Source organism: Vanessa tameamea, chromosome 11 (genome assembly GCF_037043105.1).
Source record: "Vanessa tameamea isolate UH-Manoa-2023 chromosome 11, ilVanTame1 primary haplotype, whole genome shotgun sequence".
In the NCBI taxonomy this organism is placed as follows: domain Eukaryota; kingdom Metazoa; phylum Arthropoda; class Insecta; order Lepidoptera; family Nymphalidae; genus Vanessa; species Vanessa tameamea.
The window spans coordinates 4,207,027-4,351,205 of NC_087319.1; the positions used below are offsets into that span (position 1 = coordinate 4,207,027).

General features: G+C 31.0%; 7 protein-coding genes across 10 annotated transcripts in view; 3 read left to right on the forward strand and 4 right to left on the reverse strand.

Annotated features, from left to right (window-relative positions):
* The window catches only part of LOC113400774 (structural maintenance of chromosomes protein 3), a 15,171-nt gene extending 9,781 nt beyond the window's left edge, over positions 1-5,390 (forward strand). The window contains exons 18-23 of the mRNA XM_026640424.2: positions 212-419; positions 594-770; positions 1,346-1,482; positions 3,544-3,724; positions 4,026-4,421; positions 4,779-5,390. Coding sequence (XP_026496209.1) covers positions 212-419; positions 594-770; positions 1,346-1,482; positions 3,544-3,724; positions 4,026-4,421 — 1,099 coding nt within the window. The 3' untranslated portion in view covers positions 4,779-5,390. The remainder of the gene's footprint in view (positions 1-211; positions 420-593; positions 771-1,345; positions 1,483-3,543; positions 3,725-4,025; positions 4,422-4,778) is intronic.
* A 3,424-nt stretch (positions 5,391-8,814) lies between these two features.
* On the reverse strand, positions 8,815-72,522 carry LOC113400779 (5'-3' exonuclease PLD3-like). 3 transcript variants are annotated; one of them, XM_064216253.1, is made up of 11 exons: positions 72,188-72,522; positions 29,442-29,554; positions 28,988-29,152; positions 28,137-28,314; positions 27,931-28,065; positions 26,876-26,998; positions 26,231-26,299; positions 18,539-18,670; positions 9,987-10,126; positions 9,558-9,723; positions 8,815-9,225 (listed from the first exon to the last, which is right to left on the reverse strand). In XM_064216253.1, exons 1-11 carry the CDS (start codon positions 72,449-72,451, stop codon positions 8,980-8,982), a joined length of 1,731 nt encoding a protein of 576 aa, XP_064072323.1. In that variant the 5' UTR covers positions 72,452-72,522; the 3' UTR covers positions 8,815-8,979. The 3 variants fall into 3 exon arrangements, with proteins under 3 accessions (XP_064072323.1, XP_026496216.2, XP_026496217.2); XM_026640431.2 differs by lacking the exon at positions 72,188-72,522 and adding an exon at positions 29,676-29,799 and having other exon boundaries at positions 8,818-9,225; XM_026640432.2 differs by lacking the exon at positions 72,188-72,522 and adding an exon at positions 30,551-30,776 and having other exon boundaries at positions 8,819-9,225.
* Positions 72,523-76,468: 3,946 nt separating this feature from the next.
* Positions 76,469-78,393, reverse strand: LOC113400783 (THO complex subunit 7 homolog). Its single transcript, XM_026640436.2, has 3 exons — positions 78,222-78,393; positions 78,022-78,145; positions 76,469-76,989 (listed from the first exon to the last, which is right to left on the reverse strand). The coding sequence occupies exons 1-3, from the start codon at positions 78,229-78,231 to the stop codon at positions 76,518-76,520; spliced, it is 606 nt and encodes a 201-aa protein (XP_026496221.1). The 5' UTR covers positions 78,232-78,393; the 3' UTR covers positions 76,469-76,517.
* A 732-nt stretch (positions 78,394-79,125) lies between these two features.
* On the forward strand, positions 79,126-83,717 carry LOC113400781 (solute carrier family 35 member F1-like). The gene is made up of 5 exons (XM_026640434.2): positions 79,126-79,306; positions 79,647-79,894; positions 80,114-80,481; positions 81,124-81,266; positions 81,571-83,717. The coding sequence occupies exons 2-5, from the start codon at positions 79,843-79,845 to the stop codon at positions 81,758-81,760; spliced, it is 753 nt and encodes a 250-aa protein (XP_026496219.1). The 5' UTR covers positions 79,126-79,306; positions 79,647-79,842; the 3' UTR covers positions 81,761-83,717.
* Positions 83,718-84,681: 964 nt separating this feature from the next.
* Positions 84,682-92,680, reverse strand: LOC113400776 (RNA polymerase-associated protein CTR9 homolog). The gene is made up of 19 exons (XM_026640426.2): positions 92,526-92,680; positions 92,346-92,444; positions 91,968-92,207; positions 91,504-91,772; positions 90,359-90,554; positions 89,962-90,189; positions 89,653-89,859; positions 89,242-89,396; positions 88,871-89,041; positions 88,351-88,565; positions 88,004-88,161; positions 87,768-87,896; positions 87,366-87,628; positions 87,064-87,295; positions 86,428-86,633; positions 86,187-86,313; positions 85,681-85,916; positions 85,295-85,531; positions 84,682-84,960 (listed from the first exon to the last, which is right to left on the reverse strand). The coding sequence occupies exons 1-19, from the start codon at positions 92,559-92,561 to the stop codon at positions 84,771-84,773; spliced, it is 3,594 nt and encodes a 1,197-aa protein (XP_026496211.2). The 5' UTR covers positions 92,562-92,680; the 3' UTR covers positions 84,682-84,770.
* A 449-nt stretch (positions 92,681-93,129) lies between these two features.
* LOC113400777 (crossover junction endonuclease MUS81) lies at positions 93,130-95,256 on the forward strand. The gene is made up of 3 exons (XM_026640428.2): positions 93,130-94,225; positions 94,344-94,767; positions 94,863-95,256. Exons 1-3 carry the CDS (start codon positions 93,261-93,263, stop codon positions 95,199-95,201), a joined length of 1,728 nt encoding a protein of 575 aa, XP_026496213.2. The 5' UTR covers positions 93,130-93,260; the 3' UTR covers positions 95,202-95,256.
* A 642-nt stretch (positions 95,257-95,898) lies between these two features.
* On the reverse strand, positions 95,899-106,902 carry LOC113400782 (sialomucin core protein 24). Of its 2 annotated transcripts, none has more exons than XM_026640435.2 (3): positions 106,632-106,902; positions 97,153-97,591; positions 95,899-96,983 (listed from the first exon to the last, which is right to left on the reverse strand). In XM_026640435.2, exons 1-3 carry the CDS (start codon positions 106,699-106,701, stop codon positions 96,866-96,868), a joined length of 627 nt encoding a protein of 208 aa, XP_026496220.2. In that variant the 5' UTR covers positions 106,702-106,902; the 3' UTR covers positions 95,899-96,865. The 2 variants fall into 2 exon arrangements, with proteins under 2 accessions (XP_026496220.2, XP_064072240.1); XM_064216170.1 differs by having other exon boundaries at positions 97,153-97,588; positions 106,632-106,866.
* Between the last annotated feature and the right edge of the window lie 37,277 nt (positions 106,903-144,179).

Sequence of the window (144,179 nt, forward strand, 5' to 3'; positions counted from 1 at the left end):
TTTATGGATTTTTGAATAAATTAGTTATTATTTTCAACTTTCGTTAATAAATAACTACCTTTAAACTCATATATACTGATTACAATAATTGAGACTTTATTTTTCGCATTGTCAAATAGCCTATTATATAACACGCTTAGATTTACAGCTAAAATGTACTAAGTATATAGCTCGTCGTCCTTCGAAGTAATACATGTAATCACTTGCGCAGACGCAAGGACGAGCTCGTGCAGGCGCTGCAGGAGATATCGGTGGAGGACCGCAAGCGACGCCTCTCCAACAGCAAGGCCGACCTCGCCGCCGCCGAGAAGCGCATCCGGCAGATCAACCGCGAGCTCGAGGACACCGAGCGCGCCGTGCAGGCCGCCGTGCGCAACGAGAAGGCGCTCAAGGTGGAGCTCGACAAGTGGCGCACCAAGGTAGGCACGCCGACACTGACGCCGAGCGCGCCGTGCGCTTCTTAATCGTGCCTTTACTAGCCGCCTTCTTTATTTGGATGTTCGTGTTTTAATATAAAACTTCAAAAATTATAAATTCATTAAATATGATAATAAAATGTAATATGTAAATAAGAGAAATTCTTTACTGTCCAGGAAAAAGAAGCGCAAGATAAAATGGAGGAAGATGCGAAGGGACTGGAAAAAATGGCTTCGAAAGAAGTACTACTGCAAGAGAAAATTCAAGAGTCCTTAGACAAAATAGCTGCTCTCGGCACCTTACCTAATGCGCCCGAGTTACACTCGAAATACCAGAAGATGTCTTTGAAACAGGTTAGTGTGTCCCTCTTTTTTGTATTATTTACGTTCTTACTAAACTTTATTATCCGACCTGGAAGCTCGGAATGACCTACTCATAAAACGTAATCTTCAAAAATGTCTTTAATATTTTTATGTACTATATTGTGTGATTAAACTCGTACTGCCTTATAAAGTCACCAGCATTTGCATCAATAGATACATTTTATCTTAACTAATTTGTTGTAATAAAAACGACTTCTCTACTATCAATGTAGCTATTATTGAAATACAATCAATTCGATTGAGATTAGCAAAAGTACAATTGATTAAACGTTGAACTTTTAACTCCGATTATCATTATAATTAGAAGAAGAAAAAAACCGCTGGCTTTTTGTCGCCGTTTCTTATCAGATATTTGAGATCAAATAAAATGTAATTTTACTAAAACATGCTACGATTAAAAAGGATACCAATGGCAATATGTTACTTCCAATCCCAATAACACATAAACTAATAACCATATAAGCACTACAACGACAAATTAAATCATTTTTCATTTTAAAACACAAAAACTCCAATAAAACTAACAGTGTTAATTTTATGTCCAGTTATTCAAAGAACTAGAGAAAGCGAACCAGCACCTCAAGAAATACAATCACGTTAACAAAAAGGCTTTGGACCAGTTTATAAGCTTTTCGGAACAAAAGGAAAAACTATACAAGCGAAAAGAAGAACTTGATATCGGGTAAGATTAAAAATTGTTTTACTTTTTTTTAAATGTTTTTAATAGTTCTAAAATTTGAATAAACTAAGGAACTATTCATTGTTTAGCTTCTTTTCGAAAGGCAGTTACTGTGCATTAATAAATCAATCACCAAGAAATGGTCGGGAGACTATCATTTTAAAATATACGTTTACAATTTTTTTTTACATAATGAATGACATTTGGGAAAATAAATTAATAAAAGACTTTAAACAAAAGCTTTTGTATAATTACATAATTCCTATAATGTTAACGTTTAATCTTAGTTATAATATAAAATTGAAAGTAATATATTAAGAGAAAAATTTAATTGTTTAGTAAGTAATAAATACTAATAATAATTACTAATGTTCATCCGGTATTTGAAATTTGACCTTTTATTTTAACTCCTATTTCCATTTTTAAAGTAACACAACAAAAAAATATCTTAACAAACAAAGAAACAAGAGTAGGGAACTGTTATGTTTTTTGTCTGTTTATATGCGGATAACTGTTAACATATCGAACTATAAACCGTTTAATTTCAATCGTCATTAAAATCTCTTATTTCTTTAACAATATTCGTGTAGATTAGATCTTTTGCTACGGTAGCATACATGTAATCTAAATGATTAAAATTTTCCAAATAATAAGTGTTATAAACATTTGGTAAAGCGTTAAATAGTAACGAAATATCAGCTACATCCGATAGCAAATCGTTACTGCTGTAAAAGAACACAGTTGGAACCGTCACATTTCTCAAATTATAATCAGGTGGCAATTCTTGTCCATATCTCACTAAGTTCTCACTCGTGCCGTAATCGAAACGACAAAATCTTCTAGAGTAATATAATTGTCCATAATGAACTATTTGCATAGTTGACGAGTTTGTCGGTACGTGACCGAAAATGACTGGGATTAATGATGGGTTCATTAATTTGTAATCGTTACCAATAACAGTTTGTAGCAAGTTGTCGCATCCAAATGGCAGTATATTGCACAAGAAGTTTTGTATTTTACTTAAATGATCCGTACTAGATGTGTAAATGTCGGCGTTCCATAAATATCCAAGAATTCCGTAAGCCGACGCCAATAGCTTTAATATCGGACTCTTCGCGTGACTCATCCAAGTCACCGGTGCCAGGGCGAACATAATTTTGACTTTCGTATTATATTCCGGTTTTAATGAGTTCATAACGTAAAATATTGTCGTTCCTTGTGAATATCCAGCGTAGTATAATTTATCCTCTCCTGTTACATTCAGGACGTAATCTATCATAGCAGGCAGATCATAAGTTCCAATTTCGTCCCAAGAAAACTTCCAAAAGTCCGGTTGCGTCTGGCTTAAAGTTGTATGCGACGAAGAATATTTGTTACCTCGCGCATTTCCCATCCAAACATCAAATCCCTCGTCTACTAGGAAATATGCAAGTGCACTATTGGGCCCTTGCAAAACCCAACTGTCTGAAGAATCGAGAATCCCGTGCATTAGAAATATAATTTTTTTTTTTATATTTCGAGCAGGCATTCTCTGAATATTCAAAATATAGCCGTCTTCGGTTGTGAGCGTATGTTCCTCGATTCTGTATCCATATTTTGTTACTAATTGAGTTATATTCAAATAGGCATCTTCTAGTTCTGGTTCGATTCGCTCGCTATTTCCTTCATTTGTGCTTACTACATCTTCGATTCTGTTGATTAAATTGTTAACTGTGAATAAATTGAAATATTCGAAACCTTTTGAACATAACGGTAAAGTTATCAAACAAAGTAATAAGAAATTACTCTTGAACATTTCGGTTTGTGGTTTGAAATAAATATTGAGCACAAGTGAAATAGTATTTATACCACGACAATTACTATTGTCATTACGGTATCTTATGGTTTCGTATCGTTCTAAATTATTTAATGAATTTGACATATTGACTTATTACATTTTTTCCAGAATATAGCTATTAACTCTAATAAACTAATTTATCAATTAACATTTCTTAATATATAAGTTGTACGGTACGACATTTTTAAACAAAGAAAAAATCATTAACTGAATAATTTTATTTGCAGTGGAGAAAAAATTCGTGAATTGATTGAAACACTGGAGCACAGGAAACTCGAAGCCATACAGTTCACATTCAAGCAAGTTAGCAAAAATTTTACAGAAGTGTTCAAGAAGTTGGTACCTCAAGGTCGAGGGAGTCTTATAATGAGGGTCGCGCCGGATGAGGGACAAGACACCAACCCCGACGTGAGTAGACTATTATTCAAATTTTAGTTAGTGTGTTTTTTTTAGAAGTGTAACGTTTGAATAGGTTTAAAAATCTGTATGGAATATGTATTTCCGAGAAAGTAGTATAAGCCGACTAAAGATTTTTTTTGTTTTATGCGTTCGTACATCAATGCCATCAGAACTGAATACTTCAACAACCCTTTACATTCCCAAAGCATTTTCTATCAGAGTTGGCATCGGTCAGGCAGTAACTCGTTTTTAACAATGCGCCGGCTGCAAAGGAGATGAGACTGTATACGTAGGGCTCTGTAATTCGCAGCGCGCGAACGCGGACCCGTTCACCGGCGTCGGCATCAAGGTGTCGTTCACGGGCGGCGACGGCGACATGCGCGAGATGAACCAGCTGTCGGGCGGGCAGAAGTCGCTGGTGGCGCTGGCGCTCATCTTCGCCATCCAGAAGTGCGACCCGGCGCCCTTCTACCTGTTCGACGAGATCGACCAGGCGCTGGACGCGCAGCACCGCAAGGCGATCGCCAACATGATCCACGAGCTGTCCACGTCGGCGCAGTTCATCACCACGACGTTCCGGCCCGAGCTGCTCGAGCACGCGCACAAGTTCTACGGCGTCAAGTTCCGCAACAAGGTCTCGCACGTCGAGTGCGTCACCATCGACGAGGCGCGCGACTTCGTGGAGGACAGCGCCACGCACGCCTAGGTAGTCGCCGTTAGCACGTTCGTTATTAAATACTATTTCAATTAATATAGCTCTCATTCAGCTTTCATTAAGGATTATGCATAGTGTTCACAATAAACTTATATAAGAAACAACTCATAATTTATAAAATAATATATGCATGTATTTATATATATTGTCGGTATGTACATACATAAAAAGATGTGTAAGTTATGTTAACGAATAATAATTTTGACTTAAAACTTTGAGTCCATAAGAATTTTCTTAAAAATTTAGTCAGATCTTTGATTGAAATAACACTTAAATACCTGTCATAATATTTTTATTTCTATATTTCCATTCTAGCCAGAAATTAAATTATAAAATTAATTGTTTCAGATTAATCAACGGGCGATGATGAAATGTCCTGGACGACCTCACTCTATCCCGAATAAGAGAATACTGTTTGAATCGAGATCGCGAACTATTAAATAGCCTTTATTCAATTTGATTAATAAAGAGTAATCGTAAAAGAAAATATGAAGTATGGAAATAATTATTTTCGTTATTGGTAAATTTACATATTCATTGCAAATTATATTAATAGTAACGTATTCTGTGAAAGCATTTATTTCAAATGTGTAAATAAATTTAAAAAAAAGCAACGAAAATATTATTTTGACAACGTTACTTTCTGTTTAAGTTCGCGAAGCTTCGGTTGTGATCAAGCTAATATTATTTTTGCTAAAATAATTCTTCGTTTTACTTTCTTAAAAGTGCGGGAACATTTTTTGTTAAATATTATAGTTTTAAATTTGATATTTTTTTTCCGAAAATCGGTTTAGCTTATCACATTCTTCATTTCTCTCGGTTCGGTTGACGTTATCTTTATCTGTATTGTGTAAGTTTTCTATTTTTATTTAAGATTATTAAATATATTGACATATTTGTAATATTAGATTTTAAAACAGTGTTAAAATAAAACACAAGTTAATAATAAATAAATAAAAAATAATTTAATTGTATTATTATATCAGACAATTATTTCTTGAATTTTGTAAAAAGGAAGCTGCTGATTATTTAATTATATGATTTGCATCTGTCTCTGTCACTTTCATTAATAGGAAAAAGAACTTTTGTATGTAGCTTGCCTCTGCCAAATTATTCGGCGTTGTTATTCTAATTATTCTGAAAACATTAAATAAGACCTAGATTGAAATGACTACATTACAAGTTAGGTGTTCATCTTACTCGTTAGAAATGAAGTGATAAGGCTCGCAGATCCTGAAGTCTTGGATTGAAACCCCAGGTCGGGCCTATAATATTTCGGAAAGCACGTAAAGCCGTTGATAGTTCGCCTGATCACTTTCCGGTCGTACCGGGTTTTGAGAGAGGGATTAGAGTGCACCTCTGTTTGCGTACACACTTGTGAACTATAATACGTCAGTATGTATATAACCAGGCATGGTTGGTGGTAAAACTGGTCAGGGCGACATCATCATCTTTATAAATGTGAAAGTTAAGATGGATAGATGTGTTTTAATTAAATAGCACTAGTGCGCCAGAACGGATCAGAATGAAATTTGAATAGCAATTAGGTTACTCTTTATGCCTATAATCTGCAAAAGCCCCAACCCACCATCTTCACACGCAGCCGGAAACTGATATATAATAATTATTAGTATTCTAAGGAATAAAAGGCAGTATAAGATAGAAGTAATTTATTTACAACTTTAGAACAAGTATCACGCATATTGTCTCTGAATACAAAACGCTATTGCTTTCGAAACCTTATTCTAGAAACAGATATCAAAAACTCAATTTAACGCCTTTCGAACACAAAAAATACGATTCACACATTAAATTGACTATATCTAAGTGTGGATAATCTGAAGCCAAAATATATAATATGTTTGTAGCAACTGGTCAGAAACATTCGATTTCAGGTTATAATTTTATAGAAACATTTTTTCTACAAAAATAGAATCTTAACAACATATTAATATTTGACTAACATAAAGTTGCACAAGAAAATCTTTGTTTTACTCTATGAGATATTTTTTTGCAACGACAGACTACCAGTACCTCTAATATTACGTACAGGTTTATAGTTTAAAAACAAATCCTATCGACCAGAAATACGAGAAAACATAGTACGAGTGAAAATATCAGTCATCGATTAACGCCTTATATATATGGTAATGCGTAATTTGTTAGACATATGTTTTTATACTTTAGCAGTAAACATTACACTTAATGGATAACTTTTATATTGTCTGTGTCGCTTCAAAAGAGTAGTTTAAGGTATACTTAAGGTATATGCATCATGAAGTATAAATGTCGAACAGAAAAACACAACAAAAATAATTTTCAGTTTTTACAAATAAATCTTTGTACCGTTAGTAAAATAACCAGTTCTATCATGTATTATAATTTTTTTTAAACCGGGTGTTGTTATCGTCCAAAAACATTTTTTTTTAATTATTATTAGTAACCAATTGGAGATAGCCGTCGGTTTAATAATAGTACGCGATACCAAACCGTATTGCTCAGCCTCTTGACTAACTCTTGACCGAAGGTTATATTGTCATTGTATTTATAATATGTTGTAATTGAGCTATCCTTAGCCGTAGTTTGTCAGTTTTATAACAATAATTGAATTGAAATTATAGTTCATACATTATATAAACGTATACATGATATGTTCTAAGAATAACAGCTTAATCAATATCGCTATTTTAAGAAATGTTAACAATTTTACATTCATCGATAACAATTACTATTGAGAATTATTTGTCATATATAATGCTAAGTTTATATGAAAGTAAACGAATGAAATACAATATTATTCAATAACATCCAACGTAATACTTTTAATATAAAAATACAAGAAAATCTGATTGATCATCCTTAACATAACAAAGTTCATTAACATCATGAAGTTTAGGTTTTATATTACATGAGTATTGTCTACGGGAGTGGTCACTGAGACTTTTTTACTAAAGACAGCAACAATTTAATATATGCTTGTAAGCAATATAGCAATATTAATGTTCTGTCTGAATGTGTGTACGACGCGAGGGAGGTGATAATAAATATATGTACTTAGATATGTACTATAGATATACCTCTAGATTATATAAAAATCTACACCAAACCACGAACAACGATCTGATCACACGTTTTGAGAAGGCACGCACGCAATGCGTTTCGTTTCACGGTTAAGTACAAGCCAATTCACTTTAAAAAGACAACATACACGATAGGTTTTGAGTTCCACAACTAATATTCTATAATTAAGAAATATTCATGAAAATAATTCATTGTCATTATTTACAGCACAATACTTACTATTAATAATTGGCAACAAACAATAGAAAGACGCGAGATATTCAAACTTAAATTTAATGTAACGTTAGTACTTGTACTTGTAATCGTGAGAGATTTTTTACACACTATGTATTATTTAGGCAATTAAAACAGCCCACAGTAACAAACTCTTCATCGTCCATACAGCAACAAACCTTATATGTACGTTTACTTATTTTAAACAAACGCAACGCCCATAGAGAATTGTTTATTTATTAACCTCAAGTAATTCTACTCCCGAGCGGGGTGTCGGTACATACGTCACGGTAGCATGCGGTTAGCCGAAGAAACAGAGAGGGTACCGCTAGATATTTTGTAGGTATTCCGGTGTACTAGGCGTCCTGGGCACCGGCGAGTCGATAATACCCCCCACTTCACGTGGGGGAAACGCATAATGCGTTTTTCCAGCAAGAAAAACTAGTAAGTACTATTAAGTAAAACCTTTAGTTAATACTTATTGCTTCGTCAGCGTCTATGAGCGAAGGTGACCACTTAACAAGTGGCCCGTTTGCTTGTACGATTTCTTAACATTATTATTAAAATAGTATAAAATAAAAATATTTATTTATTAAGAAATATGTTACTCTTCCTGTATGTGCATCTAGCGTTATTATAATTGTGAACTGTTTGTTATAATATTGTAACTTAAGTGTTTTGCGTCATATAATTTATATGACGTCATTTACTATTACTTCTAAGTGTCGAATTATTACGGAACACAAAATCGGCAGATTGTAAGATTTATTCATAGAATAAAAATCTTTGGCACGATTGTAACGGTAACATCAAAGATCTTTTTTTATTATGTAAAAATGGAAAATACGTTTTGATAAAACTTAAGTCTATATTAACTACCTACCGACTCACGAAGTATGGAATATTTGAAGGTTTATTTACACTGTAACGAAGTCACATCTGACGATTTTAGATCTTATAATATCTTCCATTCTTCGATTATATCAAATACAGATGTAAATATTCTATGTCGATTAGGTTAATAAAAACGATCGATTAAATCTAAATCAAGACAAAAAGGCATTTGATTATTTTTTTTTTAATGCAATTTAAATTCAAATTATTTCATAACGTATAGAACTGTTCGAATTTTTCACTGATCAAAAAGCTCAGCGTTTCCTGTGGGTATCTCCCCTAAGGTTACGGATAATAATTTTGGCTGCACGTATCGAGTCGAAGTCGCAAAATAAAAGCACGGCGAGGGAGCAGCGCGGCGTTATAAGGCGCGCAGCGGCACGGCGTAGGGCGAGGCCCAGTCGCGCTCGAACACGGCGCGCAGGCGGCCGCGCAGCGCGCCGCGCTCCGACACCAGCGCCGCGCCCGCCGTGTCCACGAAGTAGTCGCCGTACCAGTTGGACGTGCCCACGTACGCCGTGCGCTCCGTCACCATGTACTTGTTGTGGTTGACGCGAGCGAACGGGATCTTGTCCTGCGCCGGCGTTGACGGCACGATGAAGCGCCGCTGCGGGAGGACAAGCTCGTTACGTGTTACGGTGCCGGGTTTGGGGGCGACCGGGGCAGCCGCCCTGGGGTCGGTTGCCGGGGATGGTTTTTAGTCGCCCCGAGGCCTCAAGACCTTGAAACCACTCGACACTAAACGGCACTCGAAGCCGTGGCATTATTTATTTCTCAACCGAGAACTTTATAAATTCATATTTTTATGGTCGATATATACCACAAAAGTCATGACAGATACAATTAATACGACTCCATGATTTTACCCATTAGCTCATCTCAGCTCATAGCGATGCGTTGCTATTGAATGTATATTCCTCGCAGTATAGTGATACGTACCACCTGTATGTCGACGCGCGGGTAGGCGTTGGCGAGCGCCGCCAGCGAGGCGAGGTAGTGCTCCTCCGAGGGCTGCGAGTGTTTCCACCAGCTGATCAACATGCGCACGCGCACGCGCGCCTCCAGCGCCGCGCGACGAATCGCGTCGTCAATCTTCGGCCAAAATCTGAAGGAGTGAAAACACTTAACATATATTATTTTAAACATACATATATTATTATTTTAGTTTAACATATATTATTTTAGGGTTTATTTGGGAATGTAATAAAATTTCCCAATAGATGATAAACGTTTTTCTCGAATGTCACTACTATTGAAAAATAGATGTGAAAATGTTTCCCCTTGGGATTCGTATTTTCCCGAAAATCACATATTTTTTTGACAATTGAATCAGAGAAATTGATTTAGATCTGATAGAAAAGTTCATACTTGAGTTTGGGCGCATACTCCAGTGCCGGTCCGTAGTCCATAACAGCGATGTAGATGAACTCCTCGGCCGAGTGGATTATGTTAACGATCGCATCGTCGTCATTAGTTCGTCCATTAGGGCTTAAGGGCGGCGGTGAACTCTGCGTCAAAAAAGTAATTCATTGGTGTTATTGCGGATTTATATTAGCATATGAATAACTAGATTTCATCGGCGGCCTCGGTTGTGTTTTAGGGGTAGGTCTTCAGGTGGAAGGTATAAAAAGATTGCCTATGTTCTTCCTTGGTGTTCAAGCTTGCTTCTGATCAAATTTCATACAGAGTTACTTTAGCATTTCAAATATGAGTATAGACAATAACATATATCACGATTAAAAATCACAAAGGAAGATCTTTAATGGTAAGCATTATACAATAAATTTAACAGTAGGTATCATCCTATCAATATTGAGTAAATTTATCTATGTACGTTTTGTCAAATCAAGTTAAATGCAGCATCAATTAAACATTCAAGATCACATGCGTTAATACAATATACCATTGAATAAAATTCTCCTTTAGCAAGAAATCTGTGTGAGGATTGAAAAGACCGCAATAGTCTGTATCAGTTTCGACTTTGCACTAAAAATTTGGACGGGTCAGACAATTGTAGGATCTGTATCCTACAAATACCACATCGAAAACAGCAAATTCATAACCGCACATATCTGTGCATGAATAGTTAATCCCATTTCAACACATTTGTGTTGTAAGAGTCAATTAAGGAAGTTTATCTAGACCATCGACGACTTAAACGTCTCAAACACTAATGGATTCGTACCATTAAATGAATTAGCTAGGTAAGCGACAGACAGACGGCCGACCATAAAGTCAGCCAAAACTTATACCAAATTTAGCTCAAATACCTATACATAGAACATGACCAACAAATATGTGACAGCAAATTTCGTCTTCACTACCTTCTCTCTACCCGGCGTCGCTGTCATAAATATCAATAAAACAATTGAAATCAAATCAATTTTTATAAGGAACATAGTAGAAACTTGAAAAAAGAAAAAGTATTAGGGATATAAATATACTATTTAAAACAATAAATACCACGTTAACACGCACACATTTCTCGACAACAATTTGACGATAACGATCCGTGGAGTGGAGTGAGAATTCGCATTGAACTCGCAACAAACTTGACACGCGCAACATAAAGATTATTCAGATTCAACTCCCACGGTACAGAGATTTATTTCCTTATATAAACATATATCTATATATATATCTATATATATATCTTTATATAATTAATATCTAGTAATGTAGTAATGTTTAATTGAATAAAGTTAAATTATTAATATCAACCAACATTAGCACGAATAAATAAGGCTCGTATTTACAATATGTCTTAGTGAGAGTAAAGACAACAAAAACGACAAATTAGAATATATTTGACAGGTTTATTTAATTGAAAATGATTTAATATAATACTAAAATAATACATGAAACTTATATCAGAAGATAGAGCGCGTTTAAAAAGTTTTAGTATATAAAATTGTTATGTAAGTAGTTACATTTCGTATTTTAACCGCTTTAAATTTAGACTATTGACATAACAAACATGAATTTCATATTCTTGTTATATTAGATTTGCACTTATTCGAAATTAAAAGGAAATGTAACTTAAAGTATGTAAAACTCGTGTCGGTTGAAAATCAACCACGGGTAACGACCAAAACGTACCGGAGAAGCGCGGTGGACTTCACTCCAAACCTTCTCCTCAAAAAGGCATCAGGTAAATTTACAGCACAGTTCGCAATCAACATTTGATACATGGGTTGTATAATTTAGTAATGGCCTGGTCGGTCAGCGTATTATATTATAGCGTATTATTAATAAAGAAAATATAAATATATCTATAGGTTTATAGCATTCAAGAATAATGTAGCTTTCTACCAGATTTTTTATAATCGGATTATTAGTTTCGAAGACTGCTCCTACATACAAACAAACTATTGATTAAATCCGAGTCAGATAAGACAAAAACATCACTTGGCTGTTTAATTGTCTTCGCCTCATTTACAAATGACACTTCGGAAATAGATATATAGATAGATTAAATATCTAACTTGCTATTGATAAGTATACTACGCAAATTTCGTGACTATATTTCTCTTCAATATTCTACCTAAAAATTTGGGGTTTATTTCAGACATAAACCTGCGCACCCCGTTTTATATCCAGATATTATATTTAGTTTAAACACATCTTTGTTTATAATGAATATTAAATTATACAATATTAAAAATATACTAAACAAAAACAGAAAAACTACGCTATCGTGTCAATCAAACTGTTAGTACGACCCGTCCCTAGGTATAATAGGTTTATGCGTCAGATGGCAGAGGTCATTCGTTAACCGATCGTTTAGCTTTTAACCGTATGCAAACAATTTCAACAAATATATAAGTATATATAAGTGGTGATGTCATTTATAGCAAAACCGTGACCCAGTCCGCTTTAGTATAAACTTTATCAGACTCTTTCACTACGTCCTTGATAAATATTAAATTGAATTTCCAATACGAATACGCGCCCGGAGGAAACTGCTAAACTTCATATTTATTAATAAACATATATTTACATAAACAGCTACATTATTGTTAATAATATTATTTCACGTTCGAAATTGTTTAAAAACAAATACTGTAAGTTGACTTTTAATGTTATTTACTTGCGACTTCTATTAAAAATCTGTTATTGTTTTGCATCGAAGCAACTAAATCTAACCATAAATAAAGTTACTAGCTAACCCAACTCATCTCACGAGGCCACTTAATCGTTGTAGCGAAAGATAAAACGTTATCTCGAAAACGTTCATTTGTAAAAAAATAAATGGCACAGAAAAGCGATTCCATTTTCATAATCCGATTCTGTTTATATGAATCAACTAGATGAGCCCGCGACTTCGGGCGCGTTGTTTGAATTTAAGTTATTTGGATATTGTAGCGTGATTTTATTTTTATTATATATATAATTCTAAAATAAAAGTAGCCTAAGTTACTCCTGATTACACCCGCTATCTGTCAGTGAAAGTCCCGTCGAAATCGGTTCAGCCGTTCCAGAGATTAGCCGATACAAACAAACAGACAGACAGACAAAAATTGTAAAATATGTTATTTTGGTATATGTACCGTGTATAAATACATATGCATTTGGTAAAAATGGGTTATTTTAATAATACAAACAGACACTCCAATTTTATTATATGTATAGATATAGCTTTATAATGGATTAAATCACTGAATCAAGTTTGCTGAATGGTTAGAATTTCTAATGTTTATAGAAATTACACGATATACGTAACAGGTTACACTTCATTGAAAATATGAAACAAGTATTGTAACGATATATGACTGTCTGTCATAATATGTTGTAGAAGATAATTGTCACGGAACGTTCTTTTTTTGTCTTTTTTTAACTCACTAGATTTTCGAGTCCGATATAATATTATAAAATTTCCATTGATAATATGTATTTTTAGTATTTTTAACTGGTTATTACTACAACCAATTAAATTTTTTCAAACACTTTTTAGTCTACATAAAAAAGATCAGACCTTTGTAAATAGTCCATTTATAATCTGGGATCTAGAGATTCCCTTTGGCAAGTCTTTAGTAAAATTTAAAAACTTACAGTTGCTTTTTAACATATTAACAACATTTTTATATACATATTAACACACACATTAAGAAAATTTAAAGTTATAACACCCAGTTTCCGATTCCGCAAAGTCAATAAATCCTTTCTGGGGCAAGTTATCCGTTAACATAATAATAATCTAACGTTAAAATCAATCATAAATCAGGCATATTACATAAAGTAAAATTATATAGATTATAAAAATCGTGGCGCTTAGTATTTGTAAACACACCCTTATATCCGGCCTAAAATTAATAATCTTGAAAATATTTCTTTCATTAATCACAAAAAACCATACATATAATAAAACAAAGAAAAAAAAATTAATGCATTAATGTCGTTACCAACGACATAGTTATTAAAGAAATAGTATGAAAGTCAATTTGTTTAATTTATATATAACATCGAAGTGACACGTCATATCCCGTGCAGCAGGATTACATCAGAAACTTGTCTGTGAACTTCTAAAGAACTAATCGGAAACTAATCAGGTCGCTACTGGAGTTTAAATGAAGTTAAACTCATTCTGAAACGCGCAAATTTATTTAAAAGTAATTTAGATTTTCTTTATAATAACATGCAATAACATTTCCTAAACACATATTACCTTAATAGCCTGTACTGGTGAAGGAAAGTTTGGTCCAATATTCGCCCAAAAATCGAATTGTGATTCAACGCAGATTTCTTCGTTGAACTTATTCTTGGTACTATTTCACGCGGTTTTGATTTGGTCAAGAGCTATTTTTAATTTTGATTTGTGTTTATACAAAATATTGATGCCTTATGTACATTAACTTATTTGGTATCTTCCAATAATCTAAGAGGTTTCCGATTTTTTTAAATAAAAATAGAGTGAAAAATATATTTCTACGTAAACTTCATTATTTATTAAGACCAAGAGAGGTATGAAGTAAATGAACCCTTTGACTGTAACCGCCCAAGGGATCTAAGATATTATATGTCTTGCAAACCCGAACACACTCACTTAGTATGGATGTTTGACTTTTAAATAACTAACGAGTAAATAGTACCTTCGAAAAATATACAATACATAACAATAACATTTTAATTTACATTTTTATCACATCACTAACAATCTGAATTAAATTTCGTTTTAGATAATAACTAATTAATATATGAGATTACGTTAATTAGGTGCAGGCGAGATTTAAACATCTATGTAAACTTTTTAGTTAGTTTTATAGCTCTGTAACACTAACGTCGTCGTACAATTTTAATAATTCAAACAATATTTGAAAATGGAATATACATCATCTGTCATCGGAGCTTTCCTATCAATAATATGTTCAATTTTATTAATAACAGTTTGGACTTTGAACCCGAAATGGCGAAGTCTGCATAACTTCATTGCCGTCAACCAAATTGCTATCGGAACTTTGCATTTGATTTCAATAAATTTATCGGAAATACTCGAAGACAAGTCGTATTATAACGAAGACAGCATAAGTGTTTTAATGAACGGTTATTTGTTTCTGGCTTCGATGTGCTGGTCTCTGTGCGCGATCCTACTCGCCTATTTGAGACTCGTGTTGGTTTACACAGGTAAAATAAGTTATGGAAAACGCAAGGCCGTCATCTTCAGCTACGGCGTTCTCGCCGTGATAAGGTTCATTAGTGATTTTTTTATACCGTTATTATATAAACTTGAAAATTTTGAGGAACTGTTCGGTCCGAGATTTCTGACCGTGTTCATATTTATGATGGTTAATTTATATTTATTCGTTCAAGTCGTCATTGCGGTGATACCTCGGGGCCAAACGATCACAAGGAAAGGGAGGAGAGTATCGTCGTTGATTGGTGTCGCAGTACTCTGTGATATGATCACGACGTTTTATTTATTGAATTTTTTATCGTTAGATATTTTAAGCTTTTCTGAGTACCTATTCAACTTTAGATTAATACTGCATACATTAATTATCCTATTTAATAGAACATCAAAGGATTATTGGAAAAGTATTTTGAAACAAAGAAGAATACGTACAGTGAACCGAATTATTTAATCATTTGTTAAAATGTGTTAATAAATCATTGATCACATACATTCTAACACCTAAGTTTTTTATATGTATCAAAAGGTAGATGAAGCACTCGGATCATTAAAGTGAAGCAAGAATCTCAATTCAAAAGCGATGGCAAATACGCGGTTTATACTGTTAACGTAATAAAATATGTATCTGTATACATGAAGAGAAAACTAACTCTTTTTAAGCATAACATGCGCTCGGAGGAGTGTAAGATTTACCAAAGTTAAAGTTTATAAGGAGAAGCAGTGCAGTAAGCTAAATTGATTTAAAATATGTTTTTTAATACATTATGTTAAAATATAAAATAAAACAATAATATACATTGCCAATGACAACAAATGTAATGTCAAATTTAAAAATCAATTTGCGTTTTGTTTCTTTTACAGCCGACATTGACGTTGACGTTGACGTCTAGCCGACACATTTTTTTTCCTATATTTCTAATAATAATTAATTATATTTTATTATTTACAAGTAAATACGAAAGATGGGCGACCACTAATACAAATAATCAGGACATACGCTCACTAAAAGGTGTGTATTCAACAACGCCACAAATTCAAAACTAAATAAATATTTACACATGCGACAGAAATACAATTTATTTATTGTAATATTTAGATGTCAGTCATTTCATCTTTAACTATTAGTAATACTACTAACACCATTACTAACATGATCCAACGAATATAAATATGCTTTGTTCTCGTAACATGTTTTGTTTTTTTTTATGTGATTTTTTTTGCGTAATAAAGTGACGTTTTAATAATATGTAAATAATAAACACAGAAACTACTTTACACTTGTACTTAAATGAATTATTTCGATACAATAATCCTATTATTATATTAATAAAGAAGGAAAATCAAAGGTGATGTTATACCGTTCATATTATGTAATGATTTTATTTAATTGTGAACAAAACATCAACTTTTAAGTAACATAAAAATGGTAGATGACACCGATAACGGTCACCATGATTCAGTACTTTAATAAAATGTTGTAAGAATTCCAAGGTTGCCTTTTCGTATATAATAACAACTATGATAAGAATGATTGATTTGAACTTAATACTGTAAATAAAACATTGATTTTAAAACGACTACGATATTTCATTGATATCTTTGCGTAAAAACGTCACAAAGCGGGGTTCTTTGCGTGCCGTGCTACTGTTAGCGGAGAGAAAAACGCAATTAGCGAACTCTACGAATTAAGATACGCTATTTATTAATTAAATATATGTCAAATAATTTTTAGGCAATTATCTATAAAATTAAAAATATTTCAATTTGTTACCAATTGTCGAGTAATAATGATAATGTCCTGAGCGATTATTATCGGTGGCTATTTTGAAGCAAGAGTGGCGAACCACGAAGGGTATATTACAGTGCATGAACGTTTGGGCAAACAGAATCGATTTCATTTAGCACTCTCTATATCGATAGTACAACAAGTTCACGACACGATCGGAAAGAGTTCAGGCATAGGCCCAAACGACCTTACTTGCTTTTCGAGACACGGGATATTAACAGCCAACTTCCAAAGTCCGTGCTACCTCGGAGAATTTATAGACAGAAAATTTCAATAATATTGAAATGGCTCATTCTTAATGTTTAACCTCGAACCTTGAGACATAGGACCTTATAAACTGGCCACTACTGCAATACTACTTATACACAAAACTAAAGATAAATCTACTAGATTTGATTTATTCCATTTATTCAGATGGATTTTCTGGAACAGACCAAACATAAGAGATATTATCAATCAAACACAATCTACGAAACTATCGGGAACCATAAAAATAAACACGGCCGAATAGACAACCTCCTTTATTTTGAAGTCGGCTAAAACTATTTCTGTATTTTTCCCTCAAATATAATTATAGAGTGAATTTTATTGATGTTTGTATCGCGTGAACATTATTAAGTACTATACGTTTAGAGATTATTTGTTCAATGGAATACTTGCACACAATGTATAATTATTATACAAAACATGAATGACTTTCATAGAACCGAATTGCCATTGGAAATACAAAAGCACAGTTGGACAAACAAGTTCGATCTTTGACGTTTTACACTGTTTTAATTTATATACTTAGTCATATATTATTCAAATGACGACGATTCAGAAGAACTTGATAAAGATTCCTTAATACTAGATGAGAATATCATATTATATGGAGATATTATAAAATATTATACACATTTAGTATCAAATTATACCAAGCTGGATACAATAATAATGGCCCAAGTCAAAGTTAAAGTTTATTTAGATCCGAGAGAACGTCAAGTTTTTAATAAAGACCAAGTTATAAAGAGAGCCATCTACTGACATTTTGCAATAATAAATTCTTTATATCCTATCATACAATACGCAATGAACTATACTCTCCGAAAAATATTAAGAAATAAAATTGACGGCTCTTAGCTCATATAACGTACGTTATATGCCTTTACATTAAAGGTACATCCGTTGGCTTTTTCCACTTTAATTTTACTTCCAAAGTTCACATAACAGCGTCGACATTAATTTCGTCAATTTAAAAAAAAACGGTATTAAAAATCAATGTCATAGATTACATAAGCTTGATCGCGTTGATTCAATGTCAAATGTTGTTTATTTGACATTTGTCGTCTAGTGGTTGGAATAAATTGACTTTTCACCAAAGAAATATTAAGTTTATTGACGATTTTTCAAGGTATAATCAAAAATCTTTTTAACTGAATCATGTTAAATGACGATTTTTACCCGTAAAGATTTTAAAAAAGTGGAATTAGATTTTGATATTATACTAAACTTAATAATACTTACAGTTATGTAAGCTCCAAATGTACTGTTTCCATCAGATATGTTGATTGGATGCTGCATGTTGATGTCCGTGCTGAGCTCGGACGGCCAGCTGTCCGGCACAACGGCGTCCGCTGCACCCAGACTCCAATATACCTTAACAAAATAATACCCGACTTATTTAAAAAGGGTACAAATTATTTATAAATAATAGTGTTTTAAAGTATACATGACACAGTCATATAAACATAATAGGGTATTACTATAATGTAATTTATTGTGTAATATTATGTTATATATTTAGAATAATCGTACCGCTTCCCACATTTATTTCACAATCAGTCCTCTGCCCAAAGCTTGCATGGAAGAGATCACTACTTTAGCAATAACAGCCGGCCGCTGTCGCAACTGATGCAACTTTTGTTAATTCAAATGTTATATTTAGTTTTAAGTATTGGTATGCAATAAAGAATAAATAAAGAAATAATATTGTGTAAAAATTAATACATACGTAGAAACTATTTCAAGTAGATTCATACTATCATCTATAAAATAAAATTCTTCAATAAGTAACAATGCATGTTTCGATTATTTACGTTCATATTCTGAGAAAGAATAACATTACATTTTTAACGACAGTGATACTAAACGACTAATATTAAAAATGCGAAAGTACTTATGTCTTAATCTACATAGCCAACCACTACACGAAATTTTATGAAGTTTGGTATAAAGCAAGGTTAAACTTCAAGGAAAGAAAAGACTACTTTTTATACCCAATACCTACTGCTCCCCCTGAAGAAGCGACTGATTAAAAGCATTTAAACTATACATAAACATGAAATATCTGATATAGCTGTGAGATAAAGCTGTTAAGTTCAACCAGAACTTCAATATGCAGAAGTTTGGAGGAGTTAGGAACTTGTGTCTTGATTGATTGAACGTCTTGCAGAACAACGTTGCAGAGGTGTAGTGTAGTGTACTGTTTGGATTGTACAAGTTTTGATACTTGATACAACTATTAACTACTTTAATTAATGGCTCCAGTTTCAATATAAATATATAAAAAGTAAATACAGATTAAATAAACCTTAATTAATTAATTACCTATGCATTTTAATTGTTGTTTTTCTTATTAGATCTTAGATTTAGAGAGCTATTTTTCTAGACCTAAGCGCACTTTCTGCCTCCGCCGTAAACATTGCCGAGACTAGCTGGGTTCTCTGTGGGCGGAGCAACCGCCGGGGCGGCACGGTAGACGCAAGTGTACGCAAGTGATCCCGTGAAGCCCCCGAATAGACGGAGTGAATACCACTGGTTTTATAGTGGTATTCCGGTGCACTCAGCACAAGCTTGTCCTACATACCCCCCAACATCGTGTAGGGGAAACGAGTAAGTGCGTTTTTTAGCGACATCAAAAAAGCCAAAAATTTTATTCCATGTATAAAATTAAAATATTAAAATTTTGAAGACATGGTTTAATAACTATGTTTACATTCTTCGAAATATTTTTTGTAACGAACTATCAAAAAATTATAAAATATTTTTTTATAATTTTTTGATAGTTCGTTAAAAGATGGATATCCGCAGTAAGTTTAATGAGGTCAATAATAATGATGCGACAGTCACGTACAAGTCCGTACCAGCTAAACTTTGACAGAGAATGTAAAATTAAATCGTTTTTTAGTCACGAAGCAACTATTACTGTAAAGTTTATTATTCCATTTTCCTGATATAATTAATTCTCATAGCCAATTTAACGCTATCTTGAGGGTATTCGCGGATAGTATTTTCAAGAAAATCTATAATTTCCCATTTGATCGTTTTTTTTAATTATGTGTACGATTTTGGTAAGTTTAAGTATTTAAAATTGCAAAGTTCAAGTAAGACCTCCAGTCTTCGAGTGTATTCGGTTTTCAAATATATTAATCTGCGTTTTGTACACGCGTGCGTGAATGTATATGAAATCAACAATCAAATTATCTTAAATCATTTCTATAATATGTTTAATGTACATGAAGCATTTAAGATCTCGAAAGCATCTCGATTCATAATCGACAAAAGCGATAATCGACTATATACGTAATTACAATAGCGTAATAAAAATGCATATTTGCATCTCTAGCCATTGCCACAGCATCGCCTCAAAATTATACAATCAGGAAGAAAACTCTAGCCATATTTGACAAGAACACTCTCCGCTTCATTTTCGAAACCTGCGTACTACACAGCCTAATGCTCAGCATCAGCCTGATCAACGTGTCATAATGTGATATGCGACATTAACTATAATAATTCTAAATTTATAGCATACACGTATCAACGTAAGTCGTTTGTCATCATTTTACGAATGAGATACTTAGTGAATTACAGAATACTTCTAATCCTGTTTTTCCTATAAAAACATTCGAGTTCATTTATAAAAGCCAAAGGCATTATTGTTCGTCGCAGTTTAACATCATATGATGGGATTATTTTCTGGATATATTACAAGTAAATGTATAAGAAGAATGATAGCACCCTGTACATATAGATGTATACCTACGAACAGTGCTTACCACACTTACATATGTATAAAACTATAAGGATTACTACTCAGCGGCTATCATTAATTAGAGCGATATACATAGTGGAGCTGACGTCATCGCATTAAATGTTAAAACAACGATTAATACTCGTCAATATAAAGTTGATAAAATTATCAAAAAAGCAAATAGACGAATAAGATAAAACGAATAAGTAAAATATTCAAACAAAATAATTCACACGGAAATTAAAAATAAAATTTGTAAAAAATTGCCAAAAAGGTCCTGTGGCTAAGTTAATGAATGTATTCGATTGTTTTCTTTGTGTTTGGTCTCAAAACGCCATATATTATTAGGGGCATCATTTAATGCGTTGACGTCACAGACATATTGTTTATTGTCACTTCCTTAAACTTAACAATAATTAATGAAGAATTTACAAAATATATACGCCAAATATTAAGTTTATACTTAATATTCGAATCATACGCGAACAATCTTAAATATAATTTTCTAGATGTTCCAGAATCTATAGGAAAAGTAATTATAAGTGACGATAGAAGATAAACTTATTCGACTACTGATAACTGTTTCAGGTCTTAATTAGTAAACATTAATTTTACTTTGCCATTATAACTTTCGGAGATTTGTAGTAATTATAATTTTTATTAAAATTTATGTCTAACATTGGATCACAAAAACTAAAGATCATTTCCAGTTACGGGTTGCAAAATCGTTTCTAGGGCCCTAGACTCCAGTTACATGGTTGGTTTTTCTTGTTTGGGTTCCGGATACATATTATCGGGTACCGTCTTCTCGAATACATTCATTTTTATTACGTACTTTAAAATATAAATAGTTTGTTAAACTGGTGTAGATATAAGAAGCGACAACGCAACATATTACGCTATATTCAAGGTGGATGCTTAGCTTTATAGCTTAGAAGGTTCGTTAGCGAGCGTCGCTCTTGTAATTAGCACGCTTTGTGTCGAGACACGAGAACTCATTAACGATGTACCATTTGTGAACGAAAATAACTTATTGCACGGAACCATTACATTTTTTTGCTAAATTAAATATTAATTAAAATAATTAATTAATGAGTGAATAAAAAATATCAATACGTTACACTACAATAACATTGAAGTGAGTTTGTTATGTAAAAGAAAATATCTTGAGAAATACTGCATTTGACGGCAGAAAACAATCCTCAAAAACATTTGAAATAATCAGCAGTAGTGCAGCGTAGTATAAAACACTAATTCTTCTTAACACAATTCGTTGAGGTTTATATCTCATTGGAAAACTCTTGTTTTTTTTTTCAAAAAATTTAATGCTAAGAAATGTATTTCAAGGTCAAAGTAGTTTTAGATATAAGATAAAGTAAGAGTTTCTTTGAAAGATATATAAAATTTTATTTATTCAAAATTCATATCACAGTTTTTCAACACAAAATAGAGTCTATTAAGCACACAATAGATGAACTAACTCTAGTCTTCAATGCGAGAATGAATGACTTCCAGAAGGAATTGAGAGAACTTCTCCAGCCACCAGTCCTATATCAAACATAAACTCTCAATTTAATTCTTTTCATTCCGTTGTTTTGACTGCGCTTCAAAATCTGCAACTACTACTGGAATTTCTAACTAAGCAGCAAGATAATCTGGAGATGCACTCTCGTAAAAAAGTTCTTCTGTTGCATGGAGTCTCCGAGTTAAATAAAGAAGATACGGCTGCTTGTGCGTCCAAATTGAACCAACAAATTACACCTGGTTCCTTCAGTCGTTGCCATAGAATAGTGAAATCTAATAAGGACAAGCCCTGAGCAATTTTAGTTAAATTCAAAGATGTTGCGCTGAGAAACCAGGTCTGGTCAACAAAGACCAGTTTTAAAGGCTCCGGTGTTACTATCTCTGAGTTCCTTACAAAAACACGTCACAAGATCTTCATAACAGCACGTCAGCGCTTAGGCGTTACGAATTGCTGTACCAGAGATGGTATTATTATGGTCATTGATGCAGATGGAACTAGACACCGCGTGAGAACTATGCTGGAGTTGGACGCCGTTCCAAAATTTAACCCGATAGCTTCTGAGGCACCATTCGTTTCTGCTGATGCAGAAGCTGTAAAGCCTAACAAAACAGCAATTTCGAGGCTTAAAAGGACTGCGAAGAAATAGGCGCCATTATGGCACATAATACAATTTTATTCCTTCTATTCGTTCTCTCCGTAATATCATATTATAGGTAAAATCAATGTTTGTGTGGATAACTGCATAACTCTCTCCTTTTCTCTAGGTTATTATTATTCTTATATTATATGTATAACTTCGTTTTACCCACATTTCCTTTTTCTTATGTTTTAATAATTGAGGTTACATTATTGGATACTACAATTTGTGTTACACTGACATCTGACTGCTGACGGCTACCTGAGTGCTGTCATATGTCAATTCTTAATTTCAAGCTGGTAAATATTTTATTGTTAAATAATTATGATAGAAAGTAAAGTCCTTAAAATTTTTATAATGGTTATCAAACTTCAATTTTATTTTTTATTCTTATATTTGTAGATATTTCTTTTTACTTTTTATTTTTTGTTTTTCTTTTATTTTTGTTACTACATTGATATTACTTATGTAACTATGAAACATAGTATTTAAAACGGGATATTTACTATGTTTATTATTTTTATTTGGTGGAGCTCGATATTTCGACATTATCTACGAATGTCTTGTTCACGAGACTCGTGAACAAGACATTTTCAACGTTTTAAATACTGTTAGTAATAAAAATAACCATGTTAATTTAAAATCTTATATGAAACATAGTGTATTTTTGAGTGTGTGTGTTTTTTTCTCTTTTTAATTGTTTTACTTTGTTATTTTTGTATTTGTTCTATTGGAGACTGTTTCTAAATGTAATCAACTACTCTTATAGAGAGAAAAAACCACGCTGAATGCAAATTTAAACTTATGACTCTGACATAAATAGAGACAAATACAGGAAAGCCCAGAATCGATGCAATACAGCGTGTAGACGCTCAACGACGCTATATTCATATGTCTATTGAAAATGGTGATACTTCGAAAACCTGGAAATTTTTAAAAACACTTGGGAATTGGTAAATTACAAAATAACACACCGGTAAAAGTCGATGTCGACCTTTTAAATAAACATTTCCTTTTGTGTCCTGGATAATGCCGATAAAAACCGCACGCTTAATATTCTTTCCTCGTTGCCAACTTCAAAATTCCCACCTTTTTCACTCTCCTCTATCACCGAATGTGATGTTAAGAAGACCATATTATCTGTGTCCTCGAATGCCATTGGTACTAACTGCATAAGCCGTAAGATGATTATTCCTATCCTAGATATTGTTGCTCCCATCTTAGTGCACATCCTAAATCATTCAATCTCTAGTAGCACATTTCCTGATGCTTGGAAGGATGCTCAAATTATACCTATTCCTAAAAAACCGAATCCTATCAACTATTCAGACTTCCGTCCGATTTCCATCCTTCCCTTCCTATCAAAAATCTTAGAAAAAATTGTTTTTCAACATTTAAACACGTTCCTCAACAATCACTCCTTTCTCAACCCTCTTCAATCCGGTTTCCGTGAAGGTCATAGTACTGTCTCGGCCCTTGTCAAGGTTACTGATGACATTCGTGCAGCGATGGATAATAAAAAACTCACAATTTTGATCTTTTTAGATTTCAGCAACGCATTTAACTGTGTTGACCATGACCTTCTTTTGGGTCTGCTAGGTACTAACGACTTATCTCCATCAGTGATTGGTTGGTTTCAGAGTTACCTCAAGGGTCGGCGACATCGTAGACGCCTTAATGAGATTCTCTCTTCGTGGTGTGATGTCCAGGCAGGTGTTCCTCAAGGTGGCATCTTATCTCCCTTACTCTTTGCAATTTTTATTAATTCCATCTCCTCTTGCATTTCTTCTCAGTATCATATGTATGTAGACGATATCCAGATCTATCGTCATGCATCGCTTAAAGATATTCCTGCTTCTATTAATGACATTAATGATGATCTTGTCTCAATCTCTGATTGGAGTAACGATTCTGATAGGACTTAACATTAACCCTAACAAATCTCAGACTATTATAATCGGTAGCCCTGGCATGATCACGAAGGTCAATCTGTTGAACTTACCATCAGTAGAATACAACGGCTACAGAATACCATACTGTTCCACCGTCAAAGACCTTGGTGTCTATTTAGATCAATTATTATCGTGATCAGTACAAATTAAAGAGGTCAGTAGGAAATTATTTGCTACACCGAGTTCATTACGACGTCTCCAATCTGTTCTCACAATTCCTACCAAAATTATGCTAGCAAACTCTCTCCTCTTATCCGTTCTAGATTATGCAGATGCTAGTTATCCTGACCTGACTGAGGACCAACTGGACAAGCTTGAGCGACTTCAAAATATTGCTATCCGGTTCATATTTTGCCTGCGAAAGTATGACCATGTCTCAGAATATCGTTCAAGGCTCAAGTGGCTTCCTATACGTCTTCGCCGGAACCTGCATATTCTTTCTCTTCTGTACAGTACTCTATTCAACTCTAACTCTCCTTCCTATTAAAAGGTACAGTTTGAATTTCTAAAAGGCTCTTCCTTATTAACACTGTCGCAGAACCTTATGCTTAAAATGCCTGTACATAAAACAAAATTTTGCAAAAACTCCTTGACTGTAAAAGCCATAAAGTTATGGAATGCACTTCCGGAAAATATAAAAAGATCAGAATCGATCAATATATTTAAAAAATCTATTAAAAATTACTATCTAAATAATAATTTAGACGACTTCACTTAATTTCCATGTACTGTTTTTCTCTAGCATATTATATATATATAGGTATTTTTTAGTATATAATAGTAATATTTATCATTTTTTATATTTGTATTAAGTATAATTATTAGTGTGTAACATTTGTATGTTAGTTTATTGGCTGCACCACCTACCCAGTTTAAGTTCAATGAATCTCTCTTCGTTTGGGTTGTCGGGAAGAGATGGCTAATTAGCCATAAGGCCGCCCATTGTACAACACATTAAATTTATACTATTTTAATTGTGTTTATGGTGTACAATAAAGAATAAATAAAATAAAATAAATAAAAATATTCAAGTTGGTTTCTTTTTTATTATGGAACAGAAAAAACTTACATCGAATATCTTCGCCAAGTCGGTCGCCAGACAGGAGCAGTTGTATGCTAAAACGCCTAGCTCCTTCACCTGTATGCAAGAATACGTTTTCTTAAAAAAAGCATAAAGCATGGACAATAGACATTAAGCATAATTATTATGATGTGCGAACTGTACCAATTTTATAATTGACGCAGATTTCAAAAAGACAAACGAAATTTTGATTCAATTTTCATTTGTTTTTATATATTTATATTTATGTAAGGATTATATGAAAACAAATTAACATTAATAAGTAGGCCGACCGCCTTGTAAGTAAATATTTAAATGAAATGTAAATTAGTTAAATTTATCTTTAAGTGAATGTTCTTTGAGAATTAAGGTTTTTTAAATGTAATTTGGCACCACTGTCAAAAGCTCAATTATATTAACTCAGAAAAAAGGTTAAAACAATGCAATCCCTCCACTATTTTTCACATGTAAATTTTGCAAAGTAAATTATAAAATTTTTGAAAGTTTAGTATGGACAGCAAAAAAAGTTTTTTTCTTTCTTTTGTCAAATTTATTTTAAACACGATAATATTTATATGATCTTTTGGAACAAAAATTAAAAATAAATAGTGTGCGAATGAGGTAGGTTGGTTACTATTACAGTCAACAAATGACCTGTGTGAGCGACCTCCAGTCCATGTTGGCGCTGCCGATGTAAAAGTGCTGACGATCCACGATCCAAAACTTCGTGTGCAGCACTCCACCGCCCAGCAGCTTAGAGAAGTTCAGGCTTCTCACCTGAACATATACAATTATATTACAGATGTTTTAAAAGCTTTGTATATCTTTTGCCCGTCATCATAAAAATGCATTTTAGAACGTTTGTGAATAATAATGAAAGGTATAGAATTCGATAGCATAATCAACACAGTGTGTGTGTTGTAAGAGCAAACAATGGAAAATATTTGTATTATATATATATACATATTGTTCGTACATCACGACATAAATAATTATGCGCGGAGATCATAGGCCACAGCTGACATTACAATTTAACAATCTCATACATCTCTATTGCTCCACCAACCATGGGAACTATGATGTTATGTCCCTTGTGCCTGTCGTAGCACTGGCTCACTTACCCTTCATGAACATCTGCTAAAGACTGAAATTACTATATACATGGATATAATTTAGTTCGTTTTGTTTCAATATACAATTTTGTTTTATAGCAGAGCTTGAAACAATTAAAAAAAGAGATTTTCTCCACAATTAAAAATTTGACTTGAATGTTATTTAACTATTTATATTAAATTGGTGACTACTAATGTATGTATTTTTTTAAATTGAATAATATTGCTCTACCTTCAACAGCAGTAAGACTACTTTCGTGAATTAAGGTATTTTGTCATAATACAAAGTATTTTAATTTAAATGTATTGACATTAAACTTATAATTTGTACTGTATATATTAATATTTTTTATTATATAAGGCTTTGGCGAATACACATAATACATTATGTATTTTCAATGCAATGGTAACACTAGCTAATCAAGATCTTGTCATAATCTTTTGTGAGTGCAATGACACACAATCAACAGATAAAAAATTACATTCTATTAAATTTCCAAAACTTTTGCTTTTTACTTTTAATTATGAACATTTTTAGGATTTTAATTATAAATTATTTTTCTATATTTCTTTACCTTGTTTTAATTACGAACTCACCTGTGCTGCCTTTTTCTTAACTAAATATTCAGTATCTATATTAGGATTTGCCTTTGAGGGCCAGTTTTGAGCAATTTTTAAATCTATATTCCTCTTTGTACCAGCTGCAAGTAATGCTTGGAAAACTTGTTCACCCTAAAAAAATATTCAATTATAATAGAAAACAAAATTACTAATATATAGAATTATAGATACAGATAATGTACCTCTATAGAAGAATTATAAGGATATTCTTCATTAAATCTAAGAGTCCAATAAAAAGAGGCAATTTCTATTGACTTTTGAGCTTCATCTATCAAATCTAACCAAGCATTTTTAGTTGGCATATGAGTTGCATTTGGAGGATAAATGTGACCTTCCGGTATACTCTCCACTAAAGATAACCTGAAAAACAATCATTTAAGTTTAATTCATTGATCACTCTTCACAAAAAAAAAATCCAAAATCGAATTTTAATAATAGATTATTTAATTGTAAACTTAATAATAATGGGTAAGTATAGAATTTAAAAATATATTCAGTCATGCTTAAAAAAAGATAAAGCATTACTACTTAATTTCAATGCTCTTTATCACAAACAATTTAAGCCTCAACTGTGTTTTAAAATTACTTATTTTATTAGAAGCATGCCTGTAAAATAAAAAGTAAAATATATAAATACAATCTAAAACCTTTTGCTAGTTGAGCAAAATTTTACAAATGCATTGTTTAAATGACCATATCGAATATTTAATATAATGATCATTAAAATTCCATTTATATTATAAGGGTCAGCATTTTTATAACATTTAATGTAAACATTGCTATTGCAACATAGCACTTACTTGAAAAAATAAATTACGACTTAATGTAAATAATAAGCATTATTATTATTATGTTTTGCTACAAAATATTTGTCATACTATAAATTTATTAAAAAAAATTAACAGCAAACATAAAATGCAAAAACATTTGTGACAACCACAATGGATTAAATTTTTTAATTTATAAACTGACCATGATAATAAAACTAAAATAATACATATATTTAATTACAGATTCTAATTAATATACTCACCTACATTCGTCTGAGCAATGCAATTCAACGTGAGCAATGGTCGGTAACACATGTGCGATGTTTGGCTGATCGAGCAGTGGGACCAGTACAACTAGCACTATTAAAACTATCACTATTGACACGGGGATGCATGAAGGTCTGCACCATATACTTCGCTTCTTTCTTCTATTAAAAAAAATATATATATTAATATGATTTAACTTCATACAAGGTAACTTATCTAATAAAGTAGTCTCTTACTAGTTTTCTATACTTACATTATTGAAAACTTGCAAGATATACTACAGCTGTGCAATTATTTTATTTATAAACTACAATATAAACGAAACATTCTCTAGCACCACGTCAATGTTACTGCAAAAATTTATTTTCAGTTCTTTCATTCAAAAATTTATTTAATTAGTTAATTTAATTATTAATAAAGTGTTCTATTTTATTTATGGAGCATACTTACTTATCATTGTAACTATTTCCATTTTCATCTCTCATCATGAATATCTGCTCCCACTGCTCCAACTCCTCATCAGATGACGACGCGTTCCCCACACTCCCTGATTCTAGCACAGTCTAAAACAATGAAAAAGTAATTATTATTATTTATATATAATGGCTTATATGTATTTTTTCTCAACAAAGAGAATTGTTTATTTTTTATTCGTGATTTTTCTTAATTTCATATAAAACTTACTCTTATTTTATCTCTTATACCCTTAAAGGGAGAAATTAATATCACCATTGTTTACGTGAATTAAGTAATTTCTATGAAATAAAAGTAATAAACTTCGTGGTTGAATATTGCACTTTAATAATAAGAGATCATAAACGACTCTACGTCTATATATTTATTTTTGTACACTTCTTCAATAGTAAACTTTGAAGTTTCCTCTGTCATTATCGAATTACGTTAGACATTTACAAATCATTGATAATTAATACATAAGCAAAAATCGTAAAGAACAATCGATATAGATTAATCAAAAAATTGACAGATTTACTATTAAAAAGGAAAATTATTATGTTACAAGAAAGCTGATAAATAATAAAATATATTTTTTTAAATATTATATAATATACTTTTTTTTATAATTGTAAAAAGACTAATATATTTAAAAGACCCTAATAATATCGATTTTAGAAATGAATGAGTATATTTTCAAAATTATAATTTTTTAAACTAATAACTTTTTAAGCTTTTAAGTTTCGAAATGATCCAGCATACTACTCGAGGTATCTATTATTAATATAAGGTGAACTAACAATTAGTGTTAGTCCAGTAAAGTTTTTTTATATTTAATATTATTTATTATTAATTAATATCAAAAGTCACATAATTCGACGACAACTATAGTATTTATAACTTTGTAATTTGATTGACAACTTGTTGGGTGTTTATAAGAACTGAAAACTTTACCGGTAAGTTATAGTCATTCGTGTATATGTGTATTAACTAATATTTTTTGCTATCTGTTATGAATTAACAAAACAATCACTATTAATAAATTATAACACTTCACCTCAATATCTGTTGTATGATTACTTTTAATTAATTTGATTTGAACTAACCATTTTAGTCTCGCTGACCACTTCGCGGTCAGGAAGTTTGAACCATTAAATATTGTAAAAATATTTTGGCTATCGTCTTTTATAACACAACAAAACGTTGATAACTGCATTTTCCGTAAATCCTGATGTTCCTTTACCAGTCGTGTAAGCGCATTAGCAGCGAAAATAGTACTGCAAAATAGATGACGTCGACTACAACCGCATTGTTCACGTGTATTTTGAATACAATGTCAGTTTCTAACCGTAAAACTATGCAGGGCCAAAGTGATTTAAATACAGTAATTATTGTTGTACAGGCAATGGTATAATTTTGTTGAAATAGTTTGAATTAAATATAGAATTTATTTCGTAATTGGTTTTATATTGCAACACCGTATATAGTTGCACATTGCACAAGTTATTATATAACGTATTATTTTAAAAATACTTTTTAATGAAGATCCTGAATAATTTCTTTCAATACTTCGAATTTCCAAAGTAAATGTAGAGTACGGCCGGCAACAATTTTATTACGTCTTAATTAATTAGATTCAAATTATGCAGTGAGTATTGTGTAGTAATCATTAAAAATATATTTTGAGTCAAAATTTATAAAAAAAAAAACAAATATAAATAGGCATATTAATTTTTACTTCTAAAAATTAACAAGATTAATAAATTAAAAAAAAGTATTATTTTAAAAGAGTCAATTAGTATGACAGCGCTCGTCGTAACACTAGTTCATAATATTTACAAAATAACCTAAACCCTAAAAAATTACAAACGTTTAATACCTCCAAAGTTATAAGTTCTACGAAACTTAGAAACCAAAGATCAATTTGAATTCACAATGTTCTCTTTGCACAATCAATGTTCGAGTCCACAATGTATTTATAACTAAAGAAAAAAAAAAAACAATTTATTAATGTTCAATAAACTTCACGAATAACAAATATTAACAAACCATAAACAACGAAGGAGAAAGAACGAATTCATAATTAAATTAAAAACAATATAAGCTTAAAATTCAATTAATTTGTTCATTTAAATTAATCAGTCCATTACGTGAAATATTTTTAATATAACATTTAAATTTGACAAGAGAGATATGAAATCTATCACAAAATTCGAAAAACTATTATTTGAAAAAAAAAATTACTAAATTTATTTTTGTTGCAGCAATATTGAATGCTGTCTTACGCCTAGTATTAATTCACGGAAAAGTATTTTAGGAAATAGATAGGGCGAATCACTATGATAATTTATAATTTTATATGAATAAAATATAATATGTAATACATGCATGACTCTTTCTTAAGCCCTCTTACCGCCACCGCACGCTACTCCCTTATATGGCACCTGGTGCTGGTGGCATTGTATGGCATATGGTGTGCTTGTCCCTCCTTTGACATGGTGATTCGGTGCTGTGTATCATTTTAGAAATAATAAAATATTTAATAATTTTCAAAAATTATACGCTCCCGTTAGGCTTATGGCAAGCGGTAGTGGAGTCCAAACGCGAAGACGGCCTATACAGTGAGGAAGACTGAACTGTCTTAGCCGTTCAAAACTCGGAAAATCCGCTTGGAGTTTCCGCGAGTCTGTTTTTATAGCAGCCTCGATATAATCTGGACCACCTTTGTCAATGAGTTCTAACATCCTATGGAGTTCAATAACAAGATCCCTTCACCTCACCTCAGTTTCCACTCGCCTGACAACTGCGCGTCCGTAGTAACCCCCATGCACTGTACAGCAACGTATGTTGCTAAGGGTGAGCAGATCATTGATATGCAAAAGAAAGAGTGTGGGGGAAAGCACAGTATTCACTCTATGGAATTTTGAAGTGCAACCATCAACTAGAACGCGAAGGCTACACTTGTGTAACAAGCTAGCAATCCGGGTGCAGAGCTAAACTGGCAGACCATATGCCGGCAGCTTAGAGAGAATTCGATGTCACACTCTGTAGAAAGCCTTGGAAATATCGAATCAGAGGTGTGAAACGTACGCTACAAGATCACCAATAAACGATTTTAGTCCGGACTGTGAGCTAGCGATCCATCCGGATTCCTGAGTGGTGGCAGAGAAGGTTGGCGGAAATAGTTTTACACAGTCTCGTAGGATGCGAGACAAGGTCATGGCCAACCTGCGCTATGCGTTGTGCATCCGCTCTTATGTATGAGAGACGCTCTTAAGAAGGCTTTGTTGTCGGTTGCTTTCAATGAGTCAATGTTCGAAGCCCTACTAACGCAGCCATTGATACACGCACAATATGCCGCTTATTTGGATGTCATAGCATCGGCACATTTAATTCCCTAGTGATGAGATCTGAATTAGTAATGTAGTATTCCATCCCCAACACAAGCAAATGGCAGCGGCGCTATATGTCGGGTCTTTTTCTTTGAAACAACGTTATTTCCGAGGAGCTGACGCAAAGTAATCTCGCATACTGTCCCAGTCTGCCAAATTATAGTGCCAAACGCAACGTTTGCATACCGCTGGTGGAAAGCAGCTTAGCCTGTGGTACTTTGGTAGATATCAGACAGTGATCCAAATAAATAAGAGGAGCCAAAACCTTAACCTGATATTCGGATGAGAAGTCAGCGGAAGGTTTAGTAGAGAAGGCGCTTGCCTGTCTATAGGATCCTGGGGCTAGGGCTGATCAACCAGTTGAGTCAAGTCATGCGATATAGCGAAGATATGAGCACTCCTCTCAGAATGGTAAATTTTGGAGGAGTTCAACCAAGAGTCATGGTGAGCTTTGAAATCTAAACGGCCCCAAAAACACTAGCACTAATATCATCTATCAGTAATCTTGTTTTATGTGTATAGTATGAATATTAAATAGGCACGATATAAGATGATAAAATAGCTCTTAGAAAAACGAATTGAAAACATTTTCTAATAGCCATAACGAGGAAATCTATACTAATATATAAAGCGGAAGAGTTTGTTTGTTTGTTTGTTTAAACGCGCTAATCTCAGGAACTACTGGTCCGATTTGAAAAATTCTTTTTTTGTTGAATAGTCCATTTATAGAGGAAGGCTTTAGGCTATATAACATTACGCTGCGACCAATAGGAGCGCAGCGACAGTGAGAAATGTTGCAAAAACGGGGAAAATTATTCACATTTATGGACTTTCGATGCGTGCGCAGCATAAACGTTTTAAGTTACTCAAAAAATGTGTATGAAAGATATATTCCTCTTTTAATAATAAAAAAAAGTCCGTGACCCTATATGTCTATTTGTTAAGAGTGTGCTAGCAGGCGGGGCGCGGCGGCGGCTGAGGGGGAGGCGGGTCAGTCCCGCCGCCGCGCTCGCCACTCTCACCCGCAGGTGTAGTTCTGCGAAGTAGCAATGCACATAACGACTTAAAAAAATTAACATTCTTAATAGTTAAATTATTTATCAAAATTAGGTTTTGTTACGAGCTTATTTGCTCATTATTTTTTATCGTTTAAAATCGATTACATTTAAATCATAATCGGCTGTAGTTTTAACTTACGATATAAGATAAAATTTCAATGAACATTCCTTCGTACTTTGCAAGTAAACAATTCAAACGTTTCACGGTATAAATAAGGTATAAAAATTACATTACACACGTAAAAAAGTTCAAAATGGCGAGCGATACTTTCACCGATGCAGATTAATCATCACTGAGAAAATAAATTATGAAAATAAGCAAATAGGTGAATATCGTTTAAAATGACTACACAAATAAATTAGTAGTTCAATATTTCAAGTAATTTCTATTACGTTCAAGCATATTCAACACGGTTGTACTATAATCACCTTATGAAATAATAACACCAAAGGAGAAACAATCTAAACTTCTTATTGTTCGGTTTGTTTATCTTATTACGTTTAAGTTAATATTGTTTGTTTTCAACCGACTTCAAAAAGGAGGAGGTTATCAATTCGTCTGTATTTTTTTTTATGTGTTTGTTACCTCATAACTTTTCACTGGATTTTGATAAATGTTTTTTTGTTTGAAAGGTAGTGCTTCCCGTGGGGCCCCATTTTAATTTTATCCTGTTACGATGATGGTATCCCTATGAAAACGATATAAGTCTTAAATGTGCATTATGTATGTGCGCGATAAATAGGTGAATAACTCAAAATTGTGCCAACCAGTTTTAATGATTCTTTTTTTATTATAAAGGATATACTTCAAGGGTACTATGGTGAAAGTTTGGTAAGGTTCTGAGCATAGGATCCATGACAAAGTAACGGTACGGAAGGGAATGGAACAATTCTAAGGAGCACGTTAGCGATACTCGGCCGAATCTTTTAAAAACAAAAATTTTGACAAAAAAAAACCGACTTCAAAAGAGAAAAAAAATAATATGCTCTAAAAAGTAAAAAATAATTGCTTATTATTCTACAACTTAAAAATCATGTAACTTATTCTACTTACCAATATGTAGGTACGTTCTGTGTTTCCACGCAAGGAGATAAGTATGTACCTACCCACTTTAAATCTAACTTAACACAAACCTATGAATAACAAACAATGATCACAATATTTTTTAGATTTATACTATGTAAAATGAAATTAAAATATTTAGACTATTTAAAAGTCAGCAAAGTTATTACGATAATATATTATAGTTAAAATTATTGTTATTTTTGGAGGCGGTGTCAGCCAAGGTAGGTTTGTAAATATATGATATACTCCAAATTTGTAAATCTGGTCTATCGATAAATACACTTCTTCTTGATGTTTTTTTAAACCCTATACGTACATAGTGGTCCTATATAATGACAGAAAATTGGAATCAAAATTGAGTGTTTAAGCAAACATGTCTACCGTCAGGTATTACAATTCATGAACTTTTCTCCTAATCCAAGACAAAGAAAAGTCATTCAGATTTACTATTACATTTCCTGTTGAACGTTTTGTTTGTTTTGGCAGAGTATGAATTTTGTTTGTGATTTATTTATTTACAATTGACTTTTTCTTTTGTCTTACATCCAGATGTCGATACACCTGCATCGAATTGTTAACAAAAAAAATATTCGCAATCGTACACTATTGTACAATATTTCTTTTATGTTTAAGAAAAGGGTTGTCATAATTGACCGTATAACAATAAGCAATAAAAACACAGATGTTGGTAATTATTAAATTTTATGGCAACCTTTAAGATTTACACTGATGACAAAGAACAATTACTTTTTATGATAGTGAATATATATTATCAAACAAATAGTTGTTTGGGAGGGGGGAGCTCTTAAAAGGACGTGTCGGGCACGCCCGTAACCAGACAAGAGAAAGAAGCGTTACGAGTCACTTGACTACGAACTGTTTCAAACATGCCTAGAAAAAGAACGAACCTTTCTCGGCAGACTGCTAATGCAAAGCGTCTGCGGCTTTTGCGTAGCAATGAAACAGCTGAAGACAATACGCAGAGGTTGGCTAATCAAAGAACTGTCAGTGAACAACATCGTGCTAGGGAATCGAGCGTTGAACGTTCACAGAGGTTAGCCTTACAAAATTTCCGAACTTCGGTGAATCGACAACGGGAATCAAGTACTGAACGTTCTCAACGTTTGATCGCACAGAATTCTAGAGTTTCTCAATTCTTTAAACCCGAGCGGCCTTCTACCACATTCCCTGAAGTTAAAAATAGGTGCTGCGATAATTTTACTCAGAAATCTTAAACCACCAAATTTATGTAACGGCACCCGCCTTCAAGTAAAATTCCTTCGCAATAACGTGATCGTTGAAACAGTTTTGACTGGTCCGGCAGTTGGTCAAACAGTGCTTATACCTCGCATCCCAATGATTCCAAATGATTTACCTTTTAATTTTAAAAGAATTCAATTTCCCATTAAGTTATCTTTTGCCGTAACCATTAATAAATCACAGGGCCAAACATTTAAACACGTAGGAATCGATTTAAGTCAAGACTGCTTTTCACACGGCCAACTATATGTCGCGTTGTCAAGATCGGGTTGCGGGCAAAATCAGTATGTTCTTCTACCACAAGAAAATAAAACTAAAAATATAATCTACGCTGAAGTACTGTAAAACATATTATTAAATCTTATTGACGATTATAATAACAAAACCAACGTGAGCAATCAAACGATAATCATGATAGTGTTTCCGACAACTACGCGAACGAAGTCGCGGGCACAGCTAGTGGTATATAAAATAGAACTAACTCGAATAAAGTCGTTATTTTTATTTGTCTTTAAAATTTTATAGGCTTTAAAGTAATTCTATAATTTTAATGAAATGTATAATGTCCTTGGTATTATTGCAAAACGCTTTCGCTTTGAGTAATGTCTTCACTCGTTAATCAACAAAGAGCTGGCTCATTACTTTTAGATTTATTACATCCAATATTATTAAGTAGAACAATACTATTCATTTGCGATTTATATTTTCGATTGACAGTCATTTTTGAAAACTTATTTATAAAAAAAATTATGTAATCCTCAGTGTACATATGCTCCTTGATATTAGAGGCGACCCTGGTCGCCCTAGAATAGATTAAATCAATTTCGTATTTAAACGAAAATATGACAATGATATGGCCCTCGGATGATGATCAGTCAGGAGGACATCAAAATTGAATTGACAATAATAATGTCGATTATTATGAAAGAAACAGTGACGGACTTTTCCCCTTCAAGGAAAGTTAAGATAAACATGTAAAACCAAGTTTTAGATTATAAAATCAATACTACTATTACTAATCCTAAAAATGATAATAATATTAAAATAAATATAAATACATTATCCCATACAAAATACAAAGATAGCAAAAATCCGCAGAGTTATTATTCCTTGATTTTTATTTTTATTATCACATTTATATAATTATTGGTGACATTAAGTACCTAACTATATACCGTTTTCTTTTAGCATTGATTACATTGATAATTTTTGCCTTATATTTACATTCTGAACTGGTAGAAATTTTAAATTCAATTTTTATCTTTTCAAAATAGACAATTTTAAATAACGGTTAAGTATCAACTAATATAAATTGTTTGAACAGCGCAATAAAAAACAATTGCTGTATGAAACTATATGGTAAAACTCGAACGGCTAAGCACAACAAGACAAAGGAAAGTTCCTCATTAAAAATCGGGCAAAAGTTGCTTTACCTTTTACATGCTTCCCCATTTATTTATTAATTAGAAGTCACTTTTTAGGTTAGTTATATTTAGATAGAATTGAAGCCTAAGGTTGACATATCCTTTTTTATAGTGAAAAAAAAACACATAGGTGAAGCTGCGGTTAAAAATAGTCTGGATATAAAGTATTCAAAAAAGTAACTCGATCTTACTAATGCCTTTTGGGCTTTGTATTTACTGACGCGACACCAAGCGAACAAAGAATTTAAATATTTTAGCGCATACGAATAGGAATGCTACGTCTGAAATATAAATGGCCATTTAAATTGTATTTAGTGTTTATTTGTCGTTCTCAAAAAAATAGCACCATAACCTATTAAAGTTTTTTACAATAGTTTACACATATAATCTTCGGCGTTAGTAAGAGTTATGTTTGGAATAGTTTTAACGGATAATGTCTAAATTAATATACGATGAGATAAATAACCGTAATTGAACAAGATTGAGTTGAGATTGATATTTGTGATTTGATTATTGCAAATAATTTTTGAATTTAAGAGACATGAGCTTACTAAAGTTAAAAGTATAGGGTTATTCAGTAAGAGCGCTCGAACTTTTAAATGAAATGAAACAATCTGTCTGAGTGATACTGCAAAATTATTATTTTTTTATAGGACTTTACTTCTCACATTATAGGCATACTCATTTATACATTATTTACAAGATAAATAAAATTCGGTACATTTCTTTTTGTTTTATTAAACTTCAATATTTTACTGATTTCAAAATAGGAGGTGATACATCACGAGAATATTTTTTTTATTTTCTATAACATATTATGTTTACCAATTGTTTTTTAACGGCTTAACCAATTTGAATGATTTGGACTTTATGATTTTGGAGAAAGATTATATATATCTGACATTTAAAACGCGAAGCATGATAACACATCCCGTTTTAATGTATTTTATTCAAACAATTAAACACATAAAATTGGGAACTTGTTAAAGTAAAATTATAAAACCAAAAAAATGTTTATTAACATTTTACATTTAAATAATTGAAAGCATACGGTTACACAAAATCCCCGTGGGTGCATTTAAAATTCTCTACACATATATATCGATTTAATCCATTAGAGAAATAAGCACGAACACTTACCATTCACTGCAATAGGAAATTAGTCTAGGCATCCAATCCATTTGCCTCGACTTTTTAATCCCACTTAAGTCTTAAATTTTATTCCGTTTAATAGCATAAAACGACGTTAAACTTTTTATTGCCATAAACCATTTATTCATTCGTATATTTGAGATAAATAGAGCTGGAAAAAATTATGTTGTGTGTGTGGGTTTTATTATGGATTACGTCCTCAAAGTTGTGGTAGTTTTTTTTATAATAAGATGTTTAAATTTAATTATTGAGTATAAGTATCTTAAGACGTATTTATTTAATATAAATTAAAAAAAAAAATTATCTCCTTTTTTCATTTTGTCACCAGATGAACAAACTCAAAGTTGAAACGTAATAGTTTTTATTTAATTAGTTTAATTACCTGCGTACAAAAATGAATGGAATAAAAAATAAAACGAAAACGTTGGTATTTTTAAGGATATAAATTTTATTAAAACCACCCAGTATCTAGAAAACGTATCTTTAACGTCATAACTTATTGAAGAGTAGGGTAAATAACACCACGAACTTCTATTTAAAAAAAACGTCCTCCACCGCTGGCCACATTAACTATATATAACCATTTGATATGTTTTATTTTTTTTTTATTTAATTATTTTTTTTTTAAAAAATATTATATACTTTGAATGACATTGTGTAAATTTGCAACGGATAATGTGAGCATGAATTTAAGAATTTAAATTGAACATAATATAACCTCTTAAAACGATATAACCAAGATAACAAGGCCGGTTACGACGGGAGAAAAAGTAATGAGGCGTTTTGAAACGGACGGGCCGCAGTTCTGAAATATCTAGGCATACATTGCGATAACGTTTAGATAATTTATTTTTAACAGAAGGTGAAATTATGAAACATCTTTCCGATTCAAATGTCACATCATGTACTATGGTCATTATTCAATTAGGTATATAAAATATCATCATACAATGTATATAAGCAAATAATATAAACAGATATAACCCAAGTCTTTACCAAAGTTCGCTTTAATATGCACAATTAACAATAAAATTTCGAATCAATTTTCGTGCTTATTTGTCGTACGAATTTCACCTACATGTGCATGGTGGAAAAGGTGTAATTATTGGTAAATTGGAATAAAGCCGACGTAGGTTATTCCAATTTATCTATTAAATAATATTGCCGTTTATAACCTACCTTTAAACTTTAAAAGGACAAAAGGGGCACACATAATTTTTACATGTCAATATTTGCAACGTAAGCGCTACGTATATTATATAGATATCTTATAATACAACGGAATTATATTCAAAGTAAGGATGAGATACATAGAATTTTGAAAATCGATCTCTATACTAAATACCCAATAGCTATAATGTATTTTATATATTCCATCCTCAACCATTATCATTGCAAGTTAACTTATAAAAAACATAGCGTGCAGAAAAGTCGTTAATACCTGATAAAGTAATCGAAGATTACGTCCATTCCTAGCAACCGCTACGTCGGATATGTTTGTGTTTTACTCGAAGCGGTTATAAAAATATTATGCGATATAATCACGCTAAGACGGTCCATTGAAGTATAATATTATGTATTATTCCATTATAAATAAGAGTCTCAGATTTCCTTAATACATTAGAACTGGGTTAATATTTATTACTTTTGTATATAATGTTGACGCATAAGTTCATAACGAAAGCAGACGAATATTTGGTGCCCGAAATGGTAAGTGGTCACTATAAAAAAGTAATACCCCTTAACTATCCCATTTTTGAGCTTAGGCCTCTCCTTTTGAGGAGAAAGCTTAGCAGATTATTTCACCACGCATGCAAATGCGTGTTTGGTGGATACCAATGTGGCAGTTTTTTTTTACCCACAGTAGCAGATTTCGTTACGACGTTTTCCGTCGTCTCGAGCTGGAGATAAATTATAAATACAAAATGATGCTCATGAAAATGCAAACCCATCTTAATCCAGAATGCAGAATGTGCAAAACAAATGGGTGTCACGCGGTGGGGGCGCCACGCCGTTGGTCCACCGGCGTTGACCTCTCCAGGGGAGATCGCTAGAACACTGTTAGCACCCAGGCGCTTTTTGGTATTAAAACGGGTGCTTGTCTAGGTTTGAACATGCTATCATAAGTTAAACATCACCGATATTAAAAAGTCGCCGCAAACCATGGATTTAGTGTTACGCTTTACTTGGTTCAACATTTCAAACCGCAGCTTAACTTTGTACATTTGTGAAATAACAATTCAATAATGAAAGAAACTGGCAAACTTCGATAAAGTATAAGAATTTTATTTTAAGAAAATCTTTCGTAGCTGAATTTTTGAAATATATCTTTCAGCGAGTTGGATATCGCTGAAGCTGCAGAAATTGAATATTTTAGATGCATTCTACTTACTTGCAATGACTAGTTTTCTGAAAATATTTGGTAATAACCGATATGTATGTAGTATTGAACAGTTATAATATTATGAGTCAATAAAGTAACAAAAATAATTTATATCTATCCTATCTATACTTATCTTTATCAAAATCGCTAGATATTAATGCACTAGGCATCAAATTACGCTAATAATTACTTTTAACCATATTTACTTGTTATGAATATATGGGCGCAAGTCGCCATTTATCGGCAATGGTTTAAAATATGAATAATATAAAATAATAATTATATATTGGCAATGATCATTTTAATGTTTATATTTTATTATGTAAATTCTAAAACACTATTATTCAATAAGTAAAACTTAATTTGGATTCGTCTTGCAGCGCCACCTGTAATGTGTCATAACGGACTATGTAATAAAAATATTATATTCTTTTTTAAGTAATTCAATTGTAATTAATTATGAGCTATATTTAATAATAAAAATCAAATAGATATTCATTTTTAATATTAAACTATATTTTAAGAATGAATTTGCAGTAATTGCATTAATTTATTATAAAAAGTTGTAGTTGTGAATATCCGTTTGATTCATTCGAAGAGGACGCGTTAGAAACGGCATTGTTATAGCAACGCCATTTTGCATTGACACATTTTTTGAAAAAAACAATTAATTGTTAACATAACGAATAAAGATTCTTGCATTTCATTGCGATGGAAGCTGTAAACCCGACTACTTCTCCGACAAATACGAAGAACGCATTGGGCTTAATTTAATTACTCTTTTCTATCCAGTGCCGTTTGTGTCATTATTATTATTACAATTTACATAATTTTGTGGTTGAAACAAATATGCCATTAAAATGTTATGCAATCGAAACTTTGAAAATGATAGCGTAAAACGAAAATTTAAAACCCAGCCTTAATGAGTGATAGAGCCGATACTTCATTTTTCGACGAGACAAGTGAAATTACGATTTAACAGAAAAATCTGTCACCGATCTTGGCAATATTCTACGCCATGTTCTTCTCGATCTTGTCAGTTTGATCTGTCAGGATTTAGGATAGTTGTTTGGGAGGAAATACTCATTGTTCCTCCCATATAAAAGTCTTTAAATGATAACTCGCAATGGATAATTCAGCAAAGTAAACATTAAAACAACACCTTTTTTTGGTTTAGGTAGTTTATTGTGTAATGCTTGCCACAACATTTTATTACAATAATAATTATTAAGTTCATAAGACCCATCCCTCTTATTCCGACACGGTTTTCAATAACATAGGCAAAAAAGGTGGAGTTTTCCGTATTTAATAAATATTTTGGATGATTACTCCAAGTATTTTAGCCAACGCTTGGTTCTGTATTTTCTACTGCGGCTCCATCGATCTACAACATTATATTCCTTTAAATATGCAATTGAATCAACGCATTTTGAACTACACAATATTTCCCCGCATGAATACTTTATTATAAAATTGCGTGTATTTTTTTAATTTACCAACTAATACTGTATTTAACTATTAAAGCATTTTAATCGTGAATACTTCACTTTCAAAGATAAAATATCTGTTATATTTTAAAATATCTAAATGTCGTAATGAATAATTTTGTAATAGTTGAATGTTTGACCTATTTAACTGGAAAAGTAGAAAAGGTGAATTCGAGTTGTTTGCTATTAAAATACTTGGCTCAAAGTAGACTCTCGGGCATCATTTTTATTTTATTTTACTTTTAGGCGGCGTTTCTAGGCGGCATCGGCATACTGTACAAAATTCAGCTGCGGAGTTAATTATTTTTGCCTCTTTGTATATTATCTCTTCTTGCTGCACCTTCCTGAGTTTTATTCCTGGTATAAATATACCGAGAATGTTTGCGAAATTACTATTACTTTAATAAATAACGGATTTACGGATTACATAAAATATTTGTATCTATTTTATCTATTATTCGTTATACGGAGCTATACATCTTTAAGTCGGACATTAACATTACAACAAGATGTAAACATCTATATGAACATTATGTCACTTATGTTCTTTTTACGACTGATTGTCTATAAGTATTTAAATTAATAATATTTTCTGTAATTCAGAAGGCCTAGTGGTGGATATATTAATTAATGTGGAAAAGTAACAACAAAAAAATATATTTTCTTACAACATTTTACTGCTTCTTTCTTTAATAACAATTTAATTTTGTAACTCGTAGCGTTAAAGATTTTATATTCTTTGGTAAAACGATAAGCTTAATTATTACGGCAAACAACACATATCCGCCGTGCAAATGTTTCGTATCTATGTTTAATTATAGATCAGCGGTTTATGATTTGGTGTTCAGCCATTTGACCTGAAACCACGCAAACTGACTACATAAACTTTATATTTCTTTACAACGAGGCAAATTCTACCACAGTAATCCCCGATAAAGGGGCCAATATCGTCTAGGCCCTATACTCTTCAGTTATTTCACCGCCATACAGAAATATTTTATAGTATAAAATATTTTATAATATAAAATATTTCTGAGTCTGTGTCTTAAAGAGTGAAAGTGTAAGGTAATAGTTATTAAGGGATAGGCGGTGGCCATTTCCCGTAGCTCACTTGCCCTTTCCGATAGTCTATATTAGTCTGTCAAATAACTGTGAAATAAAAAATAAATTTTCACAGATGTTGTATTATAACCATGTCATACTTAGATACTTTATAGATTGACTGTCTTAATAGTCTTATTTAATAATATACTCATTTCGAAACAATTGCTTTTACATCGTAGAGTGTATTTATACACAGTTGTTGATAAGCGTTTTATATTTCGTACACTTGATTTATATATTAAATATTATATAACGTGCTATTCAGAAAAAAATAAAATAATAATAATAGATGTATAGTATTATTAATATCACTTCATAGATGAGAGGTAATAAGCGGAGTATTGCGGTGAGGTGAGACGAAGAGAGGAGAGCAGCGGTTAGCAGAAGTAACAGTTGAGTAAATGAAAGAATTATATGATTAATAATTCCCGTTCTATTGTAATATAAATATTAAATTGTAGTATTTTACAATATTGTTTAAAATAGGTGTCGATTAATACAGCTTGTTTAACTCGAGTTTGCATAATATGCTTACACTAAAACAATTTTTAAACGTTTTATAAAATGTTGAGACGAAGAAATTAATATCCGTCACAAGTATAAACAAAATCCATCTGAATTTTCTTCTTATACGTCTAACTGCTCAAATAGTTCATTCAACGGTCTTTATACGGTCAAGCTGGTAAAAGCCACTTGAATTATAGAACGTGGCTTTAAAAAAATTATATTGCATAACCTTTATATAAAACTTTGAAAATAGCGCTCCTTTGATATCGTTTGCTGTTTAAAGTTTACTACCATTGAAATGGTTTTATACCAGTCATTTCTTTTATAAGAAATATCATATATATATATATTTTGAATTTGAATAAATAATTGTTTGTTTAAAAAAATAAAATTAATTCAGAAATATCTTTGGGAGTTCATATGTTTGTGAATAAGAGACTTCGTAAACGTTTCTTTAACAATTTTACAGTATTCGTTTCTTTAGAACAAAAAGGACTTCATAAAAAGTAGAAAAGTTATCTCTAAGCGTCTCCAAATGGGAAATTGATAGTAAAAATGTTTACAATTCCAACTAATATGGTTTTAATTATACGTACTAGTGGAGTCACTAACCGGCATGACTTTCAATCTAAATGGATACCAGACCTTATCAGTTTTTTTTATTCATGTTCAGTGAGTCATTGTAAGTACATTGTAAGTCATACAAACTCAAATTAAGCGGCTCTATCAAAAAAGGCACGGAGGTTCCCCTACCACACTTGTTGTGCCATACTAATCGTGGAGACACTTGCGGAGAACAAATCAAACAGGCAGTCAGATAGTCAACAAATTGTTGATAAGCTTGATTTTGTAAAGAAATACATTAAAATATATGATTTCCAGTATTACTTGGTTATGTCATTGGATCCTTTACGATAGAAGATTTCTTCAATAAAAGCAATCCATCGATCAAATTTTGGATAAATAATATTAGTTTTTTAGTTAGAAGGTCGTACAGAAAGTTTTTTACTAAGACATGATAATAAATTAGAAACGGCTATAAATATCTATTTTCATGCACTTCAAATATTTGATATGAATATATTAATTTATTTGGAAATTATCTATCTAATAAATAATATTAAAATATATGTAAATTTCAATTTTTGAGTTCAGAACCGGGTCTAGTCTATCTATAGTATACAATAAAACCAAAAGGTTTGTTTTTTTTTGTTTGAATTCGCTAAATTTAGAATTAACATATCTGATTTGAAAAAAGCTGTTAGCGTTGAATAGAGTATTTATTGAGACAGGTTAAATACTGTATAACATGACACTGCGACCAACAGGGACGGGTCAAGTATAACACGTAGCAGCTAGTATACTCTAGGAATTAAAATATTTAAACGACATACAAAATACTTAAGAGCGTAGTTTGTAAGCGTGGGAATTAATTTTAGAACACACACATAGGTACTTTTCAATAATACAGTTGCATTGTGCAGTGTATCGTACGCATCCCCGGAGATAATTAGTTGCTTGTTTTCGGTGCAACGAATAAATTAAATTTTCATTGCGCGTTCATAACGTAGAATTTATAAAAATACATTTAATTACGAGTAATGTATTAGCTATAAGGTTGTCACTCGCAAACGCAATTATAAATTATTTGTTAGCATAGGGTGCGGTCAGAGTGCATTAAGATGCCAAATATTCATTATGATTTTTATTGTTTCAACTGCTTTCGTCTAACTAAATAATAATAATTATTTTCTTGATATTTTAAGGTTAGTAGATATACCGAATTAAATTAAAGTAAAGACACATTAAATAATCACTTCTTAAATTTTATAAATATAAATAACGGAGTTAAATATAATTTTTTTTAATACTCTATTTTTAAGTAAAATATTCGAAATAAATATTTTAAATCAACTTCTCGTCCATTTCGGTACAAATACTATTTTTCATAGTGAGCAATTCGGTTTTACAAGAGGTCGCTCGACAACTGATGCGAGAATAGCACTTCTTAAACATATTTACGATGCTTGACAAAAATCACAGAATGCTATTGGAGTATTCTGTGATTTGTCTAAAGCATTTGATTGTGTAGAACACGAGACGCTTCTTTATAAGCTCAAATACTACGGTATTAAAGGTAAAGCTCTTGATCTCATTGCTTCATATTTAAGTCAAAGAGTCCAGCAAGTTTTCAATAATGGCATTAAGTTTTCTGGATCTACGTTATAAATGAGTGTTCCACAAGGATCAATTTTGGGTCCCTTTCTATTTCTAGTATATATAAATGATCTTCCTTTCTATGTTAAAGGTATTTGTGATATAATGTTGTTTGCTGACGATACTTCACTGATTTTTAAGGTAGACAGGAAAAAACTGACTATGACGATGTGAACGGTGCATTATCACAGATACACGATTGGTTTACAGTAAATAATTTAGTTTTGAATACTCAAAAAACAAAATGTGTAGTTTTTACCCTACCAAATTTTAGAAAGCAAAATTATAATATATCTATAAATAGCCAATACTACGGTTTTTTTTTATAGCATTGGATTCCAAACTTCAGTGGAGTCCTCATTTATCGTCCCTGACAGGAAGACTCAGCTCCGCAACATAAAAATTAACAATTGTGTCCCACGACACTCGCGCCCCACCCTTATGCTAACTTGTCTATGTGTGCGTAGACGTTTTGCGAAATTATAAGAGTCGGCTCGAAATAAAAATTGACGTGCTCTCACCTTGGGCTCTGGGGAGGGACTGAAAATTTATTGACAGCGATGTCGAATAATAAGTCAAAACCGTCAAATTATTTTCTCCATACTAAAATGTATGGACGACGAATGCCAAAAAGTAAGCAATATTTAAATAAAAATTACTATAATATTATGTGATATAATAGAAATTTAACACGGTGAACTTATTATTTACACTTTTGTGTCCCCATTTAACCAAAAATACATGTATAAACTAGCAGCTAAATAGCTTAAAAAACGCTAATAGAAAAGGTCGATTTCAGTGTTTGGAGTGATGTTGACGATGAATTTACTGAGTTATTAATACAAATTTTATAAATATCACGCGGTGAAACTTGAGATCTATCTATTAAGATACTGAATGTCTTTTTTCATCCATAATCAATGCTCCAGTTTTAAGATATTTCGAAAATAGTAAGCGCTATTTAGGCGTTCCGCAAGGACTGTCCTCTTAAACTACAAACGACAGATAATACTCACACTTCCGTAACAAAGTTCTATCACACTGAGATAGACACTTCCAATTATATTTTGTTCTAAGGTTGTAAATATTAGTAGGGAAACAAAGTAACTGTCGGTAACCATGACGACGACTTTAATAACAAATTAGGCAAATAACATGTATAACGGTGTTTACAATTGATGAATCGTGTAACTAATGGATATATAATAATACTGAAGCTAAACTAATGAGATCTTATATAATAAAAATATACATTTCACGTGCACAGATTGTATGAGAGATTATATGTTTGGTTTTAAATTCATGGATATATTGTATCTGTATGAATATAGAGTGTCGCACTACAAAAGTACTAAAACAAACGAGACTTCTTTATTATCTTGGTGTACGTGACAGCTACGCTTGACACTCGCAAAACTTTGTACCTATTTACTACTTAGTTTGCGTGTCGGTACTTAATGGCCAAGAGTTGGCCAATTTTTTTGACACGTTCTCAGCTTATTTATATGTATAAATAGACAGTCAAACTGTCTATCTATACATATAAATAATCTAATGTATATTATCATAATATTATACAACATAAACAAATAAATATAATAGGTAATTCATTCCATTATTGTTGGAGCTGTTTATCCCCTTGCCGCTTTATCAATCTCGTATTCTTTATTTCCATTCCAAAGGTTATCTGGAAGAGATCCATGCATTAGCGATATTACCGCCAAATTACTTTATACTTACTTTAACATTTACTCTTTGGGTGTATAGTAAAGAATATTCAATTGAATTCTATTAGGTACTCAAACTTTATTCTATTTAGGTTGATCTAGATGACCTCAGATATTTTCCTTGATCGCTCTTTATTACAATATACGGTATGAACGCCTTTTATTTACAATTTACGGTTTATAAATAAAATAAGAAAAACATGTTTTTATGCTCAATTACTTAACTATAGCTAACTTTTGATTAATTCAATTGCGTCATATAGATATTTTTACAATCTACCCTAACTTTACATGTTCGGAAAATGTAATGCAGCTTACATTAACTCTTATTTATATTTTAATTATTAACTTCATTATTTATATTATAGTTCATCCCATGCTCGGTGGTGAAGTAAAACATTGTGAGGAAACCTGCATGTGTCGAATGAAAATCTGTTGTGAATCCACTGCATTGGAGCTACAAGCTCCAAACCTACTCCTCAAAGAGAGATCTTAGTCCGACTATAGGATATTCACAGATATTTTTACATTAATTGACCTATGGACTGCCTTCGTTACAGCGCTTCTATTATATTAAAAAATTGTAGAGGGCGACGTTATACTTCTATATACCTAATGTCCAAAAAAATTATGATGTGGTGTTGAAATATAAATGATCATAATTTAGTAATGAGATGATTGATTTTATTTATCGTCTTTTAGTGTCCGACCGAAGTTTTCGGTGAGGATATAATGCTATTTTTGTTTATTACTGAGGTAAGATGTCAGATGTCATTTGAAATAATTTAGGCCTGCTGTAAGTAAGGGCTCGTTTTATTTTATAATTCTAATGCACCTTATTATAAATTTATTTTTTTGAAAAACTTGCACTTTTATTTCCTAGCCTAGTTCCACACTACTTGACGGTAACATCACAAAAGCGTTAACCTTTAATTTCCTGAGTGCCTCGATCCAGAGCCTTTATGTCGGCTAAGTGACTGAAGATATTTCCTTACAAAGACCTCATTACTTCAGAGAGCTCTTACAAGTTATGTGAGTATATTGAAATTGTATGAACGTTACTAGCAATTTATATAATCAGAAAAGGATGTGGAATAGTAAAACTATCTTAACATTAATTCAATTATAGTTCATTACATTAATATAAAAAAGACTTCGTATTAAGCTATTCTGTCTTAAAGATACTATTAAAAAAATATATATTTTATAATTGTAATTTTTAATTTAAGAAAACCAACGAATGATCCTAAAATATCGACATAATATGATGTCGTAAAATAGTAAATTACAAAATTCAATAACAACTTTAATTCAATTATATGTAATCTAAATTTTAATAATTAGGTACATATACCTTATAATTTTTACTTGCATTCTAAAAACATTTTCCATGTTCTTTGAACGAATATTACAAAATATCTGCGTAAACAAATTCCCGTATAAATAACTTCCGATAATTCAATAACCTAAAACCGTAACAACAAAATTTTCGTTGAAAGCCCCTGTTTTTATTAACTCCAAACAACATGAACGGAAACCTTTAAAAATGAAATTTGTACGTTGAAATTACAAAATATATGTAAATGGGTTGTACTTAAGATATTTCATTTCATGACATTGATTTACCGAAGTTGTAAAAAAAGCTAGCTTTCTAATTCAATGTTAGTGACGCTTCATATGAAAACTAGATCTGAGAGACAATAATATCGGTATCAAATTTACGGCTAGTGAGTTTGAAAGATGTTCAACCATTGAATTCGAAATGTCTATTGTGAAGGAACGGGGACAGACAAAGTAAAATATTCATGATAAGAAACTTTGAACTGAGTTGCGTTGCAAAAACACAGTATTACAAGTATAAATAAAATAGTATCATCTCACTTTAAAATGATGTAATAGACATAATTCGATTTAGATTACATTTCAATAAATTATTTTATCATTCGAATTGAATTTATAATTAATAAATAGTCTGTTAATCTAGTTTTTTTAATGTCATAATTAAACATTTTAGTACATTTTAATACATACAAGTTGCAATGTATAATCTGAAATATACGATAAGATGCAAATTATTTAATGATAATAGTTTTTGTAAAATGTTACTTTAAATTGTATTCACTGTCTAACGAGTTTTATGCTCTACTATGAATAAAAAAAAGAAGAAAGTCGGAGGTTGGAGAATTGTCGGGAATTTGGTTGGTTGTTCGATAAATAATTAATCAAGTGGTTGTAAGATAATTAAAAACAGTATTTAACTTTTGTTAGAAAAAAAGTCATAGTGAGAAATAAATTGTTATTTGTCAAAACCTGGTGATTTCTTGGAGTGATATACTGTTAACCAGACAAGCATTAACTCTTCACTTCGAATACCCATATACACAGGATTTCTAACTGTTTTGTGGCACAATGTATACGTTCTGAAAAGAGGGTCCCAGAAACCGTCCATAATTATTCAATTTAACCTCAGTTATGGGCCGTTGAAAATTTGCATAAAATAAATTATAAAAGGACGAAAAAAATATCACAGAGATTTCCTTCATATTTTACGTGCACTTACACATATAATATTCTTGCATAGTTGTATTAAAAATTGATCAGTTGAGATAAAAAGTTCCCAGATGATCCTACGAGATGTAGGGGCCTGGAGCGGGCGGCCATGATTTTGCCCATATAAATATTTTGGTCTTTTCCCGCCATTATTACTTTTTTTATTATGAAAGCTATAATTGTAAAATATGACATTAAAAAACTCACTGAGTTTCATTAATTGGTTCTTTCTCAGGTCCGAGATTTTTATTTCCGAACCGGTGATAAATTAATAAGCAAATTCAATATAAGCACTACGCTACTACAATACAAGCATTACGCCTTAATCGAATGAATTACCGTTACTATTTTTTTCGTTTTTATTACTTGTACCTACTTGTGCCACAGGGCACAGGTTAAATAAATATTATGTATACTTAACTTTTCTTAACACATCTTATATTGGTGATCGCTGAGAGCGTGAATACATAACTTCATAGAAGATTAAGAACTTAATATTTTATTTTAAATTATTAAGTAGGTATATCATTGCAATTTACTTTTTCACATTAAAACGAATCAAAATATATTTTTTACTAGGTTTCGAAAAGAAAAGCACAAGAAAAAATATGTCTTGTTGCGAAATGCCTCAAAATAATATTTGCATGAAAACTTTAAACATAATAAAGGCACGACTATGGACTATTTTCCACAGCTGTCGAAAGGAAGACAACTTGACATTAGCAAACACAAATGTGGGTAGATGTTTAAAGTTTCATTGAGTTCTTCGAGTTCGATAAGTATTTGTTTAACTTAAATTAAATTTCTTTTTGATAATTTTTTAATGATATTTATTACATCGAAATAATACTTAAATGAGTTTTGTGTTGGTATTGTTAACTTAGATTATTTTTCAAAATAAGGTTTTTAAGCAAAGCCATATTTTTTAATTTCGTTTGCGGTTTTATTTGACTTCACTTTTCAAATAAGATATTTATATTAAAATTAAATAATAATTTTTGAGATATGTTCACTTGTTTCGAAGCGGGCGAAATAAAAAAAATAGCTAATTTTCTAAAAGTTGAACTATCATAAACTTGTGTCATTTCGTCGATCGGTTATTACGTAACTCAGCATTACTTACGCTATATAAAAAGTTATACGTTTTATATAGCATCACAAACCGTTAGTACATTTTATGAGCTAGCGTTAACTTTATTTTATGTTATATTGCTATAAATGCTTTAGTCGTTAATGAATGCATATTATAACGTGAAAGCAATATACACATAAAATATATTTTTGAAACAATATTAAAATATATAGTTACTTATCTAGTAAATAAAATCTAACATTCCACACTAAACTTGTAACTCAGTATAATTTTATGATATATAGATACTAGCACTATAACTAATCGCGGTTACACCCATAATTACGTAATAGTATAAAAATATAAACAAACATATTAATCACACGATAAACAGGTCGACTAGATGAAATTTAACGTTTTCCTATCTTCAATCATTATTTTGCAAATACTTTGTATGTGCCCCACAACATGATTACCATTATTATTATTATTAAGAAACAGATATCTCCTTCTAATTTTGTCGAATGTCTTACAACTGTAAGATGAACGCTGGTACTAATTATTAATCAGTAAGTCGTTCCACTGCTTTATTTAGTATGACAATATCTATCCGAAAACAAACGAAAGTTTCTCTTAATCGGTCATATTGACGTGACCCAAATTGTTTACGCTGGGCTTTTAAAATAGTTCAATATTCATAAACCGTCTGGACGGAAATACAAACCAGTTTATAAATTTAATCAAGCTAAGTGTATAGGAGATTTTAGTTTATTTAAAAAATATTAAATTATCATTAAATGTGAAATTCATTTATTATCTATTTGAAATAAATTCGATTTTTGAATTAAAACGTATCATCCCAGCCGTTTGCAATCACAGCAACATAATTTCAGTATATCTAAGTATATTTAATATTTATTATGTATACGTATTTTGAAAAAATATACGATTATTTTTTCAAAATACGTATAACTTGTATAATTTATTAAATTCGATAATACCGAGGGCCTTTTATTGATCAAGGTCATGAAAATGTTTCTGTTTAAACTTAAGCAAACATAATATCAATAATAATATACGACACAAAATGTAATAGGTAAAGAAAAATAATTGAAAATTTAATACAAAATCATAAGAAACATTTGATCATTTTCATTAAATTGATACTCACGTAACACAATTCAATTTCACCTTTAATAAAACCTTTGATTCGATATACTACAGCAATCGAAGTATGAAGGTCAGCATAGTGATACGGTCGCGCTACACTTTAAAGTAGAATAGGGGTTGAACCTGTCACAATATGTTTGTTCGAATGTCAAGCGACTATCATCATTTCAATCTATGATTCAATCGCTGTTGACAATGGAACAAGTCGCGTGAGAATGCTCGATAGACGATCACGGGCGAGACACGTGCACGTTGCCACAGGTATTGTATGGATGGTAAACAATATATACGATTCAACGAAAATTGTGTTGAATAAACGATGTGAGGGTGAACGGTAAGTGCTCTATTAGAAATGGGCATGAAATTATAAGTATCGAAATTCAATCAAACAAACATTTACATTTAGTATTATAAAACAAAGTATTGATGGAGTGATTCATGAGGAAGGATTAGGTACATAATACGTTAAAGTTTTGTGTAAATTGACTAAAATATGACGATGATCATTCATGAATGAATGTCTTAAAAAAACATGCTGACTGGGAGTTGCCCGTGCGCCGCGTAGACCAATAAAGTCATTTATATTACGATGTAAACTTAGACATGTGGGACATGTTATACCAACACTGTTAGACTTATATTATTACTATAAAGACTTTTATTATAACCGTCGAAGCCGGCACGTCGCTTATTTTTATATAAAATTGACATAAAGTCAATGTATCTACTAATTCTGTTTAATGTTTTCGTTAAAGAAGAAAATTACTGTCTTGCCATCAGCAAGGTCATCAATGTTGAAATGGTTAAAATACTTAATGCTATACTAAATATACTTTATTCTTGCTACCATTCCACTCAAGGTTTATACAGTAACTATTTTTAATTCATATATGTATATATTTAAGGATTGAATGTTAATAATTCTTATGTAAATAAATATTTATAACTTTATCTATGGATAGACTTTGTGCGACCTATCTGTGTGTACCCTGGCTATTTATTTTACCGTTAAACAGTGATATTAAGGTATTGGTTGCAATATAAAGGTTTGCGGAGTGTGGGAAGTGTAAAGTGGTCTTATTTCTTTTATCAGTATTAGGTAACTGACCAATTGACCACTTTAAAATTAATAGGTACATTGGCAGATGGAACATCTGATGTTAAGTGATCACTACTCCCCCTCTTAGATACTGGTACTATTTAAAATATTATCCATTCCTTACAACGTCAATCCAATACCAACATTGGCAACTAAGATGTGTGTCCGTAAAATGTCAATTGTGTGTATAGATTATATGGCTCACTTATCCGTCAAACTAGAACCTGATATTAATAAGTATTGCTATTTGATGAAAGAACATGTGAAGGTGGTACCTATTCAGACGGGCTTGCATAACGCCCTGGCGCCAATTAATGGTACAATCACATATGGTACCTTACTTGTTACTTTGCTTTCCTACAATAAATCTAAGCAAAACGATGAACCACGAGTCGACCTTTATTAGGTTGAATTGTGCGTCAAAAATAGAACTGACATTATTTTTTAATAATTAAAAACATTTGTGAATCATTTCCCTAGTATTTTTCCTGGAAATGCCGTGCTTCTTTCAGGCACGTTTAATGAAAGTGCAGTTCTCGGTAATTATAATACCGTTTCTTTATTATAATCAATCAATAAAAATCGTTTGAAATTCCAAAAAACTGTATTCATCGTCTTTTCAACTAAGTCTGACAGATTATTTTTTCTTTTTTGTTTACATTATTAACAGATTGTTACTTATTTTATTTGAACGATCTCAATACCTCTACGGGAAATACAGTCGTACAGATTGGTTTTTCGAGTCGAACGATCAAATTATTATTTTTTTTACAGTCATTTAATATCAAAAATCAATAAATAGATCTAGATTCTATTAAACTATAGAACATTTGCAATTTCGGTAACGAGTTTTGAGCACCTTGTTAAAAAGGTAACATGTTTGATTGGAAATAAAACTTCATGAGCATGAAGACCCTCCGCCTTTTTATACTCGTCTAACAATGAATAATTAAATTGCGAGTTTCGAGGAATTGTCTCTGAGGAATCGACGGGTGAGTAGGTAACATACTGTATATATTCTAAAGTTGTGATTATCTTTAAGCTATAAGTTATGTTTGTTCTCTTCCTCTCTTAAACAAAATTTATTATACTATTTGGTCACAAGAATCCTGTGTTGTCTTTTAAGTTAATTTAAATCAAAACTGTAATATTTTTTTACAACACTGTTGATTACAAATAAACCATATGTTCAAACATATTACATTTTTAGCAGTAAACGACGTTCAACCACCATTGTATAATAAGATCGTTTATTTTGTAAAAACATAATAAAGTGCTTGCAATCACGAACGAGCAGCAGTTAATGTGCAGCAATTGCAAGTTCACGACTCCTAAGAACTTAATATTGTCACTTCCTCAGACTAAGTATTTTGACTGGAAAAGTTTTCATTGTTTTTAAAAAAAATATCAGAGGTTTTCTGTATACAATATATATTCAATTTAATACAAACTATATACATATTTAAATCATTTTAAATATGGATACAATAACACATCTATTAACAAAACAACAATCGATTTTAAACGATACAAAGATGATTATACTTGCGTGTCTTGCTTGAGTTGCGTGGGTGCATTATGATGTACACTCTCTCATATTTTAGTAAAATCAAACGATTTTACTGTGAATCACAAAAGTACTATAATAATGATTTATTAATGACCAATATGATATCAAAATCAAAATATATTTTATTCTTTACACATGTAGATGAATTGTTTACAACAATAAATTAATTATTACTTATCCCTCATAGAAATAAACGAATACTAACTCCACGCTTTTTTGTCATCCATATAATCCTTTATGATGTAAACCACCCTATTAATCAAAGTTTTAGGTCAATAATAAACATCAAATTATAAAAGGACCTAAAATTAATCACTGTAGTACACCCATTCTTAGGCAGAAGACTTTATTTCATTAACAAAAACTTGATACACACATGTGCAATGATTTTATTAATTCTATCCAAATTAAAATACATGAAAAGATATAAATGTACTAAACAGGATAGTAGAATTATAAAACATAGTACCTATACTTTTACGACGCAATAGTAAAAGGGTTGGGTTAGTCGATGTAACCTTGACCGCTTTTAAGGTAACCCGCTTGTTTTCCTGCCGTTATCAATATGATAAGGCTGTAGTTATGAGCATGCTCTCTTATATCACCTATATAAATATTATTTACAGTCAATTTTATTTCTTACAGTTTACCTTAAACTCTCATTGTTGCTCTTTTTTATTACTTAAAAAACAGTATGTAAGCGACTTAACAAGAAAAACGCTATATAAATCCTACATGGTATCTACTGCAAAGGTAAGATGTATAAGAAATATGAACTGTAATTAATGTTAAGGCTCAAACACAATATATATCATATTTCTTCATCGATCAACGAAGTATTCTTTCGTTTTTTCTTGTATTGAAGAGAACTTTCACGAATTAAATGCAAAATAATATATATAATAATAAGCACATAATATACGTTGGAATTGGGTGAAGATATATAAATAAAAAAATCAGATCACCAGACTCTCTAAGCGTAGCTTCCTTCAACAAGGCACTAGACTAGCCGAGTTTTGGGCTTGAAAGAATCCTAAAAGCGAGATCCGACATCTGCAATTCGAAAATTCAAGAACTCCAAATAAAAAGACAGAAGAAGAACCCAAAAAATGAATATTATCAATCACAGCACAGAAAAGTAAGAAAGAAACGGATAAGAAAAATGCAAAAGGATCAACGGAGACACAACCAGGTCCATCGACTCCCTCCAAAACTTACTGCAGGTACCAGCAGTCTTTGTGCGAGCCTTCTCGCAAAGACAGCGACAGCCAAAACGGTGACCGAAGGCTCAGTCACGAGTGAGACCTCAGAAAGCTTAGCTCTATTACAGAACCCATCCTATGAGGCAATTAATAAAGTGTTGACTTGAGAACCAATAGAGTAAATAAACTCAGGTGTTCCGTACAAAAAATGTGGAAGTCCAAACCTCTTGTCCAACACCATGCTGCAAAAAAGGAAATGAGGTACTCGTAATATATACCTGTTTGCAAGCATCGACCATCCTATCGGAGACTCAGGTCATAAAGAAATGATCGAGCAACTCCGTAAAAGGCATCGACAGACCTGTGCGAAGTTGAAAACTAAGTACACAATAGCGCCTGTCGTGAAGACAATCCAAGCCCACTGGATTAAGCCCCAAAATATATTAAAGTAAATAAACAAATAATCGAAATTACACCAGTTAACATTCGTATTTTTACCGTTACGGCTGCAGTCTTCTTGCTAACTCGTGAATATTGTGTATTATGTCAGTTTATATGTATTAATTTACCAATGAACACATTTAAAGCTCGTATTAATAAATAAGGCATATCCTTCTGTACAAGATTATATAAGATGATTGAGTATGTATTCGTTGATGTATACATACAGTAATACATTTAAATGTATATACATATATATATGATTATTACATGTAGGTGATTGTTTAAAAAGGGGTAGTACCGTGTCGGTCCAACCAGCGTAGAGGAAGATGGAAGCCGACTTAAGACTGTCGTGTACACTGACGATCTGGTGCGGAAATATTGAGATGATGATTCACGTACAGTATATGTTGAAAAATTAAATAAATACTTAAAATTATCTTTAAATTAAAATTTAGTGAAGTCTAATAAAGTCAGAGGGATAAGAACCAGAATTACCGACATAGCTTACAAAATTAGAAGTAGCAGTAGGCTGGTGACGTATGTATGTCGAAGTAACGATACCGTTAGAATAGACAAGACTTATTGTAGATGTAAGTAGTAAAATAGGCTGTGACGGATGGACAGACAGACATAAGAATGATTCATTAAGTCTTTCATTTTCCAATTTATCTTCATGGCATGAACGAAACTGTTACAAATAAAATGCAGTTTGACTTTTAAATTATGAAAAATTGATAAGAATTAGTTTCTAGTTTTGTATAACTCTTAACTATACTCTGTAAACTAGTTAGCCATATTCCGAACTTTTTACTTGGTGGTAGGTCTTTGTGCAAGCCCGTCTAGGTACTTTGGGTAGGTACCACCGACTCAACATATATTCAACCCCAAACAGCAGTACTCAGTATTCTTGTGTTCCGGTTTGAAAGGTGAGTGAGCCAGTATAACTACAGACACATGGGACATAACACCTTAGTTTCCTAGGTTGGTGGCGCATTGACGATATAAGGAATGGTCAATATTTCTTATAGCGCCATCGTCTATGGGCGGTGGTGACCGCTTACCATCAGGTGGCCTATGTGCCCATGTCCGCCAACCGATGTCATAAAAAAAGAACACAAAATAATTCGAAAATTACAATATTACGATGACACATTAAATCATTGTTTAAAAATTGAATACGCTGAAAATGATTCATCACCCGTTATTAACCCTAAAATTGCTACGTTAAAGGGCTTTGTCCTTCAAAGTAATTGGCTATTACAGTATATAAGCGGTCCGAGGGGACATTCATTTGTCAGCGTACAGCGTACATAATAACATCATGTCGCTGACTGATTTTAAGTGATACTAAAAGAGATTACACGAATTCACTTAGTTTCCAATTTTTCATAGAATAGAATAGGGCCAAAAATGTTCTTTGAGTACCTATTCATTTCAAAAGCCGTTGTTTATATTTACAAAAGAAAAGTGACCGTCACAAGAAATTATTATAATAATTATTAAAGGAAAAAATAACAATAAATATATCTGAAGTAAAATAAATAAAAATAAATATATGTTTCTAATTATTTTAACAATATACAGCATCTACACACAAGGAAGTCAAGCGGTGTGGAGAAGAGATTCGTGCGGTTACCGTCACGGCAAACGACTCACTTCACTTCAATAAGGTCTGATTACCGTGTTAAAAAGTGAGTTCTGACAACAAATGCAGCCAGGGTATTCTAATCCAAAATTGAAAGTGCAATAACTTTTTAAATAAAATATTTAATTAATTACAAATAACTACAAAAAATAACTTATCTCAATTTAGGTACTGACGACGACGATAAACCGTTTCAAAATGTATACTTATTAATATCAATATACAATTTATAATAGTTGTATTGTTTTAACCAAATTATACTAATTCAATACAATTTATGCCAACATAATTACTCTATTAATAAAAACAAGGTTTCATGTGACACGTGACAATGATATTCTATAAGTATTATGAACTTATAAAGTAGAGGTCAAGGTTACATTGAGGAAATTGTTTTAAAAAATGTACTGAACGCGGAAATGCAAGTTGACATACCATGCACAATATTGCATGTATGTCCTTCAGAGCAAGGACGAACCATAACTAAATACTACGGAACAAGATTTCATAGTCAGAATTTATTATTTTACCGTTTTTATTTTTATAAACTTTCATGGGGTTTGGACGGATAAATGTTTAGGCTATTTTATTAAGATGACGACATTATACTCGAAGCAAGGTAAGGTGAGAGTATGAATTAGAAATTCAATTAATTGAACATACCATAAGTATTGTATAGATCTCTAGAAAGATTATTTATACCTTTGTTAAATGAGCACAATACTCTACTGCATTATAAATTATTATAACCAAATACAATGACATGCCAATTTAACAACTACATATATGTTCTAGATACTGAAAATAAAAATGGTATACTATTATTAAATTTTCGATAAAAAATATAATGTTACGTCTAAAACTAAGCTGAGAATTCAAAAAATTATTTACATTCAAACCATATCTCATATCCCAGGCAATTGTGAAATAATTTTGTTAAATGCCCATTTTAAATAGGTAGCTTTACATATAATTTATATTGTAAAACATGTTTAAGTAAATAAATCTTTTACAAAAATTATAGCTTCTCAACAATATCTATACAGATTATGAACCGTGACATTACAATCTAGTGCTTTAAATACTATTATCAACTATTGATACGTATGTTTGAATATTTTTCTTAAGTATTAATTACCGTGTAACGCTTTTGTATACTTGAGACTCCCTCTACAAAATAAAGCCTGTATCTTATTATTTACTAAGTTGGCTACTTGCAGTCGTATCACAGTTTTATTTACAAAAATGTTAAGTACCCACATTCGAAATAATACTGATTGTACCTATTGATAGAAAAATCTAACAAACATCGTGTAAACAAGAACTAAATTTCCGCCTCCGCAGAGTCAATAAATCCTTTCCTGGTTTTATAATAAAATCCCGCACGTACTTTAGCTTAGCGTATTAATAAAAACATTACCTAATGTATTGTGTATTAAATAAGATAAAATATTATAAAGGTCATAAACAAGCGCAGTTATTATTCCTTAGTTTTCATACAGAATAAAATTTAAGAATCAATTTCAGGTACATGAATGAAATTTCATCGATGAACACAAAATAATGTAATATAATTGGTAAAAAGGAATAACAACTAAGTTTCTTAGTTTAATTTCCTATTTAACAATTTACACAATTATCCTTGAAATTATTGTTTACGGTCTCTGTATTGACATGCAATTGAAATTCGATACATACTAAGAATATAGGGAAAACAAATACATTTTTCATTTTGCAGATAGTGATTTATAGATGTATTTACATTATTTACTTGACAAATGTTTAGAAACTACGAGCAAACGTAGCAATAAAACGTTTGGATGAAAGTTCAATTACCTGTGTGGGAACATCAAACTTATTTGTGACTGTTCTCAAGGCCATATGATGTAATCATTCTACTTAAGGGAATTTTCTTCGTTTAAATCAATTTGTATTATAACTCTTATTAAAATAATAAATAAGACTTTAGATACCTTAATGAAAACTGAAACTTAAGAAAAATATTAAGTAACAAATCAAAATGTACTTTTTTCAATAGGCAATTTAAAATCGTTATTTTACTAAAACTACCACCGGTTCGGAATTAGGTTCTACCGAGAAGATTTCTGTTACAGTCAGTAAAAGCAGTAAATTATTATAAGTACATAAATAAAGCTAGACTACAATTTTACAATGCGTACAGACAGCGTAAGTAGATAGTACCTACTAGTTAGGCTAAAAATATTTATTCCTATTCTTGACTTTTTAATAAAAAATATCTTTGAATTATGATATGAAAATCAAATAAAAAATAATATTATTGTTTTTACTTCTTGTTCAAAACGGGCCAAATTTTTATTTCAATTAACAATAAATCATAAGTTTAGACTTATATAAAGATATTTATTAACATAAGAATTGATAACATTAAGTGCTTAAATATATATACAAATATAATTAAAAATAGTTACTGTATAAATCTTGACCGCGTGGAATGGTGGCAAGAATGCTAGCAGCATTTCCCCGTTGAATCGCAATTCCGATCCTCTGGGCTAAAAACGAACCAGCCCTCCTGTCTCCAGTGGAGGCAATAAGGCGAGGTGTTATACTTTTGATGAAGCTTTTTGCACCATTACTCCAACGGCCAAGTGTTTCCACATCAAATGCAGTTTAGATGCATAAAGCAAGCGCAATATCGCATTTTACTGCGGTAAAGTTCTCACAACAGTTTTAAACAGTCTATATACTACCACCACAAGCGATCAACTTGCCAGATAATCTGCAGGAAATACAATATTGAGCAAAATATATTGTTTTCGCTACTGCAAACCGCCATTTCCGTCGTTGGCGGTTTATCAATCTCATGTCCCTTATCCAAAAGTCTTCTGGAAGTGATCGCTCGCCTTTTGTTCATTTTATTAATTTGATTTGTGTTTATAACATGTTATCTTTACTGTTGTCCGACTTCAAAAAGGGACGAGTTTCACAATTATTTGTTTATCTATATTCTCATTTAGTTGTTTTTTTATATAAAATACTTAATCAATGTTTTTGCTTATGTTAAGTATAGATATCATTCAAAAGTTTTAATAGTAAGCTCACATACAGTCAATTTTTAAAGTATTGTCGTACAATAAATCATATTGGTAATGTATTTTATACATTTATTTATAGATTTCTTTATACTGATCTAATAAAATTTATAAAACAAATGTAATAACCAAGCAAACGGAGAGACGTTATGGACCTAAGTCGAGTTTCTCGTTATAGTTTGGAACTTAAATTTGATGGATAAGTTGTCACAAATTAATCTCTTAAAACTAGACTTTGGCTAATGGATTCGTAATACAAACTATTAATCACAAACGAAATACACGCCCAAGTCTGGAGGGGCCTTGACCTCGACCTACAAGAACTGTTGGCATTTGCAAAGGAAAGCTTATAAAAAATAAACTAAGCGAGTAACACGTTACACAACGGCTATGTTCTTTCAAGAAATACTTAAAGGTACTGGAAATGAATATGTAAAATAATTATAAATAATGGATTGAGTGGATTCAACTTCTGTGTAGTGTTATGTCAATGTTAACTTTTTGGAACAAATAATGAAAATAAAAAACCTAAATGATTAGATCTTACAAGTTCTTTCACGACGTACCCGAGATTGATGATAGTCCTCTTGATGTCACTTTTAAATTCGAAAATGTTACAATAAAGATGATCAAAATATGATCTTCATGACCATAAGACTACAAAAGTGGTGTTTTAATTTTCTATGTAGTCAGGTGGCCACATAGAAAATGCTACCTACATAAAAAATATATTTGGAAAAACATGACTTATATATATTATATGATATAATAATACCATATTTTATTATCTTATATATATATATAATAAGACCATATTTTAATGTTTTTATGATTATGATTATTATTCCGACCTTCTGACTTCTTATCTTAACAATAAAATTCAGAGGGTTGACGTTAAAGGGACAAGGTCTCCTGGGGTCTCAGTTGGTATGGGGGTCCCACTAGGATCAATTCTTGGACCTTTTCTATTCCTCATATACATAAATGACTTGCCCTTTCTTGTTGGGAACAAACATGATATAGTATTGTTCGCTGATGATACCTCTTTGGTTTTTAAAATTAATAGGAAACAGGTACAGTATGACGATGTTAACAATGCTATGTCTGATATAGAACACTGGTTTAGCGTAAATAATCTTAGGCTGAATAATAAAAAAACTAAAATTGTAAAATTTAGCACACCAAACGTGCAAAATGTAAAACCCGATGTACTTATCAATGGGGAATCGATGGATCCAGTTGAAACAACTGAATTTCTTGGTCTTACTCTTGATGCCAAGTTACAGTGGCTCCCCCATATAAACGGACTAGCTGTGCCCGCGACTTCGTTCGCGTAGTTGTTGGAAACACTATCATGATTATCGTTTGATTGCTCACGTTGGTTTTTGTTATTATAATCGTCAATAAGATTTAATAATATGTTTTACAGTACTTCAGCGTAGATTATATTTTTAGTTTTATTTTCTTGTGGTAGAAGAACATACTGATTTTGCCCGCAACCCGATCTTGACAACGCGACATATAGTTGGCCGTGTGAAAAGCAGTCTTGACGTAAATCGATTCCTACGTGTTTAAATGTTTGGCCCTGTGATTTATTAATGGTTACGGCAAAAGATAACTTAATGGGAAATTGAATTCTTTTAAAATTAAAAGGTAAATCATTTGGAATCATTGGGATGCGAGGTATAAGCACTGTTTGACCAACTGCCGGACCAGTCAAAACTGTTGCAACGATCACGTTATTGCGAAGGAATTTTACTTGAAGGCGGATCCCGTTACATAAATTTGGTGGTTTAAGATTTCTGAGTAAAATTATCGCAGCACCTATTTTTAACTTCAGGGAATGTGGTGGAAGGCCGCTCGGGTTTAAAGAATTGAGAAACTCTTGTGGGTAATGGACAGCATCTTCTTGATCCATTACATTATCAATAGATGTGTAGGTAGTTATATCGCCTGGAAGTTTGGTTAAAATTAGGTCGTTAATTTCGTCAACGCTACTATTTCTCGCCGCCAATATTGCCCTTTGACACATCCATTGGTAATCTTTATTTTCTATTTCGACGATATTAGGGTAAACTTTTGATATTAAATCCTCTATGCTAGTCACTTTTTCTCCTAAATCGCGATCAATTTCAATTTTATTTTCAGAATGAGGTACTTTTCCATCTCCTATTAAAAGTAACTTTGAAGGAAAATTTGTACTTCCTCCCCCCAAATGTGCTCTCATATTCGTAGATAGTTTTAAGGTATGGACAAATTTCCATAACGGTGAACTTTTAAGGCAAGACCTTACAATGTCTGCTCTAGTTCCTCTTAAAATTACCGGTAAAGTTTGTCTAAATAAATTACCAACATCTGTGTTTTTATTGCTTATTGTTATACGGTCAATTATGACAACCCTTTTCTTAAACATAAAAGAAATATTGTACAATAGTGTACGATTGCGAATATTTTTTTTGTTAACAATTCGATGCAGGTGTATCGACATCTGGATGTAAGACAAAAGAAAAAGTCAATTGTAAATAAATAAATCACAAACAAAATTCATACTCTGCCAAAACAAACAAAACGTTCAACAGGAAATGTAATAGTAAATCTGAATGACTTTTTTTTGTCTTGGATTAGGAGAAAAGTTCATGAATTGTAATACCTGACGGTAGACATGTTTGCTTAAACACTCAATTTTGATTCCAATTTTCTGTCATTATATAGGACCACTATGTACGTATAGGGTTTAAAAAAACATCAAGAAGAAGTGTATTTATCGATAGACCAGATTTACAAATTTGGAGTATATCATATATTTACAAACCTACCTTGGCTGACACCGCCTCCAAAAATAACAATAATTTTAACTATAATATATTATCGTAATAACTTTGCTGACTTTTAAATAGGCTAAATATTTTTAATTTCATTTTACATAGTATAAATCTAAAAAATATTGTGATCATTGTTTGTTATTCATAGGTTTGTGTTAAGTTAGATTTAAAGTGGGTAGGTACATACTTATCTCCTTGCGTGGAAACACAGAACGTACCTACATATTGGTAAGTAGAATAAGTTACTTGATTATTAAGTTGTAGAATAATAAGCAATTATTTTTTACTTTTTAGAGCATATTACTTTTTTTCTCTTTTGAAGTCGGTTTTTTTTTTGTCAAAATTTTTGTTTCTAAAAGATTCGGCCGAGTATCGCTAACGTGCTCCTTAGAATTGTTCCGTTCCCTTCCGTACCGTTACTTTGTCAAGGATCCTATGCTCAGAACCTTACCAAACTTTCACCATAGTACCCTTGAAGTATATCCTTTATAATAAAAAAAGAATCATTAAAATTGGTTGGCACAATTTTGAGTTATTCACCTATTTATCGCGCACATACATAATGCACATTTAAGACTTATATCGTTTTCATAGGGATACCATCATCGTAACAGGATAAAATTAAAATGGGGCCCCACGGGAAGCACTACCTTTCAAACAAAAAAAAATTATCAAAATCCAGTGAAAAGTTATGAGGTAAAAACATATAAAAAAAAAATACAGACGAATTGATAACCTCCTCCTTTTTGAAGTCGGTTGAAAACAAATAATATTAACTTAAACGTAATAAGATAAACAAACCGAACAATAAGAAGTTTAGATTTGTTTCTCCTTTGGTGTTATTATTTCATAAGGTGATTATAGTACAACCGTGTTGAATATGCTTGAACGTAATAGAAATGACTTGAAATATTGAACTACTAATTTATTTGTGTAGTCATTTTAAACGATATTCACCTATTTGCTTATTTGCATAATTTATTTTCTCAGTGATGATTAATCTGCATCGGTGAAAGTATCGCTCGCCATTTTGAACTTTTTTACGTGTGTAATGTAATTTTTATACCTTATTTATACCGTGAAACGTTTGAATTGTTTACTTGCAAAGTACGAAGGAATGTTCATTGAAATTTTATCTTATATCGTAAGTTAAAACTACAGCAGATTATGATTTAAATATAATCGATTTTAAACGATAAAAAATAATGAGCAAATAAGCTGATAACAAAACCTAATTTTGATAAATAATTTAACTATTAAGAATGTTAATTTTTTTAAGTCGTTATGTGCATTGCTACTTCGCAGAACTACACCCGCGGGTGAGAGTGGCGAGCGCGGCGGCGGGGCTGACCCGCCTCCCCCTCATCCGCCGCCGCGCCCCGCCTGCTAGCACACTCTTAACAAATAGACATATAGTGTCACGGACTTTTTTTTTATTATTAAAAGAGGAATATATCTTTCATACACATTTTTTGAGTAACTTAAAACGTTTATGCTGCGCACGCATCGAAAGTCCATAAATGTGAATAATTTTCCCCGTTTTTGCAACATTTCTCACTGTCGCTGCGCTCCTATTGGTCGCAGCGTAATGTTATATAGCCTAAAGCCTTCCTCTATAAATGGACTATTCAACAAAAAAAGAATTTTTCAAATCGGACCAGTAGTTCCTGAGATTAGCGCGTTTAAACAAACAAACAAACAAACTCTTCCGCTTTATATATTAGTATAGATTGGCGGGTAGACTGAGTTCTGCGGCATTTGCGGTCAAAAAAATTAGATTATTTACCGATGTTGATACGGCTCGCCTAGTTTATTTCAGTTACTTTCACAGTATAATGGCCTACGGTATTATGCTTTGGGGTAACGCAGCCGCTATCCATACTATATTTGTGCTGGAGAAGAGGGCTATTCGCGCAATCTATAACCTAGGAGCCATGGAATCATAAAGGTATAAATTTAAAGAAATTAAGATATTAACTGTTGCTTCTCAATATATATTCTGTAATGTTTTGTATGTACGGAAAAATATTAATGTTTTTATAGGAAAATGTGATTCTCATAACATTGGTACAAGGAACAAACACAATCTTGTTACTCCTTTTACTCGAATACATAGACCATCAATAAGTAAGTGTAATGCTTCTATGTAGAATAAAGGAATTTGAGTTTGAGTTTATTGATACCTAAACAATGCGCATCATTGCATTATACATTCAAGCACTCGTGTTCCATAAAAATATGCATGAAAGTAATTTTATTTTATAACGAAGGTTAACGATATTGTTCTAATAATAATGTATATTTAATTTTCGTATACCTATATTGGGATTACGTTGCAGTTGCTAAATTAAATAATATACGATAGTCGTTTCTGTATTGGTCTCAACATTTTTATGGGTACACAATTTTTTATTTATCTTATACGAAGGTTAGATATATAGATTCTATCGAGATTTATTTATGGATCCACCCAAATATTTATAAATCATCGATAAAATTGAGAAAGGAATCTAACTATTGGTCATTTAGCTAAGAAGTTATATAGCATAGAGAAGTTCGTCCAGTTTAAATTATTATCGATAATTACATCAAATAAATTATCTATCGATTTTTTAAATATGTCCTAATAATTAGACATATTTTTTTTATAATTTTTTACATTTCTGACCAAATTGTTTTGAAGAATTTGGGAATAAAATTGCCAAAACAAATTTAAAATATATAACGTCACGTTGCCTCCATTCCTGACGGAACTGATGCATTTTTCGCAGTGATAGTAATCAGAATTGCAATTCAACGACTTGCCTGACGAGGATTGTCTATCCTGACATTCACATACGGGGTTATTATTTTTACAGTAGGTATTTTTTTGTAGTTGTAAATGGAATTGTAAATTATTATACTTAAATTCCTATTAATTTTTTTATCCACTGTACATAATTATAAAGTAAAAGTAACTAATAAGCATATCGGTTTAAATGTGGTTAATTGGATCATAAGACCTTCCGTACTGGTTTTAAATAATTTATCAAATATTATTTAATGTATCTACATCATCAACTTATTTTTAAAAGGAAACACTAGTAATGCCTATTTCTAGAGAATTGTTAATATTGATAATTCCTCTTTATAAAAAACTGCCTCGAAAAGCACCCACGACTTATACATCATTGTTATACCATTAAGCTGTTAAGGCGTAATCCACGGTTATTTTTCATAAATATTTTCATTGAATACCTACTAGATACATATCCATCCCCATGTTTAACTTTATTTTATTAAAATAAAATGCGAAAAAAGACCTATTTTATTGCCACCTCCGGTTCATAAGGTTTCATAAGTTTTAAGGTATAAGAATCGTTAATTATACGTTAATGGAGTCTACACAAACAACAACTTTAGATCGTTTCTGGCAAAACTTTGTAAAGATTTCCGAGTGCTTGGCCTTAGCGTAGCTATCGCGTAGCAGGCCAGTCTTCGGTGCTACGAAATTCGTAGCAATATAGCTTATAAACGTGACGGTGTTAAACTAGGTCACGAAGCTAATTTACCACTATAGTCTTGAAATACTAAGCACCTATCGCTTTGAAATCTAGGTTACAAAGCATAGAGTCATGTACGGTCAGAATGCGTTGAGTAATCAGACACGTGAGCCAGCCTTCAACGGAACGTAATATATTTATATGTACCTGGTACTTAGCAAGTTACTGGAATGTTGCTTGCATAAATAAAATGTACTTCATTTTAATAGTCATAGTGATTCTGATTTGAAGATCATGTTTTGTTTAAATTTTTGACTGGTGAATTAATGCTAAACGACCACCTATCGAAAGCATGACCACCACGTGTATGTTGATGGAAACCGATCAGAGAAAGCGGTTGCCGGACGTCATAGTCATCTTAAGCATTTTGTTATGCAGTTTACACAAATCGATCCCAATAAATGAAATAAAGGCAAAAAGATGGCGAATACTGAGTCACCGTTGCTCATACAAAAAGACTAGCTGAACTAATCGATTTTGAGATAGCAATTGATGTAAAGTTGTATCAAATATTACATTGTTGAATAACCAAACAAAATGTTGATATTAGATTGTATGATAGATCGTGACTGGACGAAACTATCCCAGGCAGCCGAGACAAGACTATTAGTTGTGCTTCAGCTAAAATCGCTTAAATTATTAATACTTTCAAATTATTAATTATTAATGGTCGGAGCACGTGAATCTTTACCCATGATGAAGAATTCAAACCCAGGACAGCCCCACTGAATGTGCATGTGCTTAATTTGTGTTTATAATTAATCTCGTACATAGCTCTAAGGGAAACATCGTGTGGAAACCTGCGAGTCAAATGAAAATCTGCTATACATAGACATTGGTGTTGCAAGAAATAGTAACCATTTCTTCCCATGCGTTACCAACCTTGGAAGCTAAGATGTTATCTACTTTCGTACCTGTTGTGACATTGACTCACTCCCCCTACAAACCAAAACACAACAATACTAATTCTTGCTTGTTTATAGAATATCTGCGAGTGTATCCACGAATTCTTAGTCCTATAGTGATACATATACAGGCTGTTACTTTTTTTACTTTTAGTTATTACTAAAACAGCAGGTTTGTGAACATAACCGTTTCTGCTTATCCATCGTTAGCCATATTGTCAGTATGACGTAAAATTATTTTAATTGCATTAATTTGGATAGACATTGAAATATTTTGTAGTGAAACAATAACACATATATTATATCGTCTGGATTATTATCTGTAATTCCAACGGCTTCTTGAATCTAAGTATGTAATAGAAACAGAAACATATATAATTCATAAGCCATGTTAAAACATCATCACCATCATTTAACACTTCATTTTTTAATATAAACTTTTTTTAAAATATATATGGAAAAAGTATTATTAAATAACCAACATTATAAATTAAAGCATTAGACAACAATTAGTCCTCACCGCTGAGTGTTCCGAACCCTTTGTTTCAGCTAAAACATTGTCTTAATAGCTAAATGCTTTTAGCATCTAAATTTACAAGATGAAATCTCCTTTTAAAAGTGGAGTTAGATATTATAAACATAATTATTGTTCTTTTAAATTTACTGGGTAGTTGGGCCTTGTGCCACCCCTTTGAGTAGGCACCATTCACCCAACATATATTTTACCGCCACGGTTGCTTGGCGGATGAATTTATGATTTACTGAGTATTGTTGTGTTCCTATTTGAGGGATGAATGAGCCAGTGTGTCTTTAGCACAAGGGACATTTCAGTTTCCTAGGTTGGTGGCGCACCCAACGTGCGCCTTGATTATATATATATATTTATATTTATTATAGTATCAATATCTATGTGCAGTGGTGACCACTTATTATCTGGTGGATTATTTACCACTAACAGTGCCACTATATGAAATAAAATGAAAAAATAATAAAACTATTGTAATTTATAAAGACGCAATTATATCCTAACAGTTAAGTTATTGTATTCCCTTAATTTAGCTTTAAAAATCTTTATCTGTGACTTTATGAAACGCATAACGATATTTTATAATTATTTTTTATTGAAAATATTTAGCGTCTATAGCATTTTTCAAGTTTAACGTAACATTCGATTAAAATATTTTTAATACTTAACGAATACAGATTAAAATTTAAACTACGTTTAAATTGACTTGAGAATTTTTTATTGTTTTACTTCATGATTCGAACTTCATGAACATTTAGTTCGTGGAATAAACCGTTGTTGCTCTTAGTCATAAGCCAATTTACATTGGCGTGGTATATTGGATTCCAACTAATCCAAAGTTTACGGTATACCCGAAAAACAAGCACAAAAGCCACAGTTAATACGAAAATAATTGGAACAAGGTCGATCGTTGGGGCAAAGCGTATGCAGCGACCGCGATGTCTTTCTCTACGTATAAAATCAATATAGCGACAACATAGCACCACGGCACGCTACGACAAAAAATAAGCACAACAAAATTATACAGTTGGTCATTCACCTCAAATGAAAGCAGCTTGCAAAAATTTGCGCGCCGCCAAAACTGCTTAGAAACACCGCACTCACACCGCCTTGTTTTTTATTTCTCACTGTATCCGTTATACAATATATCGTTTATAACCGATGGACAATGAAAGTAGACTGGACTCACCCCGCGCACCTATGCATCTTTTAGACGGAAGACAAGGACGTAAAGTGATTGGCTGTAGGGTTCTATGATTTTTGTCGTTAGTGATAACTTAAGTTAGTTTTCGCTTACTAACTTACAGTTCGCGTGTTTTATAGTACCAATCATAATTCGAAATATGATCGTCAAAGAACTTCTATAAAATAGATGTTGTTTGTCCTGGCCGTACCACCGAAAGAGATATCAATAACTTAATTGTGTCTACTGTAAGTCACGATATCATTACGTTATAATGGTAGGTTTTATTCTCTAATTACAGTATGATATACAAAATATAATGATGAAACCAAAGACAGTTAAAGCACACCTAGAAATTTGGAACGTTTAAATACATTATAAGTTTTATTTTAAAATTTATCTAAGTTAAAATATTTGTCACTACAGACTACTTATTTCATATTCAAAATATATTTTCATGTTGTATGGTATAGTTTTCTTTATTGGTTTCTGGTAGAATAACTCAATAGGAAATTAAAATATTAATTAACTGACTAGAAATAGTCAACTTGTAGTAATAACAGCGTTTAACCAGTTAATATTTAATTCGTTCTGTTCTAAATACATCGAAATTTTAAACAAAATATAATACACCATGATATTAAAATGAATATTCATGTTTTTCTAAAAAAAATCGTTACCAAACAATAGATCTGTTGAGATTAGTTTTAGGCTGAAAGATTTCGATTATTTTTTTGAATATTTTTGATAATGTTGTAGCTAATATATTTTGTATCAACATACTAATTGTAGAGAATAGATCAAGCTACATTAGAAGTTTTCCCTATATGTTATTTTAAAAGTAATTATAATACATATTTTTAAAATTAAAATTTAAAAAATAATGTAAATCATATCTTATATTAATACAATATTTTCATGATTAATACCGATGACAACGTCTTTTCACTTATTAATTACTGATTATACTTTGAAAACTATACTAAATTAAAAGATTTTCTGTTTTATATTAATGTAAATATAAACCTACTATAAAGATAATTTTAGATACCAAATTTTAATTAAATTAGGTATCTAAAATTTTATATCCGAAAAACACAAGTTTATTAAATGAATACTTTGAAGTAGAAGATTTAATTAAACAAAGAAAGCATTATATACTTACTGATAGTCCAGGATTGCAGCCCGCCGTGATAGAATTTTTTCTAAACTTGGGTACGCAGATCTGCATTGAACTTTTTCCTTTAGGAGGTCCGGCGCATCCGTACTCGTCACTTCTATTATTTCTCGTCAAATTAATATTATTCGTGTTGTTGACCTTTACTAATATATTGCAAGTTTGTGAGGCTATTTGAAATAAACCTTCTTCTAAGTTTCGCTTATTATGATACTGTCGATTAAATTGCAAATAGTCCCACCATGAAGGCATTTTCTTATATGAAAACGTAAAGAAGAAGTTTCGTAAAAATAGTAGGAGGCGTCGCGTGCGAACGCTCTGAAACGAAGCCTCACTTTGACGGTACAACCGACCCGAGCTTGCGCGTTAAAAGTTTAGTTTGACGTGGAAAGTAAACGATATAAATGTTTATTACTTTACACCTAGACCCACAGGAATTTGTTCGTGGGTTTTATTTGTTGGATAAAACATATAAAATAGAATATAGCGTCCTTTTAAAAGTAGAGACACATTCAACACGCAATGCTTTTTAACCAGCAAATTAGTTAGCGTTCCGCAGCATTAATCATATCAGTAATAGTTCGTTCGGATATTTGCATGTTTTTTAATCGTTATTGTATATGTTACTTTATTTGTGTTTTTTTTACAAGTACAACATAACTGTAGTGAGGGGACAAGAATGAAATATTATATGAGCAATTCAGGGCCGTCTTACCCCATTTCAGGGCCCTACAAATCTCAGGTGACCTTTTTAACTCAATGTTTCAATTTTTATTTTAAAAAAGCAATCATATTTGATATGTAAGTGCATTTAAAATATGAAAGAAACATCTGTAGTATTCGTTTCATTGCGAGGCGCGCAAGGCCCCATTTAAACGTGGAGCCGGGGGTGGTTGGCCATGTTACATTACATGTTAGAAAGCTTATTGAAGGGAATCTGGGGAAATTCTTCATAATGGTCTTTCCATGTATATTGGGCAGAACTCAGATTCACAATTTGAGACTCTCTTTCTGCTATATACGTATATAGCGGACCTTGTTTCAGAAAGCGATAAATCTTATTCCCCTCTCGGAGTCACGACTGATCTTCGGTGCATACGGAAGCACGAGCTGGGATAGCCCAGCTGCCGTTCTACTTCAGACAATACCAGCGAATAATATTAATAAAATATTATACAATGGACGTGCAAAGCCCCTACCTCCAACTGTTTATATTTTATATTTATTTTATATCGTAAGCAAAATAGCTTTTATTTTTCATAAAACTTATACTATTGTTGTTAATATTATTGCATCGTTGAAAGTATATAATGTACAAAAAAACTCTGCTGATTGCAAATGCAAACCGCATTCTCTACTTTTTCTACAATTTCCACTTATGTAAGTTGACTAATTGTAAAGGCAGCTACAAGTAGATACCTATTCTGGTAAAAAAAATTTTGTATAGCTAAACTTTTTCAAAATATGTCATAGATATGCCATGGAAAATACTAATTAAGAGCCTAAATAAACGTCAAATCCGACAATCTCTCTAACTTTAAAACCGAAACCAGCAGCATTACCTTGACAAGCCGGAAACATAAGCTGTTTTGCCTGATGCAATAGTCAACTGAACTTTGCCCAATGTAGGTACCTACCTATGTGTATTTTATTAATTTGTACGGTTTTTTTTATGATAATAAAGTAATAATAAAGCATAAAAATGTCATTATAGAGGACCACTCCACGATAATAACAAACACCTTTGCACATCAACACAAAATAAATATAGAAAATTAGACTAGCAACAGAACACAGGTATTGAAGTAATTATCTTCTAGGGTTGTCACTTCTCGTCAGCGTTAAATATTACGGTTCATCTATTTTGTCCTACTCTTACAGTTATTAAATATTTTTCTACGCACAAGAGTGTGACACTATTCTGGTATGTTATAATATATCACATTAACAACAGTTACTTTGTACAAGAAATGTAAGTATTAAGCTCAAGATTTTCCAAAAAAATATTTAAATAAAATTAAATGCTTCTGCTCAATTAAAATTAAATGTTTACAACTTATTCGATTAATATGCGAAATAGGGCTTGATCGGAGTGCCTTTAATTAGTAAATTATAAAATTAATTTCTTGATATCGTAATATTCTTTGAGTGCTTCTAGCGCTGAACATTTTAGATCGCTCTATAAAGTTAGATGATCATAAATGTTATAGCAACGTAGTAATTTCTAGGCACTCTATACTAGTCTACTTCTCGCCATCCGCTGTAAAGTTTAGTAGCAAAACCCTAGTATAGTGTGACTATATGATTTTCGAAACTGCGTAGGACCTGACATATAATATATTAGTAAATATACGTATTTTAAATAGTTATAGCCTTAAAGATTATGACCTGTGGATTTTCCTTGAACTGATATTGAAATATGCAAAGATAAAGAAAAAAAAAACAAGATATAGGTTTCTTAATATTATTATTTATGTTTAAATGACGATATAATATGTTTTTTATTTGTTAATAAAGGAAATAAATTTATAAACAATCTGTTATATTAGAAATTTAACTTATGGATTGGTTATAAACAAGATAAAATGTTTTTAGACAGTCTACTGCCTGCTGTAGGCTGTCTGTTATGACGTCTATAAGTTATAACAAGTAGTTAGCGATTGTGTTTAAAGTACTTTCTTTCAAGTATAAGTTAATCGACAAATCTATACTTATTGCAACCTTCTATATATAAAAAAGCGAAATACCACTCACTGATTAATCACGAAATTTCAGAAACTATAACACCTACAAACTAGAAATTTGTAACATCCACTAAAAACGGATTTTAAGAAACTCCGCCTCTAAGGGGGTAAAACAGGGGCTAAAAGTGTGTATGAAAGTCCTATGTTTTGAAGTATGCGATGTAAAATTTAAATTGCATGCTCTATAGATGGCGTGGAGGTGTGCTAATAATGTATCTTTAGAAATCAACCCCCTTTTGACGTTAAAACAGGGGATAAGACTTTTACAGTTACAATCTGAAATAATTGCGGATAAATCCGCGGGCATAGCTAGTCTTTATACTTATACTTTGACCTTTTCGTTGGTCTAGTGACTAGATATAAGGATGTTCGCGGTACTAGGTTCGATTTCAGGTCTAAAGCTATTGGTATTTGTATGATAAACTATTTACACAGAAATACAGATAAAACTTAAATAGATACTATCCGATTAACTCCAAATTTCATAAAAGACTCATTTGATTTAAGTTTTTCAATCACGTCCAGTCTATTAAAAGCTCAGCAAAAAGGTTTTCTCACAAACATCCAAGCGGGCAGAGCCGCGGGATACGTACAAACAAAATAGGAATATATTAAAAAAGACTGTTCGTCATAATTATTTGATTTGATGCAGTTCTTTATTATGCTTTAACAAAAATGTTGTTTAATTGCGCATAAAACCTTATGAACGTATGTTTAGTACTCCTCCTGGACTGTTAACGTCTGCAAATAGTAAACCACAAAATTCCCCGTAGAATACCGACTCAAGTAACAGTGGACTTGTAATATTAATAATTCAAGAAACGTACATATTTGAGAAACAAAAACAGATCACAAGCCTTGAGCCACGTGCCAGTTACATGCATTAAATATCTAAGTAAACGAAGTATACCTACGTAGAAGGATTTTAAATGTATTTATGAAGCAAATTATTATTTATAAGTCATTTTGGCTTATCGGACAAAAAATAACGGTACCGAGCTCAACTCATAGCTTAATGTCGTTGTTTCATATTTGTCTGTGTAGTATGTAGGTATTGAAATTAAAATCTTAGTTATTAACAGTCTATATATGTATAAAACCGATCCCTCTGAGAGCATCCGCCTATATCGTAACAATTCATATACGGGCATTACATAAGTCAGTAAGAAGCGAACATGACAGAACGCAACCTGAAATGATACAATTAGGATAAAAAACAAAATAAACGTTTCGGTATGTCTATTACTGTTGCCCCTAATGTATCTACAGCGTCACTGGTCGTTGTGGGTTAAAATACTCAAGTTTTGCACATCAGTGAGAGAAAAAAATTAAGCAAACGAATACTCAAAATTAAATCCTAGAATGTTACATTACAGACAAAATGAGTTTGTTAGAAATTATAAAACATACCAAAAGAAATTATAATTGGTCTTTATATAACAAAAAATAAAAATACCAAATTTTGTATACCTACGAGTCTAATTTAAAAATTTGATCAAAATTAAATTTAAATTAAAAACAGATGAAATATCCAAAATTGTTTATTATCAAAAATAGGTTTCTTAACAGCTAAATCAATTGACAATGTCCTTCATTTCGACATCGTCGGAAATAGATTCCAAATCATCCGGTTCGTCTAACAATGCTTGCAACTGATGTATCGATGTAACAAGCACGTGGAATTGTTTCTTCCTCAACGACAATCGACTTTCGAGCTGTTGTTTTGTTGTTTCAAGACTGCTCAATTCTGTTTTCAGTGTGCCGAGACGCTCCAAGGTTTCTTTCCGGTCTGGCTGTTCACTTATTACCTTCGCTAATACATCATACTCAATACGATTCTTTCGCACCGTTTTTGCATGAGCTAAATCAGCTTTACTTTTTTCTATATTGTCTTTCGCTATTTCTATGCCATTTTCTAGAATTTTCGATAATGATTCGTAGCTTTGAAGTTCTGCAGCCATCATTTCAGAGCCCAGTTGAGATTTTGTTACAGCAAATTCACATTGAGCAAGTTGAGCCAACATTCTATCATATTGAGTTGATTTACTGAAAACATTTAAAAATATATTTTGTTATATCATTACCAACATTTTGATAAGTAATAAAATTTTGACGGTAGCTTATTACTGTATATTTGATAATATGATAAATATTAATAAAAACCTCAGGATGGAAGGAAACTATTGTAAATAAGAAAAATGAATGTTCTGTTCCAAAACTATACAATGTCAGTAATTTTTTTGATACATACAAATATTATTTTTACATATACTTTTACAACAGGATCCCAGAAAATGTTAAAAATTAATGACTACACAATTGGAAATGAAACATTCGCATCTATACTGATATTAATAAATGCAAAAGTAACTCCATCTGTCACTCTAATCAGGGCCAACATTCAGAGGGAAGCAAATGTAATGATTTGATATGAAGCAAGCTTGAACTCGAAGGAAAGATATGTCTTTGACTAACGAGTGAAGTTTCAGGCAACAATTAGTTCTTTCATATATAATTACATTGAAGTGTCTTTGGTTGTAAGCTCAAGGTCTATCTTTTTTTAACAGATTCAGATTTTGTCTTTTTTAAATTGAGATTTTGTCTTTGTCTGAACTATCTTCTATTAGTCCAATTACCCATTCCCTTGGATAAAGTGTCGGTTGGAAATAGAGGGTTTGTTTAGTGAACAACATAGAGGCTTTATTATATGCTAACTTTTATTAATTATGCTTCATACAAGTTACTTAAACAAACTGTACCATCTGTATATATAAAACAATATGTACTGAGAAAAACTAGCAAAAAAACCCCCAAAAATACTACCTAGAAACTTTTATTAGTTTTGATTATGAGAATATAATTAAGGCCCCTAATCCAACAGTTGTAAATATCAATGTTAGTGTTTTTCATAATCTGTTGTTTTTTGAATGCATAATGTTTTGTAAAGAATAACTTTAATAAAAAATGTATTTTCTACCAACCAACTAGGTTATATTTTTATATTATAGCTATTAGTGTTAAATCGTTGTACATAAATACAAGCTACAATTATAGACATCAATCCTTATTCTATCTAACCTCTCTTCCGATTTTTCATCTGAACTGTTACACCATTTTATTAATGTTTTTAGCAAAACATTAAGACGGCGATCGTCTCCTGTTCCGTCACCATCTATGAGAAGCCTTCTGCGTATTACATCCTCTGCAAATATAAGTTATTCATATGTATACGATTCTAGCAAGTAAAAAATATAAATAGTATATTGATATTTACATACCATCACCCATTTTGTTAAAATAAATTGAATTTAACTTAAAGCAGCTATATCACTAAGTTTTGTAGGCAGTAGAATTTTAATCTACAAAATAGCGTACTCTTTGAAATTCTGTTACACTTATTTCAAATCAAACATTAAAAAGCTTTCATTTTATGTCAATATGCTATAATGACAATAATTGGCACAATCAAACCACAACAAAATACAAAACCAGATTATAAATAATTAATAAAATAAATACAAAGTCAGTAAACCGTTTAAAAATATTAATTTAACTGAAAAAAAAACAGTAAGAAACACTTCTACGCCTAATATATTTTGAATAAATTTAATACATAAATTTGAATTACAAAGAATTTTTGGTTTGTGTTTTCAATTTTCATTTAAATTTGTTCTCTTTTTATTTATAAATATTATAATAAATGTAATACAATTAACATATATATATATATATTTATGGTGTAACAAATATATTTTATAAATAAAAGTAAGTTATTATGTTAAGCAATGTGTGGCCATAAAACCATAGTTATTATATTATTTATGTAATCTAACAATATTGCTGGTAAATACTTTCTTCTTAATCTGGAATATTTCCGAACGTAATATGTCAAATAATTGTTTTGCTTTTGAGGTAGCCCTAGCCCGTTTATAGTTAATTATGGCAAATTCATATGGTTTATTTACTTATTTTATCCAATTCATACTTACAAGAGTGGTATTAACATAAAATAATTGGATATTTATATTACAATCATGGAAAACGTAAACTTTAGTGAGAAAGTAGAAAATTATTTCTCGGAATTGGGTCGATGGTTTGTTATCATTTACTGTTACGTATTTGTGTAAAAACAAACTTCTAATAAGGAAATACAAAAATTATAATATTTCAGGAAAGTGTGGCGCTGCATCATTTTGGGTCAACTATTGTCTCTACTATTGAGTGGTAAATGTATTCTTACCACACTCCTACAAAGTGCTACTTGGCAATTTCCTACTACTGGCCAGCTAATTATACCCTATTTAATACTTTTTATTTTATTCACACCATCCCTATTATGCATTGGACCTAAAAAAATATTACAGTAAGTATTAACAGTTATTACAAATAATTCCAAAACTTCAAATTAAATTCTAACATAAGCTTACTAGAAATTTTACTTAGGGTTACTTATATTTTGTAAATGCACAAGTGTAAGTATTTAATGAAATGTGAACCTCTACCGAATACAACCACTAATGGTTGAAATAATAAATAAATAAAATTATAATTATAATCACAATGTTTAATTGAATGATTTAGAAGCATGCTCTGCTGCACTAGCAGCATTATTATTATGTCTTTATATATGAATGAATATATATTTTTTATTTATAATATTAAAATTTAAATATAATTTAATATTTTTTTTGTGTACTTTTCAGAAAGTGGTGGTTAGTGCTTATATCTTGTGCTTTAGATGTTGAAGCAAGTTGGCTTCTTGTGCTATCACAGCGTTTCACATCAGTACTTAGCTGACAACTGCTAGCATGTAGTGGAGTAGGAGCTGCATTGGTGGGTGGAGCGTGGAGGGGTCAAAGGCTGGGTGTGGCTCATGTAGCGGGTGCTACCTTGGGCCTCATGGCAGTTGTATGTGTTGTATGGGCTGATGTTGAGGGTGCTCCTACTGATGGTAATAATTAATAGTTGTTGTCAAAAATATGTCTCATTTTCAAGGCTATGCACTTATTTGATATTATTATAATTAACTAAATATAAAAAAAAGTATTGGCCTTTGGATAATATTTACAAACAACAATATAATAAAAAAAGAATTAGGAAGATATCTAACATTTTAAATAGCCATGCATAGTTTATTATTTCAAAATTGTATTATTTCATAATATTTCAGGTAAAAATCAACTTGTTGGAGATATGCTCTGCTTAGGAGGTTCTCTCCTTTATGCAGTAATGACTGTGCTCCAAGAAATCATGCTCGAATCACATTCATGTGCAGAGTACCTGGCTCTGCTTGGTTTTATTGGCAGTGTTCTCTCTTGCACTCAAACATTTTTCCTGGAGTTTGGAGAAGTATTGACATTTAACTGGTATGAGCTTGATACAATTGTGCAGCTGGGAAGTTACTGTGGGGTGCAGACTATATTTCAGATATTGCAGAGTTTTATGCTGCGTGATTCTGGCTCTATTATACTGCATCTATCATTTCTATCTGCAGATTATTATACTCTTATTGCTGGAATGTACATATTTCAATTTAAGGTAAGTTGATTCAAATTTAACTAAACTAACTACCTGTAAATGTCTCTTTTGGACCAGGGCTGCTACTCTTAAGCAGGCATTCTGGAGCATATTTCAGCCCCCTGCTCTGGGTTTGTGAATATGCAAGTGGTAAAATATATTTCAACATATGCAAGCTATCTCGCAATGTTTACCAAAATGCCAAACATAAGTTAAATAAAAAATATAAATTAAGCACATTAAAACTTGAGTATTGAGCATCACTTGTGGTTAATATTGACGTGTTGTATCCTATTGCTTAGAATTATTATTAAAACTTAATTCCAATATGAGATATTCCAATGAGATAGACAAACAAATTAACATATATTGTGTGGTAATATGAGGTTAAGATCTTTATTTCTCATAATAATTTTACAATTCATTTAAAATGATATTAAAAATACATAAAAAAGTTATTGAACAATTAAAAGTACTTGTATGACGGAAGCATCCATCCATAGTTATGGGAATAGGGTTTTAATTGCATAGATTCCAATGCATTGGCATAGTATAAGAAGCTGTTTTCAGTTGCTGCAGTGCCAGGTTCCCAGTGGTTGTTTGCTAGTGACAAAAAATAAACTAGAAACTAAAAGTAAGTACTAAAGTAACATTTTCCTTCAGTTTCATGCGCTGTACTTCCTGTCGTATTTGTTGGCCATGGTGGGCGTGTTCCTGTTCAGTTCGCGAGCCACGTGTCCGCCGCCAGCGCCCATACTTCCTCAACTTATCCATGATTCTGTGCAGTCACAGGATAATGTTTCCATGTGAGTGAAAATGAAAACAATATAATATTTTGTTCTTTAAATTCCATCATCAACATCCAATTCTTCCCATTATTAAGAAATTTAATTTTATAATGTTTCTTTGATTATGTTTTTTGATGTGTATACACTTGATATGTAACAATTTTAAAGATATAATCTTATTTTAAAACTTACACTTACATTTTTGAAATTTCTGATAAACATACCTTTACTATTATTAAAGCAAATTACTAAACATATATTTTTTAAATATGAAAATATTATTTGTATATACATAATCATCTTTAAATGTTTTTACTTATAGGGAGTTCACAGTGCCCACTCTGGACTGCATTCCCCTCTCAGAGGGTCTTGAACCACCCATGAGTAGAGATACAACATTTACATCATTCCTTGGAGGGCCACAGACAAACTTATCTAATGTTCCAAATGGAAATGTCACTTTTGGACACTCAAACGGTATCAACAATACTAAAGAACCAACTCAAAATTAGCAATGTTGTATTTATTGTCTTATAGCATCTTAAAATTTGTATTATTAGTTAAGGAATAATTAAGTTCATATTTTAGGACCAAAGTAAGTAACCGCCTCAAACATATTGTTTTTGAATATTACAATATTATTATATTCTAAAATCAAATTATAATTTCAATAGTCTTATTTATTTACAGTTGATTACGCTTAATAGTTATAATATAATTAGCTAAAATATATCTCATTTAAAACAAGCAGGAATTTGAAGTGTTAGTTCACTAGATTCAATGTATGTATTTGTAAAGAAATCTACCTACCTTGAATTATTGTTTTAACAAATTGAATCTTAAGTCCTAGATAAATTTACAGTTCTGTTGTTAAATTCTCAAGAATGTAATTCATATTTTGTGCTTAACATTTGTTATACAAATAAATTAAACTAAAAGTATCTTAATAAATCTAAATATTAGTAGCATTTAATTTAAATGTTTGTAGAAGTATATAATAATAGTTAATATAAAATTTAGCGCACAGTATAACCTATCGAAAAAATAATACCATATTGTTATTGGAATTAAATTTTAACCCGCAATAAACGAATTGAAAATTTGTATAAACATAAACTGCCATATACTCGAATTTTTACTCAATTTTAATCAATTAGATTTAGTAATGTTTGTATGGAATTTTAATGTAGTTTCTACATAGATTTAAGTAATATTCTTAAATAGTACATGTAATATTTTCTTGTGGTATTTAAAGTAGTGTCACTTTTTAAAACACTTATTATTGTTTTAAACAGCCATGTTAAAAGCTGCATTTACATTTCTATGAAAACTATTTAAGTATAAAATAGTGCGTGATTTTATAGAAAATTTTTAGGTAAATTAGAATGCTTTATATATTACTTTATTTAACCAAAGAAATATATATAATATCTAAAATCAATAAATATTTCTTTTTTTAAAGATTCAAAATATTTTAAGTACATTAAACTATTTCATACTGTGATTTATTTGATATTAAGAGATTATTGTGATGTTATATTTTAAAGAATTTATTCGAATTGAGTTATATTAATTATTTACTGTAATTGCTTATCTAGTATAAGATGTATGTATAACGCTCAATTACTAAAAGTAAGATTTTAATATGCAATTTAAATATTTAGTCCATTAGTTAAAATATTGATTGACTCAAAATGATAAATGGATTTGAATGTTTTTATTTCTTATTGAAAAGAAACATGTTTGCATAGTTATGCTAAATGTTTTTTCTATACATAAAATATTATATTTCAATAAAAACTGTACAAAAATTAACAGTCGGACGATTAATCATATTAATTAGTGTAGGGCTTTGGGCTACTTGCTCCAATCACTAGTCACTTGTCTACTATCAGACAATAGTACCTTGTATTGCTGTTTCGGGTTGAAGAGTGAGTGTGCCATTGTTATTACAGGCACAACGACAATACCATTGTTAGTGCGAGGAATACGTAATATTCCTTTCATTGTGAATGTCTAGGCGGTTATGACCAGTTAGTCTTTTCTCTTCACAAATATGGTCTGTATGTATTTGAAATGACTTTGGATTGTTATATCGCCCTCGATTAACAAGACAGATGTAATCATAGTATATATATAAATTATGTGTTTGTAAGACTTAGTTATAGAACTCCTATAATGTTATCCAATTGCCTTATTTTATTTATATCCTTAGTTTTAAATCTAAAGATATTCATAAAAAGGGTATTTTATAGTTTTCTGCATGTTTTCTCCTTGAAGGGTAAGAGATTGATTTTTTATCAAGTTTTAGATTGATTGGGAATATGTTGCAATTGTATTTTAAATAATAGGTATTAAATAATAACACCAATATCTGAATGAGATTTTATCCATAATTATTTCTGCATGACTCAAAAATTTGTCTCACTATATAATTATAGATCATAAAATATACAATTTTTTCAAGAATCTTAGTGTTATTTTTTTTTCATTTCCTGATAATCCTTATAATTTGATTAAGACATAATTTTCTTAAAAAAATGTGTCAGTTATTAAAGCAACGGGTAGCTTATGCTTTTGCAATGCGACAGCTGAAATCATAACACACAATTGATAATAAGCATTTGAAATTTTCCCTGATGACTCATTCTAATTTTAAAGAAAATTATGTAAATAATATACCCTGAAGACGAGGGCAATTTTATGTACGTGTCATTATTTATTTTTATTAAATGTGTTATATCAAATATGACTGCTATGCAGAAAATATATAGATTTAGTTGAGAAAAAATAATACTAAGACCGTTTATAGATCTTTTCAATTCACTCGCAAAGGGGCGCAGCTCCACTTTAAAACGAAGGTTATCGTGTTATCTAACTTGTTTTTTTTATCTTTCTGTACCATTGTACCTTTTAGTCGTTTCACGCACGCAGACATCTTGTTAGCACGAGTCACTTAAAACTAAATTACTAATGAACGTCGATGATTTAACGTGGACGCGCACCGTTGTGATTAAATTGAGGTTAAGACTTGTCGAGAAATTATAAGTATTGAAAGTAAAGCTTAATTTTCATATTTATATGAAATATATTTAAATCAACCAGAAGATTCATAGAATATTTAGATTTTCAAGGGAGCCAGCAGTCAGTAGATTAAATTTACCTATGATTTATTTTATAAATTATAAAAATATGCCAAAACACTTTAGCGGGTTTTTAGACATTAACAATCCACTTTGAGTTTGTTCTACAAATAATAAATTATTTTTAAAAACATAAATACGTGCGTATTTTATACTATTGACTTGTTTACCCGAATTTACTACATTTCAAGGTTTATGTTATCATAAAACTTATTGAATATGGGAGTGTCTCAAGTGTGAGATAAATCTGCATATAATTTATATTCACAGTATTAATTGAGGCTCAGAGGTATTAATATGATAATATATTTGAAAGAAAATTACAATATACCTTGGAGGTAACACATTCATTTAAAACACTTAATATTTACACAAATATCTAAGCTTCATCTTCACTCGCTGATACAGACTTCCTGGATTCAGGTGTCGCGGGTCTGGAGTTCCTCGATCCAGATCTGGATCTAGAGCCTGAATGTGATCTTGAGCCTGAACGACTACGAGATCCGCTTTTAGATCTGGAACGAGACCTCGAAGCGCTCTTGGACTTAGATCTGGAACGGCTTTTAGATCTAGAAATGTTAAAGCGTTTATTACTCTTTAGTTCGGTATTACGAATAATGTCTGATTCGTATTCCACAAGTTATGTTATGATTTTTGGTTAGCGCTAGTTTCAAGAAATTCCTATTAGAAGAAATTTAACTAATTTTATACCCATAGCATCAATCCGATTTAATTATCTGTTTCAATTCTCTCCTTTTAAATTGAATAAGAAAAAAATCCAAAATTTAAGATGTTTACACATCTTAATATAGATTACAAAAACTAAAATATGAAACAAATAATAACTAATACTAATATATGTTAAATAATAAATGCTTAATTCTTTTTCCTAAATGTTATTACCTGGAACGAGATCGAGATGGACTCTTGGATCGAGAACCACTCTTAGATCTTGAGCGGCTTTTCGATCGAGATTTGCTTCTCGATTTTGACCGGCTTTTAGACCTGGAGCGGCTCTTGGACCTTGATCCGCTTTTTGATCTAGATCGGCTTTTTGACCTTGATCGGCTCTTGGACCTGGAACGGCTTTTAGCTGAACCTGATCGGCTACGGGATTTCGATCGGCTCTTTGAGCGGGACCTTAGAAAAAAATAAATATTAAAGTAACGATTGAAAACATGAATATTTTAAATCATACAATTTAATAATCATTAATGAATGGTTTAAAATTCATTATAATATACAGTGTATTGACATTTGTTAGAAAAATGTTTTGGTTTGTTAATTACCTATCGCTATCCGATGCCGACATAATTCTTTTCCTGCCTTTAGTAGCAGGCGGACTACGACTACCGCTGCGGCTGCGGCTTCCACTACGACTACGACTGCGCGACTTTCGCTCGTTGTCCGAGTCGGACTCGGACGTTGAGATCGTTTCTTTAGAAACGATTTTTGCACGTTGTTTCGTGCTGGGTTTCTCTTCAGCCATTTTCGTTTTTTCTCGACGGCCAATACCTTTCTCGCCCTGAAATAATAATATTTTTTGATATATTTTAGTTTAAGTGTTTTAAAGATTTGGTTGGGTCCATTCATCAATAATACAGTACAAGTGTTTGGTAAACAGCCTGTTTGTTAAAGATAAGCCAATACATCAATACAAAAGCATCCACTGGGTATAGCTTGATACCAATTTTTTTTTCTTACAGTGCTATCTAAACACACTGCACCGACCGAAGCGAATAATGAAGTGCATTGTAAAAGATAATATATATATGTATAATAGTCAAGGGAGCACCTTTTTGCGCGGTCGCTTGCGCGGCGCGTCGCTGTCGCTGGCGGAGGCGCGCGCGTCGCGACGTTTGCGCGAGCGGCCCTTGCCCTCTCCCCCTTCGCGTTTGCGTTTGCGCTGTTTCGGTTCGCCTCTGTTAGACATTGGGTATATATGTTAGTTATTTAGACTTATATCTATCTGAAATAAACAGTGCATTTGAAAAATAAAAGAGAGCTCTCATTTCAGATAAAAGATCAGTAAGTACCCTTCTTCTCTGGGTCTATCGGGCTCGCTACCAGAATCCGACACGTATTCGTCGCGTCGCCTTCCTCGTCCCTTAGACTTGCTCTCAGTGGGCATGTCGGCGAATAACAGAGCGTTCTTTGTTTTCTCTTTGTACTCTTGACGTTTCTGTGACATCTCCACCGTACTTTTCGCTTGTTCCTCTTCTCGGCGTTTGCGTTCCTCTTCCTAAAAGCGAATTAGTTTCGTGTTCATTCAAAGTTTAGTTTATTATTCCATTAAGAAGACGAACATCGTTCCTAGGACACGGTATTCGTTTCTATAATAAAATTCCAGTTATTTTTAACCTGGTGTATTAAAAAGCTCATGTCCAAAAATACATTGACAAATAAGGCATAGCATAGACAAAAATTAAAAACTACTGAGTTTCTTTCTCGGTTGAATCTACTTTCCTAACATTTAATTAATTCAGCTTTACATTTAATTCAATAATGTATCATGACGACGATTCAAAAGTGCTTTTATGAGTGTACTTGAATAAAGCATATTTTTGAATTTGATTTGAAATAAACCAGAAAAAACTTCGACGAAATACCGGTCGAAAAAATAAAGGAAAAATCTCGACCAACGCCGACCCATGTCGGAGCACAGGGCGTACCTGCTGCCGGCGGAAGGCCTCGCGCTGCTCGCGCTGGCGGTCGCGCAGCGTGAGCTCCTCCTGGTGCTGACGCCGCGCGCGCGCCACGTGCCACTGCGCCTGCGACAGCAGGTCGGCGCACGTGCGCGCCTCGCCCGCCGCCGCCGTCGCCTCCGCCCCGCGCCGCTCCGCGCCCTCCGCCTCCGTCGCGCCCGCCGCGCCCGCCGCGCTCGCCGATAGCCGCTGGAAGTATCTGCGGGCGCAAGGCGTCAGGCGTCAGACGGGCCGACCGGGAGCGGGCCACCCGGCGCCGCGGGACGCACCTGTGCGAGACGTGCAGCTCGTGCACGGCGCGCAGCACGACGCGCAGCTCGGAGCGCTCGTCCTTGAGCACGTGCGCGGCGAGTCTCCGCAGGGCGAGCGCGGTGTTGTGCAGCAGCGCGACGTCGTGCGGCGCCACGCGGCGCGCGCGTAGCAGCGCCGAGCGCGCGGCGCGGGCGCGGCCGGCCAGCGTCTGCGCGCGCGCCAGCCACGTCAGCCACTCCACGTCGTGCTGCATGCGGAACTTGCGGATGCAGTTCTCGTACTGAAATACGAAATGCGATTCTTGACGTTCCGATACGTGTGTGAGTTGACTGTTTACATTAATCGAGCGAGGGATGTTGTTTTATTTCGTCAATTTCGTGGCGAAGAGCATGCATGCGGAGTAAAAGAGAGTTTTTAACCATTTGTATGGCATTGATGTACTGCTTCTGCTCGACGTATATGTGCGCGATGTTCATCCAGACGTCGGGAAAATCGGCGGTCGCTTCACGCACTTGCGCGAAAATGTCACGAGCTTCGTTTATGCACCCCTTCAAAAACAATTTATTAGGATTAATATTTTTTTAAATATATTGTGTAAATAAACAATAAAGGTAAATTTTATGAAAAACTAAATTCCACATATAAATAATATTACCTTATGTGCCAAAACACATCCAATTCCATTAGCCGCCCAAATGTTCTTAGGGTCATTTTTGAGGACTTGTTTGTACATAGCCAGTGCCCGCTCTTGGTGTCGCTTCTCTTTGTCTTTCTCGCGACAAGGCTGGTGCAGAGTTTGTAACCATACATTTCCTGAAAAATAATTATATTAGCAAAATAAAAATAAAACATATAAATGTAATTAACGGTTTTTTTTATCGAATATTGTTAAATAACTTTTTAAATTATCTTGTAATATATATGTATTTAATAAACATCTAGAAATCTTATTTTCTACCAACAATAACACACTCCTAATACCAAACAGATCCATTAACTCACCAAGAGCAATAAGTGAATAGGCATCATTAGAAGTGGAAGAATTTTGCAAAATTCTTTCGAATTTCTTTTGTCCCGGTCCCCACTCCTGTTGAGCTAAATGCAAATTACCCAGAAGAGACCAGGTGACCGGATGTTCTATGTTAACTTTAAGAGCTTCTTTGAACCAATCGGAAGCTTCATAGATTTGTCCCTTGTCACGAGCCATGCAGCCCAATCTGAAATGAATATATTATATAAAGATGGATACAAATTCAATGGTGCAGTCTGTCCCAACTTTGTAGGGGTTAAATAAATATTTTATCAAGTGATGTTTTAAGCAGTGAATTATGAATTAAAAATATATATTAAAAAGTGCTGGGAAGCTGAAAATTAAGAATCACGTTTTTTATGAGAGATCTCAATAAAAAAAAAATATTTATAGTACTTATATCAAAAATTGGTCATACTATTGTAGATGAAAAAATTATAAACAAATACTGAAATTTAAATATAGATACATATATTTCTCTAAATAACTCACCTTAAATAACAGTCTATATAGTTAGGATGTTCCTTTAAAATGTCCTTGTATAATTTTTCAGCCTTATTATACACGCAGAGTGCTTCATTGAGTCTTGCTAGATTGTACATAGTTGTGACTGCAATTGAATTATAGTACTGTGCATCCAATGTTTCTGCATCAACTTTTTCTCTGTTGGTTAGAACAAACAATAAAAAAATGATGGTTTCACTTTTTATACATAATAAAGAAAGACACACTGAGAGAAAGAGGGAGGGAGGGTTAGTTGGTAAGGAAGAGGAAGATAGAGTCAAATAAAAAATATGTAAAATTATATTAAAAGAATATTAAATGAATAAATTTAATCTTTTTAACTCTTTAATTTAATTTACCTCTCTAGGGCTTCTTCAAGATATTTTTTTGCTTCGGGTAAATTTCCAAGTCTATAGTGTAGTGCTGCGACATTGTTCAATATTTCAGCTGGAATGTCCGCATTTACCTTCTCTTTGAGAATCTTCATTGCAGTTGAGTATGCATTTAAGGAGCCCTAAATATTTAGATATTGATATTAATATTTATTTTTAATTTAAAGGAACTATGTCATTTGAAATTAACTATTTAGACAAAAATTTATTAAGATAATAATTTTATTTCTAGTCCTATTTTGAGGAGCCAGTGAATGAGTTTATTTGTGCTTGTGCACTATATAAATACTTGTGCACTAAAAGATGTCCCACGAAATTGGTTAGTAGTTACAATGAATTCAATAAATATATATAACATTCGTTATTAAAAAATCTTACCTGCAAGTCATTCTGTTCCAATATTTGAGCCAATTCAATCCAAGCTTCTACATCATCTGGAAACTGTTCAGTAACCTTCTTCAAATGTTGTCGAGCAATATCTCTTTGTAGTTGTGATGGAGAATTTGCATATAGGGATCCTAAGATCTTCATAGTTTCATAATTTCCTGGTTGAGCTTTAAGAACTTTCTCAAAACACTGGGCAGCCTGTTATGTAAAAATATTCTTTATAATAAAAGTTAATTTAAAAAAAAAACTATTACAGTCAAAAGTTAGCAAATATATAAGCAAAATTAAAATGAAACTTACATTTTCAGTGTCCCCTCTGTATATATACATTTGTCCTAAGCCATAGTGCGGGAGCACAAAGTTTGGTGGAGCAAACTGAGTTGCCTGGTAGTAATACTGGAAAGCCTGAACACAGTCGCCTTGAGCGTGAAACGCTCTCGCTAAATGGTGGCAACTCTCTGCTCGCATTGCTTCATTTTCAGTATTGTGAAAGGCATGAAGAGCTAGATGTTGCACTTTGTTGTAATCCTGATGAGTCAATTTTATACACATGAGTGATTCTATTGAGTATGACATTAAAAACTGTTATTTATTGTATTTAAAATGTATATTTAATAAAATCTATTAGGATTTTTAAGATAGTACCATAAAGATTACAAATATTTTAATAAAATCATATTATAATGAAAAATATTACCTTTTTAAAAAAGAAGTGGTTGGCTAAATGGTTAAGCACCATTGGGTTCTTAAGGTCAATAGCATAAGCCTTTGACAACATGATGACAGCCATTTTATTAGATTCACTTTCTTGTAAGTTTAGTTTCAAAATAGAAAGTCCTACTAATGCCCCAACACACTGAGGATCCAGTTGTAGGGCTCTTTCAAAAGCCATTCTAGAATAATACATAACCATTACCTTCCATAAACTATCTAGCAATATGTAATTTATAAAAGGTTAAGTACAAGTTAGTGTATGGTTCCTACTTCAAACATATTTGGAAAGAGGATTTATGGATACCACAAATCAAATCTGTGAATGTTTTTTTTTTATGCTGTGTTGTATGGGGTTATATGGGCCACCTGATGTCCCTAATGCCTGTAGTTAAACTGGTCTTCATACTAGCACACACTAGCTTAGCACTAGAATATACAATGAGTGGGTGCTAACTATCCAAATAGATATGCAGGAAGGCCTACCAACGAGTAAAGTTCATAATTTAAATGCACCAGCATCTAGTCTTAATAAATTGAAAATTTATCTATCATAATTTTCTACTTCTTAGCATAATCCCAGCTATAAGTTGTCTCTTAAAAAAAGAGATTGCAATGAAAGTAAGAATCTGTAGGCGGATGAGCAAATGGGCCACCTTATGGTAAGTGGTCACCACCGCCCATAGACAATGGGTTTGTAAGAAATATTAACCATTCCTTACATCACCAATGCGCCACCAACCTTGGGAACTAAGATGTTACATCCATTGAGCCTGTAGTTACATTGGCTCACTCACCCTTCAAACCGGAACACAACAATACTGAGTACTTCTGTTAGGCGGTAGAATATCTAATGAGCCCCACCACCAAGTATACTAAATATTGAAATCAAGATTTCACTATAAGAAAAATATGACACCAATATTGGCCCTGTGCTAAAATGGCCAACTAAAAATAACTTTTTTTTGGTAAGTGATAATAATTAATAATCTTTAGATGATTTGGCAAAATATAGTTTACATTTTACCACTTTAGCACCAGAAATAAGAATATATCAAATAATATGACAATATTTTATGAACTAAATTTCAATTAATGATTGTGTAATTACTTATTCATTCAATTATTTACCTAGCTTTCTCCTGGTTATTCAACTTCATAAAACAATGTCCCATCCCAAGACGTAAAGCTGCTGGACTATTTGGATTTGTTCTGAGCGCCTTCTTATAGAATGCTAAAGCTCCTCTGTAGTCCTTTCTATTGAATGCAATACAGGCTTTGCCGAGCAATGATGGCACATTGTTAGGAGACTGGTTCAATACAAAATTAAACTGAGTGTCAGCCTGCCCCATTTTGTCACCTTCAAGAAGACAAAAGTAAGCCCGACCAAGGAGATGGTTCTAAAATATGAAATAAAACAAAGTATTTAAAATACATTGAGATGGTTTAGTAAATATGTTTTACATCATTTTTACATGATGTATTAGTAATATGATTAAATAATAAAAAAACTAAGGAGGTTAAATATCACTACAGTATTGAATATTTTGTATTATTGGGCTGTATCATAACAGAAGTAATACATTTACAATTACCTGGTCATACATTATAATTTTGTCTGCCATTGTATAAAGCAGTGTTGCTTTGGTAAATAACTCTTTTTTCTTGTCCTTTGACTTCTCTTTATTCGCTTCTTGGACATAATATGCAGCCAACATATCGAGGGCACGCATTTGGTCCCTCTCAAACTCTCTATAGTCAATATTGGCATCCACACGAGACGCTTCCAATATTTTAAGAAAATCATTGATCTTCTTTTGTTTGTAATATGCAAGCTGAAAATAAAGTTCATTACATTTTAGGAATCGTCAGCAGCGAAATAAAACAATAGATTGAATAATGTAGATTGATTTATCTATTATTAAATTATGGGATACATATTGACTCCTCTATTGAGGTTAAACGGATCTTACCGCAACATTGATCCAGACATTAAGTTGGGATCTTTCTTGTTGTAAAATACTGAGCACTTCATCTCCGGACGGGAGTTGTTCCGGGTCTAGCTCTATCACCTGTATAAATAGCAAGAAAAGTTATTACGCGATTGACATTTACACAAGAAAACCGCGTCATATTCAACACTTCAATATCACCTCATCGGTGCTCATTAACGGTATTTCGAGCGACATTTTGATGGTTTGCGATAGCAATTCACTTTCTCACAAATAAAACATTGTAATGTTTAATACATTGATTATCACAACTTCAAGCAACAACATTTAATATTATTGTCACACATTCGATGAAAGAATCACCAACAGATTAAATAAATTTAGTTTCATTTAAATTAGTGTTGCCAGTGTACGTTCGTTAATTACCCGACTTAAAAACTCTTATGGTCTTCCTACTGCGTTTCCTAAATGAGCACATAACAAAACTCATAACAAAACATTTAACTTTTAATAGTATTTTTTACACGTCCTAATTTCCATCACAAATATAATTACGTTAATAAATTATATGTCTAAATATAATCTCAATCGATTGAGTAATGCAAACTATCAATACCTCAACAATTTGTTGATATTTTATTGAGACGATGACAAAATCGATATTATTACTATTTTGTTTCCCGTTTATAAAAAACCGTACACGGTGCAACTCTAATTTAGTTGAGGTGACATTGACAGTGTTGACAATAGACAAAGTATGAATTTGATTATAATATGTAAATTGTAAACTGTTTACCTCTCTTAAATGTTTAATAAGTTTAATTTTAAGTTTTAAAATAATGATTATGTGTGATTTAATTAGGTATATTCTAATTTACTCATAACTTCGATTAGATATTTAATTTTTAGACATAATTGTAACAGTTTATTTCAAGAATGAGTCTTGTAGAGGGCAAAAGAATAACTTTTAAAAGAGCGAGACCAAATCCTTTGTTTCAGGATTGGCTAGAGGAATTATTCGAACAAGCACATAAAAAGAAGAGTAAACTTGAAAGCATCCTGAAGGAAGCTTTAGATTCTATATCAAAATATCCATTGCCTTTACAATCTGGAGCCGAATGTGCTATACTGAAAGGATTTGATAAACGTCTATGCTTATTCCTTGATAAACGATTGGAAGAATATAAAATATTAAATAAAGTGACATCTAACTCCTCCCCAAATGGAATTAATATTTTTAATTCACCACCTCCAAAAATTTGTGCAGTAACTTCTCTTAGTTCACCTATAGAAGAGAATAAATCTTCTGAAGTACACTCCAGTGCTGTTAATCCCAATCCAAAACACAGAAAAAATAAAATTAAATACAAACCAGCTTTTCGTTCCGGTGGTTATGCTATCTTGATGGGTCTATTAGATCATACAACATGTAGCAGTACACAGTCACTACAAAAAGAAGAACTGATTAACATAGCCCAAAAATATTGTGAAGAATCGTTTACCAGACCAAAACCAGAAACTTTCTATACTGCATGGTCAAATATGAGCAGATTAATATCTAAAGGCTTAGTAAAAAAAACTGGGAGTAGAAAATCTCAATACTCTTTAACAGATTTAGGTATAACTGTAGCTAATGAACTTTTCTTAGACACTCAAAATATGCCAACTGTTAATGATATAATTTTTAATGATAAATCATATGGTACTGCATCTGAGAATGTAGAAAATGAAGTAATTGTGCTTGAAGACAATAGTTCTAAAACAGATATTTTCGAAAATATATCTTTAATAAAAAACAATTTCATAGATGAGCAAAGTGCAGACTTAGACCAACAATTAATGGTAATGGATGCTGGAACTTTTGATATCATACTATTAATTGACAAAAACGAAACTAGTGGGTGGGTTATTTAATTTTTTTTATAAATGTTTACTTTCAATTTTACATGCTTTTTTGCAAACAAATTGTTGTATTTTAAATTAATATTTAGATATAATATAAAATTTATAGTTTTTCAGGATTTCCAAAAAGAATGACCCTACAGTGGCACAGTTTAACAAATTCCCCGATTTGAAACATGAGTACCGAAGTTTAAAAGTTGGAGATTTTACCTGGGTGGCTCGTCATAAAACCAGTAATGAAGAGTTAGTTCTTCCATATGTTGTGGAAAGAAAACGAATGGATGATTTAGGTGCCAGTATTAAGGATGGAAGGTTCCATGAGCAAAAATTTAGACTGAGAAAGTGTGGATTAAAGCATGTTATATATATGGTGGAAAGTTATGGAAAAAACAAATATGTAGGTTTACCTGTACAAACTTTGATGCAGGGTTTAGCAAATACCCGAGTTCAGGATGACTTTAAGGTCCATGTAACTGACTCTCTGACTCATTCAGCTAGATTTTTAGCTATGATGACTTTAAGATTAACATTTGAATTTAAGGTACTTTCCAATACTATACATATTTTATTATATATGTTTGAACTAATTAAAGTAACTAAATGATTTTTCTTATTAATATACATTTTAATTTTCAGAACAAAATATTAAAAGGACATAACAAAGAATCATGTAATGACATACTTATGACATTTGAGTTCTTCAATAAGTCTTCAATAAAAAATAAGCCACTCTCAGTAACAGATACATTTATAAAACTAATTCTTCAGCTAAAAGGTGTCTCAGTTGAAAAGGCTCTAGCGATTACTAATGTGTATAAAACTCCTATAGCTCTGATAAAGGCATATGAACTTTGCACAGAGAAGGAGGGAGAAATATTATTGGCCAACTTAAAATGTGGGCTAACAAGCCGGAATGTAGGGCCTAGTGTAAGCAAAACTATGTACCAATTCTTTAAATTTAAAAATATTAACTGAATCTTACTTAAGTTAAATTATGTGGTAAAAAATTATATTTATGTTACATGTAAAAATCAAGGCTGCATTTTATACTTATAATAAAGTTTAAAAAAAAGAAAAAGATTTTCATTATATGTACCACTTTATAATACATATTAAAGGTTGAATACATTGTTGTCTGCTTTTAGTTTGTCGAAAAGTTGCAGAAATGTACATTACTGTTAAGTCTAGTCATTATTACATGTGTGTGAAGGCTGTATTTTACATATGTGTAGGAGGGATAAGTAGAAAAGTTTAAGTTTAAATTGTTGACCAAGATTTAACAGAGGTTTTTTGATGGTAGTTACGATTCATACACCATTCTAGATTGGACTAGGTTAATTTAAATTTACATACAAGCATGATTTATCTCAGGATTCTGAACAGTGATAAAAAGTGGTTATAAGATACAATGATCTGTGTTGTTGAACTATCATTGGAATAATAATATATGAACAATATAATTTTGTGTCCAATTAAGAAAATATTCTTATACATATCTGAATTATAGCTGTGAATCGTTTAGGATGTATCAAATGTATTGAGGGTAACACAAGATTGTTGTGTACATTATACACAATGGGAGGTCTATGTTAAGACAGAAAAAAATCTTGTGTTATTAAAGAATAAAGTCTACTTTTATTTACTTTTAATGACTGAATTATAAAATTAAACATTTTAATTATATATACTTTATTAACACAACTATTGACTGTGACAGAGTGACATAACTTCTGAATAATCTGTATATATAGTTCAGATTTAAGAGCACTTTAGGATGGAATCAACTTTCGCAAGTTTACAAAACCATGAAAAATAAAATGCACAATTGGTTCGGCACAAGCATTTTTACAGATTCAGTGTAATGAGATTCAAAAAGTAGTAGAAAAATTTAAAGATAGTTTATATAGTTATCATTTTTATTTTGAATATTTGTTGTTTGTGCCAAACCAAAGTATTATTTCAGACCCTTACTTTTATCATCACAATAGTTTTACTTATTAATATATAATTTGCTTACAACTAAAGTTTTGGTGTACAAATAATCATACTTGAAGTGGTTTAAAAATTTGGGTTACAAAAAAATAATATTTTAAAGACAATGGCACAGATAAAACAAAATTCAATGCTAATACTAAATTGCACTTGAAATTGCTTTAAACTTTATATCATTTTAAAAACATGTGATAAACATTTCAAATATAGAATTATAATGTATTTTTAATATCTAATTTAGCAATTTCCAAGCTTCATGACATTAAAATAGATTTAGTGGCAAAACATCAAGATACACATATATACACAAATATCGCTTATAGTTAAAATAATGAATGAGATAAATGCCAAAAATAAAAATAAGAAACTTATCACTATAACCTAAAATTTAGGTTATAAAATATATCCTTGTATTAAATTCGAGAAAATAAAATTCTAGACCAGCCACCGTCCAATTTAGGCATGCTTAAGGAAATAGCTACTCGAATTTACATATTAAACCCTGTCGGATTAGACAACATAATATGCTACGTGCACATAAACAAAAAGAATCTCTTCAATACTTATGTAAAATATAACATTTATAATATAATAAAAATGTAGCAGAGTGCACTCACATAGATAAGAATATAATCAAAATATTATATTTAGAGAGTGTGATAATTTCTTTCAGTTTGGTTCTTGTAGTATTTGAATCCCATGAATCCAATAGCGAGAAGACCCAATGTCAGTATTATACCACCAATGAAGCTTGCTCCATCGAACCTGAAATAATAGAAGTATAATAATTATAACAAATATCTCTTTCCCTTAGTGTGAATAATTTTTTTTTTGTTATAACATTTAAAAAAAGAGTTTGTTATATTTAAAAAAAATATGTCTACATGTCCATCCATTTTTTATGTTTATATATGAATTTATGAGAATATCTTACCCTCTTGCTTGAAGAATGTGCTTGTCGGCATCAGACTTAGGTGCTTCAGTAGTCTTAGGAACTTCAGTTGGTTTCATAGTAGAAAACTTTTCTGTTGATAGCTCTTCTTTTACCTTTTCAGTGGGCTTGACATCATTGTTTACTTTCTCTGTGGTAGCATTACTTACTGTAGTACTTTGGGTAGTTTCTTTTGTTGTAGACTGTTTATCTGTTGTTTTGTTGTCATCAGTAGGCTTCGCATTCTCAGTATTTTTGGGTGGTAATGATGGAAATGTACTTGGTGGGGCTTCAGATACATTTTGGGGTATTTTTTGTTCAGTTGGTGCTGTAGTTTTTGGGGGTGTTTGAGATTCTGTGATATGAGCAGGCAGAGTCTGATCAGTTTTTTGAGTTTTAGGGTCGACCGCTGAGTTGCTTACTGCAGTAGGTTGACTTGCTGCTAGAGGTGAAAAATATATTTGTTAAATTAGATACATTCAAAAACATTAATTTATCCTAAACTACATATTTTATGGCTATGAATTATCCAAAACATACAAACAAGCATCAGAAATATACTATATTGATTATTAAAAAAGAAAAATAAGTCTCATGAAAGTTCATCGGAACATAACAAGACTTATTTCTATTTTAATATATCTGCAAAGAGTATGGCTTCTTTACTATGTACTAGCTGTATAGCGTATAGCTATAATAATAAATAAAGTACATAATATGTAACTATGACATTGATCATACCTTTTTTTATTTGGTGAATAAATCACATTTGAATCATATACTTACACTTAAATTATAAATATAATAATTAAATATTTTAAATCAATATATCAATCATATATATACGTGCTCAGACTTTTTGGCATTTTTATATTACACAGACACTAGTGTTAAAAATGTAATTTCGAATATTGAAAATCTTTTATACAAGACAGTTTTTATTTAATTGTAAATGAACCAGTGGATCTATGGGCTAATAACATCTTATTCTCAAGGTTGGCGGCGCATTGGCGATAAAAGTAATAGTTAATATTTCTGACGGCGCTAAAATATATAGGCAGAGTTGACTACTATCAGGTGGCCATAATAAAGAAAATTAAATTAAATAGGTAATATATTTATTTTATAACGGTTATTTATTCATTTGTTTATAATATAATTAATCGTGTCTCAATGAGACATGAATAATATAAAAAATGGTTTTGTTGTGAAACAGATAAGTATTTGCGCACAGCTTGGAGATTCAAATTTGGTTAATTTAAACTGCCAACGACAAAATTATTTTGTTACAACCGATTATCTATATATAATGTTTTTAGAGGTTGTTTTTCAACTCAATAGATAAAAATTACGAGAGCTCGGTTAATATGCATGATATAAATATATTTTATACACCTATAGCTAATAATCTCAAGAATAATGTAGCTTTCTACCAGTGAAAACATTTTTAGAATTGGGTTATTAGTTCCAGAGATTATCCTACATACAAAAAAAATTACTTCTTTATAATATGATTATTATTAAGCATAAGATATGGTAGATTGCTAAGTGCTTTAACGGTTTTTGTTATTTATAGAAAACCATTAAAATAAATATATATGTATTTCAAAGGATTATTATTATGACAACTAAATCGAATTATTGAATAGTTATTTATGTGTGACATCATACCTTTTTGTCTTGTTTGGAATATATGTATATAGATTACATTTTAGAGATCTATAAATCTTACTAATAAACTTATATTGTAAATAGAATGTATAATTAAACCTTGAATATTGTAAAAGCCAAACCAGTTAAACCTCTGTCTAATATTAGTATGATAATATACTGGAAACTATATATTATGTTAATTATGTTACGTGTTATTTTATATTTAGTAACAGCATATAGAATATTCCAAGATATTTTGATAGCACCAATTGGCCTTGTACTTTTTACATATCGAGAATGCTATTTGATTATCTTATATGCGTTTATAACATTTTGAGTTTGTAGTAAGTAATTAAGAATTTGTTAACACGTTAATAAATAAAGTGACAACACGTTGCCGTATTAAGAGCATAGTTTGTAAGCGTGGGAATTTATTTTAGAACACACACATAGGTACTTTCCAATAATACACTTGCATTGTGCAGTGTATCGTACGCACCCCCTAGACAATTAGTTGCTTGTTTTCGTTGCAACGAATAAATTAAATTTTCATTGCGCGTTCATAACGTAGGATTTATAAAAATACATTTATTTATGAGTAATGTATTAGCTATAAGGTTGTCACTCGCAAACACAATTATAAATTATTTGTTAGCATAGGGTGCGGTCAGAGTGCATTAAGATGCTTCATATACATTATGATTTTTATTGATTCTACTGCTCTCCTCTAACTAAATTATTATTTTCTGGATATTTTAAGGTTGGTAGGTATAACGAATTAGGGCGTTAAGACACATTAAATAATCACTTACTTAAATTTTATAAATAAAAATAATGGAGGTAAATATTAATCAGTTTTTTTTTAATTAACTAAAAACTAAAGACATAAATCTTCTTGGTTAAACAAGTCAATTAAAATTATTTTATATTACACAAAAATCAGGGGGACGGCCCGCTGACGGTATCTGGTCATGAAAGGTACTAAGTATAGCATCAGTACAAAATGGAATGTATATCAACCGTTTTTGCTTAGCACTATGCACTATTTTAATTAAGGGGACTACATGAGCTAAATGCAAGTTTTATAATGCAAAAAAGTATAAGATCCGATGCAGTAAACCAAATGAAAAAAATATATGATAATCTTCAGGATACATGCTAGTTATTTGCTATTTTGAAAACATGATGTAATTAATTTGGTACGATAGAAAAAAATCACAAAGTTACCTCTAAAAAAATCTTTTAATAAATAAAAACTATACTTATATACATTCAATAATTCTGGTTTTTTGTCAGATTATTCTACAAGCAATATATTATTTAACCTCTGCGTCCCTTTTTTAATAACTTCAATAGATTTTTTTTAAAACAGATATTCTTATTTTCGAACAAAATTCGTACGCATGTGTGCGTAAACGCCGTGTACAGACATTGCCGGCCGAGGCCTGATGCTATACAGACGTGTCGATCTTTTCGTTACGAGCCTCATTACGTAACGAAATATTTTTTTGTAATTTTAATTGTAAATTCATTGTTTCATGTTTTCTTATAATAAATATTATTCTTTCTTGTAGATAAATATATTAAGTTAAAATAATGTAGTAGTAATTAGGCATTTGTTTTTTATTATATTATTTGTCATAAATTTTAATTGTGTAAATATGGGAAATGAAGTGAAACGCGTGAGGAAAATTAAAAAACTTTTATATAAATTAAGCGCCGAACATACTTATGAACGATATTAAAAGGTAAGAGTATTTTTTTAGTAAACATATTTTTTTTTTTATAAATTATGAATATTGAAAACATCTATTAGAAAAAATGTGCAATCAGTTCGCATAGAATCAGATTTTTCGAGCTGTTCTTCAAATATTATGATAGAGTATTTGGTCAAAGTAAGGAAAACATCAATTGAGAGTGACTACTTTCGATCCCCATGAACTTGAAGCAATATGATATTTTTCATTAAAAGTACTATGGGGCATATTTAGATACATATTTTTTAAATACATAATTTTATAATTAATAAAAATATAATTACTAACATATATTTATTTTTTACAGAATAAAGAAAGTCGAAAACAATAACACGGAAGCTATTTATATTGCGTAAGAGTTTAATTTTATCGATTTTGTTTATAATAGGAATTAAAGTTATGTATGAACTAATTTTAATAATAAAAAAAATAATGTAATTGTTGTGAACCAGAGAACTAGAATATTTAGAAGTGTCATTTGTACGTAATTCAAAAATTGTAATTTTTAGTAACGTCCGCCATATTAGATTGAAAATGGAAGCAATTCATGAATCGTGGATTGTCATCGAGACTAAATATGTGTGCCAACTTTCAGCTCCATAGCTTCAATGGAAGTAGGTGTAATATTGATTGCAAGATTTCAGGACATACGTACATACATTCATACATACAAGTGAAATTAAATAAAATATTTTAATAAAAAAATTAACACTAAATGTTTTTTTTTTGTAGTACCAAATCCAAATATTTTAAGTTTAATTAAATCAGTTTTATTATTTAATCATTTTCGAATAACAGTCCAAAGCAAAACAAATAATTCTAATATCCTATCTATTTTTATGAGATTTATAATTAAACCTAGTATGATTAACCTAGTTAACCAATGATTCAACCAAATCGACTTGACGACATTTTTTTCTTGTAAATATTTAGATGTTTTTGTTTTAATTGAATTTTTTTTTTCTTTGTGAACCGATATTAATAAAACGAACAAACACTACGCTATATGTTACCCCACGGTTACTACACTACAGGTTTCGAACACTTACGATTTTATTATATAAATAGATTATCAAACTTTTATAAAATATTAAAAATTGGTATGTTTTAATATTTAGTATAAGAACTAATTGTGGTAGGTATAATAATATAAATAAAAGAAAAAAAGGTTAAAACTAACTGTCTATTTTATTGTGTACAAAATATAAATAAAAATATTGTAAGTTTAATTGAATCAGTTTTTTTTATAATCATTCGTTAACTAACATCGAAAGAAATAAAAACAATTCTGTTGTCCTATCTATTTTTTATGAGATTTATGATTGATCTTACTTCGCTCGGTTTGGCGCCATCTATTAGAATATTTGGGCGTAACCTCGTTACCTCGCTTAACCATTAGTTCACGGGCTTGCCGTTTTTGTCGATTTTGTAAGTGTGTGCGTGCAATTCTCAAGGGCACTTAGCTCTTGTAGTCCCCTTAAGCATTTAAATAATTAAGCAGACGAACTAAACGACATGAGTTTGGGTATGAGATGGCGTTTGTTTTAAATTTCGTATTAAGAGAAAAAAATAAGCAGGATAGTGCAAAAATTACATTCAGGTTTATTCGGGTATTCACTATGTTCATCCTTACAATTTTGTACTTTTAATTCGACATTAGGGGAAAATAGTTACCCTTACACTTTTCAGATTTTATTTTTTTACGATGTGATTAATTGTCGTATTTACCTAGTTTATGTGCTTAAGTGTAACAAATATATTATAGTTTGTTACAAAAAAGTCCAAAACTATTATGACAAAAGGTTAAAGGGTTATAGGCTTTTTTCTACATAAAATAATTGTACGAATGTACCCCACGCATTGGTATGGTAGGGGTACGTTCGTCCAGTAAATGCGGTAAATTCGTACGCCATGGGGTAGATTCATACAGGGTAATTAAAAAGCCAATTAAAATCGTTCAATTTGTATTAATTATTACAAAAATATTTATTTATCCAAGAACTAACTTAATAATATGTGACTTGACTAATAGTCGATAAATCTTGAAAAGTAAAAATTAACAATTGCATCCCACGACACTCGCGCCCCACCCTTATGCTAACTTGTCTATGTGTGCATAGACGATTCGCGAAATTATAAGACTCGGCTCGAAATAAAAACTGACGTGCTCCCACCTTGAGATCTGGGGAGGGACTGAAAATTTATTGACAGCGATGTCGAATAATAAGTCAAAACCGTCAAATGATTTTCTCCATACTAAAAAGTATGGACGACGAATGCCAAAAAGTAAGCAATATTTAAATAAAAATTACTATAATATTATGTGATATAATAGAAATTTAACACGGTGAACTTATTATTTACACTTTTGTGTCTCCATTTAACCAAAAATACATGTATAAACTAGCAGCTAAATAGCTTAAAAAACGTTAATAGAAAAGGTCGATTTCAGTGTTTGGAGTGATGTTGACGATGAATTTACTGAGTTATTAATACAAATTTTATAAATATCATGCGGTGAAACTCGAGATCTATCTATTAAGATACTGAATGTTTTTTTTCATCCATAATCAATGCTCCAGTTTTAAGATATTTCGAAAATAGTAAGCGCTATTTAGGCGTTCCGCAAGGACTGTCCTCTTAACAAAAAGACACGTCATTTCGCAATACCGGGAACCTGTCTTTTATTTTATAAAAATGTAAATAATATATAGTATTGTTTACATTTTTAGAGTAGCGAAAGTAAGTTTGCTGAAGGTACATTACCATATTTTAACGGAAGATTAATTAAGAGACTTATTTGTCGTAATAGACCCAAACCAGAAAAGCATTATAGTCGACGTTATTCATTCCGACAATTCCAACAATTATCGTCATAATATTTTTCCCAATTAACACAAAGCCTTAAGCGTATTATACGCCTTAATCTTCCTTTGAATAACTCCCTTCGCTGGCTAAAACTGCATCAAAATCCGTTTGGTAGTTGATGACTTTATCGCGTTCAGACAGACACGAGCTCTGGGGGTAGACTTTGTTTATAATACTATATAGTGACGTTTTAAATTAATCTTGATAGTAACGGGAACCTATTTATACGAGGCATTGCCATATGCTAAATTTGATATCTTTATCAAAATAACGCCACATACTAACTGTAGTATAACAATAACTAATATTATTATATATTTCCAGGCAAGTTTTGCTATCAAACCCTTATTCATGACGGTGAAATGTTTTTTGATCACATTATCTGTCCATGGACACATCATACTTACTTTTGTTTTGGTTTTTATTTGTGCCAAAAAGGCACAGATTATTTCGCCTGTCACGTGAATTCAACTTGTATGAACGCGCTAAGTCGCGAACAATACTCGTACTTGAATATGACTGACCTATTTTTTGTTTATTTTTGATAAAGTAGTCGGCGAATTTAAAATAAAACATTGCAAATATATTAAAATTGTTTCAATGAATGAATATTGTTCGAGAACTTATGTGAATATGTTTTTATACAAATTATATAGTCTGTGTTACTGGGGATTATGGAATGATTCAAACGATATACCATAAATCCAAATCTGTTCAGGCATTTAAAAGTTACAGTGGAATAAAGAAAATCACTTACAAACTACACAAACTCCGAAAAAAACTACAATCCTTTTCGAACAGTCGTGTATAATAAATAAAGCACTTTCTCTTTTTAAGATGTTCCGTTGAACAGTTCACTCAAATAATAAATACATTAACAGATTTATACTACTTGCAGTGTCGTTTCTTACTAGAATGTTGTTACAGACAGATCTATAAAGTCATAAATATAGATAAGATAAATCTAACTATAATACTATGATTATATTATTTTAAAAGCAGCCAAAAGCTACTTTACAACGTATCGTATATTTATCTTTAATTATAATACGATTACTGCATTGCATACTATTATCCCGTTACTTTTCCGAGACGTGGTTAAGTACTCGCAGCATGCGAAATTATAAAGAACTCACTCAGTTCACTACATTTACTTCGAAAAATTCGATTATTTATACATTATTACATTAAAAAATATACATTTTTTTGAATAACAATAATAAATTGGATAGTCTTTAGTAGATATGATAATGTACAATTAATAGCTGTCTTTAAATGTTCCTCTGCTAGGCCTTAAGTGCTCTCATTTTGAAGAGCTTCGTTTAACTGCTCGAATGCATTATTTTATTTCACTGCAGAACATAATTTATAATTAAGTATGTTCTAACACAAATAAAGTACTTAAAAATTCAGTAGTACTTGTCTGGGTTTGAATCGCTATCTTCATATAATATTTACACATTCCAACCACTGGGTCATTTTGGCCATTACACTTATTGAATAATAATATCATAATGTAATAATTGCCACATAAAAAACCATTCAAGAAGCATAATATATAGTAGTATTTCATTTATAGTTTTTGCATTGGGGTCAGAAATCAAACAGTAGCGAGTTGGCAAATTATGTTAATTGTCCTTATTGCAGCCTGTTAGCTGAAAAATCGATTAATTAAATCAAGCGGAATATTTATTTTACGGTTCACTGATAATATAGCCTATTGTCTGATTATATTTACATAATGAAGGCTTTGTTTATTTACCTTACTTTTAGTGATTTACATAAAACAAATATAATACTCCAGAAGTTTAGGGCTTTGAGATCTGATTATGGGTAAGAAATTGTAAACATGCTTGTCATAATTACATTATGTGATTATTTTGAAGATGTGAAAGGTGAGATTTTAATATTTCAATTTGCTCTTTTGGTTTATTAATATTAATGGGATACTACAACTTTCCATCTGATTTTAAAAAAGGAATTTATAAACGAAGTTATTGTAAAGATAGAATAATAAATGGTTATTATTAATTACTTTTTAGTGTTAATAGCTCTGTGCAAATATACACATGAAGTGATTGACTGTCAATCGAGAAAGACAATTTTGTATAAATTAATATGCTTTTAAAGATAATAAAAGCATATACTATGTAAATAGGAAAAGGGCATAAGTAAAAGTAGTCTACTTTAAAATGAAATGTTACGAACTGGATATTTCCAGTTTTAATAACATTAACATTTTATTTTTTTATGTTGGTCCTAAACTGCATTAAATGCATAAATAAATCTTCAATAGTTTGAAATTAAAACTTAATATATGTTGGGACTTCATCATAAATAATACTTAGTAATTACACAAGTTATGGCTATTATGCCTTCTAAATTAGCGCCTAATAAACCTCCAAGAATATTTACAAAAGAAATCCATATTTTATTTATTCATCAATCTTACATACCTTGTTTAGAAGTATAATTAAATATATGGTTAATCTTTATTTAATGATATCATATAAATATTGCCATCACTGATAATAATTGGGTTATAGCTAATTGTGAAACAATTAACGAAAATGGATTATAATTATAAAAAATAAATCGAAATAACTCTCTACTATTAATATTATAATATTTAAAATTCTTGAATAAAAAAAAAAAAACGATTTTATCAATTAAATGTTAGCGGTTTTCTAAGGATTTAACTTTTCTATAATTAAATTCATTTTTTTCATGACTGATTTGAAAGGACGTATAAACATTGTTACTACATATACGAAGGCTTTTTTAAGTTCCTTAACATGTTTATACTTTTCCTCTTTGTAAATTCAATATTATTTTGTTTGGTATTTATAATAATAGCACACAAAATTATAAAAATACGTGAAAATGCGAAATATGAACAAGCAATCACGAAACATTATTAACAGCGAATTGGATAATATTATTTTTTCTCTTTGGAACAATGGCGAAATGTTTCGATTTGTCATTATACATATCCACATAACTATTTGCTTATACCAATAATCATAATTTAAAAAATCATAGATAGCTGCTATTTTAATTACAGATGAGATATCCAGTTAATGGAGCAATATTTTTTTGTAACCATTATGTAAACTGGTTTGGATATACGTATCCATGATCATGAGAAAATTCTTAGTAGAACGCAATAATATGATGGACGCCAGATTGTTCTAGTAATCTTACCTTGTTCTAAAGCTGGTTTGCTGAGACAAACGGAGAGCGATAGTAGACACAAAAATATTATTTTCTTCATCTTTCTTAAGGAAAATATAAGTCTTTTTAGTTTTAATATTCGTCCAAAAGTATAACTATCTATGACTACAACTGACGCCCGACACAAGTGCGTGGGAAAAAGAAAATATTGTAAAATGTAAATGTAATAGATTAGTATCTAGTGATGTGATTGATACCGATTTCTAAAAAAACAGATAATGTAAGCGATTTCGTTTTTTATCTGTTGCTTAATCGATATATCATATGCGATTATAAAATTTTTTTTCTACCAAGTGTTGCTATAAACATTAAAAAAGGTAGTTTAGGAAAATAATAGAAATTAATATTTTTTATTTGTTACTTTAATTGGTAAATAATATTTTTTTAAACTTCTTTTTATATATTTTAACTTTTTTACAAATGTCAAGTATTGCTACGGATAAAACTTTAATTGAATATAATAATACTATTTAAGATAGATTGATAATATAGAAGTTTTATTTGCAAAGACTTTTTGTCAGTTTTTTAGCAATATCGTAGTCATTTAGCTTAAACCTCAATAAAGTACTCTATAGGGTTGTTTATGGGAGAATTTACAATATTTCCCAACCAAACCGGGAAAAAATTGTTAATGTGGCAGCCTTGAGAATTAATGTACGCAACTTTCTAAGTACAGATAATAAATACGGATTCACTATCTGAAGAATAAAATTAATCACCCATCTTTTTTTTGGTTGCTCTTTATTACAAAAGTTGTAAGCTTATTTAGTTTATGGGTACAAAGAAATTTTTCCTACTAATTATTAGCTTGATCAAATAGTTATGCAAGGTATGGCCGATATAATAGGTGTGTTAAAAATGTTGTCTGCATAAATAAATTTAGATAAAAAATGTGATAAAAAAGTAACAATTTTTTTTCACATATATTTTAATATGTTTAATCGAGTACTTTCAAACTGTCAATACGAAAACGCCTGCACGAGTATCTAAGTCGTATTTGACTATTTATTTATTTCAATGCTAAGAGAATTATAAAAGCAGTATAGTTAGGTAATTTAAATAAATAATAAATATATAATGTTTTGGGAAATCTTTTAGTTCGCAATCACATATCGCTTATTTTTGGAAAACTTATGAATAAAATACGGTACGTAAGACCATTCTTTAGTTTTCCATACATATTGGTTTGTTGACATGATATTTTGTGAATGTATAGGAGTTCAAAGCCAAAATAATTACACCAGCTTCTTGTTAAACCCTAATCAAAGTGTATTATGCAGAAAATAAATTGATAACTGATAGTGAAATGTTCGTTAACTAGCAACCTCCTCCTCTGACACCGCCACAGTTCTAACATTAATTTGGTTAATTGGTTGTTTCATCCTTTATTATTCTTATACCTTATCAGTATCTTCAAAATCATTTGTGTTTATCAGCCCATTTTTTAATCTGTTTAGGTTTATTTGTTGTTAATGTTGTACCTATCAAATGAAGATCGCCGACGTTGCATTTCAATTGAATTATATTTGATATATCAAATTGTCAATGCAGCAATTATGTAACCATTTTACAAAGTTGTTTTAGTAATAAATGGAATAATCGTTCTTACAATTGTACAAACAAATTATTCCATATTCCCTCATCATGGAATCATCGTTCGTAGGATATATTTGTAATAAGTTTGAATATAATTAAAGTCAATTTAAAAATCATTTCGGGATTGTGTAAAACCTCTGTCTGTTGCAAACGTAATTAGCAACAGTCTAAGTCCTGTAATAAGGAAATTATAGGCTATTAAGAATTTTAATGCACGAATGACAAAACAAAATTTATTAAATTTTGTAGAAAATCCAAAGTTAATATATAAGTAGAGCTGACATAATCATCATCTAGATCTCTTTTCCCCTTGTCATTAAAATTAGCAAAACAAAGACCAATTCGCTTTGCCTGGGAGAGTTGAGTTAATCGTTATTTTAAATTAAAGTGATATAATATATATATTTTTTTAATTTGCTCACTTAATATGATTATAAGAATAAAATAATGTAAACATTAATACTTTTGCCATAAATTAATAAAAAAGTTGAATTCTTTTATTCAAGAATATTTTGCTACGATTGTAACATAGTAAAGTCAAATAAAAAAATAAATAAAACGTTATCGGTATATATTTTGAAATAAATAATAATATAGAAGTAAGTAAGAAGTAGAATTATTGTGCATGCTTTGAGCTTTATTGTTTTATTAATAGTGTCGTTGTAAGATGTATCGCCCTGATTATTGTGGACTGCAAAAATACTTATTTGGGAAAAGAAATTGCAGATACAAGAAATATGTCTGAGGCCTCAGGTTGGGTAAGATACCATTGTTAACGGCAAATTTGTATGCATTCATGTAATATCGATGTTTGTATGGAATGACGTCGTGTCAACGAGTCGATGACTAAATTGTAAGCATTTTACACTTTAAAAATATTTTAATTTAATTATTTTAATAATACATATATTATACATACATTGTGATTTATGAGTTGTAAAAACTGCGTCTGAAATATGACCAGCTCTAATAAAGCCGAGACAAGGGCTGAGAAATAATAAAAAAAACCTCGGACACTTTGCCCGCGGTGTTTTGTGATTACTTCGCTGTTTCGGGTCCCGGGCGTGTTGTACATCAATTTCTTTATGAAAATTCTTAATGGTATCTGACATTGTTGTGGTTTATTATTCACGCAATGTCGGTATAAAAATACATAAGGTGTCTGTCTAGCATCATGTTTTTGGACCGCAAACTATGATTGACGTTACCTACGTCGTATTTAAAATAACTTTCATTAAACACAAAGGTCTGTACACAATTTTAGCCACGTAACTATGAAAAGAGATTTAATTGAGAATCATTTAAACGTTATCCGCCATACTTAATCTACCATGGCGAAAATTTTAGTAATAAATAGTAAAACTCAATTTCAGACTATCATTTTCGAAGGAATACTCGACAAATCATAATAAAGTTTAATGGAACTTTAAGGTTCAAAGCCGCACTTTAAGGCGTGCCTTAAGTATTCTTGCGGGTAACCTTTAAATTCGAAATGAGAGCCTTATAAAGGGATAAGAGGCAAATATAGTATAAAAAAAAAAATGGAAGTCAAAATATTGTCTTTACGAATATAATAAAATGTGTTTCTTTGGTCACTCAAGATGTCTTGATTCATTGATATCATGACGAAGAATGTTAGTTTAAAATTAAAATTAAATTAAATTGATGTAAGTGTGACTATAACTAGTTAATCATTACATAATATAAAACAAAGTCGCTTACCGCTGTCTGTGTGTATGTATGCTTAGATCTTTAAAATTACACAACGGATTTTGATGCGGTTTTCTGTATGTGTAGATAGATCGAAAAAAAAATAATAATAATGTACTACAGTATTGTACACCTTAAGAAGTTGTTCAAAACAGTCCGCGATGGTATATGTCTATCTCTTAGGGATAACCCACAATAACCATTTTGATCCTTGACTTTTACTATAAATAATGGCTGATTGTCGAAGCGATTTCAAGCAATATAGCATTAATCCTTATCCAAGTAAGTACCCTAAATACATTGTGCATTTAATAGAATGATTAATATGGAATGACACAGTATGTAATTTAAATGAATATTTTCGAAGATATTACAGATTTAAAACGCTGGGACATAGCGGTTTGTATTATCTAATGACTGAAAAACTGTGGATGTTGTTCATATATTGTGTAGTATATTTAGTCTCAGCATTGCACCCGTGCGAAGCGGGGGCGGGTCGCTAGTAGATTTATAAACAGTTTAACGGATTAGTAGATTTTTTGGTACATTACTAATACTTATTAGCGATAAATTTGTTTTAATGCAAGGATGGTGTCGATTGCTGAAAGGCAAATAATTGTTATAAAAATAATACAAAATCTATCATTATCTTTTACCTACATTTTTACTAAAGCATAACTTATTTGATATTACTTTGATTTTGTAAAATTATTTTAAGAAAAAGGTTATAGGTCTCGTTGCGTTTTTTTTTATTTACTTTGCTTTATATCGGTTATACAGTCTGAATATTAATATTAAAAATACTTTATTTTTCAATGAGTTCCAAATACCTTTGACAGTTATTGAATATAAATAGAATTAAAAATGATTTGCAACTGAATTCTATGAATGTGTAAATAACTTTTTAAAATATTTTCTTTGTAAAACTCCAAGAGCCGATTTTTGCATTCATAATGTATTAGAACGTTGAACTGTTAAATAAATATCAGACTACTCAATTATTCTTTAAAAAGACTGATATATGAAAAATCCATTGATGAATGGAGTTGCCAATAAGTTATATGGAACTTATTGGCAACTACATAAAACTTCAAAAAATTACCCACGAATATGTCATAAATAAAAATGTAATATTTATTATTATGAATATTTTTTATATTAAAGAATATATTAATATAAACTTAAAAAATAATAATTTCGTTACGGTTATTTACGATAGCTAGAACAATAAGATTAAGGAGTTTTTTTTATATATCTAAAGTATATCAGAAAGGTACCTTGACTCTTCAAGAGGTGGTTCAAAGAGATTCTTCACCGGGTTAAGTGAGATTCTTATCTATTAAAACCATTACGATGGCCGTTGTCGGTATAGATCGAATTGTTTGGAATCGTGTTGATATAACGCATTTAGAAGGCATCTGTGACCTCTCCCGCGATGTAATCCGCTTGTGGTTCAGCGGAGTTCTCCTAAGTTTAAGGACCAAACCTAAGAAGATAAATATTCCTTTTATATTTAAGCATATTTGTATTTTGTACATAAAGTCATGTTATTTGTCATGTAAGGAATACTTACAAACTCCGACACCAAATATAGAGTATTTATTAGATAATATAAAAGCACGATAAAGATCACCAGATCCGGGGACGTAAAAATTAGACGAATAGTGCCTCAGTGGTCGTCATTCGTCGTCGATGCTTTTTGCTAGTTTTTTTGATGAAAAATGGGTCACCATGCAACGTTGTATCAGTAAAAATTTTCGCAATCCAAAGAGTGTTTCGACGGCTAAGGATAAGGATAAAGATAGTAATCAAAACATGCATATTTTGTTTTTAAGTATTAGTTAAAAGTTTTAAATAAAATAATTCAATCAACCTTGTTTAACATGGTAATTGATATCTGGTTAATATAGCTGTTGAAACGGTTTTTATCTGGAATCTACTGCCTTCGCTACCGTAGTCACTAGGGTAATACAAATATATCAGTTTTAACTTGTTAGGTTGTCCTTGGATTTAAACTGTTTGGAATATAACAATTAGTAAAAAGTTGTTAAATCGTCTATGTATGAAACCTTATCATATACCAGATTTATACTGATTTCTATATAAAAAAAAAATAAAAAAAATTCAAAAAACGAGATTTTTCTTTGTTTGTTAGTCTTTAACTTTATATTTAAGCGTTTTATGTAGAACCGGGACGAATAGCTAGTCAATGAAAATATATTTAAAAAAAAAAACGTTTTAAAGTAATTGAAGTGAAACTACTCGTCAGCAAGATGAACTAAGCTGCTCGAACAACTTAATCTAGAGCATTCAAATCAAATTATCTGCACGGGAAAGAACGGTCTTTAATTAATTAAATTCTGCTATATCTAAAATCTGTCCTTCGGATTTATTGATAGGCACAGCAAAAAATAGTTTTAGGGTTTTTTCAGGGTGTGGGGTTACAGTTATGCATGGAATTAATATCGAATCTCCTGAATTTTTATCTCTACTCTCTATATTAAATATTTACTAGTAGGTCTCCCGCGAAACTTCACGTTTATTCAAAAGAATTGGAGTTTGTCGATAGTAATTTTCTTTAATTTTGTTTACGTATTTCATTTTTTTCTTATACAGCCGAAGCACCGCTCTCTAGCCGGCCAGTAACTAAATGTGCAGCTATCGTCCCATAACCACAAAAATCGCTACGCTATTAATATATATGTTGTTTTATTGTTTTATTACTCATACTGTATTATTAGTATTATAAATGCTGAAGTAATTTCAGAGTAATAATTACTATTGGGAATGCTATTGGTGTATTACATGACATTTATCACACGAATCGCTTCTAAAAGAAGGTATATATAGTTTCATCCTATCTCCAAATAGATTTTATAATTGGAATAAAATCTTCTGTATATGAACGTTTTCGTGGTTGTTCTTACAAAATTAATTTTAGTTACTTTTCTATCTTTGATTTCTAAATGCTCTTTCTAGAATAAAGGCATTTTAAGCACAATGGCAAATTAAATGTACATAAACGGATGTTCGAATGTCAAATTTTTTGTATACTTAGATAGTTTTAATTAAAAAAAGGGAGCAGGCTCGACATCCTTGGATTAACACCAGTTAGATTCTGAATGCCCTCAGCCAGGAAATTACAGGCTTCCAAACACAAAGATCGCATCGTTTGATACAACGGTAAATCCATAGTTAGATTAAAAAAATGTCCATTTGAAGGATAACACTTCTGCAATAAAATGTACATCATAACTTCGAGGATCATTCCATTACTTATTAGTGAAAATTGAGTATGGAAACACCCAGGCTATAGAATGTTTTCCAAAAATTAAATAAGAAATCAAAGAAATATATTAATATACAGTGTTAAACAGAGAGCAGAAAAATATGCAAATTTTAATCTCTACTATTAGATTGAGTTGGTCCGATAGTTATGTTGTATATTTAGGATTTTATCTTATAAAGCACGCAGTACCCAGGTCTGATCAATAAATTCAGGTTACTTTTGATAAATTTTTAGAGACAGCATGAAGTAGAGAAGTTGGCATTGCTTATCCTCTTGTGGATCGGAAAGCAGTTAAAGTAATTAGTCTGGCGTTGGAACTATTTTCAGTCATGTGGGATTTGCCATTCCATTAGATAATATTGTGTGAGAGAATAAACAGTGCACTTGTATTTGCAAATGTGCTCGTGAACTTATAATATGTTCTGACTAGTCATCCTTGGTAATGACAGTCGTGGCAAAATTTTATATGTATTATGTATTGAGATAATAAAAAAGGTAGGCAAACTAACTTCCCGTTTACTTTCTGTTAGGTCGATGGAGATACGTTTGAAAAAAGAACTGTTAACTTGTATAAATTGAATTATCCCTATATAATAAAAACTTTTCAGTGAGTTCATTGGCATGCCATGGAAGAGGCTTTTGTGAACCAGTTACATGGATTGATGATTATGATAACTCTGCTATGGTGTGATGGCTATGCGTGAATGAAAAATTGGTGTTACATATTGTCTTTATTTCTCTTGTTAAGTAACGTACTATGGATACATATATTATATTATGTTAGAGTAACTATATACTGTGATTTCGGCAAACTGGCAAATGTGCCCCTTAATGATAAGTTGATCCTCACTGTTCATAGACATTGGAGCTGCAATAAATCATAACCAGTTCTTAAATCACACCAACGCGCCACCAACCTTGGGATCTAAGATGTTATGCCCCTTGTGCTTGCAGTTGTATGTTTGGCTTACCCTTCAAACCGGAACACAACACTAATAAGTATTGCTGTTTGGCGGTAGAATATCTGATGAGTAGGTCTTACCTACCGAAACGGGCTTGTACATAGTCAACCAAGTAATTATTTCAACTGCAATTTTTGAAGAATTTGTGCTGTTTCCCTAAAGCAATATACCATAAGAATACAGAATACAGTGAAAATAAAGGCTATATGTAGCTAGCTAGCGACATCATGTATAATATTAATAAAATGTCCAATATGTAACTAGTATTTTTAACATAAAGAGTATTAAATATGTTTATAAAAATTTATGTAGAAGTTGGGCGTTATAGAATAGTCAACACTGCATTTGGAAATATTGTTCATTGTCAGACGTGACAGATGTTCTACCTGCGTATATTTATAATATTAAACCATTTTGTGAAGTTTAAACCATTATCAGATACAATGTGTGAAAATACATATTCCGTGCATCTGTCATGTTATGTGAATAGGAATTATAAAATTACATTTATTTTTATATATAATATCCAATCCTTATTTCATCCAATCGTTGGAGTATAGAGAAATTTAATAGTTTTTCTTATTCGATTAAGTTGTAGTAAATATCTAAACTATGAGACATATCGTAGCCGTAAAACATTAATTAATTTAATAGAACTCTAAAAACAGGGACATTGTACTAAAATTTGTTTATTGCTGGCGTGTTAGATATATATGAAGATAAGATAGTACTTCATATAATTGTCTATGGGCGGAATTCAGTAAGTAGGAAGATCTCAGATAAAAGTGTTTCAATAAAAATATGTAAACGTATGAAAAATCCTACTATCCGTAAGCAAAACGAATATTTTTTTGAATATACCAATCGGGTTTCAATGTAATAAATACCAACCATTACAACAATATACGTTACACAACGGAATGGTTGGAATTTTATATAACTATAGTCCAACTTTAATGTTTTAAACATTGTAATTTAATAGTTGGGAGCTATCTATTAAAAATATAGATTTTCAAATTATGGCTTATTTAAATGATAAAATAGTACCTCGACGTTAGCCTTGGCCCGTGAAATATACTCAGTTAGTACCGAACTAGCTTGGAAAGTGACATAATGGTAGAGCAGACCTACTCATGCTCGATTTTAAACAGGGCTGAACAGTGCTTTCGATATCAATATACCTGTAAGGTTATAAGAAAAATAATTATTGTATATTACTGTCTATCACTTTGTATAAGCATTAAAATATTATATATTTTAATTTGATAACATGGTTAAGGATATTGAAAAATACACGTCGTTGCGGTTAGTGGAAATCAATAACTAATTTTTTGCTTTTCATTGAACTTGACGTTTGATTAAAAATATAACTTAGATACTTGTGATTATTAAATATAATAAATCCGAAAAAAGGCATCCATTTTTTTAATATAGACCAAATCTAAAATAAAAAAAAGCTATCAGATACCTATTCTCTGGACTAAAACGTTATTTATTTTCTACCTTAAATGTATCATTTAAGGCTGATATGGTATTAACTATCACCACGGTTTGGGTATTTTTTGTTTATAATTATAAAATTTAATATTATAAAATTTATAATATTAAATGTTGGCTATAAATAATTTAGTAGTTTCATTACCTCAATCGATTAAAATATACATATGTTATTCTATGAATAAGGCCTGGTTTTGCTTTAGTATTAAATGTCTTTTGGTATACGGTATCATAGGCAAATAAATTATTTAATAATATAATCGTTTGATGTTGAAGATTAACTCGACGCAACCCTATTTGTGAGCGATGTAGTGTCATAAAGGAATTGCAAATTAACGAATGTTTCTCGCCAGACACGGCTGTAATGTATTCAGCGTCTAACACTTCCATCAGAGCGTACCATACTCGGATGTTCCGTATGTCTGTTCTGCTTCCTGAATTTAGTTTAATGAAATGATTTTATATATGCCAAGTACATTTTTTTTTAATATCGTTAGTTAAAGTAACTTTTAATTAATGTTTTGGTAAGTCACATTTAAAGTATATGATTTTCTACTATTTCGTAAAGATGGGACTGAAGTTCAAATCAATTCAAATCGATTTAGTCTAATGAATTAGGAATTTAAATCGCTGCAATCTTTCTTTTTCAATTTGCAAAACAACAAAGCTACCAAATTATTTGCTTATCTTCCTTTGAAGACTGATCTAATTCACCCTAAATAGAACATTCCGTTAATGTAATAAAGTCCATACATCTTCGTTCATAAAGCGTATCCTATGCAGTAGCAATATCGCGTAACATGTAATACGTTGAGGAAACTGGTGGAGAGGGTAGTCACCGCAAATGAGATGAACTACAGCCTAAAAATGGTAATCAATAATATAGATGGTCATGGATAACCTGGCCTAATTGTCATAATTATTTTAGATATGCTTAAAAGAATGGCAACCTATACGGATAAAGTAGAAATCCTTCAAAGGGGGCCATGCAATCAAGATTTTCCTTTTTTTAACACAGGAATGTAACGTTTGCATCAAAATAAAGACGAACTTCCACACAAATAATTTTATGTCCCTGTGCCTGTAGTTACACTGACTCAGTCACCCTTCAAACCGGAACACCAAAATACAGAGTACTACTTTTGGCGGTAGAATATCTACCTACCCATACAGGCTTGCATTAAGCTCTACCACCAAGAACGAGATTTTTTATATTTAATTATTAACGACGTCCGTGTTGCCTTACTAACTAAATCGTAAGTAATATATAAAAATAGAATATATTCAAAAGTAAGAAATTACCAACTACCATATGGTTTATATTGATGTAATTTAATAGTAAAACGTCTCAGCAAAGGCATGCAAATGTGACGTTGCAGGAAACCTGCCCGTTTTTCATGAAACGATGTTTTCATTTACTGTCGAGTACGAGATACCGACATTATATATAAAAATCAATTACAGTGGAATCCGTTTATAATGACATCGAAGGGAATTGACAAACACGTCATAATAACCGGACGTCATACAAAGCGTTTTATGAAGAAAAACTGTATATAGTATATATATACATATATATTTTGCACGTAATAAGTACATACGAAACATGTATGTATGTACTATATTTTTCATATTTTCATGTAAGTAATCTGTCATTTTTGTCTGCTTTTGTTTTTTTCATTTTTTTGTAATAACAGTCTCTAATACTATTGTGTATAGAAGACATAGCCATGGTCAAATTATCATTTTCAATATTGCTATGAACAAATTTTCAGACGACCTTTGAGTGACAATTACTTACTCAGATTAAAACAATGAGCCAGGTGCCGAACGTCGCCGGGAACATTACCGAAGGTGTAAAGAATCATGTCGGTCACTATAACCGGACACAATTTATTAAAAATGGGTCATAATAAGCGGACTGTCACTATAAGGAAAGTCATTATATTCGACTTTTTTACAAATAATTTTATATGAGAACCAAACTTCATGGTGTAAGTACGTCACAATAAACGGTTGGTCAATATAGGCGGAGTCATTATAAGCGGATTCTACTGTATATGGTTATGATACGTGTCTCCATACCCCGATCTTCAGTTGTTTCTTGTTATGTCATAAATATTCGCTGATAAAACTTGCGATGTTATATTAAGTTAATAATGTTAAATTAAACTCATTTGCCGAGATGGCCCAGTGGTTAGAACGCGTGCATCTTAACCGATGATTTCGGGTTCAAACCCAGGCAGGCACCACTGAATTTTCATGTGCTTAATTTGTGTTTATAATTCATCTCGTGCTCGGCGGTGAAGGAAAACATCGTGAGGAAACCTGCATGTGTCTAATTTCAACGAAATTCTGCCACATGTGTATTCCACCAACCCGCATTGGAGCAGCGTGGTGGAATATGCTCCAAACCTTCTCCTCAAAGAGAGAGGAGGCCTTTAGCCCAGCAGTGGGAAATTTACAGGCTGCTAATGCTAATGCTAAAAACTCATTTGATATGAAAAGTCGCGTTGTATATATATGTCTTAACGAACCCCTATGAGTCTTTCATTGTTTTCTTACTAAACTTATGCAACTCTTATAACAAACGCATCAAGAGACCTCTTCAAAACTTTGTACTTATCTCGTTTGTCTATACTTATATAACTTAATATTTTACGTAAAACAGATACCTTATTATCCCCCGAGCTCTATTATTGAAAACAGTTGGAAAAACAACTACCTAAACAAAGATTAAATTTACATAAAAAGACTATGCGAACTTAAAATCTTAGCTGAAAGTTAAAGTAATTGTTAAATTATTTCATAGGACTCAAAGGGATTTTATTTAAATTCCCTAAACATAACTGAATTTAATATTAACATTATTTGTGGTTTTCGTTTAACAGAGCAAAGCTTTACAAAGAGTTGCTATTTCATAGTAAAATAACTATTTATTATAGTGGTATCAAACGGGTCTTAGCACAAATTTATTAACCAAACTATGCACTTTTTTCTTTTTATTTAGTTTGCAGGCAATGATATAAAAAATGGTATCGATGTATGTGTATTTGTTGTATTATTTTCTATATATATTTCGTTTTATTTTCTACAAATTACTGAACTACAATAATATTAGTAAAAAGTACTGACTGTTACTGTTAAGTATTGTCTGTGTTCCACTGTTTTTGTTATTAGTTCGGTTAGTAGCGTGTATGCCGGAGGACTCTGTAGTAATAATCAGTTTACAGTATAATAAATTAATTTATATTAGTACTTAGAGAAGCAAAACTAATTAATTATTGATAAAAATATAATTACTGAAATAAAATAATAACTTAGAATATTAAAATTGTGAACAGTTGTTTAAAATTATATCGTTGGATTTTATCAATTAAGTTTTGTTATTAAATCAAATATTTGATAATATTTTATCAAAACACAATGATGAAGAACTTAAATTTATTTTCGTATAATCAATATGCATTATGAACAACGTTACTCTTGTTATTGTTTTAAATATTCATTGTACCGAGCTAAACTTAAAGATCGCTATAACGCTATATTCACTCACAATGCGTTGAGGTCGGGTTTCAACAATTAAACTGTCAAATACGGAATTACTAAGAGCATTGTTATTGAAAGTTGAATTATTCAACCGCTGTGTTTGAGATCATTCAAATTCAAATCGAGTTCTATTAAGACGTTTGTTAAACTGTATATATTTTTGAATAAAATTAATTTAATCAAATAAATATATGAATATTATTAACATATTTTCAGCATGTTTTTGACTCGGACTGGATTTTGACTCGGAAATTTAAGTAAAGCAAATACAGAATGTAATGTTTTATAGTATGTTAGTACTTCATTAAAATGATCTCATATCCTGTGAATTTCGGAACCCGACTATTTTAATTATGAAAAAAAGTAATTGTATTATTAAGATATAGAAAAATGTATTTTAAGCCTACTTGAATAAATTATATTTCGGCTAAATAAAGCGGCGGATATAGCGGCTGAATACATGAAACGCGCGTCGAGTGCGCGCCTTCTTCCTCTGCCTCCATGTCGGAATGTGAAGAACTCCCCGAGACCGCCACTGGAGGCCGGGCGTCAACAACTGACGCCCTGCGGCGGATAAGATAAATACATCACATACTCTGATCCCAATGTAAGTAGCTAAAGCACTTGTGTTATGGAAAATCAAACCCAAGGCAACATAGAAAACTAATGAACTTTTTCTACATCGACTCAGCCGGGAATCGAACCCTGGATCTCGGAGTGGCGTACCCATGAAAACCGGTGTACACACTACTCGACCACGGAGGTCGTCATCAAGATGGTTGGCTCTACTGCTGACCGGTGTAAAAGACCTGGGAGGCTCGAGTAGCGAGCCCTCTTCCTTCCTAGCCAACGAGGCCTCTCACACGGTCCGCTCTGCACAACCAAAAACGTACCAGGAGCGGCCCCGAGTGTCCCGAATGACATGCACCCCAAGGTATGCCACCCCCGGTGACACACTGCCAACCTCTACAACATTGCTTCGGAGTGACTTTTGGATCAAAAAGCCGACGCCACCTTCGATGGTTGGTATCCTTCTCGGAAGTAGAGTAAATGACCGGCATTTTGTGATATTGTATTCTCGCCCTGTCTTCGGATTTCCGATAGATCTTTTCGCTGATAGCGCTTCTATACATTATCAGTATTTGCATTTTCCGATTATACCGCCACGATTTCGGTCGCCAGAGCCTCGGTCGTAGTTTAGCAGGATGCACAACGGGCAGGTGCCCGTGCACGACGGTAGGGAGGGAGCCTAAGGTCGTTGTTGACATTTTTTATCTTTACATCCCATTTGTACTCAGAATCTAGGATGCAGGAAAAAGGCTCATAAAGTTGTAACGTCGTTCAATCTTTCCTTGACCCAGTCTAATACGTGCTTAGCGCGTGGCAAAACTATAAAGCAATAGACAATTATGTGAGTTATACACTATAGATATTATGTAGATAGAAAATTTACAAGTTTTCAATTATTTCGAAATGCTTTCTTACTATAAGAATGAAATCCAACAAATGCCTGTCTCTACCAATTCCCATTTCAGTTCTGCACAACTGATTTCATGGCAGCCGAGAATTGACTGATATATAAAATTCTATTTCCTTCAACAATTCGTGCTTAACCTCTATATCTGTTGTTCGGCGCGCCTTTTATTCCATTTGTTCTAAAGTCTCGCACACTCTTCATCTTACTTTAACAAGTACCGGAACAAAATGTACTCTAGGAAATTGATGTTGCTTTTAACGTTTTGTTTACTATTTCTAAATTACAACAGTTTTATTTCAGATTCCTGATAGAAATGTGGGATATATTTTAAAAATAAAAATAAATTTCAAAGTTGTCTCGAGACAATAGTGAGAGCCTTATTGACTTGTCAAAATAACATTATCGCTTCGAATATTACAATTAATTTTCTCTGACGATTTTCTAAAATATCCACAAGTTGTTAAGGGCAAAGCTTGGAACGCTAGTCCATGTTATAAGCCTCAGAGACACATTTATATCTTTCTTGACAGTGGATTCCCCGAGAGGATAGTTATTCGCTTGTCCAGTAAGGATATTTGTACACATTTTTTTATAAATTTATATCCAATTTGATATTTTATAGAAATCTTTGCGCCAGACATTTAAAACTCGCGTTACCCTAGACCATATTTTTATATTACATTGTAATAAGTTTATTAATTGCCTTATAACGACACACGAGTCTTTTACATTTGCAATAATAATGGCGCATTATTTAATACAATAAAAAAATAAATATACTATAATAATAAGTTGTTTATATTTAGAATAATGACAATAATGAGTTTCTTGTTAAATATTCTCGATATAATTCAACTTTCAGACCAGTGGCATTTTCAAGTTAATACATGATTGCTAAGGCTTTTATCAAGACATTTTGATAAATATATATAAATACAACATACAATTTTAATTTTAAGATACTCTCCCTCCATATTTTTATTTTTGAGAAAAATATTTATACTTTGTCGATATTATTTGCTTGCCAAATCAATCAAAACAAAACGAGGTTGTGCTCGATAAAAATAAATAAATCAATGTATCAAACCAGTATATATAAATAAATTTATGTCATAGAACGTACTATTTCTAGTTCTACATATTAAATATTAGATAATTTGCGTAGATGCTTGTGTAAATAATGTTTTTATCTTTCAACTGCTCCTTATCTTAGGTATGAACTCAGTCTAGCAGACGGACGAATGAGCCACTGGCGCTAAGTAATTACTCTTTCAGTAAATATAGTTAGTATGCTTGGAACATCCTACGTTACCGTTTCGCAAGAAAGGCAAGATTAACATGTCAAGAATATTGTTTCTTTAGTTAGAAAGGTCAGGTTACAATGACTTATAAATTTTATATTTGTCAAGTTATTAGAAAAAATGGAACATCGAAAATGACAGTTATTGAAAGAAATTAAAATAAGATATAATAATTAAAGAATACCATAACTTAATATGGAGTTAAATAAATAAACATATTTTTAATAAATCAAAACTTTTTAAAATATTTTGAGTCGGATTTTGAGTAAGATATTCTGAGTTTGAGTTGAGTTATACGCGCTATTCCCACACGAGTGCGGTTCAAGTAAGGCTGTGTTTTATAAAAGTAGTTGTTACTTTAACCTAACCTATACATAACGCTGTAATTTTCTCGTCATAATGTACAATGCAGACATTCCGAAAGGGTCATAAACAGACTAAATATTATTCATATCTCGTATTGTTTCGAAAACTAGAGCTTAGACTGCAGTGTATTCGTGAATAAAATAACAGTTATGTTTGGTTTATATTCTAAATTTCCGGTTCTCTTGTTATGTTGCGAGGAAAGGTTCATAGCTGTACAATAATAAATATTATTCAGGTAGAAATACGTAGCTTATATACTATTATGTCAAGTTTCACGAGCGAGGTGTCAATATTGTGGGTCAAGAGTGATCTCGTATGTTAATTACAATCAAACAGACTGACTGTCTTTGCGAAGTCACGTCGCAATTAAATTTAATGTTTGTCTTAGCCATGAAATGAAATGAATGATAAATATGTTTTGTAATTGTTTTAACGATTTGCTAGTATTGAATTATTGTATGTAGAATTTGTATTTAACTAACGATACATTGGTTTATTAAGTTTAGTAAACAAATATCAAATGTAGTAATCAATATTTCAGTTGTTAATAACATCAATGAAACAAAAAAATAATATTAAACTAGACATAAAAATGTTGTTTTTATGATTAGTTTAAAATTAATTTCCTACTTTCATGATGTCTTAATTTTTTTCTATCATTGGCAGGTTTGCCAAATTTGCCATGATGGTAAGTGATCCCCATTGCCTTTTCCTTACATCGCTAATACGCCGAAACCTTGGGAAGTAAGTTGTTACGTCCCTTGTACCTGTAATCACATCGGCTCAATCACCATACAAACTGGAACACAACCATACTAAGTATTACTGATCATCGGTATAATATACTTAATACTAGTGGGACGCATTATTCAATTCAACAATTTTTTACAAATTTCGAAATCTATGACAGGTTTCTATTTTTATTTTATTGTAATAAGACGACGTGTGTTCGCACGATTTTCATTTGTTTTTTTTTATTCAGCCATAGCGCCGCTCTCTAAGTGGCCAGTAACTTTTTTCCGCTTTCTAAAATTTATTCTTTGTTAGATCATAACAATTTAATAAATTCCAATCGAGAATTCTCTTTATTTTTTGCACATCTACGGCTGAAATAAAAAATATATTTTTTTTAAGTGTAGCTATCTTTGATATGCGAAATAAGAAGACACAACATCGTTAAACTGTTAACCCATAAGCAATATATATAGATAAAGTGACTGATGTTTATGTACAACTACTTGTGTATTTCAAATAACAGGAAATTGCGACCAGTCAGATGCATTCAGGAATATGTTCTGAAAATGTTATATCTCAACAGTCGCTAACAGCTCATGTCTACCTGAGAAGAAGATTCTCGTAGTCTGATATATTCAGAATATTATACATTCTGAATATAAAATAATTGTTATTATAAGGATAAAAACAAACAAAAAAATATTAGTCATAATATACTTTTATTTATTAGTCATTGTTTATAAAACCTATAGATACTATGAATATAATATATAAACAACAAAAGCTTTCCTATATTATTCCACTTATTTAATGTCACATTATCACGATGTGGAGTCATGGATGCTATTACAGTAGAAACACCTAATACCTAGGTCCCACACGATCTCGCTGCGTGCCTTTTATCTGTCAATAGGGTAGCCATCATGTATACTAAAATATTACAATTTAAAAAATAACGCTAAATATTTTATATTATAATTTATAATAAATAAGAATCCATTGAAATATTGAATATTGCAGTTTTTTTTTAAATTAAAATTCGAATGTAAAAAATTCATGGAGGGAATGAAACACTTCATTCTACGAGGCTTAATGTTTAATGCTGAAACCGCCTATAACCGGTTTTGCATTTTGATCAGTGTAATAGCGCTGTCACGTACATATATATGATTAATAGAGCTTGGGTTAGATTAATTAAATTATTAAGCTACGTATAATTGTTGTTTCCGATAGTAATTATAATATATTCCAATGTTATAATGTTTTACAAATTATTATAATTCGGTAACCCGCCTAAAAAGACAATTCAGTAATTATATTTTCTTAATATTGACGAAATTTAAGTTTTAAATTTCTAGGTAGAATGGTACTTATCCTTTTGATCTTTGTTCAATGATCGAGTTACTAAGCATTTTGTAAAAAAGTGTCCGAGAATAAACTGATAAATGTGCATTGCTTTTTGGCATAAGTACCTATTTTATGCACGTTTTCCGTCATTATGTCATGGATATGTATGAGATAATATTATAATTATTGAATGTCAATGTTATTATTGTTATGACACGTGCCATTAGCTAAATAGTACGTGTTTAATATAAACAGTCAAAACTTAATTGAAATTACTTTTACCTAATAAATTATTAAAACGAATGTTCTATATTTTTGAATTTTGCTTGTTTACATTCATTTCTTCTTATTATTAGATTAAAAGCCTGTCTGTGTATGTCTCATCATAACGATTCAAATTCAACTCAAAGAGCTTAAACCAGAAACGTGAAATTTTGACAGTAGCTTAATTTCACGCTTCGTGTACCACGTGCTTATTTAACTTGTAGTAAAAATTGGTATTTTAACGTCTAATGTAAATGCAACTGAAAATGTATGTCTCTTTAGAAATGTATATAGTTAGTTGAGTTAAAATTATATTTTTGAAATGACACCTGAATATATGTAATATTAGCTGCTCTAATATAGAGAGAATTTACGTCGCGAAAGCAGCTGTTATGCTAAATTTAAAGTCAATCGAACCTATAGTTTCGAAGATCACGTGCAATACGGATCTTTTTCTGTCCTTTTTAGCGAATTTTGAATGTTTGAATCTTTTAAACCTTCTACAAAATATACACAAGATAACTTTAAAAAAAGATAAATGAAATCTGCAAAGTCGTTCTCAAGTTATTGCTTAACCAAGGAAAATAGGGATTCATTTATAAATATATATTTTTTATTATTATACATATAATCATAAAATAATAGATATAATCAAAAATGTATAATTAGCTAATTGATTTTATGATTTGGGTAGAATTAGACTAGTACTATCAAATGTCAACAAAATATAATAATTTATACAAATTAGATGGCATATCGAATTAGAAACATTTCAGAAAATGGTAGATCCAAAGATAACATATCTGAAGTCCAGAGATGGAGTTCAAAACGGTTTACTTTGCTGTGAGTATTTTTCATTAGGAGTCTCTTTTTGTGCTAAAAAAAATACGCACAATAATATGTAATTATACGAAGGACGTCATTATATGAAATGAAAATTAATAATTTTGAGTTCTATAAACTCAGGTTACATGTACACGAAGTACAAAGTCTCAATTGTTATTATAATTTATTAACTGACCAAAGTCCAATTCATCTCTTATTTCCTCATTCTCAGTTTATAGTGATGCGTATTGGAAAAAGCAATAAACGTCTTTATTTTAAAGTCATAAGGACGAAGGCGAGTATTAAACGAGAGATTAAGCCATAGTTGTATGTCTAATACATTAGTCATGATCGCAATTACTTGTTTCATTTCATACTGTTCCTATGCTTAGTTATTCTATACGTGCTCTGTTTAAAGGTAGTTCATTACTTGTTATTATTAATACTAATTGCTAATTAAGTCTCAATAGACGAAATATCTTAATCGGTAACGAGGAAAATACGAAATTCCCTCTTGATTTTGGTTTATCAATTTTCTCATACTTATTGTATTTTAGAGAGTTTCGAATGAAAAAAGTGTAAAACTCAATGAGATTATTTTTTTTTTCAAGGTTTTTGTGGTTATGAAATTCTTATATTCATTTGAAACAGTTTAATTCCCATTGTGTTTTATCAATTTAAGAGTTCCTAAACTTGAACAACAAAAAACTGAATAAAAGTTATGAACATTTTTATGAATTTTTGGACGTTTTCTATAATTTCGTTAAAGCAAAAATTAAATAAAAGTGGGTGAAGGAAAAAATGAAATAAAGAACAAACAATCTTAAGAAACTTCCTTTCCTTTTTAATATACTTCTATGGTGGAATTGTTTAAAAAAAAATAACCAATGATATTTATTACTTGCGTATTTTTTTGTCAAGTAACCTTTAAACCTTATTTCCTATTGTATTAAAAGATTCCTACTTTTATAAGAATATTATACTCATTAAAATCTCAGGAAATGTGTAAAGATATAAAAACTCTACTTAGGTGTATTAACAAAAGAAACAAAAAATAAACAGTAATATTATTTTGGGAAAGTTTGGTTCCTTAAGAATTAATTTCTATAAAAGACTCATTTCGAGCCATCAAAAACATAACAGAAAGAGGTACTTTATTTCGAAGGATTTGTAACATTGTTCCTTTTATGGGCAGGCTTTTTTCCACATTTTTAGAAACGAGTTCGAAATGTATTTAAAATATACAATAATTATTATTAATTTAAAACAAATGTAGACGACTTTCATTAAAAAATAATCGAATTATCAGTAAGTGAAAATAGATCAATTGTGTATATATTAAAACATTTCATAGCTCATAGCTAATACGAACCCAAAAATACGAACAAATTGATTTACTAATAATATAATATTATACTATATATAATAATATATATAATATATAAATATTATAAACGATAGCAGGCGAGTGACGGGTGACGGCAATGCTACCTAAATGATGTTTTTAGTAGATACTAGATATATTTGTAGTAGTTAGCGTTGTGTCCATAAATTAATCTAAATAGATATACTATAGCAGAATAAGTTAGTTTTTAATTTATTACTTGGTAGAGTGAAAACATAAGCAGTAATTCAATTTTAAATTTAGAACAAATAAATTACTTGGAATACAAACACAGCGTGCTAACTGTGCTAATACAGCTGAAGGTCCCATATTATACTTTATTTTTATATATTTATTAAAATAGATTTAGTATCGCTTAAAATCAGTGCCTTTACCGCTTAAATCATTTTTTCGGATATGTCTATGATTTTATTTAATTTTATTATCGTGTTTATTAAAAAAAAAATACTCGGCGTCGACCAATAAAGCGATCTTTTTCTTTGAGTTTTGTTTTTAGTATATTCATACATAATTCCTTAAAGGCCGGTGATAAAGCCCAAGTGTTGCGGATGTCTATGGAAGGTTGTAATAATTTTGCATCAGGTGAGCCCTACCAGGTGTACCATAAATAAATCTTTACCAATAACTATCTATTTTAAATTAAAAGAAAAAAAAAACTAAGAGCGATTTATTTTGTTATAATGTTATTATTAGATACTAAAGTGACGTCATAAAAATTACATATTTACATATTCGTTATCATTCAATTTGCTAGATCTTTCTATATTACAATGTTTGCCTACAATTGTTTATATAAAAAACAATAATATTATCATAAAGAACATTTAAATACGTTCAATGGAACATTTTATGACGTAAATTTTGTAACATATTTTCGTGTGATGTTTGTTTAAATAAAATTATAATAAAACAGAAAAATATATTATTTTTATTTAATAATTGGATGTAATGTTTTATAAGTAATTAGGTTCATATAAATGTAATATATATTAGACCATACCTAATTTAGTTCTTAGTTTTAACCTTAAAATATTGTATTCTTCAATTCTACAAGTATATACATAGAAGTAAATTAATCTTTATTTGATGTCGTGCTTGTTTATTTGTTACCTGATTTCCTAGAATATTCTAATTTAATTTAAACGTTTTGCTGGCAACATTATCAAAACAATAATATTATTGTTTTTGAATTTAATTTATGGATAATTGTATGTATATATATTGGTTTTTAAAATAATTATAAAGTACTGCGGTAATAAGGTTTCATGTTCCTTAGCATTGATTCATTTCTACGTTAAAAAAATAATATTTATTTTCGATTGTATAGTCATATTGTTTGTTTACGAAGTCGCATAAGATTGTTTGTTGTCTCATTTTCTAGAATATTCTAATTTAATTTAAATGTTTTGCTCACAACAATATCGGAACAGTAATGTGATTCTACGTTGTTTATTTAACAATTAATATATTTTAAAATCTAGATAATAATTTTAATAATATATAATAAAAATTTAATAATAATATATAATATAATATAGTTTTTTTACTTTGTTATTGTATACATGTATTACGTATCACATTTAAATTTATATTGACTTTATTTCCAGCCCATAAGGTTGCCTGGAAGAGATCGCTACTTAGCGAAAAGACCGCCTTTAATGTAAATCTTGATAAGTTTACGTTATTGTTATTGTAACATATATATTTGGTCAAATTGTTTTTGTATAATAAAGATCATTATTATTATTGTAATTTCGAACCACTGCTTGTTTTTAATTTAAAATTGTATGTATATTATCACACATGAACTGTAGCAATATAATTAGAAAAAACGTCTGAGTAACAGGATATAATATATATGGTATGGTAGATGTAACTAAAAGTAAAGATTAGATCATATTTATATAAATATTTTTACATTTATGACATAGGTACATATTTGTACTGGTTTTACAAGTATTTCTTAAATATACTATAATGACGGTTTTAGTCATTGATACCAAACAACGACAACTAAAAAAAGAATAATTTCTCCCCTACTTAAGCTTAAGTTCAGATTCGTATCTGCGACTTAACTATACTTGTGCGACTTAACAGTTTGTATACCGTCGAGATATAGGAGTTTTTAATTTATATGTATGATAAGTATAAATGTAATGTAAAATCACGATGCCAAGGTGATTTCCATACTTGTGTTATCAAATTTTAAGATGTATGTCTATTCAGGGATTTAAAATACATTCGATAAACAATACCCACTTCAAATATTTAATCTTCCCACTGAGGAAATACCTAAAAGTAGCCGACATTATGATTGTACTGTTATCCGTACTTATACATACTTATGGGCGTGATTATATATACATCCTGTCAGGTGATATTTTTGCATTACGCTTAAGCAATATCCGTGACTGTCCCACAACTAAACTGAGGCGTCCTCAACACTTATGGAGAACGTACTAGTATGTTGGTTACTGGTTAAAACACATTAGAGGGAATTGCAATAAGTTAAGCACATGAAAACTCAGTGGTGTTTGTCCAGACTTGATCCCGTAATCTTTAGCCTCGAATCGGTATCAGTAGAGGTATTTTCCAAGAAGAATTTACAATCTCAATTAGACAGACATTGATTGTAATGATTATAAAATTTATAGGATACACGTATAAAAAATGGCGTATCACGCATAAGATCGATACGGTAGTCGACATTTCACGAGTAAGACCCGAAATGTATAACAGATTCACACTGCTGATAAATATTATATTAAAAATGCAAAAATGACTGTATATGTATATGCTTATCTAGTAACTTTGATGCGTAATGTATTAACCATGCTTATATTATAATACTTTACTATAAGGACATTAATCAGTTTCAATTAGAATTATCAGAGTTATTCGATTTTCGCCAAAGATACGATTTAAATGAACACTGAATATCTACGTTTTTGAAATTCTAGTGACTACAGTCTACTTGCATTATTAAAACAAAAATAACTTTAATTGAAAATATAACTTATTGAATTTGAATTTTTAAGCAGATAAGAGTCACACACATTCATGGTCCTAAAACAGTTTTAGGTATACACAAAACACTGTATTATTAATGAAAAAGGTAATCATAAGTAATCACTTGGTTTTGGGTTTTGTGCAAGCCCGTCTGTACCACCCACTCATTATATATTCTATCGCCAAGCAGCTTACTTAGCATGTTGAGTTACGGTTTGAATGGTGAGAGAGACAGTGCAACTACTGGCACAAGGGACATAACATCTTAACTCCCAAGGTTGGTGGTGCATTGGTGACTTAAGGACCACTGACCACTTATCATCAGGGGACCCATTTGACCGTTTGCCTACCTCTATCACAAAAAAAAATTAAATACTATAAATTTAAATTTGTACAGTGATAATATGTCTTTTAGGTATTTCTTTAGTCTACATATTTAATATTTGTAGTGGGTATTGTTTATCAATGTTAATATATAAGTTCCTAACTAGACATACGTCTCAAAATTTTATAGCATGAGTTTGGAAAATTACTTATAATTTTACCAGCTGTTCTGCGCAGTTTCACCACCTTTAATAGTTAACTTACCAAATAAATAATAGTTACCTTTCTTAATAGATGGACTAATGTGTGGCCTCTATGCCGCGGCTCTATACTATATACTTCAAAGCTGTATAGTATTATAAAAAGAAGAATATATTTAATTTACTAACGAGTCTCTAAAAATGTTATTAATTATTTGACTTTTCGATATTTATTGGTTTTCTTTAATTATAAATATTTTTATGAAAAGCATTTGACGGACACATTATTTAAATCTTCCGTTGAATACAACGAACATATAATAATATCACGTTGAATAAGATTGATATAATTTGATTTATATTTTAAAATAACTTATTATAAATATGAATTATTAATTGCATAATTTACTACTTGTGTAGTCCAGCAATCGAAGCAGTAAATATATTATTTGGGAATAACTTTTGTTTTATTGGTGTGTAATTTGGTTTTCAGTTCACAAAAAAATGTTTCATAGAAGTTCTTTACGGTGAATTCACCGTATAACATGGATATTATATTATATTCTACATGGATGATTGAATAATAATAAAATACGAAAAAAAAGTTGTTTAATGTCAAAAAACAAAAAACATTGATGGGTGATGTGCTGTTTGTACCTTACCAATGAATTTTATTTATAGACTTTCCATTTGTCGTTTACGTCAAACCGTAATAAGATACACGTGACAATAAATATAGAATGTAAGATAGTTGTGGACAATTTTCTTCAATTGATCTAACCGACCATTGATGTCTTTATTGAAACGTTCCGAAATACATTAAGGTGACGTGATTTGTATTGACAGACTGTTAACGTGTGAAGATTGCTTGTCTCAACCAGTTGCGTATAAGACCCGTTTAATTACTAGGCTTAGGTGAATTTATGGGACTGTAGGAAATCCCATCCGGTGACAGTACCGGGTGGGATTTCCTGTTAAATGTTAGGCAATAAGCTAGCAACAAAATTCTTCTAATAAAGTTTATGAGATACATAAAATACTTATTTAACAATTTATAGTACAACAAAATGTATATTGTACGAAATGCGGGCTGAATGTTAAAAGTATTCTGTACCATCCAAACTTTAGAAGTGTAAAACGTTTAAAAACGTTAAAATTAAACTATTGAATTTAAAAGAACAACAATTTACTCATATTCATTAATATATACATAGATGAACATATGTATATATGTTATAAACTATATATGTATCAGATATATATATATATATAGTTTAGTTTTCGATTGTTTTACTTCATACAACATAGCATAAATATATCTTATCAATGTTTTTCTAAAGCTCCAGTAATTATTATATATATTTCAGATTTGTATATAAAAATTAGTAAAATACGATATCGTTTTCTCAATACTACAGCGAAGATATCCCAATGGTTAGCATATTATAATCTACAGCGAGGACAAACCCAGGTGAGCACAACTGAATTTTCAAATGTCTAATAAGCAGCGTGGTAGAATAATCTCCAAATCACCTCCAAAACGAGACGAGGCCTTAGCCCTACAGACATTTAAAGGCGGTTACTTTTTCAAATTTACGTAAATGAAAAAAAATATATACTTGAAATAAGTAAAATAATTATCCTAAGGGTTACTTTTACAACAATACATTTTATAGTATTACAATGCAATAATAACAGTAGTAAGGGATCCTTAAGTACGCTTCTCTTCGCTCTGAACATAAATGTAAAATGTTAATGTAAGTTGTCTACTTATTGAATGATAAATATTGAATAGTTTGGAGATAAGAATATCAGACAATAATATTATCTTGTTTCGTAATTTGCGAGCGTGATTTTGTTCCATAGTCCGATTTTTACATTTTTTGTTAAAGTGATTAAAAAAACAATGTAAAAAATATCGTTTACATTAGTGATAAAAAAATATATCTATACATAACATACAAATGTATTTTAAAGAAGTTTATTTACTTTTTATTTCGCGCTATAAAATATCCTTATATTTTTCTCAATACGCTTATATCAAAAGATTCACTTTAATTTACTATATTAATTTTATTTATCGAATGGAAATCATTGTATAATGAATATACCCTAACAACATTGACATTCATTGATAAAATTATCGAGAAGGCAATGAACTGTGTCAAGTTCAGGACCAGATTTGCAGGACAGACACGACCAGTGGAAATAAATTCAGTTTGTACTCATGTCGATGTTATAAAATAAGAAAACATAAATGATTTCTTCTGTTTTGTATTTTGATAATTTATATATATGTATATATATATATATATACTCTAAATTGTTAATTTATATACTGTAATTTTTATTAATTTACTAATTATGTATCTTGAAAATATATATAAATTTTAAATAATTGTTTATTTTGTGAATACTACGCAGTTCGCAGTACACTAGCTACACTACAGAGTACACTAAGCAGTTTAATAGCGTTTTCAAGGTTGCTGGCGCATTGGCGATGTAAGGAATGGTTAATATTTCTTACAGCGCCATTGTCTATGGGCGGTGGTGACCAATTACCATCAGGTGAGGTGACCCAGGTGCTCGTCCGACAACATATATCATAAAAAAAAAAACTTGTAATAATTTGTATTGTATAAACATTTACTCTATATATCGAATATTGTCACATTTTTATTTGATTGATACTTGTTTCAAATAGAAACAAGGTATAAGGCATAATATCGGAGCATGACCTTCGATTCTTCTCCCGAGCCTTTTTTACCAAAGTATTCGTTATTGCCGACGTTTTGCTTAAGAAAAGTTGTCAATTTCCTCGAAACATATTAATATTCAGTATTGTCAAGTGTTTCCAATGAAAATCTCATTACAGTGATAGAAATTTTCTCTTCTTGGGATACAAATTCAATTAATACGCTCTTTGTGTAGCAACAATGACAATTTTTTTATTTTTAGCAGACTTAGTAGCTAGAATTTCTATAAGAATTACATTACGGATCGTTCAAACTAATAGAATGATCGTGATATTAAAATGTTTTCCGTGACGGAAATTTAAACCGACCGGTTTATAATTACGCTAAAAAATTAAACACTTACCCACTTATGATATTTATGATATAAATAGAAAGTGCACTATTCTTTGATTTTTACTGCTATGAATAATTTTTTCACTTTTTATCTTAATTGTATTTAAATTTTTTTTTTTTGCTTAATCTGAGTGCATGCTCTGGTCTCCTATAATTAAAGGAGCACACAAGTTGTAACTCTTATATTGTTTAATTTTAAGAATATTTGTTTAGTGTGTATCTTTTGTTGGAGACTATTAAATTAAATAAATAAATTATGCATATATTGCAGTACTCATCGTAAAAAATGCATTGACCCAACCTAAATTAGGTCAAGTAAGTAAATACAATCGTGTCATAAAATCTATATAGTATATAAATTTAATATTCACACGTATGACGTCAATGACGGTAATTAAATGTTCTTGATATCTAGTGATCCGGAAATTGTTTACTATTCATAATATCATAATTAATCTAGTCATTTACGTAGCTTTTACTAAGCTATAAATATAGAAAAGCCACTCCACTATTAGAGTACGCGAGTTTGTAGCTAAATTGCGAAAATCGAAGCAGTGTAGCTTTTCACTAATGAGTATATTGGCACCTTTTTTAATTTTATTACTGGGAGATCAAATTCGGTATTATGCTTTAAGATATTAGTTCAACTATAGCAGTGTTGCAACTATTCCTTTTTTGTTTAAATATCGATTAAATTTATATTAATGATTAGACTAAATGGTCAAGCACAAATCGATAAATTCCTATCAGTTTTAAATAATGGCTCAATTAAACAGAATGGATCACAGTTAAGTATATTACACACTTTATTACTTGCTTTCTCTGACACATGTGTCGTCAAATAAATGACAAAATAAACAACAGCGAATGTAATGTTTTGTTTAATCATGAGCAAATAGTCTGACGATGTGGGGATACCCAACAATAGCTGCTGATTACTAAATTGCATTAATCAAGGGCGTGCATCGTATTAGCACATAAGCTTATACTATTATAAACATTAAACATAATATGTGTATATTTCCTTGAAATTATGTATTTCATGTGGGTAGACATTTTTTTATCCCAAATGGGCAATCTGCTAGTAAGTTGTCACCACCAGAATAAATATTAGCGCTGTGAGAAATATAAGGCACCCCTTACATCGAAAATACTTCATCAATATTGGGAACTAATATGTAATGTGTCATTCATCGTTTCTTTTGTACTTAAAGAATGCAGACATCCATTTGCTTGTTGTCCGATATTTATATCTTCACTACAAGGCTTATAAACAACATTCGACTATGTGTCGCAAGACACGGGATGTAAAATCTGAAAATGAAATTCGGTTGACACAAATGTCGAATGCGAAATTGTAACATATTATTTATTTATATGAAACCTTGAAGATATGATTTGTTTAAAAGATAATTTTTTACACCATTTACTTTTAGTGTAAGATGTTCGAGTCAAAAAGTGAAAACTTAACAATACTTTAAAATAAATTTGTTGTAAGATTTAGGAGTTATTCAAAGATAAAAATTGCTTTTTGAACTTCAAAAACTGGATCAGTTGATTAAAGTACATATATAAGGACAATTAAGAAACCAAACAATATATCATAAGATGAAGACGAAATTATTCCTGTTTATTTTATCACGTGACTAGCTTCTGCCCGTGTGAGGGTACAAACTATCTCTATTCCACGTACCAGTGGATACCACTATGATGGTATTACGAAGTTAACTAAGCTGATGTCATTATGATGGTTACTATGACAAAGTACGTAAATATGTATGTTCATAAGTATAAAGCAATTTGCATATTGCATATTAATTCGTAGGTATATATTTTTTAAAATAATTATGATCGAAATATCCATGGTGGTAGTTGTTTATTTTTAATTTGAAATTAGGTAATTTATACATATGAATAACTACAGCATAGGTAGTTTACGGTTTATTTAGATTTTTTTATAATTGCCTAGCTGGTCTTTGCTTAGCGGGCCTAGCTTATAAGGCTGCAGATTCTGAGGTCTTGAATTCAAATCCTTCCAGCTTGGTAATGAATAAGCAACATTATCCCTATCCCCACTTGAAAAATACGTTGATATCAACTGACAGTCAACTCTAGCACCGCGCACGCTCATTGGTCGAATCGAGTTGCGCTTAGTTTCCCGGATTACTGTTACAGACATCTGTCCCTTTTCACGAAAATAATCCATCAAATTCCAAGAAAGCGAGAGAAACACGTAAGCCAGATTAGGATACTAAAACACTTATTTACTGTGTTGGGTTGTAGGAATACAGAGTGCACCTTGTGCATACACGTGTATATTATATATCTGCCGCGCAGTTAATCTATTCAAATCAGTTAGAAGGACATTATAATCATCAGCATTTCTTATATAAAATGAAAATGAAGATTAAGAACTCTCACGTGTTTTTCTAATATCTTTAATTATTATATACTGATCTTTATTTGTTATATAACTAACTGTACTAGATGAGTCAATATAATCATTATTTAGTTTATGTAATGTATAATATAGTAAGGGTACATACACAGTATTGTTTAACTATTATAAAATATTTTATTATTCGTACAAGAACTACATGTACAAGTTCTAAGTCGTAAGATTATATACTATAGATAGAACTTTATATATATGCTATAAATTTCATGTTAGAGGAAACTAACAAACTAATGCAAATTATGCTAAAGAGGGTGAGATTTATTATGGTATATATTTATATATTAAATGAAGACTAACTAGCTGAAGCTAGCCGTTATGTCTCTTCAAATAAAACGATACAAAATAAGAGAGTTTAAAGATAATAAAGAAAATGTTCATTTTTGTTGCTACTTTGTCATTTTCAAAATACCTACTCTACTTTATTTGATGCGCTCTTTTGAATTTTTATTTATATGATTTGTTAAATCTCAGAAATATTTATATTCGCCGAATAATATTTTATTAAAAAACAATGGGGGTTTAAAACGCAGTTATTCTACCTAGAAGTACGTTTGCAATTGTTTGTTTACTCATTTAATCTATTCACTAATTGAGGCACGCGTCTGCATAGTGCAAAGTTTATACTCACACAACGATATCATTTACACGATGATAAAATATATCTACGTCAAACCGTCGCGTGTTCAACACGACTATATAAAGCGAACAATTTATATTTCTCCATACACTAACAGAATAGCTGTGATACAGTTGAAAAAGTCTCTCTAACGGCTATCAAATTGAAATTCGATTTTACTGAAGCACTGTTATACTGACTTCAACATTTTCGGATATTGGATTCGAATTTGAACACAAGCGTTGTTCACTGATTTTTTGTAAATTTTTCCATTGACGGTTTAAACTCGGAAACTTCAAATATGGACAAGAGGCAGCTCATTGGAAGTGCGACTCGCTATATAGCTGGCAGACATGCAGTCCAGACAGTTTACTGGAGGCGTTCCGTAGGCGATGCTAACGGTTTGGTGAAGACGAGTAAAATGACCTTCTTCGGCAAGAATGAGGGTCCCAACAAAGTAAGCAGCGCAGAAATGTTCGCAAGAGTGCGTGATAGGTATTCGTAAGGGAAAAGTGTTCATTATAATATTACCTGTGATAGCTATATTTATATTAGGTTAATTTTAGTCGAATGTATAATCATATAGCCTCTTTTGTGAAATCATCTAAATTTATGATCTTATTTTTTGTGTTTTTATGGACATAGTGTTTAATAAAACATAATGCAGACAAATTATTTTACGAGTATATGTCTAAAGTTATTTAGAGTTATGTAAAATATGTTTTGTAGAACTCTTAAAAACATTTATAAATTAAATTTGTTTAATATTACATTCATTGAACGAGGCTTTTCTGATTATTTTTTTAACAATTTTAGTATTAATTGTTGGAGCTATGATGTGTTGGAACTAAGTTCACTGCGTGTTATTTTTGACTTAACTTGTTAAACCTGCAATGTACAAATAAAAAGAGATATTATTAAATTTATTTTTTTATTTGTCTCGTTTAAAATAATATATATTTTGCTGTTAGTACACACATGAATTGAATATGTACGTAATACAAGTACCATTAATTATTATTAACATAACATTTTAATTTCAATAACTTTAGAATAAAAAGACAATCAATTCAATGTGTGGAGAAAGCTTATTTAAAATTTTAACATTCGAAAAACATTATTCTGCGAATTAATACACTGACTTTATACTAAATTCCGTGAACACTTTCGTAATATAAATTTACATCTATTTTCAAGGATTACCAAAGAAAAATCTAGAAAATTATTATAATTGTTTGTTATTTTCACTTAAAATAGTAAATAATACTAGTTATACCACATAACTAGTATTAAGGTTAAGTAATTAGGTTTTTTGGAAATAAAAATGAATCGATTTAAAACGACAACAATCGAGTTTTTTTTTAAACAGTTTTGTAAGTTTTTTTTTATAAAGACCGTTAGTCTTTGCAATTTTACGTTGACATACATAAATTTATATATTTTTGTTTCAGTTATAAGAATGCAATATATAAATTGTATTGCCAATTATTTTTTAAATGCGGATATTTATGGTTATTTTATATGTTATTTTTCTTTTTTAATTTTAGATAGGTCTTATCTCTTCTTTTCTTTTTTTTTAATAGATTTTTATGTTCGAGTAATCTTAAAAAATCGATCATCTTAATTTTTAATATAGAATAAATAATCTGCTTATACAGATGACAAATTTGAGAAAATATTATCATTGTCACGTTTTTGGAAAAGCTATTTCAATTAAACTATTTATTAAAAAATTTGTTTCACACAATCACTATGTTGAACGTCAGAGAAAACTACACCGGACCTCTAGGGACCTACCTAAATAAAATAACGTAGAAACATCCAAGTCAGTTTAACTGTTTTCGTGCAAACAGAATATACACATTTTAATTAAATATTTAAAAATATATCAATCTTATTGAAAAAAATAAATAAATACGTAACTACTACTTATAAAAATGATTTCTGGATTTAATTATAATGTAATACAATAATAATGTTTGTTTTGGTAAACGACGATTATTTAATTTCATATCGTAAGGTAATCCGCCAATTGATATTTCTATTTCTTTTTATCGTGGAATAAATAATATACTGATGTTATATACCCAAGCAAGCAAGCGTGCATCAAACTTTTATGACGTTTTAGAAATTTAGATGAGGTGCAGGTCAAGTGCAATTGAGTCAATCTTTGTGTAGTTGTAAGGCGATTCAAGTTTCCGTTCTCTTGTTAGGTTTGTACACAATGACTACGTGTTTTGGGCATAAAGAAATAGTTCAAATTCTCAATAGGATTATTGTACATATATTATAATATTTTTTTTATGCTATAGGGGGCAAACTAGCCTCACTTGATGGAAAGTGATTACTACCGCCCATGGACATCTGCAATATCGGGTTCTTGCAGGTAGCGTTGCTGGCCTAAACTAACTAGCTGTAACCGCGACTTCGTGCGCGTTTCAATTTAACAAATTAGTTTTTGTTATTGTCTAAGTTTCTCCTTATTACATTAGCTATCTGCCAGTGAAAGTACCGTCAAAATAGGTCCAGCCGTTCTAGAGATTAGAGGGAACAAACAAACAGACACAAAAAAAATGTTTGTATGTACCGTGTATACATACATATGCATTTAGTAAAAAGTGGTTATTTTAATATTACAAATAAACTCACACACACTTAAAATTATGTTGAATAAAATAAATTTCTATTTATAAATTTAATTCGTATATTTTTCGGAAGTGGCGATTGGCAGTTATACATATAGATATACCTTCGGATTTCTTCTGCATCGTGCTGGATTTTTTACAATGTCTTCTGTTAAGATGATTACATGATTAAAAATAAAGTATTTTTGATAAAGATTTCTGATAAATATTATTAATAAAATAGATTTTATCATCAAATTATACAAAAGGAATTTTTATATATTACAGTCCCATTAAAAGGTCCATTGCCTATAAAAATTTTTTGATCATGGAATAATTAATGCTTGGTAATATTTTCTATTGATGATTTAAGAGATTCGACGCAAATTATATTTTAGTCCCATTTGCTGTTGAAACTCTTGGACCTTGGAGTAGTAGTGCAAAAAGCTTCATTAAAAGTATAACACCTCGCCTTAATGTCTCCACTGTGGCAGGAGAGCTGGTTCGTTTTTTGCCCAGATGATCAGAATTGCGATTCAAAGGGGAAATGCAGCTAGCATACTTGCCACCATTCCACGCGGTCATGATTTATAGAGTATTTTGAATTAATGTCAATAATTATTACGTAAATAAAAAAAAGTACTTAAAAAAATAATAATGTGCGTTGTAAATAATAATTTTTATGATTACCGACGCTCAACACAAATTTAGTCGTATTATCTGCAATTGAATGATGAATGAAAAATTATCAATATCACAACAAATAACAATGTCTACGCTGTTATAAAATCAAATAGGATAAGAAAGTGACATTTTAAACATACGTACGTACTGAAGTCTGTGCATGGATTTTCCTTTAGAAATGTTTTGATTAAAAGGAAGACGATTTTATGACTATTGCAAAAGTTGAAGCGGTTGAACTGTTAAAGTTGAAAATGATCGATGAGCCAGAAAGCAAAAAGTTACATTTTTAATTAACAAGGTAGTGATATTTCTGGTTATTGTTTTGGCGTTTTTGCTCACTTTCAAAGGTGAACTTAGTTGAACCACGAGGAAAGCATGCAAATATGAAATGAAGCGTCATGTGAAGACGGTGCACGTTGAAGTTTTTGGAGGTAAGAACTAAATAACCTGAGCTGGTATATTTAAGACGACTGATGGATTGATGTTTCCATGTTTATGATACAAGATAGTTACAATAGAAAGTTTGTTACTAAAACTAAGTGAAGTGACCTTAAGTAATTCCAAAATAGAAATATATATATTGATTTTATGGAACGTAATAAGAATAATAATACATACAAAAACTGAACTGCAAGCGACGACTGCGAGTTAATGTTAGTAATTAATTTAATAAAATTTATTACTTCTAATGAAAAATAGCAGTGGATAGTTGGAAATAGAACACCAGATGCTCTTTGTTTCATTAATAGTTATAAATAAATGAAACGTATTAGAACCGATATGAAATGATTGTCATAAATGTATTCGAATGATGCATCGATCATATTCATCATTTATAGAATAGTGTAATCAATTGGAAACATTTCTAACATATACTCTTAATTATTGAACAATTTGATTTTACGTTGTACATACTTAAAAGTACTTTTAATTGATGCAATTTTGAAGACAATAAAACCAAATATTTAACAATTTTTATCAGCTAAGTTCAAGAGATTTCAGTTCATTATTTGGCGTGAAATAAAATATATCAAGAAATTTGGAAGCCTCAGAAATCGATCTGAAGGTGTTCTGAATTCACTGAAGTTAATAATTTGTTTTCTGCGTAAAAGGTATCTCGAATAGCTTTAACTAATTGTTAAGATAACCTATAAATATTGTAATTTAACACATTACACAAAACATACGAGATAAATTCTTATGTAGGCAATACCAATTCGCTGTTGCCGGAAACATTATGTTTGTTATAACAAAAGTTTTCTGCAGAGAATTGGACGTCGATTTCTGAGTTCCTTTCTGACACTTAATTTAGAACGTTTAGAAACCGCAACGTCTACAATACTTTAAAGGAAACTAGAATTTAATATTGTCTTTTAAGTAGATTCTTTGTTACTCTCTTTCCTGAGAAATTCTTCATTATGGCATAAATACCAAATAAGGACAATGAAACTATAAATGTAGGTTACCTCTGAGTTATTTTTATTCCTAGCTTGATATTAAACGCTATTATTTTATATACCAATAAGATATAAAGATTTTTTTATTTATGACTCATTCGTTTTAAATTGTTAATTGCTTTCTAACACAACCAACAATCTTAATTAAATGTGGGTGAAACCGGACCGAGCAAGAGCTATTTACCTTTTCCGAAACTTAGTATTTTTATTTAGTTTTGTTTTTAATATGTAGTACTAGCTATGTCTGTCAAGCACGCAACTTGTACGTTAACTATGCCAAAAAACTCTAAAAAAACAGCCATTTTATATTTTAAATTTTGTTCTTGAAGTAACGATAATTTGTCACGATATATCAACTAGGTTTGAACCAATAAAAGCTTAATAGACAGCCACTTCACCAATGAACCATGAAAACCACGGATGCACGCTGTCAACAAATCAATAACCGACTATAATATTTGATATATCAATCCTACTCACGTTTATTAATATAAATTCAAAATTAACTTAAATTGTTATCGTAAGTACCATAAAGTCGACAGCTTTTCGGTATGAAATTACAGGTTGTACTGGTTACCTTAAAGTTTGATATTCTAAAGTTTGACATGGAATTCGAAATTCGAATTAATGTCATATAATTTTGATATAATTTAATAATCTTATGTTTAATAAAGCAAAATAATTATCAGACTATAACGTATGGTGCTTATTTTGATTCATCAATTTCCCTTTGGAATTTTTAACCTATTACAAATAGTTTCGTAGACGCGAATCATCATGAAGTTAAAGACAGTAATTACGAATTAAAGGGGTCGTGATCTGAAATCACGTCAAAGTTAGTTGCACTCGCAGTTGTAATCAACGTAAGTGACAAAACGTAGCACAGTCACTTACATCGAATTGGAAAAATAACGAGTCTCTGAATTTGGTATTCGAATGAATTTACCGAAATACAACACAAAATCGCGTCGAAGCTTATCTTAATTTTTTTAATTGCCTACCAAATGATTTTTCGGTCGAAATATCTCGTGATAAAAAATGGATCTCATGTGATAGTTGGAAATGTTCGTTGCATTAAACTTAAAAAAAACGGTAATATATATACAAAACTAAAATCTAATAAAATTAGCTATTTGAGACAGTGTCATCATTCATTACCACTGTCACAATAAGTATTATTACCTAAAGTTTATTATAACGAATCAAAGGATCATGGACAAAATTAAATAATTTCATTTTTAATTGTCACTACGCTGTACCACTCAATAAACTGAAGAGATCTGCCGCAACTAAGCCCAAAAAAGGGTCAAAGATAAAAGTTATTCTAAGTCTATTCACTAATTACCTTTGAATCAGCCACCCTTGAAATCAGGAACATATTAATAAAGAGCATTGAAATTTGACAGTAGAATAATAGATGAGTTGGTAACGACCCAGATAGACCTGCACAAAGCTCTAAGCACCAGCTACAAATACATTACATAACTAACGTTTTTTTCCGCTTTCCCAAACAAAAAAAAAATCGAATCTCGTACTAAGGATTTGCATAGCAGTTGTTACCTATTACTGATTTATATATTGAGTATTGTAACGTATATGTTTTTGGCAAGGCTCAAATTGTCATTATTAAAGAGCTGTATAAACTATAGAGTTATAAAGTAATTCCGGGTTTAAGCTACTTAGAAAATGTTTTTCTAATAAATACGAAACAGTGAAATAAATATCGCAGGACGAAAAAAAATTTTTTGTCGTTGTTACTTAATGTATTTACTTTACGTATTTATTTTAAGTTTTTCAATCATAATTTGAAACTTTGGAAACTTCCAATAATCTTTATTCCGATTTGTACATTCGTAAATGTCAAAGGAAATCTTAATAAGAAAGTTTCTACGCTACAGAATGTTTGTCGTCCTTTGAGAGAAAGCTGTTACATTTTGTCTAAACATTTTGTTTTAAACTGTTTATAAAATAATGTCAAGAAATGATTTTTAAATCAAAATAAAGTTTTATAATCATTGTAATTATTATTTTTTGTATAATAAACGCTTATGTATTATTATTAATATATTTTTTTATTTCATTCAAAGACAAATCGTTTATTTTATTATGCATTTAACAACCACTTAAATATTAGTAGATTATTTTTGGATATCAGAAGGGTTTTTCCAATTACCGATACTAAAAATAAGTGAAGTGTGATATTTCCACTTCAATATCGAGATGTTGTTAAGATTTGTTATCGTTATCGCAAACAATCAATATTAAACCTCATAACAATTGCATAAGATTGAAATTTACTTGCATGTAATAAATCAACAATAGCATAAGTGTGAAAAGTTTAAAATGGACTTTCCAATATACAAAATATTAACCCATACGCAATAATAGATATAATCTCTTCCATGAATACTTCAATCTCTATGTTAACCGTTAATGTCTATAAAGTATGGATGATTAATTATAAATGTAAATATTTATTGCTATGATTAATATACCTATAACGTTTATTTTTGAGACATATATAAATTCCAATATATTTATATATAAGCTTTCACTGATTTTCTTTAGTCATTTGGGAGATCTTCAGATATAGTTTTTGGGTAATTATGATACTAATCTTATTGGAGTATTATTATTTTGCTCGATACGATACTGATTGTATTATAATATGTATCTATTTGTTTATCGTTTAAAAAATTACTTTTTGGTAGGGCTTTTTCATAAGGCAATCGTA

What these genes read in the sequence shown, in the direction of transcription:
- LOC113400779 (XM_064216253.1), bottom strand. Translation starts at nt 72,451, where the DNA reads ATGCCTTCATGGTGGGACTATTTGCAATTTAATCGACAGTATCATAAT. An exon ending in CATTGCTCAGACGAATGTAG is followed by an intron (nt 28,315 to 28,987) that starts GTGAGTATATTA and finishes ATTGTTTTTCAG; the next exon opens with GTTATCTTTAGTGGAGAGTA. An exon ending in TTAAGAAAAAGGCAGCACAG is followed by an intron (nt 26,999 to 27,930) that starts GTGAGTTCGTAA and finishes GTATATGTTCAG; the next exon opens with GTGAGAAGCCTGAACTTCTC.
- LOC113400783 (XM_026640436.2), bottom strand. An exon ending in GATGAAAAATCGGAAGAGAG is followed by an intron (nt 76,990 to 78,021) that starts GTTAGATAGAAT and finishes AAATGTTTTCAG; the next exon opens with TAAATCAACTCAATATGATA.
- LOC113400781 (XM_026640434.2), top strand. Translation starts at nt 79,843, where the DNA reads ATGGCAGTTGTATGTGTTGTATGGGCTGATGTTGAGGGTGCTCCTACT. An exon ending in TGAGGGTGCTCCTACTGATG is followed by an intron (nt 79,895 to 80,113) that starts GTAATAATTAAT and finishes ATAATATTTCAG; the next exon opens with GTAAAAATCAACTTGTTGGA. An exon ending in TGTACATATTTCAATTTAAG is followed by an intron (nt 80,482 to 81,123) that starts GTAAGTTGATTC and finishes ATTTTCCTTCAG; the next exon opens with TTTCATGCGCTGTACTTCCT.
- LOC113400776 (XM_026640426.2), bottom strand. Translation starts at nt 92,561, where the DNA reads ATGTCGCTCGAAATACCGTTAATGAGCACCGATGAG. An exon ending in CGTTAATGAGCACCGATGAG is followed by an intron (nt 92,445 to 92,525) that starts GTGATATTGAAG and finishes CTATTTATACAG; the next exon opens with GTGATAGAGCTAGACCCGGA. An exon ending in AATAACCAGGAGAAAGCTAG is followed by an intron (nt 90,555 to 91,503) that starts GTAAATAATTGA and finishes GTATTATTCTAG; the next exon opens with AATGGCTTTTGAAAGAGCCC.
- LOC113400777 (XM_026640428.2), top strand. Translation starts at nt 93,261, where the DNA reads ATGAGTCTTGTAGAGGGCAAAAGAATAACTTTTAAAAGAGCGAGACCA. An exon ending in GACAAAAACGAAACTAGTGG is followed by an intron (nt 94,226 to 94,343) that starts GTGGGTTATTTA and finishes ATAGTTTTTCAG; the next exon opens with GATTTCCAAAAAGAATGACC. An exon ending in GATTAACATTTGAATTTAAG is followed by an intron (nt 94,768 to 94,862) that starts GTACTTTCCAAT and finishes TTTAATTTTCAG; the next exon opens with AACAAAATATTAAAAGGACA.
- LOC113400782 (XM_026640435.2), bottom strand. Translation starts at nt 106,701, where the DNA reads ATGAAGAAAATAATATTTTTGTGTCTACTATCGCTCTCCGTTTGTCTC. An exon ending in CAAACCAGCTTTAGAACAAG is followed by an intron (nt 97,592 to 106,631) that starts GTAAGATTACTA and finishes TTTCACCTCTAG; the next exon opens with CAGCAAGTCAACCTACTGCA. An exon ending in CACATTCTTCAAGCAAGAGG is followed by an intron (nt 96,984 to 97,152) that starts GTAAGATATTCT and finishes CTATTATTTCAG; the next exon opens with GTTCGATGGAGCAAGCTTCA.